Raw genomic sequence first — 144,179 nt, 5'->3', positions numbered from 1 at the left:
TTCATGGCCTTAGAACTGTAAATTTGTAACCAAATAAATCCCCTTTGTAAGAGCCAATCCATTTCTGGTATATTGCATTCCAGCAGCTTTAGCAAACTGAAATATGCGTTATCTAATTTAATCTGTCTGGTCAGCATATTTAAACAACCCAATTACAGGGAACATAGAATAGGGAATAGGATCTTGTTACTATGTACAATCAATGTAATGTTTTGCTGTACATCATATTGCTGCCTGAAGACTTTAACAGGTAAGGAACAAAATACTTTCTATGTAAATGAGTATTTTTCTATGGATTTTGTATCTTTGCATTTGGATTTGTAAAAATCAAAAAAGATTTAAACCATCACAGTCTTTATTCACCATCTTCTCTTCTGGTGTCATATATGCCCCCAGTCCTCCTCCTCCACCTATAGTCACATTCAACTTAATTCAGTATACTTACAATATTGTGCTACCATCAGATAGTATTGTTCTATTTCTTTCTGGATCTTTGCATATTACCTGGGCATTTACTGGAACTTAGAGTATTGTGTAACACCTAAGACTCAGAGCTAAAGTTCTGTAGCTATGAAAGTCAGCATTACCCTATACAGCAAATGTTAAAAACACAGAAAAAGTGATCATACTTTGATTATAGATATGAATGAAGCTGATCTTGGTTGGACTAAGGTAGATCAGACTAAAGAGTAAAGGATGATGTTGACTGTATTTTAAAACTTCAACATCTGTGGGAGACCAAGGGAAGAGATGCTTATTTGGTGCAAAATTTGTATTTTCAGTAGCACACTATCTAATTTAACTTGTATGGTCATCTTATTCAAACACCATAATTACATGAAACCTTGAAGAAGGAAGTGAGATCTCATTGGTTTATACAGGTTGGTGTTATGCCCAGATACATCCCAGAGCAATCTCAGGAGAAAATTTACAGTGTTGCAAAATCCCATTGAGGGTCTGGGAAATAGGTGGAAATATTAAACTTCCCCACCTAGAGAAGACATGATATTCTTGCAAGCCTTGGGGACTGCCAATTTGATGGGCCATGCCCTTGATCTTAGGGCTTGCCCTTATAAAACTTATTCCTGGAAAGAAGGTAAGCCCACTTATGATTATGCTTAAGAGTTACCCACAGAGAACCTCTTTTGTTGATCAAATGTGGCCTCTCTTTCTAAGCCAATTCTGCAGGTGAATCCACTGCCTTCCCCTCTACATGGGACATGACTCCCACAGGTGCAAATTTCCCTGGCAATGTGGGAGTGAGAAAGACTTCTTAACCAAAAGGGGGAAGAGAAAGGAAATAAAATGAAGTTTCAGTGTATGATAAATTTCAAATAGAATTGAGAGGTCATTAAGAAGGTTATTCTTATGCAATGTATAGATATCCCTTTTCTGTTTTGGGCATATTGGAGTAGCTAGAGGGAAATACTTGAAACTGTTAAACTGCAATCTGATATTCTTGATTCTTGAAGATGATTGAATAACTATAGTGCTTTTAAGGTGTGTCCATGTGATTGTGAAAACCTTGTAATGGAAACTCCCTTTATCCAGTGTATGGACAGATGAGTAAGAAAAAAAAAGAGAAAAAATAAATAAATATTAGGGGTGGATGGATATCCATAACATATAGGATGTTATAGGTGTTCTTTTTTACTTCCATTTTAAAAAATTTATTTTGAAGTAATGAAAATCTTCAAAAATATATTGTGATGATGAAAGCACAGCTATATGAGCTGTAACCATTGATTATACGCTTTGGATGATTTTATGTATGTGAATATATAACATGCCTCAATGAAAAGAAAAAAAGCTTTAAAAAACACACCTAGACATATATTTAAACTATAAAAAATTCAAAATGATGAGAAAATTTTGACGGTAACCTGAAGAAAAGATGACAATACATACAGAGGAACACCAATGAGAATTACAAGACACTCCTACTCACAAAGTATGCAAACCAGAATACAATAGAGCAGAAAGAAAAATGCTCGATGAGAATTCCATATCCCTCAAAAGTACCGTGGAAAATTGAAAGAGAATAGAGAGAAACAGGTGAGAAGGCCATGTAAAAACAGAGACAGAGATTGGAGTTATGCTGCCATAAGCCCTGGATCACCTGGAGCCATCAAAAGCTGGAAGAGGCAATAAGGATTATCCCCCAGAGCCTCTGGAGGGAGCATGGTCCAGATAAAATCAAACATTGTAGTCATTGAACTCCATATGGGCAACTCAACTAGGCAAATGTACCCACAAGAGTTCTTTACACATGTACTCAATTCTCTGGCTCTCATTACTCACCAATAGTTTTTATTCTTACACTTCCCTAAAACACTTGCAATCATCTACAGGTCAGGATGCTTTATATTCAATAAAAAAGAACTTTCTCTGATATGCATGAAAAGGACTATGCCAGATATGTTCAACTGCTCTGACATCCTTAAGATAGACCATTGTACAACATTATTGTACAACACACAATACTTTTCTATCACATTCAACCAACAGTTGAGGATTCCATGAGACTGAGCTCCACTACTGCTGATTCTTCAAACTTAGTAAGTATATTTTAGACTAATTGGATAGAGTTGCTTCATGCTTTTCCTTGCTTAAATACCTAACCCCATTCACATGCAGATGGAGAGTGATATTCCTATGACAGTGGATGTGAAAGCCTCAATATCCCTGAAAGAATCCTCTAAAAAGGAAGAATATGGATACTCAAAATATCCATGAAACTGAGTGTATCTGAAGACTGGCATGCCTGATGATCACACTCACTGGGAGAGAAAATGTTCACAAGAGTGGGAGCAAATAAGTTTTATCAAAAGCCTGTTAGCATTCCATCCATTCCATCATCTTGTAAGGTTTGATTTTCCCTTTTCTTTTTATCTTTCCTTAACTAACCAAATTTTTTCTTGTGTAACCTCATTCTGTTTATAAGTTGTCTCTTTCTCAGGAGAAAGAGAGAAATTTTTCTCAGCATTGAGTCCCCAATTTGCAAATTGTCTCCTTGTGATAAGTAAGTGGCCTCTCTTTTCTAATTTTTTTAAAAGAGGAATAAAAGTTCTTAATACTTTCCCCCCAAATCTGAGAGAATTCATTAACAGCAGACTTGCAGTACAAGAAATATTAAAGAAAGTTATTCAAGGAGAAGGAACATGATACTATGCTGAAATTTGGATCCACATGCTAAGAAATGAAGATTTTTGCAAGCAGGTACACATTTAGTATATATTTTCTTAATTTTTAATTGCTCTAAAAGCTAATTTCCTATTTAAGGTTAAAGATGACTATGTATTGAGGCTTTATAATGTGTAAAAGTAAAATATTTCATATTACAGGCATGCCTAATTTTATTACACTCCAACTTGTCAATCAAAGTTTGACCCTATCCCACCTTTAGAGTTTTATTAGGGTTATGTAGTTTGACAGATGGAGTATTATTTACATATTTGCTTTGCTTCTTGTTTAAAGTCCCTTTTTTGCTGAAGACAAAGCTCTGACATGTATATGATTTTAAGCACTTTCATGGAAACATAAAAGTGAAAAATATAACAAACAAGAAAACTTGGTTGTGTTGGTAGCATTTAACTTTTCTTAATGAGTAACCAAAAGTATAACTGATAATACAGTACCATTCTCTAATATCAGGTGGATAAGTGCTAGGAAATACCATGGACCATGAAGACATGGATAAATTTTTAAGAACTTTATATAATTTTTGAAATATTTATATTAATGGCATTTTACCCATGCAAATTTAACCAACAGAAGATTTGAAAATCTTTTAAAATTTGACATTTACCATGCAACCCTGACAGGTCAAGGGAATGGAGCTCTGGCCCCAACCTCCACTCCCCCTGCAGCAACAGCCAAAACTCATGGTCCACTGATTCATGACCCTTTCCCTTCCCCTTCCTTCTTGCCACAACAACTCGGGAAGGCTTTGCCAAATGCTGCTCAGGCAAGAAACTACATCAAAGAAATACTTATGGTATGGTTCCATCAGTAAGGAGCAAACAGGTCAGGACAGGCACAAAAAGAAGGAAGCAAAAGTACCAGCCAGTGGCAATTGGACGAATAGCCAAAGGCAGAATTGCGGACCAATCAAGAATGGCCAACTTCAAAGCATGAAAGTAGAAACACATCACAACGCAGGTGGAGATTTTCTTCTGGCTCTTCAAGAAAGTGTTTCTTTACCCTCTTTCACCCCCCCTTTTCTTCCCCTCCCCTTTCCTCTTCCCCCTCCTCCTTTATAATAAACCCCTTTCAACTTCAGCTTGCTGCGTGGTTATGAGTACTGGACCAAACCCCCCAATTTATTCTAACAAACTCATACTTAAATAAACCTAATTACCTTTAGCTTTTTTTTTTTTTTTTACAAAATGAAAGAACAAATCCTTCGTGATTTTCCAAAGACCCTCTGGAAATCCCCAAAAATAATTTGAAATCATGAATGCATGATTTAGGATTCTGTTTAGGAAGGTGAAATGTCAAAAGTTGACAAGAGGTTTGGTAACTAAGTAATTAAAAATTAACAAATGATTATGATTACTGAATCATTATATGGATGTTTTTTCTTTCTATATTGTAGAATAAGCAGAAGACAATACCTGAAATTACTGAAGCTCGATTAGTCTCAGCCTTGCATATACTTCATATTGTAATGGTTTTTCTACCCTAGTTTTGTCATTGTTTATATTTACTATTGTAATGGTTATTCTAGTTTAGTCTCAGCCCTCTGTATATTTACCATGTAATGGCTATTCTAGCCTGTTCTTACCACTGTTTCTACTTTCCATTGTAATGGTAACAACACAACCTCAACTTATTTGAATCCATAAAAACCCTGAACTCCTTAGACTCTGGGAGACAGACTTTGGTCCAATAGGCCTCTGATCTCCTGCTTTGCATGTAGCCACTTTCAAGGTTTGGCTGTTGTGCACATCAGGCAGAGAATCCCACATTTATTCAGTATCAGTTTGAAGACCCCAGATTTAGGGGAAAATTTCCTGAGAAGAAAGGAGCCCAACTGCCTGGAGTTCTAGAGCCCTGGCAGGACAGGTAAACATGGTAATTGAGCCTTTGGTGGCCAGTGGACTCTTTTAGTCAAGAAGCTTGGCAACCAGATTTTTCTCTGCTCTGCCATCACTCCAAACCCTCAGTGCTTTAAAAAGTTTCAAAGAGAAAAACAATTTCCAGCTTCAAGTCTGGACATCTGATCAGGCAAGTGGGTTATCAAGGTAAATGTAGATTGGGAAGTTAGTACAGCAATTCCAATTCCCTGGATCTGAGTTTGTAGTCTTGGGTCCTGGTTCCAGGATGAGCCCCTTTTGCTCTGACTTCTATCATGTTCCTGTTTTCTGGGTACTATTCTGTACTGGGTTCAAGGCTATGACCTGAGTTTGTCTGTTGAGTATGCTCCTGGAAAATAAATTATCCAATAATTAATTAGTATTTAATGAAATTAAGTAAACCTATAATGCCTGTTTAATGGTCAGTTGTGTCAATTCGGTATAGTAAGTGTTTAATGCCTGTTCAATTTTTAATTAGCATGTTCCATTTAGCTATTAATTGGCTTGTAACAAATTATAGGAAGTGTTAAGTGTTTAAATTTGTTAGTTTGTGTGCTACTGAATTTATATTGCTGAAGTGTTGGATACTTTTTATGGAAGTTCTTAAAAATGGAAAATTCTAATACTAATAGCACTCCTGAATATAGACCTTTGGGCTGTATTTTGAAAAAGTGGGAAGAATTTATATATGAGATTATAAAAAATTATTTCTGTAACAGTATCTGGTCTCAGTATGATTTAGATTCTGGGGGAAAATGGCCTAAGAATGGCTTTAGAGAAAGTATCACTGTATTACTGTTAGAGTTGTTCTGTGAAAGAGCAGAAATGGGATGAGATGATGCATGTTCAATCCTGCATTCATCCCTCACAGCTTACAACTTTGAGGAGAAAAAGTAAAATTTTACCTGTAAAGACTAGCAGAGAAAAGAAAAATGTCCTCCTTGATTCATTTCAGAGGATCCAATGTAATCACTAATAATCTGTTCACTACTTTACCTCCAACCTATAACCATGGGGCCAACAAATCAAGACATGAGGACACTCCTCTACCTCTCCTCTTCCTCTGCCCCTACCATATCCCCCTTTATTGATCCCACTCTTTTACTGATAGAAATGATCACCCCCTCCCATACCAGACATAGTACTTAGTTTGGCCAGGGCTGCACTCTAAAACCAGCAGTAGAGCAGTAGAGCCACTGGAAAAACTTCTACTCCTCTGAAAAGTGCCTATAAAAGTAGACAGACAGGGAGGTTCAAGAGGATTTATAATAATCAAGCATACAGAAAATATGAAAATCTAGGGTTCAATTTGCTCTTTATATATTTCTATGCTTCTGGCTTTTTGTGCATCTAACATTATATTTGTGCCTGTTTGTACAATGTATATTTTCCTGCCTCTGGATGGTAATACCAAATTGACAAACTAAAAATTCTTAAAAGAGCTCTGTTTGAATTGCTTAAAGATAAATAAGCCAATATCTATTATAAATATATATGCTATATATTATATATTACAATATAAATATATTAGTACTCCTGGAATCCCAAAAGGAAAAACTCCTGTACTCACCAAAGTTCAAAGGTTTAGTTTTTGTAATTACTGAAAACAAACCTGGACACTGGAAAAAAATAGCACTTTGAAATTCCCTGAAGGGAATAGAAGGCTACTTTGAGAAAGGGCAAAAGCACAGCTTTAGGAAAAACAGAGCTAATAATTAGAAACAATTGCAAGGAGGGTATAGGAACTCCCATCAACACTAAGGCCACTTTAGGCATCCCACCACCCTCATTTAAAAATTTTAAACTCATCCTCATTCTTTCCGCCTCACCTATCTCTGCCTTCAGGGCCACTTCACATTTGGCCAAATATGAATGAACCAGCCATGGCAGCTATGGGAGAAGGATTGGGTGAAGAATGATTGGAGAGGGTGGTCCTGGATTAGAATTCATTCTACTTGGCCTGGAGTTTAGAAACAGTAGGCACAGAAAAAAATGTGGAATGGGCCATGTTTGTTTTGAGAAGCATTTCCCCAACAAAAATATTTTTTTTCCAGTAATACCTATGCAATGGTAATCACTATAAACATGTCATTATTAAAATATGAATAGACGTGAATAGGGGTAATTGAATAAGATCTAACTGCCAAATCTCAGTAAGTAAATGTCCTTAGACCTATGGAAAAGTTTCTCTGGATTTACACTTGGGAAAATGAAACAATTGTGACATGTTTTACAGAGTTTGATGCTTTTGAGCTCATTCCTAACTTTGGGATATTCTGAAAACAAAGAGATTTTTGTAACCTTCAACAGAAAAAAAAAGGCAAACACAGCTACAAAAATGCAGTGACAAAGTCTAGCTCTATTCCTGTTTTAATGATGACTTTTGAACCAACCAAACAATTTTATTCTACTTGGATAAATTTGCTTCTCCCTAAATTTATATGTGTTTACTGATAAAATAAGCTGGCATTGTGTCTATTTGATCTTGAAGATGGTTAAAAATATAAACTTGCATTAAATGAAATTAAATTATTATTTTGAAAACTTAAAAATAATTTTTTGGAGGTTTAAAGATAATAATGAAGATCTGTTTGGTAACTTAAGGTATGCAGATATCAAATGTATCTAATGTGTTTTGTTAAAGAAAGGTGAATAGTTTTGTCCTCAAGAATGTGTAGGACAAAGCCTTGGGGAATATGGAAAGTAGTGGACAGTTGTCATGATGACTGTTGACTAAAATTTAATAAGCTTGTTTAAGGGAGTATAGTTTTGTCCTAAAGAAAATGCCTAGTTTTGCTGTGTAAAGACAAGATCTGAATTGATAAGAAAAATTGTAAAAGGGTTGTGAAAGTGAATTCTGTTTGTTGTAGTCAATGCTGACCAAAAACCTAACAGGCTTGTATATAACATTCTACATGAGCTTTTTGTGTCAAATTATGTATTCATATGGGAGGAAATATTCAATTTCCCCATTTGGGGAATTCCTAGTATTCTCACAAGCAGTTGGGACAACTAAATCAATAGGCTGAGCTGTCAGTCTTGGGGTTTGCCCCTATGAAACTTACTCCTGCAAAGGATAGGCTAAGCCTACTTATAATTATGCCTAGGAGTGAACCCTGTGAGAACCTCTTTTGATGCTCAGATATGGCCTCTCTTTCTCTAAGCCAACTCAGCTGGTGAACTCACTGTCCTCCCCCTTGTGCACAACATGACTCCAAGGTGTGCAAATCTCCCTGGCAACATGAGAAAGAACTCCTAGGAAGAGTCACGGTCTGGCATCATGGGATTGAGAAAGACTTCTTTACCAAAAGGGGGAAGAGATAAATGAGACAAAATAAAGTTTCAGTGGTGAGAGATTTTAAACAGATTTGAGAAGTTATCAGGGAGGTTATTCTTATGCATTATATAGATATCCCTTTTTAGTTCATGGTGTATTGGAGTGAAAGTACCTGAAAGTGTTGAGCTGTGTTCCCTGTAGCCTTAATTCTTGAAGACAATTGAATAACAATATAACTTTTACAGTGTGACTGTATGATTGTGAAAACCTCATGTTTGGTGCTCCTTTTATCAAGGTATTGATAGAAGAGTAAAAAGTAAGGATAAAAATAAATAAATAATAAGGGGATAAAGGGTAAAGACTTGGGTTGGTTGAAATACTGGCGGTTAATGAGAAGGATTGCTAAGGGGTATGGGATATATGAGTTTTTTTCTCTTTTCTTTTTATTTCTTTTTCTGGAGTGATACAAATGTTCTAGAAATGATCATGGTGATTGTTCTAGTTTGCTAACTGCTGGAATGCAATATACCAGGGATGGAATGGCTTTTACAAGGGAAATTTAATAAGTTGCTAGTTTATAGTTCTAAGGCCAAGAAAATGTCCCAATTAAAACAAGTCTGTAGAAATATCCAATCTAAGGCATCCAGGGAAAGATACCTTGGCTCAAGAAGGATGACAAAGTTCAGGATCTCTCTGTCAAGTGAGAAGGCACATGGTGAACAGGGTCAGAGTTTCTCTCTCATCTGGAAAGGCATGTGGCAAACACAGCGTCATCTGCTAGCTTTCTCTCCTGGCTTCCCTTCATGAAGCTCCCCAGGAGGCATTTTCCTTCTTCATTTCCAAAGGTTGTTGTCTGATGGACTCTCTGCTTCTTGTGGCTATGTCATTCTGCTCTCTCCAAATCTCTCTCATTCTCCAAAATGTTTCCTCTTTTATGAGACTTCAGAAACTAATCAAGACCTACCTGTGGTAGTTAGATTCAGTTGTCAATTTGGCCAGGTGAAAGCACCTAGTTCTGTTGCTGTGGACATGAGCCAGTGGTACGTGAACTTCATCTGTTGCTCATTACATCCACAGTCGGATAGGTGATGTGCCTGCTGCAATGAATGATGTTTGACTTAATTGGCTGATGCTTAAATGAGAGAGCTCAATGTAGCACAGCACAAGAAGCTCAGCATACCTCATTTCAGCACTTGCAGCTCAGCCCAGGCCTTTGGAGATGCAGAAAGGAACACCCCAGGGAAAGATGTTGGAACCCGGAGGCCTGGAGAGAAGGCCAGCAGAGATTGCTTTGTGCCTTCCCATGTAAGAAAGAACCTCAGTGGAAAGTTAGCTGCCTTTCCTCTGAAGAACTACATGTTAACTAAATAAATCCCCTTTTATTGAAAGCCAATCCATCTCTGGTGTGTTGCATTCCAGCAGTTAGTAAACTAGAACACCACCCAAATGGGTAGAGACATGCCTCCAGCTAATCCATTTTAACAACCACTCTTGATTAAATTACATCTCTGGGGGGATCTAATTACAGTTTCAAACGTACAATACTGAATAGGGATTAGAAGAAATGGCTACCTTTATGAAATGAGATTAGGATTAAAACATGCTTTTCTAGGGTACATACATCATTTCAAACCAGCACAGTGATGAAAACACAACTATGTGATGATATTGTGACTCAATGATTGTACACCATGTATGGACTCTATGTGTGTGAAGATTTCTCTATAAAAATTCTTTTTTAAAATGTATATTCATAGAAAACTGGAGTATAATTTTCTCCCAGTAAAATAATGCAAATTGTTGGTCTGATCTTAATGAAAGTTTATAAAAAATTTTCTTAACTATCTGAATATTCTGTCTATAAGAGAATGATTTTATGTCTTATTAGAATAAAATCTTTGTTTAGGTTTATGTGGACTTCATCATCCTTTATTTTAGAAGGCAAGTCTTCTTGCTTCTAAAGGAATTATGTCTTTTCTCACCACCATATTAACTCTTATCTTCAAACCTGACAAATTTTTTACATTTTCCCCACCCAAAATTTAACCTAAAGAATGTCTTCTATTTCAAATATTTGCAAAGGATTTGTTCTCACACCTTGTAAAAGTGAGGGTGCTAAAAATAGTTGAATTTATTACATTAGAAGTGTCTTGGAAATGTTGTCAAAATGAAAGGGTTGGTTAAATTTGTATGGGTGAATCATTTTTCATATATTTAAAGATTATATAAAATTCCTAAAGACTTGAAAGTTTTCTCACCATCCATGTTATATCCTGATGCTGTTCTGCATGTTGTTAGACAACAGAATGATGTTGTCATCATAGTTTTAACTATTCTTAGAACAATGTTATAGAGCATGGAAATGACCAAATGTCCTTGTCCAATACACGACTTTGCTCTAATGCTTCTCAAAAAGTCCATGTGCTCAGCTATAAATCAGAACATCATCCTCAATAAAGAGGACTTTAAAAGGGAAGCAATGGGGAGAACTCTGGGAAGGTGCCAGAGTAACAACAGACAGATCTCACTCCTCCACCAAAAACAACTAGAAACCAGGTAGATACTGTCCAAAGCAGGGCTTAGGAGACCATAAAAGGACTACTGCAACATATAAAGAAGAACTGGATGAAAAAGTGGAGATACCATGACTGAGAAATAAAGGCAGATGCACTCAAACGTGCCTAGCCCTGAGGCCAGTGGCTGTACATTGGCCTGTGACTTGCTAGTTGGCAAAGCAGAAGGCAATCTTAGTTCAGCTGCCAGCCAGTGAAGTTAACCCTCTCAGTCCCACAGCCTAAAGTCTGCAATGTGGGAATCCAAGAGTCAGCAGATTCATCATATTCACCTACAAGAGACACCACCATAGTTCCCAGTGCTAAACACCTACACCAGAGGCCAACCACTTCAGGAAACTGGATACAGGGTAGATGGGGAGGCCCTCCCCTTAGGAGGAGAAAGCAATTGAAAATATACTGATTTGATGGTCAGCCAGTGAGGGAGACCTTCTGTGTCCTGAAGGCTTGATGCTTTCTGCACAGGGGACAAGGGCACTCATGGCTCAGCTGCTCTAAGAAACAGGAAAGGTGAGATGAGTGAGGGATCTCCATTGCAATACCTCATGTCCTTCCCCAACTGCCCCCCACCCCATGTCTGATGGCTGTGCATTGGCCTGGATCTTGCCAGCCAGGAAAAGAGCATACTCTTACTTAGGCTGCTACCCAGTGAAGTTAAACTTCTCATTCCTATAACCTTGAGTCTTTCCGTGCAGGGGTCTGGGAACCATCAACTCCTTTGTACCCACAAGAAGAGACTTCAGTGTGGCACTCAGCAGCCATCTCCCACAACAAGGCCAGCAACTTCAGGTACCCCCAGACATGGAAAAGACAGAAAGACCCTCCCCTCATGAAAAGACATAGAAAAAAGTCCTGAGGTAACAGATGGCCAGAGAGGACCTCTGGGTCTCTCAGTCTTGAACTGCATGTTGACTGGTCAGCACATGACCCAGCAGGTTGCTGCAGTCAGGGAGAGGCAGGGTTTTGGGGAAGAGGTAGCCCAAGAGTGTCCTTTATTGGGAAGGCTAGGAAAGGACAATCTGGTGAGCTACTTTTATGCCCACCCTGTAAGGACCTTCTTAAAGTATTTTCAGCCCTTGTGTAAGATCCTGGCCCAAGTTTGGCTGGAAAATACTGACAAAAAGTGCATCAAAGTAAACCTTCAATGACAGCACAAGCAACAAGAAAATTTTAGAAAAGAGAGGCAAAGCAACTATCAAAATAATCTTATTAAGAGAATCAAATGCCCAGAAACCAGGAAAAAATCACAAGGCACATCAAGAAACAAGAAGATATGGCCAAGCTAAATGATCAATTTAAAAAGTCAGAGGAGACATAGAAGTTGGAACTAGTAATCAAAGATGTTCAAAAAAACATCCTAAATATCTTCAAAAAGATTATTAAAGAGATAAAGGATATCAAGAAGGAACCTGAAAGGCATAAAAGTATTTGAAAGACTAAATAGAAAAACAGCACATCTTATGGAAATGAAAGTTACTGTAGATGAATTAAAAATATACTGGAGACACACAACCACAGATGTGATGAGGCAGAAGAAATGTTCAATGTGCTAGAGGATAGAGCAATGAAATTTAAATGCACAAAAGAACAAAAAAGAGAATAAAATGGAAAATTTGAACTGGATCTCCTGGAAATAATTGAAAACAATATGGACAAATATAAGAATCATAGGTGTCTCAGAAGGAGAAAAGAAGAGGCCAGGAAGAATGATTAAGAAGATAATTGCAGACAATTTTGTAATCTTTATAAAAGACATAAATGTGCAATTTGAAGTAGCCCAGTGGAGGCACTGCTGAGAGGAATAATTATGCCTACATTAAAAAGTAAGAAATAGTTTAAAGACCTAACTGAACAGCTGTAGAGATTAGAGAAGAGCAACAAATGAATCCCCAAACAAGCAGAAGCAAAGAAATAACAAAGATTAAAGAGGAAATAAAGGAAATGGAGAACAAAAATAACAACAAAAACAATAGAATCAATATAATGAAAACTTGTTCTTTGAGAAGAACAATAGGATTTGCAAACCCTTAGAGTGACAAAATAAGAAAGATAGAAGATGTAAATAAATCAGATTAGAAATGAGAGAGTGGTAATTACCATGGACACTAAGAAATAAAAAAGATCATGAGAGGATCTCTGAGCAACTGTATGCCAAAAAACTAAGCCACTTAGAGTGGACAACTTCTACAAACATATGAGCAACATACACTGACTTCAGAAGAAACAGAAGAACTCAACAAGCCATTCACCAAAAAAAAGATTAAATCAATGATCAAAAACCTCCCTACAAAGAAAGGCCCAGTACCAGGTTTCACAGGGGAATTTCACCAAACATCCCAAATGGAATTAACACTGTTCCTGCTAAAAAAAAAAAAAAAACTAAAAAATATTGAAGAGGAGGGAACACTACATAACTCATTCTATGAAGCAAACGTCACCCTGATACAAAAGCCTGGTACAGATATGACAAAAAAAAAACAACCTAGAGATCAGCCCCAGAATGAATATAGATGCCAAAATTCTTGACAAAATCCTTGCAAATAAAATCCAGTGTCACATTAAAAGAATTATACACCATGGCCAAGTGGGTATTATTTCAGATATGCAAGGGTTGTTTACCACAAGAAAATCAATAAATGTAATATAATGTTTTCATGTAGAAAATGTTTTCATGTAGAAAACACACTTGATAAAATTCATCATCCTTTCTTGATAAAAAATACATCAATAGTTGGGATCAAAGAAAATTTTCAAAACACGATAAAGAATATATACGAAAACCCCACAGCTAACATTGTACTCTATGGCGAGAGACTGGAATTTTCCCTCTAAGATCAGGAATGAGACAGGGATACCCAGCACCACCAGTGTTATTCACTGAACTGGAAGGTCTAGCAAGAGCAATTAGGCAAGAAAAAGAAATAAAGACTTCCAAATTGGAGAGGAAGAAGTAGAACTCTTATTATTTGCAGATGACACGATCCTATATTTGGAATATCCTGAGTAAATGACACGAAGCTACTTCAGCTAACAAATGAGTTCAGCACATGTGGGAAGGATATGATTAAAACATTTGTAAACCTGCTCTTTGTTTGCACAAATTTAAGCAGTGGAAAACCACAGAACACATCTGTACAATAACTTCATGCTGAAAACAGCATGAGAGCTGAAAACAGCTTAAAATGTTTGTCTGCTTCACTTATCTGTGGCCTTTGCTGTTCTGGAATGTCTCCTCCTACACTTGAGAAGACTCCTGTTTTGTTCTTAAATTAATGATACTTTCTCAAGGTAATCTTTTACCTCCCCTCATAATCAAAGAGTAACCTTATTATGCTGCTTACCAGATGGCCTCTTTTTAACCTGATAAATAGCTAGCAGAAAAAAACTCAAAGGTCTGGCTCTTGCTTGAGACAGAGACTTCCTTGCTTTCTGACTTCTTGTCAAGGAGTTTTCTTCTTATGCTGATTCTTTGCAGGTCAAAGAATAACCACCATATTATTATTTATAATGACCACAAATGGTGCCTTATGTGAGGAAAACACAGGGTAAGGCTTCAGCTATGGATGTAGAATCAGGTGTGGCAGATCAGTAATGTAGAGGAGGAGAATCACAACTGCATCAGAGAAATTGAAGCCATTCATTCCAAGGTAAGGGACAGCAGTGCTCACTGGAGATGGCTGCCTATGTACTTAGTTCAAGCAAGGAATTTCTTTTTACATCCCCTTCTTAACAAAATTGGGATGAGGCTTTCCAAGGAACAAACTGTATATATTAAAACACTTCAACAGTTGTTAAAAACAGCAGAATGCTCAGTAAAGGAGAGACAGCCTCTATCATTGTACAAATAGTTCAGATTCACTGCCCCTGGTTGCCTAATAGGGGGAATCTTAGACTTGGAGCTCTAGTAACAAATAGGAAGAGTTTAAAAATATATATATGAACAGGGTGAAAAAATCACAGCATTGGTTCTTATGACATGGGGACTTATAAAAACTGCTTTATGTCCTCTACAAACTCTGTTCTGTCCCATGGCTCCCCCTGAGGAGCCAATGTCAAAGCCACCCCCTGCTCCACCTCCTATTGAGGAAAATTCAAACACCCCCACCTCTCCCAGATTTTCTAGAAAATATAGAAGAGCCACAACCAGCCATGGAAAAATGTCTAAAGGAAGTCATGGCTTCAGGGGATAATCATGCTTTCCCTATAATTATTCAACATGGGCAAACTTAAATAATATACTGATGCAAAACTAAAATTTAGTTTTCTCTTTATTTTAATAAAAACTTATCAAAGTATTTTTTAAATAATCAATATAAAAACAAAAAGTCTGTTTTATCAAAATAACTTCTTATACTTTAACTTTATTATAGCCTTGGCTATATAGGAAAAATGAATCATCTCACTGTTTAAAGAGGCTAAGTCATAAAAATCCCTCAACTTCCTATTTTATTATTTTTATTTTCCACTCTTTCAACCCCTGCAGGATTATTTGGCTAATTGATCCCTCATTTGGGTTATTTAAAATAAATCTTTTTACCACAAACTCCATGCAAAGCTTAAAAATATTACAGTGCCAAGGACCTAATAAGCAAATTGAACACATTCAACCATATATTTTGCCAGAACCCCTAAACCTATGAGAAAAAGATTTATTAACTCAATGGAATTTAATCATAAAGACAATACCCTTTGTCTATCAATCACTGCTTGTATTCCTCCTCTACTCTTACAGTGGCTAACTACCCACTGCTTGGGTACAGCAGTGGCCACTAAAAAGGGAAAAGGGGAGAAGTTCATTCAAGCTGAACTGCTTGTTAAGGAACAACTCAAAGTGGGGCATATAGAACCATCTACAAGCCCCTGGAATGCTCCTATTTTTGTAATTCCGAAGAAAATCTTAAAAAGGAAGATTATTACATAATTTATGGCAAATCAATGTTATTTTACAACCTATACATTCCCTTCAAGGGGGACTCCCTAATCCAACAATAATATCCAAAAAATGACCTACAATCAGTATAAATTTTAAAAATGGCTCTTTTACTATTGCCCTGTATCCCTCTAATAAGAAGCAGTTTACTTTTTTCTGTTCCAATACTAAATAACCATAAGCCTATTTTTAAAATATCAATAGAAGAAATGTGAAGGTGATTCAGTGGCAGAATGCTTGACTGCCATGCCACAGACCTGGGTTTGATTCTTGGTGCCTGCCCATGTTAAAAAAAAAAAGTATATATATATATATACAGCCACCACAATAAATGTTGAAAAATACTACAATGTGCCAATATTTTATATGTTGGACTTCACAGCCTAGTCAAGATAAATTTCCAAATTGTTATCTCAATCATTATATGAATAATATCTTGTTGGCATTACAAACTGAAGACAAATTATTTGTTTTTTATAATCATGTTAAAGCTTCTCTAGATACTGCAGGGCTACAAATAGCTCCAAACAAATTCAGTTATCTCAGCCTTGGAAATATTTAAGTCATTCCATGTCTAACCATACAGTAAAACCTCAATAACTATAACACCACCACTGAACTCAATTTTAAATAATATGCAAAAACTGTTAGAAGCTATTAATTACTTACAACCCAGTCTAAACATTCCCACCTACCAACTAATCAATTTATTCAATACCTTAAAAGGGAATGCTAATTCATTTAAATAACTATTTTTAAAAAACACAAAAAAGTAGAGTATGACATCCTCTCCTAAAGAAGCTGTTTCATGAACCTTATATACTCTAAATTTTTAAAGTTGTGACAAAGATGGCTTAACACCAACAGAAAAACCTTTTGCTTCTCAACATCAGAATCCCATCAAAGCTAAACTTTTACATGAAGATCCTCTAGATGATGGTTCATGGAAAGGACCTCAGAAATTACTAACTTGGGGATGAGAGTATGCTTGTGTGCTTACTCCCACGGGTCCCCAGTGACTGCCTGCAAAGAATGTGAAACCTATGATGGAAAAATCAACCTTCAACCTCATTCCTCAGATGGAGAAGCTATCACTGGAGGAGCTGAGAATCCATCAAATACACACTTGTCGTAATATATTCAGTGTACAGGAAGTAATTTGAGGAAGTTTAAAAACAATTAAATAAAAAAGCTAATGAAGTGCTTCTCAATACCAGAGCTCCCTCCGCACCAGAAAATAAATTTCTAGCCTACCTGGCAGTGGTTGCTTCTAATTCAGTACAGGTATTGTGTATTTTCTTCATTCTCATCTTAATTATAAATCTTCCATTTGGGCTAGCAGAGCAACATGTCTATTGGACTTCCTTATTGCTTTTATCATTTCTGCTATTGTGATAACTGCTACTGCAGCTACTGCCAAGGCAGCACTAGCTGAATCTGTTCAAACTGTTCATACATTCAATCATGTTATGACAAATGTCATTGATGAAATGATTATTCAAACCCAAATTGATAATAGGATATTAACCTATTGATGCTTTAGAAGCATCAATCTTATGGTTAGGGAAGGACAGCAAGCCCTTTTCACAAAATAGGAGCTGCAATGTGATTGGGAACATAATAAAATATGCATTACCCCACTGCCCTGGAATGAATCACTTCATTTTTGAGAATGAATAAAATCCCACCTTCAAGGAGCCTTCTCCTCTCATCTTCAAGAAGTGCAAACTTTACAATTTCATCTAGAGAAGCATTTAACCAAATTAAAACACTTACTCAGCAAAAGGCCTTTGACACCTTAAATAATAACCTTAATTAAGTAAATCCTTCTAATTGGTTTCATGGATTAAATATTTGAATTTGGATTCTGTCTACATATGGTATACTTATGGTTCATTTGTTTCTTTCAACTCTCAAAGTAATTTGTTCTACAATTTCTTCCTCTCACTAGACTGAACAACAACTAGTAGCCATAGCTGCAGCTTCACCTTTGCAGTCACTACCAGCTTTGATGCCAACAGCAATAATAAATAAAAAGGGAGGAGTTGTGGGAAGGATATGGTTAAAGCATTTGTAAGCTTGCTCTTTGTTTGCATGTCCTCAAGCAGTGGAAAACCACTGTGTATGTCTGCACAGTAACTTCATGCTGAAAACAGCGTGGGAGTTGAAAACAGCTCAAAATGTTTGTCTGCTTCATTTATTGTGGCCTTTGCTGTTTGGGAATTTCTCCTCCTGTTTTGTTTTTAAATTAATGATACTTTCCTAAGGTAATCTTTAACCTCCCCTCATAATCAAAGAATAACTTTACTGTGCTGCTTGCCAGATGGTCTCTTTTTTACCCAATAAATAACTAGCAGAAAAAAAGCTCAAGGCTCTGGCTCTCACTTGACACAGAGACTTCCTTGCTTTCTGACTTCTTGTCAAAGAGTTTTCTTCTCGCATCAATTCTTTCAGGACAAAGAATAACCACCATAGGTTGTGTCACCCACAAGTAAATTGTGGAATACAAGATCAACATGCAAAAATCAATAGTTTCTATACATTGTTTTCTTAATTGCCTTCTCTGATAACTCAAAAAATAATTCCCTAAAGGGTGTCCCTAAGAAAAGGGGTGATAGGGCCCAGCACAAGTGGCAGTTGTCATTCCAAGAATTAAGATTCCAGTGTTAGGAACACGGCAGCAGTTTCAACCTACCAAAAGCAGAGGACAGCCAGTCTCAAACACACAACTGTTTCAACCTACACATATTGAAATACAGCCTGTCTTAAAAACATGCCTGGCAGAGGGAAAAGGGAGCTGCTTAAGAGACCAGTAATTTTTCCAGCCTTCTGGGAACAGGGGACTGAAAATTGGCTCCCCTCAAAGAAACCAAGGGTAGAGGGGGAGGCACTGACAGTTCTTTGGAGAATTCAGACTCCAGGAACTGGAAAGCAGAAACAACTTAAGCCCACTTTCAGCCTCAGCCTCTCTCCCAACTACGTCCCTGAAAGGGACAAAGTCTGCTAAGAATTAAAGGCACTGTATCACTTCATGCCTCTGTGGAGCAGCAGGCTAACCATTGCCATCTGCTGGACAGGAGAGGAACAGCACAGAATTAAGAGATTTCACAGGAAAGACTGGCACAGTGCTGTGGATCATCCCCAAGGTACCTTGATATTGATTACACACTCTTCGTGAGTCCTGGGCCTGTTTTGTCTGGGATAATCTGATTGGGGTTGATCCTATCCGGAGAGACCCTCTTCCAACAACCAGATCTCCACGTAAAAGTTGCTATAGGTAAAGAAAGGAATATTAATAATATATAGAGGCAATAAACAAACCAAAACAAAACAAAACAAGCAGCAAATCAACATTTCCTGAGAAGGAAGATGGAAGAGAGAACCTTCTCCTGAGAGTGAAACAACTGCAAATGCAAAAACATGACAATCTCAAAAACTTCTATATAAGCAAGACAAGAAACAGAAAAACACAAGCCAAAAAAATCGTGGTCATTTAAGCAGAAGCTACGCTAGAGGTCTGGAATAATTTGAACCAAATATCAAACAACACATAAAGGACAAACCCAACCAACAAGAAAACCTAGATGAAAGTGAGAACACTACCTCCAGAATAAACTAATTAAAAAATCAGATGCCTAGACACCAGCAAAAAAATTACTTGTCATACTAGAAAATATATAACCCACTTGAAGGAACAAGCTAACACTTCAAATTAAATGCAGAAGTTGAAACAACTAAAGATGTTCAAACAAATCCTCTAAATCAATTCAAAATGTTGAAGAAAAACATTGCAGAAGAGATGAATATAAGTAAGACGCTGGGTGAACATAAAGAAGAGCCCCAAAGCATGTCAAAACAAAGGCAGAACTTATGGGAATAAAGGGCACAGTCGAAGAAAGACATGTACAACAGCAGATTTGAAGAGGTAGAAGAAAGGATTAGTGAACTAGAGGGCAGGACATCTGAAATCCTACACACAAAAGAGCAGAGAGGGAAAAGAATGGAAAAATTTCCTTCTCAAATTCATTGAATAACAACATGAAATGCATGAATATATGTGTTATGGGTGTCCAAGAAGGAGAAGAAAAGGGAAATGGGGCAGAAAGAGTACTGGAGAAAATAATTACTGAAAATTTCCCAACTCTTATAAAAGACATAAAATTAGTGGTCCAAGAAGCCTACCATACACAAATATAATGGTATGTAAGATGTGCTCCTATACAATTACTAATCAGATTGTCAAATCTCAAAGAAAAAAAAATCCTGAAAGCAGCAAGAGAAAAGTAATCTACTACATACAAGGGAAGCTTGATAAGACTAAGTGCAAATTTCTCACAGAAACCATGGAGGACAGAAGGTAGTGGAATGATATATTTAAGATAATGAAAGAAAAAATGCCAACCAAAAATTCTATTTCTTTCAAAACTGTCCTTCAAAATGAGGTAGCATTTAAAATATTTACAAATGCAAACAGACACTGAAAATGTTCATGAACAAGTAACTTGCTCTATAAGAAATAATAAAAGAAGTAACTACAGGTAGATAGGAGAAGACAGGAGAGAGACCTCTGGAGAAGAGTGTAGAAGTGAATATTTTCAGTAGTGGTAAATAAAAGGGTAAAAAGAGAAAAAAATAAGACATGACATATAAAATTCAAAAGACAAAATGATTGAAGAAAGTAATACCTTTACAGTAATAATATAAATATTAATGGATTAAACTCCCCAAGCATAAGACATAGACTGGAAGAATGGATAAAAAAAACTAGAATCCACATATATGCTATCTATAGGAAATTTGCTTTAGAACAAAGTACAAAAATAGGTTGAAAGTGAAAGACTGGAAAAAGATATTTCATACAAACAACAACCAGAAAAGAGTGGGAGTACCTATACTAATATTAGACAAATTAAACTACAAACACAAAAGGATACTATGTACTAATAAAAGGAACAATTTCTCAAGAAGCTATAACAATCACCAATATTTTTTGCACTGAGCCAGAGTGCCTCAAAATCCATGCAGTAAACACTGACAACACTGAAGAGAGAAGTAGGCACATCTACAATAATAGTTAAGAGATTTAAATACACCATTCCCATCAGTGGAAAGAACATCTAGATAGAGGTTCAATAAGGAAACCAGATATTGACTAATATGATAAATGAATTAGACTTAACATTTACAGAACATTGCATGCCTACAACAGCATGATATACATTTTTGTCAAATGCTCATGGATCATTCTCCAGGATAGACCACATCTTGGGTCACAAAGTAAGTTTCAATAAATTTATTTTTGTTTTTTAATATTTTAAATTGTGAAATATAACATATATACAAAAAAGCAATAAATTTTGATGTACATTGTGACAAGTAGTTGTAGAAAAGACTTCAAAGTTGGTATTGTTTACAGTTCCACAATTTCAGATTTTTCCTTCTACTTGCTCCATGGCACTGGAGACTAAAACAAATACCAACATAATAACTCAGCAGTCATATTCATTTGTTAAATCCTTTCTTCTCCATGATAACTCCTCCTCCACCTTTGATCCTTCTCCTAGTCTTTAGGGATATTTGGGCTATGCCTATTCTAACTTTTAATGCTGGATATGGACGTTGACACTTTGGGATGGGGGATGGAAATAGTTGATGATCTTTTTAGAGGCTGGCCTCTCTGGGTTTCAGGACTTATCTGGCTTGGGAATCATCTCGAGTTTGTAGGTCTCTGAAAAGTTACCTTGGTGTGTGAAACTTCTGTATAATCACAGATGGAGCTCTAGGTGTACTTTAGGGTTAACAGGAATGGTATTCATTGGGGTTTGGCAAACCATAGCAATTAGCTTTTTCAGGTTTTTTTAATGTCTCTTTTATTGTAAAATATATTTACAAAGAAAAGAGAGAAAAAAGTAATAATTTTCAAAGCACACTTCAACAAGTAGTTTCAGAACAGATTCCAGAATTTGTCATGCCATATCATATTTTTCCACCATATCAGATTTTTCCTTCTAGCTGTTCCAAAACACTGGAGGATAGAAAAATATTAATTTAGTGATTTAGTAGTCATAATCATTAAATCTTATTTTTTCTTCTATACCCCCTCCTTCTCCTTTAATCCTTTGCCCAATCTATAGAGATCTTTGAGCAATTCCTGTTCTGGCTTTTTCATGTTCAGAAGGGGTATCAACAGTAAAGAATAATGGGGATGTAATTAATTGATAATCTTGGAGAAGATGCTCCCTCTAGGTTTCAGGATTTATCTGATCTAGGAACCCTCTGAGAATTATAAGTTCCAGGAAGGCAAACTTAGTGCTTGAGACATTTATAGAGTCTCAGTTTGAGCCGTAGATGTTCTTAAGAGGCAACAGGAGTGATTTTCATTGGGGTTTAGCAAACCATAGCAATGAGCACTATCTAACTGAAGCTTGTATAAAAGTAGCCCTCCAAATAGTCTCTTGACTATGTTTGATCTTGGCTACTGATGCCTTACTTTATTACACTTCTTTTCCCCATTTTGGGTCTGTAAGATGTTGTCATTCCCATAATACCAAGGCTAGAATTATCCCTGAGAGTCATGCCCCATATTGTCAGGAAGATTTTCACCTCTGAATGTCATGTCCCATGTAGGGGAAATGGTTATGATTTTCCTTGCAGACTTGGGGCCAGAGAAAGCCCACATCTGAGCAACAAAGAGGCTTCCTAAAAACAACTGTTATGGAAAGTCTTAGCTTCTCCCCTACAGAAATTACTTTCATAGGGCAAGCCTGAAATCCAGGGACTGGCCTATTTTCTTGGGAGTCCTCAATGGTTGAGAGGGTACCCAGAGTTTCCCAAATGGGAAAGTTAAATAGTTATATATACCTTCCCTTCAGACCCTCAATAGACCCTACCAAAACTTTTTTTACATTTAAAATCTATTTTGTCTGATAGTAGAATACCTATTACTGGTTTCTTTTGGTTACAGCTTGTATGGAACATCTTTGTCTATACTTTCACTTTTAATCTATTAGTATCCTTGGGTCTAAGATGAGTCTCTTATGAACAGCATATAGCTGGATATTTCTTAATCCATTCTGCCAATCTCTATCTTTCAATTGGTGAGTTTTGTCTGTCAACATTCAAAGTCATTACTGTAAAGGCATTTCTTGAATCCTCCATCCTGTCCTTTGGATTTTTTTTTTTACATGGGCAGGCACCACGAACCAAACTCCAGGCCTCTTGCATGGCAGGTGAGAACTCTGCCACCGAGCCACCATTGCCCACCCCCTTCGGATTTTATTTGTCAGATCTATATATTCTTTTCCCTCTTTTTCTTTTTTTATCCTTTAAGTTACCCTTGCTGGTACTCTTCAATTCTGTACCCTCCTCCAGACCTCTCTCTCTGGTTCTTTTTTTTTTTGTTTTTCAGCTGACAGATTTCCCTTTAGTATTTCTTGTAGGGCCAGTCTCTTGTTGACAAATTCTCTCAGTATTTTTTTATCTATGAAAATGTTTCTCTCTCCCTAATTTTTGAAGGAAAATTTGGCTGGGTATAGAGTTCTTTGCAGGAAATCTTTGTTCCAGGATCTTAAAAGATATTATACCACTGCCTTTTCACCTCCATGGTGCCTGTTGAGTAGTATGAACTCAGTCTCATGTGATTTTCCTTGTATGTAGTAGTTTTTCTCTTGCTGCTTTCAGGATTTTCTGCTTCTCTTCAACATTTGGCAGACTGGTTAGTATGTGTGCAGAGCTAAGGGTGAGGTGAGGTGGGGTTGTGTGACTACATGGGCTGGGGACAGGCATGGTCCAGATGTGCAGGTGAGCACCTGTAGGGGGCAGGGTGGGAGAGGTTGGAGTGAGGGACTGGGTATGGGTACAGGTGTGCAGATTCCAGGAGGGGCCAGGGAAGAGTGTGTGCTTGTGCCGGAGAGGTGGAGCAGGCCAGGGTGGGTATGCATGTGTATGCAAATTGGGGGGTAGGGTGTGTGTGTGTGGGTGAACCAGGACGGAGTGCTTCGAGTGCCAGTGGGCAGGGCTGGGTGCATGGGGTGTAGGAAGGGCTACAGGTCACAGGGAAGGTGTGGCACACGTGTGTGTAGTGCATTCAAGGAACATGACTTAGCTTACTTTCTGGTCCGGGTCTCTCTGTCTGTGCTTCCTGAGGGCTCCAGGCCTCTGTTTGGAAAAGAACACATTAGGCTGTTTGCACTAGGTGAATGGTCTTCAGTTCTCTACATCTGAATCCTCAGCTTTTGCAACCAGGGCCTGCCTATGGGGTGTAGATGACCCTCTCAGCTCACTCGTACACTGGAATCTCTGTTCTGGTCACTGTTCTGTCACTTCTCTAACTGTTCCTTAGAGTAGGGATGAACTTGACCAATCCTATTCTGCCATCTTCCCAGAATTCCCCTTAATCAATGCTTTTTAATTATCAGCCCACCATAGTCTGAGACATATCCTGGTATTATATTAAGCTATACAGAATCACAAGGTCTTGTTCCCATTCTCAACTCCAGGAGTTTATGTTGTTTAAATGAGCTATACAGACATATTGATTCAGATTATGTGTTACAGAAAATTTAGGTGCTAGACATAGCAAACTTCTCTGCCTTTGGTCTTATACAGTAGGTGAATGTCTAGAGTACATACACTATCATCTTTTACCTGTATTCTGACTTATCTTAGACACAGTCAGATTGGCTTCATTTCACACTCTAATTGGAGCCTCATTTATTTTGGTTACTTTAACTGTTATTATATGTAGCTATGCTAACTTTCAGGGCTGCAGAACTCCATTCCAGATCTTGGGTGTTACAGAGTTATGCAAAGTTCTAGGGAAATATCAGCTGATAAACATATAGCTCAGTGTCTAAGAATCTAAAAATACATGCACAACTTCAGACTAAGTGTGGCTGCTATAGGGGCCCACAATCCAGAATCCCATTTTTATATAAGTATTTTCTGAGAGAACTTAGTATATTTTCTTCTTTTGTTTCTTACTTATTTTGCACAACATATTGTCTCCACAGTAATTTCAGTTCTGCTGTGTGCCTCTTTTTTTTCACTTTTTTTAATTGTATATGTTCTAGTTTGCTAGCTGTCAGAATGCAATATACCAGAAATGGAATGGCTTTTAAAGGGGGAACTTAATAAGTTGCTAGTTTACAGTTCTAAGACATCCAAGGAAAGATATCTTGGTTCAAGATAGCTGATGAAGTTCAGGGTTTCTCTCCCAAGTGGAAGGGCACATGGTGAACACAGTCAGAGTTTCTCTTTCATCTGAAAAGGCACATGGTAACACAGCATCATCTGCTAGCTCCTTCTCCTGGCTTCCTGTTTCATGAAGCTCCCTGGGAGGCATTTTCCTTCTTCATCTCCAAAGGTCGCTGGCTGGTGGACTCTGCTTCTTGTGGCTATGTCATTCTGTTCTGCTCTTTCTGAATCTCTTATTCTCCAAAATGTTTCTTCTTTTATAGGACTCCAGAAACTTGCCAAGACCCACCCAAATGGGTGGAGACATGTCATCACCTAACCCAGCTTAATAACCACTCTTGATCCAATCACATCTCCAGGGAGATGATCTAATTACAGTTTCAAACATATGATATTGAAAAGGGATTATTCTGCCTTTACAAAATGGGATTTAGATTAAAACATGGCTTTTTTAGGGGAGATACATCATTTCAAACCAGCACTGTATAGTATAACATATATACAAAGCAAAGAAATAAAAAAAGTAATAGTTTTCAAAGCACTCCTCAAAAAGTGGTTACAGGATAGATCCCAGAGTTTGTCAAGGGCTACTATATAACCCTCTTGCATTTTTTACTTCTAGCTGGTCCAGAATATAGGAGGCTAGAGGGCTTAAATACTTTTTTATCATCACAATCGAATTTTTTCCTTCTTTTTTTGTGAACAATAACATATTTTTTATAAAGCTATAAATTTCAAAGCACAGCACCACAATTAGTTGTAGAACAGATTTCAGACTTAGACATGGGTTACAATTTCACTATTTTAGGCTTTCACTTCTAGCTGCTCTAAAATAGTGGAGACTAAAAGAGATATCAACTTAATGATTCAGCATTCATATTCATTTTTTAAGTCCTATATTCTATGTATAATTGCACCATCACCTTTGATCTTTCCATCCCTCTTTTTGGGGTCGTTTTGGCTATGGCAATTCTAAATTTTTGACATTGGCAGGGTCTGTCACTAATATGGAGTAGGGAGATGAAACTATCTGATGTTCTGGAGAGGTTGGGCTAGGTTTCTGGACTTATCTGGACCAGGAACTTACTGGAGGTTGTTGGTTTCTGAAAAGTTACTCTAGTGCCTGGAACACTCGTGCAATCTTATATAGTGCCCTAGATGTTCTTTAGGATTGGCTGGAATGGTCCTGGTTGGGGGTTGGCAGGTTATGACCTATAGCAAGGTCTACCTGAAGCTTGCATAAGAGCAACCTCCAGAGTAGCCTCTCAACTCTATTTGAACTCTCTCTGTCACTGATACTTTATTAATTACACTTCTTTTCCTTCTGTTAATGATAGAATTGTTGGTCTCATGGTGCCAGGTCTGGGTTCATCTCTGGAAGTCCTCTCCCTTATTGCCAGGGAGACTTTCACCCCTGGATGTCACATCCCAGGTATGGGGAAGGGCAATGATTTCACTTGCAGGGTTGGGCTTAGAGAGACTGAGGCCACATCTGAGCAACAACAGAGGTCCTCCAGAAGTAACTCTTAGGCATGTCTATAGGTAGTGTAAGCTTCTCCATTACCTACATAAGCTTCACAAGAGTAAGCCTCCTGATCGAGGGTATGGCCTATTGATTTGGGTATCCCTAAGGTTTGACACCATATCAGGGGATTCCCTGATGGTAAGGTTTAATAGTTCCATATTCTTTCTCTCCTTCAGGGGACTTTTTTATTGTCTGCTTACTATACTCTAGGATATGTCCAGGCACTACAATAATCTATACAGGATTAAAGGACCTCTTTCTTATTCTGTGCTCTCTGTGTTACAGTTGTTCAAATGAACTATACAGATAGGTTGAATTAGATTATGCATTATAGAAGATTTCAGTTCCAGATCAAATAAACCTTTCTTCCATTGGTCTCAAAGAGAATGTGTAGTTCTAAAACATAGACACTGTCTTCCTTACCCCTATACTCTGAATTACTTAAACCCCAACCTGTTCAGCTTCATTCTTATCTCAAAATATCAGGTTATATATATAAAGCAGCTTCTCAAAATCCGGAAATAATAATCACCACTCCAGACTTAACGTGTCTGCTCTAAAAGCTTACAGTTTAGTCCCCTGTTTTCTTATAAGCATTTTCTAGAGGTGACCACACCATTGTTGTGGTTTTTGTTGCTGGCTTATTTTGTCTCACAAAATGTCCCACATGTTCATTCACATCATTGCATGCCTCAGGATATTGTTCCTTTTTGTAACAGCACAACCTTCACTCATAAGTATATACCATCATTCATCAATCTACTTCTCCATCAGTGCATCCTTCAGCCACCTACATTCATCAGGCATCATGTAAAGGGCCCCAAATCTACTTTCCATCAACATTCTCAATTTTAGATAATTTCATTATTCCCAAGAGTCAGAAAACCAATAAACATGCTCTGTGCCTCTTGATACACTTCCTTTTTTGTGGCCACACCATACGCCATCATATAAACATTTTACAGTTCACGATTCTTCTCAGTTATTGTACATTTCAGCTCCCTCCACCCATTGGGCATCATGGATAATGTCCAAAACAAACAATATCTTACAGTATCTTTGCTTGGTTGTATAATCAGCAGCACTCTCAATTTTAGACTATTTTCACTGGTCTTTAATGACAAATAACTGGCAAACATAGCATCACCAACTATCAAATCAAAACTACCACTTATCACTTGTCCATCTCACCCAATTAGCTACCCCTGTTAGTGCTGTGGTACTACTGATGACTTCTGGTTAACTATTTGACATAGCTTGCACTTTTAGTTTTTCCCTTGCAGCCCTCTACTATTGACTTTTTGTCCATGGTTGAATCTTTGAATAGTTCATGTGAGAACTTATTTATAATTGAAGATTTAACCAGTGGGGTCCACGGCCCTATACAATCCCCCCTTTCAATCATCTTCACCTTTAAAATGACAATGTTATTTATGAATTCACTGTTTAGTTACCATCACTTCTATCCATTCCCTTGCATTTAGATTCAACCTCTTTGGTAGATTTTTCTCCATCTTTAGATTTTGTTAAACTCTAGGTCTCCTATATTCTACAATGTGACTTCTGAGATTACCTTTACCAGTGTCATTATAGGGAAATCATACATTATTTGTTCTTTGGTGTCTGACTTATTTCACTCAGCATTATGTCCTCAAGTTTCATCCATGTTGTCATATGCTTTGGGACCTCATTTCATCTTACTGTTGCATAATATTCCATAATATGATTATACCACATTCTCTTACACTCATCAGTTGATAGGCATTGGATTGTTTCCATATTTTGGCAATTTTGAATAGTGCCACTATGACCATCAATGTGCAAATGTATGTTTGTGTCACTGCTTTCAGCTGTTCTCAGAATATACTGTGTACTGGTATTCTGGCTCATTGGGCAACTCAATATTTAGTTTTCTGAGGAATTGCCAAACTGCATTCCAAATGACTGCACAATTATACATTCTACCAATAGTGCCCAATTTCTCCACATCCTCTCCAACATTTGTAGTTTCCTGTTTGTTTAATAGCAGCCATTTTCATAGGTGTGAGATGATATCTCATCATCTTAATACGCATTTCCCATTTAGCTAATGAACATGAGCATGTCTTCATGTACTTTTTTAGCCATCTGTATTTGCTCCCCAGGAAAGTGTCTATTCATATCCTCTGCCCATTTTGTAATTGAGTTATTTGTTCTTTTGATGTTGAGCTGTATAATTTTTTTATGCACAAAGGATATCAAGCCTTTATCCAATATGTGATTCCAAATATTTTCTCCCATTGAGTTGGTTGCCTCTTCACCTTCTTACAAAATTCTTTGAGGTGCAGAAGCTCTTGATTTTAAGGATTTCCCATTTGTCTATTTTTTTCACTGCTTTTGCTATTTTAGGCATAAATTTTAAGAAGCTACCTTCTATTACTAGATCTTGAAGATGTTTCCCTGTATTTTCTTCAAGGGTTTTATGGTACTGGCTCTAACATTAAGTTCTTAAATCCATTTTGAATGAATTTTTGTATACAGCATAAGATAGGAGTCATCTTTCATTCTTTTGGCTATTAATATCCAATTCTCCCATGCCCAATTATTGAAAACACTATCCTGTCCCAGTTCATTAGTTTGGGGGCCTTATCAAAGATTAATTGCCACAGATTTGATGGCCTATCTCCATACTTTCTATTCAATTCTATTGGTCAATGCTTCTATCTTTTTGCCAGTACCAGGATGTTTTAACCACTGTGACTTTATTGTAAGCTTTAAAGTCAGGAAGTGATGGTCTTCCTACTTTGCTCTTCTTTTTAAAGATATCTTTAGCTAATTGGGATCACTTTCCCTTCAAAATAAATTTGATAATTAGCTTTTCCAAGGCTTCGAAGTAGGTTGCTGGGGTCTTGATTGGTAAGAATATGCAGATCATTTTTGGTAGAATTTAAATCTTAATGACATTCAACCTTCCTATCCTTGAGCATGTAATGTCTTTCCTTTTATTTAGGTCATCTTAAAATTACCCTTAGCAATGTTTTGTAATTTTCTGTGTACAAGTCCTTGACATCCTGGTTAAGGCTTATTCCTAAATACCTGATTTGTTTGGCCACTATATTGAATGGGAATTTTTTTCTTAATTTTCTCCCCAGGTAGATCATTGCTTTTGTACAGAAACATTATTTTTTACATTAATCTTGTATCCTGCCACTTTTCTGAATTTGCTCATGTAGCTTTGTCATAGATTTCTCAGAAGTATAGGATCATGTCATCTGTAAATTATGAAACTTTTACTTTTTCCTTTCCAATTTGGATGATTTCATTTCTTACTCCTATTTAATCACTCCAGCTACAACTTCTAGTACAATGTTGAATAATAGTAGTGACAGAGGGCATCCTTCTTGCATTCTCCATCTTAGGGGGAAGGCTTTCAGTCTCTCATCATTGCATACAATGCAGACTATGGGTTTTTCATATATGTCCTTTATGATAATGAAAAAAATTCCTTTGTTTCCTATCTTTTGAAGTGTTTTTATCAGAGAAGGAGGCATAATTTTGTTGAATGCTTTTTTAACATCAATCAATGTGATCGTTTGAATTTTCCTTTTCAAATTGTTAATGTGCTGTGTTACACTGATCTATTTTTCTGTGTGGAATCACCCTTGCATTCCTTGGTCATTATCTATAATTCTTTCAATGTGTGTTTGGATTTGATTTGCTAGTATTTTGCTCAGACTTTTTGCATCTCTATTCATTAGGAGATTGCCCTGTAGTTCTCCTTTCTTATAGCATCTTTTCCCAGTTTTCATATTACACTGATATTATCTTCATCAAATGAGTTATGTAGTGTTGCTTTTTCCTCATTTTTTTGGGGGGGGGGTAGTTTGAGCAAGATTGGTGTCAGCTCTTTTTGGAATATTTTATAAGATTCCCTTGTGAAACCATCTGGTCCGGGGTTTTTCTTTGTATTAAGATTTTGGTGACTGATTACATCTCTTTACTTGTAATTGATTTATTGAGAACTTCTCTATCTTCTAGAGTCAGTGTAGCTTGTTCATGTGTTCCTAGGAATTTGTCCATTCCACTCCATCTAAGTTGTCTAGTTTGTTGTCATATAGTTGTTCATAATATCCTCTTGAGGTTACTTTTATTTTTTTCAGGTCCGTGGTAATGCCCCCCATTATTTCTGATTTTGTTTATTCATATCCACTCTCTTTTCTTCATTGTCAGCCTAGCTTAGGGTCCATTCGTTTTTATTGATTTTATCAAAGAACAAACGTTTGGTTTTATTGATTACATTGCTGATTTGTTTGTTCTCCAATTCTTTTTATTCTGCTTTAATATTTGTTATTCCTCTGGTTCTATTTGATTGAGGGTTATTTTGCTGCTCTTTCTGTAGTTCCTATAGGTGAGCAGGTAAGTCCTCAATTTTTGCTCCTCTCTTTCAATAAAAGCATTTAGAACAATAAAATCTCCCTCTCAGCACTGCCTTTGACACATCTTGTAAGTTCTGATATGGTGAATTTTCATTTTCATTCATCCCTAGGTAATTATCAATTTCTCCAGCAATTTCTTCTTTGCCCTACTGATTATTTAAGAGTGTGTTATTTAATCTCCATATTTATATATATTTTAACTTTTTTATTGTGTAGTATAACATATATACAAACAGAAATAAAAAACAATAATTTTCAAAGCACACTTCAACAAGTGATTACAGGACAGATCCGAGTGTGTCATGGGCTACCATATGATCCTCTCATAGTTTTCATTCCAGCTGCTCTAGAATATAGGAGGCTAGAGGGCTTAAATACTTTTTTATCATCACAATCGACTTTTATTTTCTTCTTTTTTGTGAACAATAACATATTTTTTATAAAGCTGTAAATTTCAAAGCACAGCACCACAATTAGTTGTAGAACAGATTTCAGACTTTGACATGGGTTACAATTTCACTATTTTAGGTTTTCACTTATAGCTGCTCTAAAATACTGGAGACTAAAAGAGATACCAGTTTAATGATTCAGCATTCATATTCATTTGTTAAGTCCTATCTTCTATGTATAATTGTACCATCACCTTTTATCTTTCCATCCCTCTCTTTGGGGTTGTTTTGGCTATGGCAATTCTAAATTTTTGACACTGGCAGGGTCTGTCACTAATATGGGGTAGGGAAATGGAACTATCTGATGTTCTGGAGAGATTGGGCTAGGTTTCAGGACTTATCTGGACTAGGGACCCATCTGGAGGTTGTTGGTTTCTGGAAAGTTATTCTAGTGCCTGGAACACTCATGGAATCTTATATATTGCCCTAGATGTTCTTTAGGATTGGCTGGAATGGTCTTGGTTGGGGGTTGGAAGGTTATAAGCAGTAGCAGCATCTACCTGAAGCTTGCATAAGAGCAGCCTCCAGAGTAGTCTCTCAACTTTATTTGAACTCTCTCTGCCACTGATACCTTATTAATTATACTCCTTTTCCCCCTTTTGATCAGGATGGAATTGTTAATCCCACAGTGCCAGGTCTGGATTCATCCCTGGGATTCCTTTCCCACATCACCAGGGAGACTTTCTCCAGTGGATGTCCCATCCCACATAGCGGGGAGGGCAATGATTTCATTTGCAGGGTTGGGCTTAGAGAGACTGAGGCCACATTTGAGCAACAACAGAGGTTCTTCAGAAGTAAGGCATGTCTATAGGTAGTGTAAACTTCTCCACTACCTACATAAGCTTCATAAGAGTAAGCCTCCTGATTGAGTGCATGGCCTATTGATTTGGGTGTGCCTAAAGTTTGACACAATATCAGGGAGTTCCCTGATGTTAGGTTTAAGAGTTTCATATTTTCTCCCCTCCCTCAGTGACATTGCCAATACTTTTTGATTATCTGCTTAACATACTACAGGGTATACAAGCATTACAATAATTTCTACAGGATTAAAGGACCTCTTTCTTATTCTGTGTCCCTGTGTTTCAGTTGTTCAAATGAGCTATACAGATAAGTTGAATTAGAGTATGCACTACAGAAAATTTCAATTCCAGATCAAATAAGCCTTTCTTCTATTCATCTCAAAGAGTATATGTGATTCTAAAACATAGACACTGTCTTCCTTACCCCTATGCTCTGAATTACTTTAATTCCAACATATTCAGCTTCATTCTTCTCTTTCAATATCGGGTTATATATATATATAACTAAGCAACCTCTTTCCACTCTTTAGCCTCATTTTATCTCCTAGAAACCTATATTCTAGATTATATGTTGTCCTAGTTTGCTAGTTACCTGAATGCAACATACCAGAAATGAAATGGCTTTTAAAAATGGGAAATTTAGTAAGTTGCTAGTTTACAGTTCTAAGGCTGAGAAAATGTCTCAATTAAAACAAATCTATAGAAATGTCCAATTTAAGGTATCCAGGAAAAGATACCTTGGTTCAAGAAGGGCAATGAAGTTCAATGTTTCTCTCTCAGCTGGAAGGGCACATGGCAAACCTGGTGGTATCTGCTGGTTTTCTCGTGACTCTAAAGAAAGGGACTCTCTTCAAAATGTTTCCTCTTTTAAAGGATTCCAGTAAGCAACTCCACCTTCAGTGGTTGGAGACACACCCCCATGGAAATCATCTAACCAAAAGTTACCACTGACAATTGGGTACATCTCTATGGGAACAATCAAAATGCTCCCACCCAGCAATATTGAATGAGGATTAAAGGACATGGCTTTTATGGGGTCCACCATAGATTCAAACCAGCACATACGTCTATGAGTTTATGTATTATAATTAGTTCCCAACAGTGAGATCATGCAATATTTGTCCTTTTGTGTCTGACTTATTTCATTTAATATAATGCCTTTAAGGTTCATCCATGTAGTCATGTGCTTCAGGACTTCATTCTTTCTAACTGCTGAATCATATTCCATCATATATAAATACCACATTTCGCTTATCCATTCATCTGTTGATGGATAGTTGGGTTGTTTTCTTCTATGCCAGCTTGCAATTATTATGTATGCCAGAAAAGACATGTTTCAATCCTGACCCATCCTTGTGGGGTAATACCTATTGCTTAGGGTGGAAGCTTTAGTTGGATTATTTCCATGGAAATGTAGCACATCCAGTTGTGGGTGTGACTTTTTAATTAGATGGAAATGTGACAGCACCCTTTCAAGTTGGGTCTTACTGGAGTCCTTTAAGGGGGGAAACATTTTCAAGAATACTTGGAACCAACAGAGCTAACACAGACAAGAGACCTCTGGAGATGTTGAAGAAAAATGCTCCTAGGGAAACTTTTGAAATGAGAAGCCAGGAGAGAAAGCTAGCAGATTTTGCCATGTGCATTCCCAGCTGACAGAGAAACTGCAAATATCATCAGCCCTTTTTGGGTCAACCCCTGGATGCCTTAGTTTGGACATTTTAATGGCCTTGGAACTGGAAACTTGGAACTGGAAACTTGTAACATGATAAATTTCCTTTTTAAAAGCTATTCCATTTCTGGTAAATTGCATTCCAGCAGCTTTAGCAAAACAAAACACCATCTTTGGCTACTGTGAAAAATGCTGCTATGAACATTGCTGTGCAAATGTCTGTTCATGTCCCTGCTTTCAGATCTTTTGGGTATATCTCAAGTAGCAGGATTGCTGAGTCATAAAATAACTCTTTACTTAACTTCCTGGAGGAACTACCATCCTCTATGGTGGCTGTACCATTTTATATTCCCACAAATAGTGAAAAGGTTTCAATTTTTCCACATCTTTAATACTTGTAGTTTTCTGCTTGTTTGTTAGCAGCTGTTCTAGAAGGTGTGAGAGGATATCTCATTGTGATTTTGATTTGCATTTCCCTAATAGCTAGTGAAGCTGAGAATCTTATTTCCTATTTGGAAAAATGTCTATTCAACTCTTTTGCCCATTTTAGGATTTCTTTATATATACTATATATTAAACCCTTATCAGATATGCGGTTTCCAAATATTTTCTCCCATTGGGTCAGCTGTCTTTTCATCCTTTTGACAAAGCCTTAGAAGCACTGAAATATTAGATTTTGAGGACTTCCCATTTATTTATTTTTTCATTCTTTGCTTATGCTTTGGGTGTAAGGTCTAGGAAACTATTACCTGTCAATAGATCTTGGAAATGTTTCCCTGAATTTTCTTCTAAGAGTTTTACAATATTGATTCTTATATTTAGATCTTTGATCCATTTTAAGTTAATTTTTATATAGGATGTAGATAGGGATCATCTTTCATCCACTTGCTTATGAATATCCAGTTCTATGAAAACCATTTCATGAAGAGTCTATTCTGTCCCAGTTGAGTTAGCTTGGGAGCCTTGCAAAAAATCAACTGACCCTAGATCTGAGGGTCAAGTTCTGAGTTCTCAATTCAATTTTATTGAACAATACATCTATCTTTATGCCAATACCATCCTGTTTTGACCACTGTGGCTTTATAATATGCTTTAAAGTCAGGAAGCATGAGTGCTCCCACTTCATTCTTCTTTTTCAAGATGTTTTTTTTTAGCTATTCAAGGTCCCTTACCCTTCAAAATAAAAATTAATAATTGGCTTTTCCATTTCTGCAAAGTAGTCAGTTGGAATTTTGATTGGTATTGCATGCATCTGTAGGTCCATTTGGGTAGAATTGACATCTTAGTGACATTTAACCTTCCAGTCTGTGCTAGTTTGAAACTGCTATGTACCACCACTTTCATTCAATACTGATCTAATCTTTTGAGGCCAGGCCCATTGTTTAGGGTGGAATTTTTTATTATATTGTTTCCATGGAGATTGAACCACTCAATTATATGTGTGACTTTTTGATTAGATGGAGATGTGACTCTGCCCATTCAAGGTGGGTCTTGATTAGTTTATTAGAGTCCTTTAAAAGAGGAAACACTGGAGGAATCTCAGATGCAGACATGGACACAAATGTTTGGAAATTCAGAAGCCCCAGGAAATGACAGGAGAAAAGAACCAGACAGAACCAGACAGAACCAGAGCTGACACAGACTCAGACATTTGGAGATGCTTGGAGTGCCAACAGAGAGAGCAGATGCCAATCTATGGATGTCTGGAGATGCAGAGCCCAGCTGATATTTCCATATGCCTTCCCATGAGGTGCTAAGCAAGCCAGAACCCAGATTATTGCCACAGAGGAGCTAAGTGAAGGCCCACAGATGCTTAGAGAGGAAGCCACTGGAACCAGGAAGTGGAAACAATGGAAACAGAGACAAGAACCAGAAGAAACTAGCCACTTGCCTTCCCATGTGACAAACATCAGCCTTTCTTGAGTCAACATATCTTCCACTGGGTGCCTTAATTTGTACATTTTTAAGACCTTAGAACCGTAAGCTTATAACTTAATAAATCCCCTTTATAAAAGCAAACCCATTACTGGCAATTGCATTCCAATAGCATTAGCAAACTAAAACACAGTTCATGAATGAATATCTTTCCAATTTATTCAGTACTTCTTTGATTTCTTTTAGCAATGTTTTATAATTTTCTGTGTATAGGTCCCTCACATCCTTGGTTAAGTTTATTCCTAGGAATAAACTTGATTTTTTTGGTTGCTATTGTAAATGGAAATTTTCCCTTGATTACCTCCTCAGACAGCTCATTACTAGGGTATAGAAACACCATTCTTCTTTCAAAGAGATAAAGAGTTTATTACTAGGTGCATAGTAGGAAAGCATATGGCCCAGCGACCCAAAATCTGTTTCCCTGAGTTTAGGGGATTCAAGGTTCTTAAGGTTTTTAGCAAGGGGAGATTTGGTCATTTCAAATAGCAAGTTCAAAGCAGAAAAGCAGATAATATCATTATATTTCAATAGAACATAAGCTGAAATGAGGGGAGGCAGACCTATCACTTCAGAACTAAAAGTTTAAGACAAAATGAAGAAACACAAGTTATCTTTCAATAGCAGAATCTAGCTGATATGATTCACAAATGTCTGAGGCTGAGGCTAGTTAATGGCTAACTTTATTAGCATAGGGGCCTTTGCCCTACAAGAAAATGACCAGGTAAGTGGTATAACAGCTGTTACAGTCACAAAGGCACAAGATAAAGGTTTTTATACTCATTTAAGATATCAAGGCAGATGAATTGTAGTTTAGGGATTTCAATATTCCCCTCTGTCTACTCCAATATCCCAGAAAGCAAAAAGGAATATGATTCAGTAATCAAAATCATCCCTTAAATCCTAATTTCTTGTTATAACTCTTCCCTCCCATGTGGCAATTATCTCTCAATCTTGAGGGATATGGGCGATGACTCTGTGACTTCTTCAAAGCTGAAAAAGGGTGTTGTCATTAAGGGGCATAGGAATGAAAGGATGAAATCAGTTGTTCCTGGAGAGTCCAGTATTTCTGGGTTTCAGAGCTTCTCTGGCACTGGAACAATCTGGAGGTTTTAAGTTTCTGAAAAACAAACAAGTTAATTTTTATAGAGCACAGGATATCTTTCAGGATGTCTAGGAACACTGATGGTTGGGGTTTGGCATATTGTTGCAGTTTGCAATATCTGGCTGAAACTTGCATACGAGTAACCTCCAGAATAACCTCTTGACTTTATTTGAAATTCTTAGCTATTAAAACTCCATTTCTTTTCCCCTTTTTGGTCAACTAATCCTTGATGCAAGGGCCAGGCTTATCCTTGGGATTTATGACTCACAATGCCAGGGCCAGTTATGTCCTGTGATGCCAGGGCTGGTGTCCTACAATGCCAGGGCCAGCTATGTTTCACACTTCCAGTGTCAGGCTTACACACCTGGAAATTATGTCCCACATAGGGGGGAAACTCAGAGTTTGACTTAGAGAGAAGCCACATTTGAGCAATAGTAGGTATTTTCTGGCGATGGCTCTTAGGCACTTATCCTATGTAGGTTCAGTGTACTATTACTAAAATAAGTTCCATAAGGGCAAGCCTTAAAATTGAAGACTTGGCTTATAAATTTGGGAGCCCTCTTGCTTAAGAAAATGTCAGGAATTCCCCAGGTGGGGAAGCTTAATAGTTCTATTTTTCCCAGTCCTTCCAGGGACCTTGCAAACAGTTTTTCATTTTCTGCCAAAAATACTCTGAAATGTATCATTGTACAACATTAATTTATAAAGAACATTAAGATCTTGTTCCTTATTCCAGGTTCTATATCAAATAAAGCTGACTTAGGTTGTTTAACTGACTTGACAGATTAAATTAGATAGTGTAAATTTGGGACAAAAAAACATTTTTCTTTTATCTCATATAAAAGTTAAAATACAGACAATATTATTCTTTACCTTGTATATTGATTTACCTTAGTTTTAGCCAGATCAGTTTTGTCACATCTTTAATCAGAGTTTGACTATTTTCAGGGTTTTTTGTTAACAGTTGCTGTATAGACTTATGTTGACTTTCAGAGTTGGAGAACTAAATCTGAGTCTAAGGTGTCTCACAGACACTTAAAGTTTCAAGGAAGTACTAGGTTATAAAAAGAGCAAAACACTTCAGAATTTAAAGATAACAGTTAAAGCTTAAAATGTGTGCTTTAATTTTTATAAGCATTCTTAAAGTTACTTTCAGGAATAAAAACATTAGACAGCTATTTTGTATTAAGAAACCATAGTAGAGGTTTCATTCTGATTCACCTTTACACATTTACCAGAATTATGTTAATTAACAGATAAAATATAATATATGTATTTGTCCAGCCTTCCTTTTAAAAATTTTCCTTGTTACAAATGGAGCGCTGTCTATAGCTCACCATATATAGTTTTAGAGAAGTATTAGAGCAAAGCAGTGCTGTTTCTATGATCTGTATCCTTTTAAGAATAACCAAAAAATGACTAATACCACCATATCATTGCTTAACATCATACAGATTAGTATCAGCATATGACATGGACAGTGAAAACATTGTCAAATTTTTCAGAATTTATACAATCTCTAAATATATTAACAATATTTTACCTATTCAAATCTAACCAGCAACCAGATAGAAAATCCCTTTTAACCACTGTAATACTTCCAAAACACCTCCTGTGCAATAGCTAAACTATTTTAGCACCTTACTTGTACAAGGTGATAGAACAAATTATATGTAACAGTTTTTCCCTTAAAAATGATAAGACTTGTCTTCTGAAATAAAAAATGATAATGCCAAAATAAACATTAACAAGCATATTATTTTAACAAGGAGAAAACTAAACTTTACTTCGTTAGTTTTTTTGTTTTGTTTTCCGTTTTTTTTTTTGCACAGGCAGGCACTGGGAATCAAACCCGGGTCTCCAGCATGATGGGCAAGAATTTTGCCTGCTAAACTTTAGTTTTGTATGAATACCCAGCTTAACAGAAAAGCTTTCTCTTTTGAAATATATGATAAAGTTTTTGAACCTGCATGCTTCCTTTCAATAAGAGTATTGTTGAAGGCAGAAAGAGACTGAGATACTGCAAAATAATGGAAGAAGGAAGAAATTTATGCTTAGGTTCAGAACACAGCCAAACATCTATGTATTTTATGCTCAGAACACACAAAGGATTACTTTGTAATATGCCTAAAATCTCAGTCCAATTCAGCGCTACCTTCAAAGGTCAGAAAAGCCCCAAGTTTGAAATATAATCAGCTTTTGGATATTTAAAGGATTTATATCCAGAAAAAAACTTAAATTTTCTATAACATTATTTCCAACTGCTAAACAACACCAGGAGTATGTCAGTTTACAAAGTTAAGTTATGGCTTCTAATATAACTAGATCAGAGTTCTATTTATTGAAATGCTGCTTTTTAATTTAAAGATCTTAGACAAGTATCATCTCTTCTATGATGTCTTCTTAGATCATTCTTTACTTATCTGCTTTTTAAAATTTTCCAGCATTTTTATTCCTTCATTATCACTGTCTTATACTATATCCTGGTACAAGTATATTCTAACTAGAATATAAACTCTTTGAAGCTAAGACTTAAGTCTTTTCTATTCATGACAGCATTTACTAACAACAAAATACTGATTGACATTAACAAATCCATTACAAATTCAAATTCTTCCACATACTGTGATAACAAATGGCCAAGTAACAAAAACCAGGTTTTTTGAAACCCAGGTAATCAAGATTATTTAAAAATATATTTATATTTCTTACTAAATTTAACTGATTTCTTAAATAGAATATGTTTGAAGCATTTGCATATTCTTATTTTATTGTACCAGGTGCATTGAACTTAACCTTCTAGTTAGACTATTTTAAGAAGAATATTGAGAATGTATTTATAATACTAGCTCATTTTATTAGTAAGCATAAATAGATTTAGGGAGAAGACACCCAAGCAGAATAAAATCACATTTGTTCAACTTAAAATTTATAATAAAATTCCTTTTATCAGAGGTTGAAAAAAATCTCTTTGTTTTCATAATATCTTAAAATACAAACAATTTTAAAAGTACATTAACTATCAAATTCTGGAAAATACACTGCAATTTGTATTTATTAAACAATTAAAATATTGTTTAATTTTCCCCAAGCCTAAATCCAAGAAAAACTTTTCCATATCTCTCAAAGATCTTTCATTTTACTTTCTGAAATTTGATAATTAGATTTTATTCAGTTAGTCCTATCCCAAGGCTATTTACATTTTAATAATAATCTGATTACTAATTACCACTGCAAAAATATTAAAACAGCCTATTCTGTAGCTACTCTATTGCAGGGGCAGGGGAATCAAACTCAGGTCTCTGGCATGGCAGGCAAGAACTCTGCCACTGAGCCACCATTTCACTGCACTCTATAGCATTTTTATTTATACTTACCATTTACAATCTCTAGGCCTAGTAAAAATATTTCTAAACCACATCTCTTTAAAATTTTCTGTGCCTAGCCTTCCCCCATAACTGCTTTAGGTGGTTTGACCTTAGGGCAGGGATAGGTTGGACAGACAGAAAGATATCATTCTTGTTGACTTTGATTTGAAAGTTTTAGGTGAGGAACATGGAATTTTGAGAGTTCCTATACTCTTCTTTGAACTATTTCCAATTACTAGATTTATTTTACTAAAAGCTGTGGCTAGACCATTGGAAAATGTCTTTGCTTTTTCCAGAGGTAGCCCTTTGGCTGTTTTCTGCTGCCTTAAGGAAATTCCAGGGGCAGTTTCTTTCTAATGTCCAGGTTTGTTTATAGTTATTACAAAACTAAGGTTTTTTAATTTTGTGTTCAGAGAATTTTTCTCTTTTTACTCTTTTACATCAGAAGTACCAATTTATATATTTATATCAGGAACCTAACTATTTTTAAGCAGTTCAAATAGAGCTCTTTAAGAATTTTCTTATTAATTTGCTATTACCATCTGGAGCTATGAGAATATACATTAAAAATGCAGACAGACACAAATAGAAAATTAGTTACATAAGAGACGGAAACAGGCATACTTTTGAGAGGGACAAATAAAAGATTGAATATATCTTATACCATTTCTACCTTTTTGCAGAATAATTCTAACTGCAATATCTTTAACTATAATGGTAATATTTTCATTTTAAATCACATTGATGTCAGATTATGTTACAGAAATGAAACTTTTTAAATATAGACTCATAACTAAAATCTTTTAAATTTTCAATTCAGTCCAAAGGCTGAATTTCCATAATCAGTAGCCAATTAGGAATACTTGATTGATACAGATGCAGGAACATACCAATTAATAACTAGACTGAACACACCAGCTAACAAACAGGCATTAAATTCTTAACACACTGATTAGCAATTAAACAAACATCAACTCTTTACTTTACCCAAGTAGCACATGAGCTAGCATTAATTTAACTTCATTAAACACCAGTTAATTGTTGGCTTACTTATTTTTCATATAGTCAATGGACAAATTTAGGCCAGGGCCTCAAACCCTGTACAGAACACAAACTAAACCCATCAATTAACAATAAAAATACATAAAACACTTAGCACCTCAACTTAACAATAAATTACCTAGGTAACATGTTGGCTAACACTTAAACAAACCTACTTAATTTCATTAAACACCAGTTTATTGTTGGATTAGTTCAGGGCTTCAGACCCTGTACATTATAGTAACCCAAACAGAAGGTGCAGGGATTAGAGCAAAGGGGATCATTCTGGAAGCATGACCTTGGCCTAGGTCAGGGGGACTCATACCTCCTATTTACTCCCTGATCCATTTTTACCGTGTGATCCACTCACCCAGTCAGATGTTTGGACAGGGAATTGGAAACTGTTTCTCTCTTTGAAGCTTTTAAAGGTGCCAAAAGTCTCTGGAGTGCTGGCAGAACAGAGAAAGTCTGGTTGATGAGCTTCTAGACTAAATTCAGTCCAGCAACCACAAGAGACTCAGCTACCTGGTGTACCTGCTCTGCTGGGGCTCCAGAGATTTGGGCATTCATCCTGGAGTATTGCCAAATTGTTACCAGACAAGGCTGTGGATTCTTTTGCCCAATGATTTAATAACCAATTTCTGAGACACCAGGGTTCAAAGAGAGAGTTTATTACCAGGCACATAATAGGAGAGCAGATGGCCTAGTGCACCAAAATCTGTCTCAACATCATGGATTTTTGTGTTTTGATCTTATACCCTGCCCCTTCATTGTCATTTTTTCAAGGTAGCTTCGTTGTTATTTTTTCAAAATTTTTTAAATATAGGTTCATGTCATCTGCAAATAGTGACATTTTTACTTCTCCTTTTCCATTCTGGATAACTTTTATTTCTTTTTATTGCTTAATTACTCTAGCTAGAACTTCTAGCACAATGTTGAATAGCAGTGGTTACAATGAGCTCCCTTGCCTTGCTGCCGATTTTAGAGGGAAAGCTTTCAGTTTTTCCCCATTTGAGTATGATGTTAGCTATGGGTTCCTCATATATGTCCTTTATCATATTGAGGAAGTTTCCTTTGATTCCTGCTTTGGAATTGTTTTTATCATGAAAGGATGCAGCATTTTGTCAAATGCCTTTTCTGTATCAACTGAGATGATAATTTGTTTTTTCCCTTTGTGTTTTTTTAATGTGTGCATCACATTAATTGATTTTCTTGTATTGAACCACACTTACATAACTGGGATAAGATCCACTTAGTCATAATGTATAATTATTTTAATACGCTGTTGGATTCTATTTCTAAGTATTTTGTTGAGGTTTTTTGGCCTCTATATTCTCCTTTTTATGATCATTCTGTTCTACCTTTATAATCAGTAATTCACAATATCATCACATAGTTGCATATTCATCCTCATGATCATTTCTTAGAACATATGCATCAATTCAGAAAAAGGAATAAAAAGACAAAAGAAAAAAATTCATACATACCATACCCCTTATCCCTCCCTTTCATTGATCACTAGCATTTCAATCTACTAAATTTATTTTAATATTTGTTACCCCTGTTATTTATTTTTATGCCATACGTTTTACTCATCTGTTGATAAGGTAGATAAAAGGAGCATCAGACACAGGTTTTCACAATCACACAGTCACAAGAAACATGGCTACTGGAACACAGCTCTACATTTTCAGGCGGTTCCCTCCAGCCTCTCCATTACATCTTGACTAACAAGGTGATATCTATTTAATGTGTAAGAATAACCTCCAGGATAACCTCTCAACTCTGTTTGGAATCTCTCAACCATTGACACTATCTTGTCTCATTTCACACTCTTCCTTCTTTTGGTTGGTTATCTCAATTGAGAAGGTTATCTCAATCCTTTGATGCTGAGTCCCAGCTCATTCTAGGATTTCTGTCCCATGTTGCCAGGAAGGTCCACACCTCTGGGAGTCATGTCCCACATAGACAGGGGGAGAGCAGTGAGTTTGCTTGTTGTGTTGGCTGGAGAAAGAGGCCACATCTGAGCAACAAAAGAGGTTCTCTTGGGGGTGACTCTTAGGCCTAATTTTAAGTACGGCCTCTATATTCTTTAGAGTGGTTAATCTGAAGTTTTCTTTTCTTGTAATATCTTTATCTGGCTTTTGGTATTAGGGGAATGTTGGCTTCATAGAATGTTAGGTAGTGGTCCCGCATTTAATTTTTTGGAAGAGTTTGAACAGGCATGGTATTAATTCTTCTTGGAATACTTGGTAAAATTCGCCTGTGAAGCCATCTAATCCTAGGCTTTTCTCTCTCTCTCTCTCTCTCTCTCCTCTCTCTCTCTCTCTCTCTCTCTCTCTCTCTCTCTCTCTCTCTCTCTCTCTCTCTCTCTCTCTCTCTCTCTCTCTCTCTCTCTCTCTCTCCCTCCCTCTCTCTCTCCCTCTCTCTCTCCCTCTCTCCCTCTCTCTCTCTCTCTCTCTCTCTCTCTCTCTCTCTCTCTCTCTCTCTCTCTCTCCCTCTCCCTCTCTCTCTCCCTCCCTCCCTCCCTCCCTCCCTCCCTCTCTCTCTCTCCCTCTTTGGTAAATTTTTGATGACTGATTCTATCTCTGTACTTGTGATTGGTTTGTGGAGGTTTTCTATTTCTCCTCAAATCTGTGTAGGTTGTCCCCATGTTTCTAGTAAGTTGTCCATTTCACCTATGTTGTCTAGTTTGTTGGCATACAGTTGTTCATAGTAACCTCATGATCTTTTTTATTTCTTCATGGTTTGTGGTAATGCTCCATTCTTTTCTGATTTTATTTATTTGCATCTTCTCTCTTTTTGTCTTTCAGTCATGCTAAGGGTTTGTCAATTTTATTGATCTCAAAGAGCCAACTTCTGCTTTTATTTATTTTATTGTTTCTTATTCTCCATTTCATCAATTTCTGATCTAATTTTTGTTATTTCTTTCCTCGGGCTTGCTTTGGGAGTAGTTTGCTGTTGTTTCTACAGTTGTTTTTTTTTTTTTTTTTTCAGTTTTCAAGTTAGGTTTCCTTCTTCTTTTTTAATGTAGGTGTTTATGGTTATAAACTTCCCTCTAAGCATTGCCTTCATTGCATCCGAAAAGTTTTGATAAATTCTGTTGTCATTAAGATATTTACTAATTTCTCTTGCAATTTCTTCTTTGACCCACTGTTTGTTTTACAGCCTGCTGTTTAACCTCCATATATTTGTGTATTTTCCAATTCTCTGTTTGTTATTGGCTTCTGGCTTCATTCCATTTTGTTCATAGAAAGTGCCTTGTATCATTTCAATCTATTCAAATTTTTTATTACCTGTTTTGTTCCCCAGCATGTGGTCTATCCTGGGGAATGTTCCATAAGTACTCAAGAAGAATGTATAACCTGCTGTGGTGGGGTGCAATGTTCTGTGTATGTCTGTTAGGTCTAGTTCATTTATCATATTACTTAGGTTCTCTGTTGGCTTTTATTGATCCTCTGTTTAGATTTTCTACCTATTGGAGACAGTGGTGTGTTGAAGTTTCCCATGATTAAAGTAGAGCCATTTATTACTCCCTTCAGTTTTGCTGGTCTTTTCCTCATGTTTGGGGTGCCTTAATTAGCAGATATTTATGATTATTTTTTCTTGGTGAATTACCACTTTATTAATATATAGTGTCCTTTTATCTCCTATAACATTTTTGCATTTAAAGTTTGTCTGATATTACTATAGCTACAGCTTTTTTGTTGTTGTTAATGCTTGCATGGAATGTCACTTTCCATCCTTTCACTGCATGGAATATCATTTTCCATCCTTTCACTTTCAATCTATTTGTATTTTGGGGTCTAAAATGAGTCACTTGTAAACAGCATATGGACAAATCATATATATATATATATCCATCCTGCCAATCTGTGACTTTTGATTGGGTAGTTTAATCCATTAAGATTCAAAGTTATTACTGTAAAGGCAATTCTTAATTGAACCATCTTATTAATTGTTTTTCATTTGTTGGATGTATTTTTTCTCCTCTAAGTTACCCTTACTAATGCTCTTCAATTCTGTACTCTCCTCCAGACCTCTCTCTCCCATCTTTTCTTTTCAGCTTGCAACACTTCATTTAGGGGTGCCCACAGGGCTGGTCTCTTAGTAATGAATTCTCTTAGCTTCTGTTTATCTGTGACTATTTAAAAATCTCCCTCATTTCAGAAGTACAGCTTTGCTGGATAGAGAAGTCTTGGTTGGCAGTTTTTCTGTCAGTATCTTAAATATATCATACTACTGCCTGCTTACCTCCAAGATGTCTGAAGAGAAATCAGCACACAATGCTTTATGGCTTCCCTTGTATGTGATGAATCACTTTTCTCTCGCTGCTTCAAAATTTCTTCCTTCTCTTCAGCATTTGACAGTCTGATTACTACATATCTTAGAGTGGGTCTAATCAGATCTATTCTTTTTGGAGTACACTGGGCTTCTTGGTTTGTATATTTATGCCCTTTTTAAGGGTTTGGAAATTTTTAGACATCATTTCTTCAAATATTCTCTCTGACCCTTTTTCTGTCTCTTCTCCTTCTAGGACACCCATGATGTGTATGTTTGTGCTCTTTGTGTCGTCAATTAATTCCCTAAGACCCTGATCAAATTTTTCCATTGTTTTTTCCATTTATTCTTTTGTTTGTTCAAATTTGATCTTTCTTGTAGCTTACTAATTCTTTCTTCTGCCTCAAATCTGCTGTTGTGTGTCTCCAGCATATTTTTAATTTCATCTATAATGTCTTTACACCTTCATTTCTTTTAATTGATTCAGGAGAATTGTTTCCACATCTTTGATTATTGTTTTAGATTCTGTGTCTCCTCTGACCTTTTGATCTGTTCCTTTGTGCCATTTCTTCTTGAGTTTTAGTATGCCTTGTGACATTTTGCTGATATCTGGTCATCTGATTATCTTGATGGTTCTATTCTGAAGGTCAGTTTCTCACCTTTGTCTAGGATTTAGTTGTTGCATGGGTTTGTATCAGGGCACTACTTTGACTGTTAGTTCTTCAGTATGTTTTAGTTAAAACAGGGCCACATACTTACGCAGGAGGTTTAGACCAGCTCTGATGGGCTAAGGATAGGATCTGAAGACTCTTTGAAAAGGCCCTGTAATTTTCTCTTACATTTTCCAGACTTCCCAGCAGATGGTGTTCTATGGTGACTTAATTGCCCTCAGAAGCTGGAGCCCAACAGTGTCTGACCCGATGGAGCTGAAACTGTGAGGTGAGGTTTCAATGCTGTCTTTGACAGCCAAAATCAGGCTTAGTGTTGTACTCTGTACCCCTCTGTACATGTGTTGAAAGACTCCCCAACTGCCACATTCTGCAGTCATTCCTCGGGCAAGGATTGGGCCACCCACTGTTCTTTCCCTTATGGGTGGTGATGGGCCCCAGACATTAGTCTCTGTCCATATTTTCTCAGACTCCTCATCCTTCACTGACCACCTGGGCCATGAAATGTCCTCTGCAAAAACAGTCTCCACCCACGATTTCTCAAACCATTTATCCCTCACTGACCGGGGCCTTAAAATGTCCTTCCCTGTCCTCCATGCCTCCAGTTGGTTTGGGCAGCTTCTGCCTGGCTACTTGCTGTTTTCAGGAAAGATTCTACTAGTCACTCCCTATTCCTCCATTTTGGGCATTCCTCATTGTTGTCCTTTTATATTCTACCCTTCCCAGCAGCTTAAATCCTGCCTGTGAACTTGGGTCTCTGTGTCTGAACATAGGTGAGGATCTGCCTCACTGGTGTGAGATATCTTATAGTCTACGTTCCCAGTAGGAGGTGGGAGGTGAGAGGGATCCCAGTTCTGCTTCAGGCACTTTCTGAGCTGCATGGGAACAAGTGAGGGAGAGAGGAGGAGGCTGGCCAGTCTAGGATGGAAGTTTCCTGATATTTTTCTCTTTCTTCAATTCAGCGTTTGTGGAATCCTTCTCTATCCTTTATCTTCCTCCAGAGTTCTGAACAAGTGACAATTGTCCCTTTTATTATTGAATCTCTGAGGAGAGGTTTTCAGTTAGTTGCTTATGTCACCATGTTGATGATGTCACACCCTTCTATGTTTTTAACACATTCATTATCTCTAGCTACTTTTACCTGGAGGGCTGAATCTGGGAGGGTTGGCCCCAAAGAGGACCTACCCAAGTCAGTTTTTCCCAAAACATGCCTAGTGCCAGGAAGGGGATGTAGATCATTTCCAAAGTGTCATGGAGAGGAAACCCAGAAAGTCGCCAATCTCCTCTATGATCTCTCGTGACTCTGTTTTCCTTCCCTTCCTAGTTAATGGCACTCTTCAGCCAACTGTCCCCCACTCCTAAGGTGGTGCCTTTAATTCTCAGCTGACTCTACCCCCACTGGGTGTGTGGTTGAGACAAAGGCTACCAGTTGCTTTTTGCCATTGCAGGTTGAAACTGTTACTCAGACCCCAGACCTCGAGATTGCCTTGAGCCACCCCCTTTTCATGGGGAAGAGCTGTCCTTCAATAACTTGTTCCTGCCATCCTGAGAGGTTGCTGTGTCTCTTAGCCCCACATCCATTCCTTGCTAGGAACAGAGTCAAAACAGACTGCCATCTACTTTCTACTGTAGGCTGGTACAATCTGTAGCTGTACTCTTGGAGCTGGAATCCACCACTCCAAATTTGTTTATTAAAAGCCATAATCAGTGCCTTGCCTTGCATCCCACCTCTCTCACCAGGGAAGAGCTACCCCTCAGCAAACCTCTCCCCACCATTCTGAGAAGTCACTGCATCTCTCAGCCCTGTTTTCTCACCCACCAGAAGAAGGCTTCAGAGGCCACTAGCTGCTTTCTTTAAAGGACTGTTTTAAGACAGAGCCGTTCTTGGTACTGGAGTTGGTGCCCAGCTCTGTCTTCCTCTTGGGGAAGAGCTGTCTAGCAACCTGAGCTCTGCCACACCAAGATGCCACTGTTTCTCTATCCGCCCTGCTTCTAAAGTCATAATTGGTGTCTGGTTAAGTCTCCCTACCTGTTCCTAGGAGAAAGGGCTTCTATTTCTATTTCCAGCCAAGGAGTGGCTCCCAAGCAGCCTGTTTTGAGAAATCTGACAGCTCTTCCTGCAATTTATCAGTCTCTTTCTTCTGCTCATCCCTGGCTGGCATATGGTGTGCTTCTGGTCTCTGGAAACACCCTGACAGGTCGTGGCTAGTCACTAGCTGCCGTGCTTGAAGGACTGAATCCTATAACTCCTCACTCCACCATCTTGTGGGGAAAGACTTTGGAATTTCTTGTATGGCTATTCTTAGTGGTGACAAATTCCTTCCACTTTTATCTAGAAATGTCTTGATCTCTTCCTTATTTTTGGAAGACATTTTTTTTCCAGATATAGATTCCTGGTTGACACTTTTCCTTTCAGCACATTAAATATGTCATCCTACTGCCTTCTTGCCTCCAGAGACTCTGAGGAGAAACAGGAACTTAATCTTGAGGCTCCTTTGTACATATAAACATTCCTTCTCTTGCTGCTTTCAGAAGTTTTTATCTTTGATACTTGGCACAGCATTGATTTATTTGGGTTTATCCTGTGTGGATGAGTTTCTTGGCTGTGCATACACCCTTCATTAATTTGGGAAGTTTTCAGCCATTATTCCCTTGAATATTCTTTCTGTCCTTTACTACTTTTTCCTTCTGGGACTTCATCTATGTATGCTTGATGACATCCTGCAGGATTCTCTGGCTCGGTTCACTTTCCTTTCTGCTTCTCAAATGGAATAATTTCAAACATCTCATCTTCTGGTTCTCTGCTCCTTCCTCCCATCATCTACAATCTGTTGACTCCCTTCAGGGTGTTTTTGCTACTGTTGGATTCACTTCTGTTTGGTTCTTTCCCATGATTTTTTCAGTGTTCTGTGTTCATCTAGTGTTTTCCTGGTATCCTTTAGTTTTGTTGGTTCATCTTTTCCTTTAGCTCTTTGAGCATATTTAGTACCAAATTCTTAGAAGTTTTTGGTATGCTCAAGGTCTGATCTTCCTCATTGGTGGTTTCTAAGGCTTTATCCTGCTCCTTTGCATGAGTCATTACTTCTTATTTGTATCCTTGGTAACCTCATTATAGCTGGTATATATTCCTATTTTCATGTATTACCTTTACAATTTAGACCTAAGGCATCCTTTCCTTAAGCTTGTATCCAATTAGTACTATGATACTTCTTTGAATGCTAGGAGCAACTAAAAAATTAAAAACCTTTCCCAGTCTGTGAAGACTGACCTATGCAAGTGCTCTCCTTTAAAGTTTAGCCATCCCGAGTTTAGAAAATAGTCCAAGGTGAATGCATATGGTCCTCCCTGGCATTTCCTGGACTGTGTCTTTTCCTGGGCATGCATGCACAGCCCTAAGAATTTCCATTTGCATCGATCCAAATATACCCTTTTCCCTAGTGAACTGTTTCTTCATGACCTTGGCCGTATATTGTATGCCCAACAGATAGCAATCCTTCGCCCCAGGCAGCAATTATTTGTTCTCTTACAACATTTTATAGAAGAGCTCTCTGAGCCACCTCTATGTGTGAGGCAAGTTCTGGGACAGCAAGCCTACCATAGGTGTTCTGGTTCAGTCCTTCATTGTGCCACCACACTGGCACAGACTGACATATACACCAGTATGTGCACAAGGATTACTCTGCTCCCACCAGAACTTTAGCCTTAAATTTTCAGTGGAAACATGTGCCAAGTCATTACGACAATGGGATGGGAGGTGGGGCTGCAGTAAATACACCATGAGATTTTCTTTGCGGGTTTAAGCTGCCTTTCCTTGATTCAGTACTCACCCTGTTACTTAACTTTCGTTTTCTGGAGCTCTGAAAAAGATGGTTCTAACAGTTCTTGTTTCTTGCTTAAAGCTTCTGTGGCCACCCCTGGAGAAGCTCACTATGCCATCTTCGTGACACCACTCTCAAAACTTTCTATACTTTTTTTTAAAAAACATTTACATAAAACTTACTGTTTTAAAGGTAACGAAATTTTTTTTTGCTCAGAAATACATAGTACATTGTGTACTAAATAGGCTCATACAAAAGCCTAAGTTTCTCCCTGTTTTTCTAAATATATAAACCGGGTACCTACCAATGTTAAGAATTGTAAACACCTTCTCTCATTTAATTCTGCATGGTACTTCACTTAGTGGGTAGGCCATGTTGTCAATCTAAGTGATGAATGCATTTTGCTATTACAAATAATGCAAACAAAAACCAAAAACAAACCCAAATCCTTTTTTTTTGTATACAACCATTAAACAGATTTATATGCCATATGAAGCTAAGATTTAACTATAAAGGGTTTACATTTATTGAGTCATTTTTTTATTTCATGATTTTACTACTCAAGTAAAAATGATAATGGTCACTGTAAATAATTCAAGAAATTAAAGAAAAATTCAGCCAAAACCTTCCCTGCCAGAAAGTCTCAGTTTATAATGACTATCCTTTCACACATTACCTGTATGAATACCATCACATCTTTAAGTTCATACCAGGAAGTTTTCTCAGGAATATGAGAGTTCTTTTCCTCTCCTTCTAGGTCTATATTTTCATTTTAAAGACTGTACATAATTGGAACATATTGGAAAATTTATTCAACCTTTACTGGTGGATATTTCCCTCTTTTTCAAATTCAGGATAAATATCCTCGTGTACGCTTTCTCACTTTTGCTATACTCTCCTAAGCAAAACTTACCATGCTAGGGTTACAAGGTCAAACATGACCAACTCATCTCCCAAAGCTTGTGATCACACCTATCGACAAAAGTGTCAACCATACAATATTGTGTAAATGGTACTGTAACTTAAATCATTACAGAGAATGACATTTTAGTCAAATGGCAATGGGTTGAGGAACGTGACAAAAACAATGTCCTTAAAATCTGCCAAAGCCTCTGCCTTAGGAGGTTGGTGGAAGAACTACAGCACGGAAAAGGCAATTTGACCTAAGTCTGAATGAAAATAATGAAAAGAAACCAATTATCAACTCAAGTTTACTAATAAACTTTTGTCATTACTTTTAATACTTTCAAAGAGTTATAGTAAAACTCTACCTTAACCAATTAGTCAAAAAAATCAGTTATGTAAATTGCAGTGTCACATTTTTATAAGATTACTAAAAAAGGTTTTTTGTCTACAAAGTATAAACTAATGAACTAAAAATTACACTGTACATAATTGATGACACACTGTACAAAGAATTGAGGCTGGATAGAAGGGGAGCCATTCAAGTCTTTTGCCCAAATGCGTGCTATTATGGATGGCAGTAATAATGATTTTCTGTATTTTAATTAATGTTTATTTCCTGGAATTAATGTGAGTATATTTGCAGGATTCCTTTTGCATCTAATTTAATATGAATTTAGAGCAGGGAACTGACTTACATTTAAAAATATTTGTCTTAAGTGTAGGGCACTTCTTAGAAGTCAGATATTATTCTACATAGGGGAGAGTAAATGGTAAAAACAAAACAAAAAAACCTCTTTCCTACATAAGGGTTATATCCTTGAGGGCATCAACTGTGTCTGTCATTACATTTTTGTTAGTCTTTCCATACTCCTCATTTTTTAAAGCCTCTCTTTAGTGGAAGTAGTAGAAGCCTCTCATTCAGTGTGATGAATGTTAAGGTTTGTCTGCCGTGTTGTAATCGAGGATTGGGACCCACTTTGAACTCTGGTATAAACACCAACCTTATTTATAAAACAAACAGATTTTTTGTGGAATCTAATGTTAGTAAAAAAAAAAAAAATTGCTACCAAGTCCTTAAAACACCACATTTTATAGAGCTTCCCTCCTGTGAAGATTCTTTGATGATGCTTCTGAGTTCTAAAGGAATCATTTTCCAGTGACCAACAAGGACTCTTCAAGATGAAGATGTGAACTCTAAAGAATATACCACACCTCACATTTTTAAATTCCCTCCAGTGTGGACTCTCTGATGGTATACAAGATGTGATCTCTGACTGAAGCCCTTACAACAGATATCACATATATATGGCTTCTCTCCAGTGTGGACCCTCTGATGTGTGTGAAAATGTGAGGCCTGACTAAAGCCTTTACCACACTGCTGACATGTATAGGGTTTCTCTCCTGTGTGGATCCTCTGATGAGCGCTGAGACCAGCACTCCAACTGAATTCCTTCCCACATTCCTCACATTTAAATGGTTTCTCTCCAGTGTGAATTATCTGATGAACTTGAAGATTTGATCTCTGGCTGAAGGCCTTACCACATGTATCACATTTATATGGTTTCTCTCCTGTGTGAACTCTCTGATGGGCTTGAAGATGTGAGGCTTGACTGAACCGCTTCTGACAGGCATTACATTTGAATGGTTTTTCCCCAGTATGGACACTCTGATGGGCTTGAAGATTTGAGGCTTGACTGAAACCTTTACCACATGACTCACATTTATAGGGTTTCTCTCCTGTGTGGACTCTTTGATGATTGTGAAGATTCAAGCTCCAGTTAAAGCGCTTCCCACACACTTCACACTTGTATGGTTTTTCTCCAGTATGGACTCTCTGATGGGCTTGAAAATATGAACTCTGACTGAAGCCCTTACCACATACATTGCAGCGAAATGGTTTCTCTCCTGTGTGGACCCTTTGATGACTCTGAAAACTGGAGGCCGAACTAAAACCCTTACCACATTCTTCACATTTATAGGGTTTCTCTCCTGTATGGACCCTTTGATGACTATGAAGATTAAAACTCAAACTAAAGCACTTACCACAGTCATCACATTTGTATGGTTTTTCTTCAGTGTGGACTCTTTGATGGGTATGAAGATTTGAACTACAACTAAAACGTTTACCACAATCCCCACATTTATATGGTTTTTCTCCAGTGTGGATTCTTTGATGGGCCTGAAGGTGTGATCTTTGAGTGAAGCCCTTCCCACACACCTCACATTTATAAGGTTTCTCTCCAGTGTGGACTCTGCAATGAATGTTGAGATCTGTGCTACGACTGAAGCCCTTCCCACAACTTTCACATCTATAGGGCTTCTCTCCTGTGTGAATAGGCAGATGAGCATAAAGATGTGAGCTCTGATTAAAGCTCTTACCACATTCATGGCATGTATAGGGTTTCTCCCCTGTGTGGACTCTCTGATGAGTTTGCAGATTTGAGCTCTGACTAAAACCCTTACCACACTCATGACACCAATACCGTTTTTTCCCTGTGTGAACACTGTGTTGACTGGTGATAACTGAACTACAATTGATGTTTCTCCCATGTACACCATATGTAGGGGACTTCTTTCCCAAGTGTACCTGCTGATGAAGTTGCAGACTAGATCTATCATTGAAGGTTTTTTCGCATTCACTACACTGGTAGGGTTTTTGTCCTGTGTGAATTATACTATGATGGCTAAAAGGTGGTATCTTTAAGATGTCTTTACCACAATCACTGATGCTGTAAGTTCCATCTCTCCCATGCACTATGTTATCATGGTGATGTGAAATACAACTGAAAATACCAATACATGGAGCAAATATAAATAACTTGTTTTTCATCAGCTTACAGTTTCTTTGATGATTCTGTTTTTCATTCAGATAAATTTTACTCCAAGAATTCTGAGCTCTCCCAGTTGGATATCCTTGATTTTCAATAATATTGGAGCTGGGCCTTATAAGATTCATCATATATTCAGAAGCCTGAATAGATACTCCTTCCCCCACTTGGCAGGAAGAATCACATTGTCTGGAGAACTGAGAACTCTTTTCTGGAATATTTATCATGTTGTTTTGACTTCGGGCTAGGTTGTTCACATGTCCCCTGATTTGCCAGCATGATAGTTCTCCCAGTGAAAGGCACTTTAGTCCTGCTTCCTTCAGAGTTTCCATTTCATTTAGATTCCAGCCTCCTGAAAGGATAAAGAGAATGAAAAATGAAAAATATGTAAATTCTTTATTCAGATATTACAAAACCTGTACATAGGCCTAGTGGTATGCTTTATTTCATGAATGGAATCTCCAGTTTATCTTTACCAGGATGTTGGATGTTTTCAGTTTTAAATGCCTGAAGAAATAAATAATTGGTTGCTGGGCCCCTAGCCATTAAGCTTGAATGAGATCTATTTAGAAGTACAGGTCTAAGATTGGGCTAGGAATTAGAAAATAGAAAGCTGCAGAACAAATATAAAGACACCCCAAAAAGTGCTTAGAAAGGAAAAATTAACCTTCTTGTCTGTAAGAATAATAAAATTGAAAGTCTCTTTTTCTTTGTCCTTGGTTGATCCTAAGTAGCAGCAACATACATCAGGGTAAATATGTTTTAATTACACAGCCTCATTATACTACCTGCACATCTGGGATTAGTACTCAAAATGACTGATAGAACTGTAAGGAGAAATAGTCAAATCTACATTTATAGTTGGAGATTTCACTACCTTCTCAATGGTACAGCAAGTAGAAAATAAGATACAGGAGGCTTTGAACAACACTATCAATCAAATCGACAATTTGGCCTTTGTAGAACACTATTCGACAACAACAGAAAACATTCTTTTCAAGTACATATGGAACATTCACCAAGACAGACCACACTCTGGGCCATAAGACAAGTCTCAATAAATGTAAAAGATTCAGCTCATGCAAAGTATGCTCTCTGAACTGAATGAAATCAGTTATCAACCACACAAAGATCTCTGGAAAATCTCCATATATTCAGAAAATAAATATGTAGTTCTAAATAAACCATGGATCAAAGAACAAGTCAAAAGAATTATTAGGAAGCATTTTTGAAGTGAATGAAAATGAAAATATAACTCATCAAAGGCAGTATTTACAAGGAAATTTAGAGGTAAATACAGAAGGAAGGTCTCAAAGTAACTAAAAAACAAGAATCAAAGAAATGAAACAAATACCAGAGCAGAAATCAATGAATTGTAAAAGCTAGTTCTTTGAAAATAACAACAAAATTAATAAACCTCTAGGAAGTATAAGAAAAAGAAGACATATTACCAATATTGGAAATCAGAGGTGACAGCACTAGATTCTGCATATATTAAAAAGGTAAGTGAATATTACAAACTTTATGCTAATAAATTCAACTCAGATGAAATGAACAGATTCCTTCAAAAACACAAACTATCAAAGTTTAGAAAAGATACAGATGATGTGAGTAGCCCTTTATTAAAGAAATAAAATTTATAGTTAAGAATTTTCCACAAAGAAAAGATAACTTCACCCATGAATTTCATCAAACATTGAAGGAAGAAATAATACTAATGGCAGACAAACACTTCCAGAAAAGTGGTGAGTGACTACTTCCCAACCTGTTTTATAAGGCCAGCCACTACAAGAAAAGGCAACTACAGAACAATATCCTGCATTAACACATACAAAAATTTCAGCATATAAAATCCCATAATGTACATAAAAACTAATAAATCATAACCATGAGGTGTTTACTTCAGGAATGCAAGGTTGATTTAACATTCTAAAATCAGATTAAATGCTTTCCTCAAAAAGATTAGGAACAAGGTAAGGATGCTCACTCTCTTTAATTTTGTATTGAAAGTTCTAGCCCATGCAATAATGCAAGAAAAAACTGGAAAGGAAGAAATAAAAATCTTTATTCACAGATGACATGATCCTCTATGTGGAAAATTCTAAGAAATGTACAAAAAAGTTATTAGAACCAATCAGTGAGTATAGGAAGGCTGCTGGATACCAGGTCAATACAGAAAAGTTAATTTTATTTTTATATACTAGTAGAAATAATCAGATGAATTCAAGAAACAATACCATTTATAATAGCACCAAGAAACTTTGAGGCCATAAAACCAGAGAAACCATAAATTCCTTGATAAGGCAAAAACCTCCTCCCTGTAGGTCCATCTCAAAGTGCATGTGTACATTCCTAAGTACAATAACTATCTGCATTATGCTACTCCTGGTACACATCAATAACTTCAAAAAGACATGCTTATGATCTTGCAAATCCTGACTTGGCTCTATGCCTTCCTTTGTTCTTACCCCATATAACCTTTGGTAATCCACTGGGCAGCAAGGAACACTACTCTGAATGCCCTGTGGTTGCTCAGAACCAGCTCTGGGTTTCTATGTTTGATAATAAACTGTTACTAGTTTACTATATGCAGTGGTCTACTCTGTTTTTCTGTTGTAAATGCCCACGGAACTTTGGTGGAACCTGTTCTATAGGTTCATGGCCAGAAGATGAGTGAAAATGAAACAAGCAGAGGAAACAGGAATCTGTGGGGGAAACCCCAGTGTGGCCAACTTTCAGTACATGGGGTGGGGGGCCCATTTTTAGAACATTTTAGCCCAGTATGTGAGCACAGGGATGTCCTGAAAATGCTTGCTAGGTGGTATTTGTCCTAAAGGGGAACTGGGGCAAGGAAGGGGAATGGAAATTGCAAGGAAAAAAACTACTGCAGCCACTACATGGTTGTTATGGACAGTTAGATATGCTACTAAAGTCCAATCAAAAGCAGAAGCTTAAGTGAAGAGATTAGAAGAGGTTTTAGCTCTGGAACATGATAACCTAATATCCTTTTCTAACAACGCTCACGTATTAGCAAAAAAGGCACAAACCCAAGAGGGACAATTAGAAGTAATGACAGGTAAATTTGCGAAAACGTAGGGAAGAAGGTTGCTGGGTGGCAGGTGCAAGGGGTTATCCAGAGGGAAGGCTGGGATCCAAAGGTATGGGATCCCTGGGAGAGTGAATAGGAAATTGAAATTGAAGAAGAGCCTAAACAAGCAAGACAATTAATAACTAAAAAAATGAAAGCAACCAGTGATTCCAATAACCCTCAGGAGGTGATTCCTGCTCAGAATTAAACAGTAATGAGGAAGCCTACCCCCACAAAAGTATAAACAAAAGGGCCAAAAGCTTACCTGCTTGGTTACTAAGATTATGGGATGAAGGAGGACATGGTATTAGGCTTCCAGGAGTGGAAATGGCAAAAATGACTAGCATAACCGCACACTCCTCTCTTTGTTAACATTTTTACCGGCGATGACAAAGACCAGACAGCATTCAAAATTTATTAGTGTGGTACCTTCTCACTGCAAAATTGGCCTGGTCTAATGAGGAGGATATACCATCCACAAAGGTAGATGGCCATGTATGTAAGAATTACAAAATATGGTCAGAGAATTGCAAATGAAGCATGCAGCTTATGCTGAACACTTTCATGGACCTGACGATGAACTGTTCACAGCTGGTATAAAGAATAAAAACCGTGCCTCCAGTCTGATATGGGACATTAATAGCTATTCTAAGCCCCCTAGTTGTTCAGGCCATTCACTGGGTTTACTCAGGTAACAGCACATTTGGGTAAGACTTCAAAAAGATTAAGGCCGAAGGTAACCAGAGACTTTGCAAAGGAAGGGGCAGAGGGGGCCTGCACATGTGATCCATAAGCAATTATGGGCTTACTTAATTGCCACAGACACCCCAATAGGAAAAATAAACAACTTACTGCATATTAGTAGGACTCTGGCAAAAACAGCCTAAGTAAAAAAAGTATCAGCCTCTGATACTTCTAAATCCTTGCCATGGTTGTCATTCCCACAGATTTCTCTGAGGAAAGTAAGTCGGGGACAAGGGGGTGGATGGATACTCCCTACCCCTGAAAACTAGGGATGGGCCCACAGTTACCTGCAAATACAGGTAACAGCAGGTGATTGGAGACCTCTAGCTCTAGAGCTAGATTATCCACTGCAGTTGCAGCCCTTAATGAAACTGGAGCAGAGTGCACACTCATCTGCGGGAATCTTTGGAAATTTAATGGGCCCATAAAGATTTCCCTACACCAACCATGCCAGCAATAGAGAAAGTAGCATCGATAACAGAGGGTGTAGGAGCTACAGTAGAGGATGCCTGATATACAGACCATTCCTACAGAAGATAGCCTCTTTGTTGGTGAGTGATAGCAATTCAAACAACTATGGACACCATATGGATGGATGAAGGAAAACACCAGAGCAGTCAACGGGCTGAGCTACAAGCTATCTGGATGGTTATAGTCCATCTCCATATGCTGACAGCTGACCTATGTCTAACTCTCTGGATGGGACTGTGGAAAAAGGAGAAACAGACGGAGCTGGTAAGGACATATGGAGTAAAGTCCTGTGATTAAGTTATCTGGGTTCAAGCATAAAATCCCAATGCCAAAGTAACAATCTGGCATGTTCCAGCCCAGACTTCACACATGCCTCCAGGAAATTTGGAAGCCTACACCTTAGCTAAAATTATATGAATTGATGAAAACCATGACCAAGCAGATTGGCTTATCTGCCAATAAGCCAAAGGAGGGTCCTAAGACTATATGGGAATTTTGTAAAATCTCCCTCTGAAATATGGTGATGTGCTTAAGCCTGTGAGTCCTGCCCAAACATGCATGAGATGGAGGCACCCCCTACCCCATAATATTGATATTGTGGTGAACAGGCAATGCTGGCAAATTGACTACATAGGACTCTTTCCTCTGTCAGATGGACAGAAGTACGCACTAACCTGTCAGGAGATGGGCCTGTAACTTCCATCTTATCGAATAGTCATGACCTTCCCATGTTAGTTTTTACTAAACATCCTGTATTTTGTCCTTAAGATAATGTTTCTCATTTTTGCAGCAGAATGAAATGAATTCTTGAAATGGGTAACTAAAATAGCTATAACTCCAAACCAGACTGACTATTGGGTGTGTGGGCAGTTGCCAACTTCTACTGAAGATGGAATGCCCTGGTGAGCACTGCCTTTCAACCTAACAGAGTGGGGCTTGGGGATCTACTTTACTAACTTTCCTCTTGACATTAGCTGACCATTATTAGTATATGTATTTTATTCGGGGAAGGGGAGTATGTAGAACGTGAGTGGGTTCTTTAAGGTAGAATGTGAGCCCACAAACCAAAGAAGCCATAAATTCCTAGATAAAGCAAAAACCTACTCCCTCTAGGTGCAACTTAAAGGTCATGTGCACATTCCTAAGCTTGTATAGCTACCTGCACTAAACTACTCCTGCTACACATCAGTAACCCCAGAGAGGCATGTTTATGATCTTGCAAATTCTAACTGGCTCTGCCTTGTCTTTGCGCCATATAATGCCAAGTAATTCCCTGTAGCCACCCAGCACCAGCTCCCAGTTTTTAAGTTCCCTAATAAATGGTTACTATTTTGCCATATGGAGTGGTCTTCTTTGTTTTGCAGTCTTCAATATCCATCGAAATTTGGCGGCTCCTATTCTGTAGGTTCACAGCCAAACAGACAAATTTGACAAAAGATGAACAAGACCTGTACCCTGAAAACTAGAAGATAGAATTGAGAGAGAAATTAGAAGTCTTGCCACCGAGACCCTAACAAACTGCTGTAAAAAAACCCTAAAAAAAAAAAAAGACCCTTAAATACTGGCCCTGTTCAGTTGACATTTAATTAAGGAAAGACTCTAAAGAAGGCCTCTGGGAGGACCCAGCTACACTCATACATCAGTCACAGAAACAGGCTGGGTAATAACACCCCATAATATTCAAGGGCCATCAAATTCTGTCAATTTCCTGGGCATCATCTAAAGTATACAGGTACCTTTTCTGAAACTCCTGTACTTCCCCTACCAGGTCAGAAATGAGATGGAAGGAAAAACCTTTAAGATGTAGCATGGGGGAGAGTGAAGGATCATTTTGTGTAGACTTAGGCCTCTGTAAAAGTTTACTAGTAAGTATAAGTTAGAGTTAGAGCATTTTATTCCACAATTTGTTAATCTTTAAAAAATACAATTACTGCTAAAAATAGTGTTGTTACACTTAAAAAGCTGGTACCACATTATGAAGATGAGCTCTTGTGCCATAAATGCAGCTGAACTAGATATAAATTTTAGTTCACAAATTAATGCTGTCAAAGGAATGAGTAAAGTAGAAAATAAACCTATAATGACATAATTTCATTCTAAATTATATAGTGTGATCAAATATGATCATTCAGAACTTTACATTTTTCTTTGCACCAAGACTATGTACTCTGGGTGCTCTTTTAAAATTCCACAGCTGACACTTTCCATCAGCCTCCAATGGGCTATGATTTCTTTTCAGTAATCTCTTAAATTTTTTTAAAATTATGTACTTACAGCAGAGAAACTAGATGGCTTCTGTACATAAGACTTTTCACTTGAAATGCTGTGTCACAAGTATTTGCGGGGATTTCTCTTCTAAGAATTTATTCTAAGAATAAATGATATTCTTAGATGTAATAATGCATGATCTTATTTTATAAATTCTTGAACTATATATTTGACATGTAAACTATATACAGTATTGATGTCAATCATCTCTTAAAAAGTTAGGGCTATAACTATCGTTGTATAATTTTCTTTGGTCAGAAAAATTTTGACTAAGTAGTGCCACTTGGGGTCAGAATTTTCTTCAGCGCAATGTAGCAAACAGCCATCTTTAGTTTATGCAACTAGCAACATTCTGAGGTCTTCTATTTGAATAAACAAACAGAAAACTTTACAGTTGTTACACCTTAAAAAATTCATTGGGGAGTCTTCTGGAACCCAGTCAAGCAAAATTAGAGAAAAGGCCCTAAGGAAATTTATTTCTCTTAAGAGAAAATGCCAACATTTTCAAGCTAAATAGTTCATCTACTACATACAATAATGTTTATTATCTCAGCCCTCCAAAATTAGAAGTGTTGGGGCTGTCATTTCTGCTTTCAGTGTGATCGCTGGATAAAACTGGGAAGCTAAATTTTTCAGTCCCATGTGCCTCCCAAATAAAAAACACAAAGAAACTATTTATTGGAAATTAAAGCTTGCAAACATGAGGTAGAAACTGATCTGCATGTTTTGTAAACAGCTGACATTTTCCAACTAAGCACATGCCATTCAGTTTTCTGTTGATCACACCATTGTATAAAACAGCAACACCAAAGCAGGGCAAATTATTGTCGTGCACACTCTGAATTACTTTGCATGGTCATATTTCAGATAATCGGTGTAAGAATCTTGTCTCTATTTTTACATTTGGAAATATCAAAAAAGAATGAAAATTAAAAAAAAAAATTCCTGGGCATCATCTGGCCCTCTAAGGGTAGATATAGCCCAGCATCAAACATCAACTCTTAGAACTAAGCCCACTCCAGACACAAAAAAGATACACACACACCAATGATTAGGATTATCCATGTTTTCTGGAGACAATACATCTGTATCTCTCAGCAATGTGCCTTAAAATTGGCACGACAGGCATTCCCCATTTGTCCTGCTAGGGAAAAGATTTTATATTAAAGGTCTTGACCACCTCCGAATATGCTTCTTGGAATCTCTGGAAAACAAAGGCTCCCTATGAGTTTTTAGACTAAGAAAATCCCTCTGTCACCCAATATACCCCATTGGATAGGTTGCTCCTGCTGCTTATTGTTTTTATCTCGAAAAAGAGGCATTTTCAGGGCTATAACCAGTCAGCCTGTGTACACAGATTTGTCTAATGCCAAGAGTGAGAGAGAATTTCTAGCAGAAACTCTGAACAACCACTGGTAAAATGAAAATGGTACCTATAGGAGAGTGCTAAACCTGGCAAACAGGGCCTTTCCAAATCACAGGAGTATATGGGTTCCCCAGATTCAGCCCCTTACCCATGAATCCTGAGACACTGGCAATGGTGCCCCAATTCATTCTCCTCTAGCCAAGTGGGCATTCCCTTGTGACCAACTGTCTGACATGGTAAAGGACTTGGTTGGTATATCTCTGATGGCAGCACTATCAATGTACACAACACAGCTCACCAAAAGACTATGGGACACCATACAGTCTTAAAAACCTCCCTTACCATAGTCGGGGTCTGTATAGCTTACAGAGTGGGAAATGTTCCAGTTAGCTCTCCAGGATATTCTGAAGTGCCAACTGCCCAATCTATGAATCATCACTGATTTTTGGGCAATGGCCAACAGGCTGGCCAACTGGTCACATCAATAGAAATGGAAAATTTTTCTCATAGAAGAAAAGCCTTTATGGGACCCCCATATTTAAAAATAGTTCGCAGCTTCACCCATCCCTATTATGTCACATGTTTCCAAACACTCAACTTACCACACCAGAATCACACTTCAGTGACACTGCCAACAAACTGTCTAAAGTGTGTTTCTACACACCATATCCAGCAGGTCCCTTGGGGACTACCTATTCAGGCCCTACAAGCTCCTTACCAAATGGTGGTCTGGGCCCATAATAACTCAGGGCTTAGAGGTTCCTCTGCCCTGGTGGAGTGGACACAAAGAAAGGGATTGTCTCTAAGCCTATCACTGGCTAGTTAGTTACTGAAGGCTGTGACTTGTGCATCAAAACCAAATATCAGCATTACATGGATAGGATCACAGTCCACAGGGGCAGAGGCAGGAATAAATTCTTCCCCCACTGCCATGTTAATTATACAGGACCACTGAGCATCACTGTGAGAGCTACCAGGTGTGCTTTGACTATAACTGATTCGTACAGGCCTCATGCTGCCCTTTCCCATATAACACACAATTCACAGCCTCACCAATTCTATTCTTGTTCCTTTTGGGCCCACCTCACACATAACTGATTCAGATCAAGGAATCCTACTTCATTTCCCATCTGATGCAACAAAGGGATCACTTGAAATTTTCACTTGCCTTACCACCCCCAGGTGGCAGAGGCACAATGGCCTCCTCATAGAGCTATCACTCAAATTAATTAATGGCAAATGGATGCCAAAGTAGGTTAAACTTTTACCTTTGGCTTTAATATATTCCAGGCCAATGGGGTCCCCTAAATGTCCCCGCCAAAAAAAAAAAGCTTCCCAAATACATCTAAGAGTTCTCAAGGGACTATTTCCCCTTCCAACAAGTTACCTTTCAATTAAAATACAAAGAGTGTCAACCCAGTAAGGAAGAAAACAATGAAATGGGATCCCTTGGTAATTAATAGTCCAACAGGGCCATCGGAGAAGCTCACATTTAGACATATCCACCCCAAGAGAAAATCCCCAGTTCTGGAACCTTACCTGAATATACAGGATACAGAGGACAGATATTAAACCCTAATTACCCTGATTCTTCACAGGAAGGAGAAATTAAAGCCATAGGTCTAAGCAGTGGAACTGCGTGAGTCAGAGTATGAGGTAAGGGGAAACTGAGTTTGCCATACATGCCACAGGAAACTAGAGGTATTCAAAACCCAACATTTCTCCCTGGAAGATGACTGCCAGAAGCATTTTACCAAAGCAGATCAAATACAAATGCTCAACCTGGCTAGGCCTGTCATGGGTTAAGGGGATGCTGGCAGAACCAGGGGGCTTAACCATAACAGAGGAAGCCTGCAGCAGCTAAAAACACGGAGCAGCCCAACATTACTGGGCTAACCAGGCATACTGATAAGCTATAATTATCTCAGGCCAGCATGCCACTAGGTGTGGATAAATCATCACCCTTAAAGAGCTTCACTAAAATAAATTTTTTTTTCTTTTTTTGTATGGGCAGGTACCAGGGATTGAACCCGGTTCTCAGACATAGTAGGTGAGAATTCTGCCATTGAGCCACTGTCGCAGTGCCCTAAAATAAATTTTTAATAAAGGGATAAAATAGTGGGCCACGGGGGCTCAGCAGAGTTCTCGCCTGCCATACCAGAGACCCGGGGTTGATTCCCCGTGCCTGCCCATGCAAAAAAAAAAGGGGGGGGGATACAATAGATTAACATGGCAACATACAACATCCCCTGTGTATTAGTTAGGGTTCTCTAGAGAAACAGAACCAACAGGGAACACTTGCAAATATAAAATTTATGAAAGTGTCTCACATGACCGTAGAAACGCAGAGTCCAAAATCCACAGGGCAGGCTCCGAAGCCGATGACTCCAATGGATGGCCTGGACGAATTCCACAGGAGAGGCTCACCAGCCAAAGCAGGAATGCAACCTGTCTCCTCTGAGTCCTCCTTAAAAGGCTTCCCATGATTGGATTTAGCATCACTAATTGCAGAAGACACTCCCCTTTGGCTGATTACAAATGGAATCAGCTGTGGATGTAGCTGACGTGATCATGACCTAATCCTATGAAATGTCCTCATTGCAACAGACAGGCCAGCGCTTGCCCAATCAGATGAACAGGTACCATAACTTGGCCAAGTTGACACCTGTCCCTAACCATGACAGTCCACCCCTTGTCAACTTGGCGCATATATATATATATATCACCTTAGACCATACTTAATTTCCAAATGAAAACAAATAACCACACATTTTTTCTTTTACCTGACAATACTCAACTGTCCTGCATATAACTGGAAACACATTAAATCTCTCCAGAATAGTGTGCAAATCCTTGGGCAACATTCATTCTTAAACTTGATATCTTACAACTTAAATAGTATAACACAAACAAAACAGCATTACAGTCCTCGTTTCTGTAACTGATCACGTGGTCGAAGTTCATATTTATCACTACCTTCTTCCACTACCCATTCCATGTTCCCTTTCCCCTCAGCAAGCACTTCAGCTGGCCGTGGTTCTTTGCCTGGTGGGGTGACCCAAACCTTCATTCCTGAAGTCTCAGAGCCATTAGTGGTCCTGCCTGGATTGTGTTGTTGCAGTTTTCCATTGATTTTAATCACAGGGCATGGCAGTACTAATAGACGCCCCAGGGGATCTCCTATATTCCAAGAAAACTCTTCTTTACGTCCATTATGTAGTTGCAGTCCTACTTCCTTCTGATAGTCAGGGTCAATTACCCCAGACAATAATGTAATCCCCTTCTTGGTGTGTTGATCCAGAGGCATAAGTAGCCCAAAGTGGCCAGGTGGCAATCTTAACTTCCAGTTCAGTGGTATCACTGTTGTTTCTCCTGGAGAAAGCACACCCCGTTTTGGAACTAAAACCTGTAGACCAGCAGAACTCAGGGTAGCAGGGACAGGAAGCAAAAATTTTCCTAGTGGATCACTAGGAGTAATAGTGAGTGGCACCACACCCATTTCCACCCCTTGGTTCCTGGACCCATGGATCCTGGCTATGGGAGAAACAGCACCATACAGCGGACGCTGATTCAGAGCATACACAGCTTCCTGGAGAACATTACCCCAGCCTTTCAAGTTTTTGCCACCTAGTTGGCACCGTAATTGAGTTTTCAAAAGGCCATTCCACCGTTCTATCGATCCAGCTGCTTCTGGATGATGGGGAACATGGTAAGACCAGAGAATTCCATGAGCATGTGCCCATTCTCGCACTTCATTTGCTGTGAAGTGTGTTCCTTGATCCGAAGCAATGCTATGTGGAATACCATGACGATGGATAAGGCATTCTGTAAGCCCACGGATAGTAGTTTTGGCAGAAGCATTGCGTGCAGGCAAAGCAAACCCATATCCAGAGTATGTGTCTATTCCAGTTAGAACAAATCGCTGCCCCTTCCATGAAGGGAGTGGTCCAATGTAATCAACCTGCCACCATGTAGCTGGCTGGTCACCTCAGGGAATGGTGCCATATCGGGGGCTGAGTGTGGGTCTCTGCTGCTGGCAGATTGGGCACTCAGCAGTGGCTGTAGCCAGGTCAGCCTTGGTGAGTGGAAGTCCATGTTGCTGAGCCCATGCATAACCTCCATCCCTACCACCATGACCACTTTGTTCATGAGCCCATTGGGCAATAACAGGAGTTGCTGGGGAAACAGGCTGACTGGTATCCATAGAACGGGTCATCTTATCCACTTGATTATTAAAATCTTCCTCTGCTGAAGTCACCCTCTGGTGTGCATTCACATGGGACACAAATATCTTCATGTTTTTAGCCCACTCAGAAAGGTCTATCCACATACTTCTTCCCCAGACCTCTTTGTCACCAATTTTCCAATTATGGTCTTTCCAAGTCCCTGACCATCCAGCCAAACCATTAGCAACAGCCCATGAGTCAGTATACAAACGCACCTCTGGCCAGTTTTCCTTCCAAGCAAAATGAACAACCAGGTGCACTGCTCAAAGTTCTGCCCACTGGGAGGATTTCCCCTCATCACTGTCCTTCAAGGACACCCCAGAAAGGGGTTGTAATGCTGCAGCTGTCCACTTTCGGGTGGTACCTGCATATCGTGCTGAACCATCTGTAAACCAGGCCCGAGTTTTCTCTTCCTCAGTCAATTCACTGTAAGGAACTCCCCAAGAGGCCATAGCTCTGGTCTGGGAAAGAGAAGGTAATGTGGCAGCAGGAGTGGAAACCATGGGCATTTGTGCCACTTCTTCATGTAACTTACTTGTGCCTTCAGGACCTGCTCTGGCTCTATCTCGTATATACCATTTCCACTTTACAATAGAGTGCTGCTGTGCATGCCCAACTTTATGGCTTGGTGGGTCAGACAACACCCAACTCATGATAGGCAACTCAGGTCTCATGGTAACTTGGTGGCCCATGGTTAAGCGTTCAGTCTCTACTAAGGTCCAGTAGCAGGCCAAAAGCTGTTTCTCAAAAGGAGAGTAGTTATCTGCAGCAGGTGGTAAGGCTTTGCTCCAAAATCCTAAGGATCTGCGTTGTGATTCTCCTATAGGGGCCTGCCAAAGGCTCCAGACAGCATCTCTATTTGCCACTGACACTTCCAGCACCATTGGATCTGCTGGATCATATGGCCCAAGTGGCAGAGCAGCTTGCACAGCTGCCTGGACCTGTCGCAGAGCCTCCTCTTGTTTAGGTCCCCACTCAAAATTAGCAGCTTTTCTGGTCACTCGATAAATGGGCCGGAGTAGCACACCCAAATGAGGAATATGTTGTTGCCAAAATCCAAAAAGACCAACTAGGCGTTGTGCCTCTTTTTTGGTTGTGGGAGGGGCCAGATGCAGCAATTTATCCTTCACCTTAGAAGGGATATCTCGACATGCCCCACACCACTGGACACCTAGAAATTTTACTGAGGTGGAAGGCCCCTGTATTTTTGTTGGATTTATCTCCCATCCTCTGGCACGCAAATGCCTTACCAGTAAATCTAGAGTAGTTGCTACTTCTTGCTCACTAGGTCCAATCAACATGATATCATCAATATAATGGACCAGTGTGATGTCTTGTGGGAGGGAGAAACGATCAAGGTCTCTGCGAACAAGATTATGACATAGGGCTGGAGAGTTGATATACCCCTGAGGTAGGACAGTGAAAGTATATTGCTGACCTTGCCAGCTGAAAGCAAACTGTTTCTGGTGGTCCTTACTAATAGCTATTGAGAAAAAAGCATTTGCCAGATCAATAGCTGCATACCAGGTACCAGGGGATGTATTGATTTGCTCAAGCAATGATACTACATCTGGAACAGCAGCTGCAATTGGAGTTACCACCTGGTTGAGTTCACGATAATTCACTGTCATTCTCCAAGACCCATCTGTTTTCTGCACAGGCCAAATAGGAGAGTTGAATGGGGATGTGGTGGGAATCACCACCCCTGCATCTTTCAAGTCCTTAAGAGTGGCAGTAATCTCTGCAATCCCTCCAGGAATACGGTATTGCTTTTGATTTACTATTTTGCTTGGTAGGGGCAGTTCTAGTGGCTTCCACTTGGCCTTTCCCACCATAATAGCCCTCACTGCACGAGTTAGAGAGCCAACGCAGGGATTCTGCCAGTTGCTCAGTATGTCTATGCCAATTATACATTCCGGAACTGGGGAAATAACTACAGGATGGGTCCGGGGGCCCACCGGACCCACTGTGAGACGGACCTGAGCTAAAACTCCATTGATCACCTGGCCTCCATAAGCCCCCACTCTGACTGGTGGTCCAGAGTGACGTTTTGGGTCCCCTGGAATTAATGTCACTTCTGAACCAGTGTCTAATAATCCCCAAAATATCTGATCATTTCCTTTTCCCCAATGCACAGTTACCCTGGTAAAAGGCCGTCGGTCTCCTTGGGGAAGACTTAGAGGAAGGTTAACAGTATAAATTTGTGGCAGTGTAACAGGTTTCTTCCCCATAGGGACCTGGCCTCCCCTTCATTCAAGGGGCTCAGGGTCTGTAAACTGTTTCAAGTCTGGAAATTGGTTAAGGGGCTGTGACTCTGTGTTTTTTTAATTCAGGTTAGACTTCTGTTCCCTTGACCTAGAACTCTTTTGTTTATACAGCTCCAACAAGAATTTAGTAGACTGCCCTTCTATTGTATTTCTAGGCACCCCATGATTTACTAGCCAATGCCACAAATCTCTGCGTGTCATATAATTTTGATGCCTCCTTTGAGTTTGTTGTCTATTATAATACCCACGTCTACCCCGTCTTTGGTGATTAAGTGCTGCCACCTGGCCTCTGCCAACTCGGGATCCTGTCATCCCCATTGTGTTTAAGGATTCCAGCTCAGTGACAGCAGTTCCTACAGTAATATCTGACCTACAGAGAAGTGCAACCACAGAGCTCTTGAGGGATGATGGTGCTAGTCTCACAAATTTATTTCTCACTGTTCTGGTAAAAGGTGCATACTCTGGACATTCCTGGGGTGTAAGAGCAGGCTTTGCATGATAAATCCACTCTAACATCCCAATCTCTCTAAGCCTCTGGATCCCCTCATCTACATTATACCAGGGCAGTTCTGGCATTTCAACCTCAGGTAATGTTGGCCACCTTTTGATCCATGTTTCAACCAACCACCCAAACAAGCTGTTAACACCTTTTCTAACTGCTCTAGCTATAACATTGAATGCAGAATCTCTGCTTAGTGGGCCCATATCAATAAATTCAGCCTGATCCAGCCTTATATTCCTCCCACCATTATCCCACACTCTTAAGATCCATTGCCACACATATTCCCCTGATTTCTGTCTATATAAATTGGAAAACTCACACAGTTCTTTTGGAGTATAACGTACCTCCTCATGTGTGATACTTTGTACCTCACCTTTAGGGGCCAGTTGGGACTTTAGTCTAGTTATAGGTCTAGAAGAAATGAGGGGTGGTGGGGGTGGGTCATGAAAAGAATTAGAAATATCTTCCAAGCCATTTGCTTCAGGGCTTTCATTTGCAGTTTCATCTGGTGAAATAGGATTAATAACTCTAGGGCTAATCCCTTCAGGAGGAGGCTGGGTGGCCAATTCCTCAAGGCAGGCTGGAGGTGGGGCAGCTATGTCCTCAAGGCAGACTATTACAGGGTTATCTAAAGAAGGCTCAGCATGGTCTAGGGTTTCAACCTCACCCCCAACATCATTATCAATCCATATGTCACCATCCCATTTTTCAGGGTCCCACTCCTTTCCAATCAATGCCCTCACTTTAACGGCAGACACCATGCAAGACTGAGATTTCAGTTTACGTTGTAAAGTTGCTACTCTAACAATAAGATTCTGAGTCTGATTTTCAGAGATCTCAAGTCTACGGCTACAGGAAATAAAATTTTCCTTCAGGATACTCATAGAAACCTCTACATCTTTCAGACGGCACTTAAGCTTCTTGTTTGAAGCCTTAAGCCCATCCCTTTCATCCTTTAATGTAGACAGTGTATCTAACAACAACCAACCAACATCTCTATAACTCTTATTCCTACAAAACTCTGTAAAGGTGTCAAAAACATTATCCCCCAGAGTCTGGCTTCGTACAAGCGAAGCATTAGGAGAATCGAATGATGATATTTTGACTATCTCCTTTGCCAACTCAGTCCATGGATTGGGAGTGTCATTCTGATTACGGGAATCAGAGTCCTTAGTGTCTCTGAGCCCAGTCAGAGTAGAAAACCATTCATAAAAACCCATTTTTAAGATTCTGTTCCTTAAGAACCACTCCCGGTACCAAGATGTATTAGTTAGGGTTCTCTAGAGAAACAGAACCAACAGGGAACACTTGCAAATATAAAATTTATGAAAGTGTCTCATGTGACCGTAGGAACGCAGAGTCCAAAATCCACAGGGCAGGCTGCGAAGCCGATGACTCCAATGGATGGCCTGGACGAACTCCACAGGAGAGGCTCACCAGCCAAAGCAGGAATGCAACCTGTCTCCTCTGAGTCCTCCTTAAAAGGCTTCCCATGATTGGATTTAGCATCACTAATTGCAGAAGACACTCCCCTTTGGTTGATTACAAATGGAATCAGCTGTGGATGTAGCTGACGTGATCGTGACCTAATCCTATGAAATGTCCTCATTGCAACAGACAGGCCAGCGCTTGCCCAATCAGATGAACAGGTACCACAACTTGGCCAAGTTGACACCTGTCCCTAACCATGACACCCTGGAAAACCTTCCCCTAAGATTCAGCAAAAAAAAAAGGACAACTCTCTGTCACTTAAAACTCTGGAGGAAGGTAGAGACAGGAAAGGACTCCACAAACACAGAATTAAAGAAAAAGAGAAAAACATGAGGTAGGAAACTTTCATTCTGGACCAGCTGTTCCTCTTTCCTCCCCTTTGTTTGGTCCCAATCAGTTTGGAAAGCACCCAGAGGCAGCAGCCAGGTTCCCTCCCACCTCCCAGAGTGGACACAGACTAATTAAACACCAACTACAGTGAGTGAACACCCATGCATATCAAGACTCAGGGACTCAAGTCATAGGGGCCCAGGACAGAAGACAGGCTGCTGAAGAGTGCTAAAAAAAAGTACTGAATAGAAATATTGAGTTGCCCTATGACCCAGCAATGCCAGTACTTGGTATATGCCCAGAAGCGCAGAAAGAAATAAGAACAGACATTTGCACACCAATGTTCACAGTGGCACTATTCACAATTGCCAAAAGACGGAAACAATCCAAGTGCCCCAAAACACAACTGGCTAAACAAAATATGGTATATACACACAATGGAATATTATGCAGCAGTAAGATGAAATGAGATCCCGAAGCATATGACAATGTGGATGAAACTTGAGGACATAATGCTGAGTGAAATAAGCCAGACCCAAAAGGACAGATACTGTATGATTTTGCTATTGTGACTCTGGTAAAGGTAATCTCAGATGTTACATTATACAATGTAGTAGTAGACCTGGAGGTACACAAAAGCTAGAGATGGGGGAAAGGCTACCTAATGAGGCTGAACCGAAATGCAAGGGAACAGATAGAAGTGATGGTAACTAATTAGTGGGCTTATAAGTAACACTGCCATATTGAAGGTGAAAATGATTGAAAGGGGATGTAGCATGCCATGTATCCCACTGATTAGATATACAATTACAAATAAGTTCTCGCATGAACTATTTCAAAGGTTCAATATTGGACAAAGAGTCAATTGTAGGGAGGAATAGGGAGAAAACAAAAAATGTATGCTATGGCCAATAGTTAACAGGAAGACATCAACAAATCACAGCACTATCAGAGGCAACGAATTGGAGAGGGGGTAAGTGTTAAGGGGTGGTTTTGATTCAATAGTTGGTAGCACTGTGTTTATCTGTTCTTTGACGTTATGGACAAATGAAAGTTGTCTAAAATTGAGAGTGCTGCTGATTGTACAATCAAGCAAGGATACTGTAAGACTTGGTTTGTTTATCTTGGACATTATCCATGGCGCCCAATAGATGGAGGGGCCGAAGGGTACACTGAGAAGCTGAATGGTGAACTGTGATACATTTATATGATAAAATATGGTGCAGCTATAAAAAGGAAGGACATCAAGAGGCAAGCAACAAACTGAATAAACATTAGGGACAGTATGTTATACAAAATAAGTCAGAAACAAAAGAACAGATATGCTAAAAAAAAAAAAAGGTCTTTTTCAGAAAATACTTATAAGAAGATGGGAACCTAGATTGTAAGCCCTTATAGCAGCTACATTCAGTCTGAAGCTGTAAATATATTTCTAGATTCTGAGACATTGAGCTATATATGTGTATCAGTTGGTATTTCCCTGGAACTTTAAGTAATTCTGTGACACCTAAGACCCAGAAATGGAGTGCTGCAGCCCTGAAAGTTAGCATAGCTATATATAATATAACAGTCAAAGTAACTGAAAAAGACATCAGGTCTCAATTAGAGTTAAAAACAAAGCAAATCCGGCTGGGTCTAAGGTAAATCAGGATACAGGGTAAAAGATAACAATGTATGCACTCTAGACCTTCACCTATTATATGAAACCAAAGGCAAAGAGGTTTATTATGTCAAGAGTCTAAATTTTCTGTAACCCATAATCTAAATTATGTCTGGATAGCTCATTTAAACAACCCAAACTCCTGGAGTCCAGAATGGGAATGAGGCCTTATAATTCTGTATAGCTTAATGTAGTACCAGAATATATCTCAGACTATGGTAGGTTGATAATTTTAAAGTATTGGTAGACATCCCTGATGGTCTGAAGGGGGGTGGAAATAAATAAATAAATAAATAAATAAAAATGGAACTATTAAATTCTCTCATATGGGAAACCCCAGATACCTTCTCAACCACTGGGGACTTCCAAAAAAATAGGCTAAGCCCTTGATTTTAAGGCTTGCCCTTATGAAACTTACTTCTCTAGAGGAGAAGCTAAGACTACCTATAATAAGGCCTAAGAGTTGCTTCCAGGAAACCTCTTTTGTTAACTCAGATGTGGCCTCTCTCTTTCTAAGCTCAACTCTGCAAGGAAAATCATTACCCTCTCCACTACCCTCCCCTCCTGTCATGTGGGAAATGATGTTCAGGGGTGAAAATCTCCCTGACAATGTGGGGTGTGACTCTCAGGGATGAGTCTGGCCTTGACACCATAGGATCAACAATGCCTTCTAAACCAAAAGGGGGAAAAGAAATGTACTAAAATAAGGCATCAGTGGCCAAGAGAGATCAAATAGAATCAAGAGACTATTCTGGAGGCTGATCTTATGCCAGCTTTAGTTACATAATTCTAATGGCCATGGTTTGCTAAACCCCAACCAATATCACTCCTGTTGACTGTTAACAACATGCAGGGCTCAAACTGAGACTCTATAAAGACTCACTAAGTTTGCTTTCCTGGAAACTACAAATCCTGGAGGGTCCCTCAGTCAGATAAATTCTAAAACCCAGACAGGTCAGCCTCTCCAAGATTATCAATTAATGACACCCCCCATCCTTTAGTGTGGATACCCTTTCTCAACATGAAAAAGTCAGAATGGGCATTGCTGAAAGATCCCTAAAGATTGGGAGAAGGATCGAAGGAGAAAGAGGAGGAATAACAGAGAAAACAGGACTTGACAAACAAGTATGGCTGCTTAATTACTATATTAATATTCCTTCTAGCCTCCAGTGTTTTGGAGCAGGTAGAAGAAAAAATCTGAGATGGTGAAATGGTAGCCCATGACAAACTCTGGGACCTGTTCTGTAACTACTTGTTGAAGTGTGCTTTGAAAGTTATTCCTTTTTACTTTCTTTGCTTTGTATGTATGTTATGTTTTAATGTTAAAATATAATAAAATAACATTAATGTAAAATAATAGAATAGGGCTTCAAAGAGGAGCTTCCAAAATGGGGGATTAGGTAGGGAATGGCAGAACCTACCTCTTTCCCCAAAGTAGTGAGGAGCCAGGCAGACACTGTCTGAATCAACTGTGTGGGGATTCAACAAACAGGAGAGGACAGTATAATACCCAAGGAAGTGGGGGACTAAAAGACTAAGAAACCATGGTCAGAGACTGTGAGCAATTCCCTCCGTGGCTCCTGACATCCATTACCCATCCTTGAGGGAAGAAGCAGCCGGCAGCCTGATCCTTGCCTGGTGGCAGACTGTAGACTGGGACAACCATGGAGTCATCCACCCCAAGTACGGGGGTACACAGTCCCATAGAGCCAGAAAGTCCCATAGAGCTAGCAAAATGAGAACATGAGGTCCCGACATACCCACAGATTTAGCCCCTCCCATGATGGATGCCACTGTTCCCAGGGCTCCAGAGGTGAAAGAAGTAGCCAAAGAACACCACTAGTTGGGCAGGCCAGAAAGTGCAAGGAAAAAAATAAGGCTTTTTTTTAGTCTTTCCAGACCCTATCCAGTGTCCACTGGAGCTGGTCTATGCCCCCTGCACAGGTAGCAACCCTGTTCTGGTTAGGAAATACTGATGATCCAACTGTGAAAAAAGTACCTAAATACAAAACCAAGCAATAGCAAAATCCTAGACAAGAGAGGGAAATCAACTTTCAGAATAAACCCATCAAGATAATCAGATGACCAGTAATCAGCAATAACTCAGAAAGCATACTAAAACTCAGGAAGATATGGCCAAATCAAAGGAACAAATTAAAATGAAAAGGAATTTGGAACAACTATTCAAAAATGTTCAAACAGAGGGGGCAGGTGTTCTGTGGAATGGCAGTGCAGAAACTTACTGCCTTAGGCCAGCCAGATCCTAAGACAGGAAAGATCTCTGAAGAAGTGACATTTGAGCAGCGATCTGAATGAGAAGCCAGACATGCCAAAATCTGGGGGAAGAATTTTCCAGGCATAGCGAATCTAGAATAAGTTTTGCTTTTAACAGGAACTGTAACGATGGAGGCCAATGTGGCTAAAGCAGAGACTCCTGAAACTTATTAAGACCCACCCAGGGGCCAGCTGAGAGTCTCGGAGAGGCAAGTTTCCCAAGCCAAGGCAGCCGGCGCCCCTCTTTTGCGGGCGGCTTCGAGTCTCGGCTTCGAGTCCGCAGCTACGAGTCTCGGATCAGAGGGCTATCCAAAGTCTGGACTGGCTAGTCTGACTGCGAGACTCGGCTGCGGTGAGACCCCCGAGCGGCGCGCGATTTCCCGAGCAGCGACGGCTGCGGCGGTCGGAGCTACTCCCTCCCTCCTTCCCGGGCCGGCTGGGAGTCTCGGAGAGGTAAGTTTCCCAGGCTGAGGCAGCCGGCGCCCCTCTTTTGCGGGCGGCTTCGAGTCTCGGCTTCGAGTCCGCGGCTACGAGTCTCAGATCAGAGGGCTATCCAAGCCGTGGTGCCCCCCCCGTGGGAGGCTTCCTGGTCCGGTGGGGAATTTCCCAGGCCCGCTGCGGCCGGCGACCAGCCACAGGGTCCCCTCAAGCCGCGGCCCCTGAACCAACGGAGAGAATTGGATCGGAAATCCCCAGGCCGCGTAGATCGGTGACCCGGGGGGACCCATTCCAAACACTTGAGACAAACGTGTGCCACGTGCGCCACCTACTGGGCAAGATAAGAAAAACAGATCCCAGAGATTTCACAGAAAAATCTTACAACCTTGCTGGGTCCGACACCCAGAGAAATCTGAATAAATGCCCAGATGCCAGCAGCAGAAGATAACTGTCCACGCTCAAAAGATTGAGAATATGGCCCAGTCAAAGGAACAAACCAATAGCTCAAAGGAGATACAAGAGCTGTGACAACTAATGCTGAATATACGAACAGAAATGCAAAACCTCTTCAAAAATGAAATCGATAAATTGAGGGAGGACATGAAGAGGACATGGGCTGAACATAAAGAAGAAATAGAAAAACTGAAAAAACAAATCACAGAACTTATGGAAGTGAAGGATAAAGTAGCAAAGATGGAAAAAAAAAATGGATACCTACAATGATAGATTTAAAGAGACAGAAGATAGAATTAGTGATTTGGAGGATGGAACATCTGAATTCCAAAAAGAAACAGAAACTATCGGGAAAAGAATGGAAAAATTTGAACAGGGTATCAGGGAACTCAAGGACAGTATGAACCGCACAAATATACGTGTTGTGGGTGTCCCAGAAGGAGAAGAGAAGGGAAAAGGAGGAGAAAAACTAATGGAAGAAATTATCACTGAAAATTTCCCAACTCTTATGAAAGACCTAAAATTACAGATCCAAGAAGTGCAGCGCACCCCAAAGAGATTAGACGCAAATAGGCGTTCTCCAAGACACTTACTAGTTAGAATGTCAGAGGTCAAAGAGAAAGAGAGGATCTTGAAAGCAGCAAGAGAAAAACAATCCATCACATACAAGGGAAACCCAATAAGACTATGTGTAAATTTCTCAGCAGAAACCATGGAAGCTAGAAGACAGTGGGATGATATATTTAAATTACTAAAAGAGAAAAACTGCCAACCAAGACTCCTATATCCAGCAAAATTATCCTTCAAAAATGAGGGAGAAATTAAAACATTCTCAGACAAAAAGTCACTGAGAGAATTTGTGACCAAGAGACCAGCTCTGCAAGAAATACTAAAGGGAGCACTAGAGTCAGAACCGAAAAGACAGAAGAGAGAGGTATGGAGAAGAGTGTAGAAAGAAGGAAAGTCAGATATGATATATATAATACAAAAGGCAAAATGGTAGAGGAAAATATTATCCAAACAGTAATAACAATAAATGTCAATGGACTGAATTCCCCAATCAAAAGACATAGAATGGCAGAATGGATTAAAAAACAGGATCCTTCTATATGCTGTCTACAGGAAACACATCTTAGATCCAAAGATAAACATAGATTGAAAGTGAAAGGCTGGGAAAAGATATTTCATGCAAATAACAACCAGAAAAGAGCAGGAGTGGCTATACTAATATCCAACAAATTAGACTTCAAATGTAAAACAGTTAAAAGAGACAAAGAAGGACACTATATACTAATAAAAGGAACAATTAAACAAGAAGACATAACAATCATAAATATTTACGCACCGAACCAGAATGCCCCAAAATACGTGAGGAATACACTGCAAACACTGAAAAGGGAAATAGACACAAATACCATAATAGTTGGAGACTTCAATTCCCCACTCTCATCAATGGACAGAACATCTAGACAGAGGATCAATAAAGAAATAGAGAATCTGAATATTACTATAAAGGAGCTAGACTTAACAGACATTTATAGGACATTACATCCCACAACAGCAGCATACACCTTTTTCTCAAGTGCTCATGGATCATTCTCAAAGATAGACCATATGCTGGGTCACAAAGCAAGTCTTAACAAATTTAAAAAGATTGAAATCATACACAACACTTTCTCGGATCATAAAGGAATGAAGCTGGAAATCAATAATAGGTGGAGTGCCAGAAAATTCACAAATACGTGGAGGCTCAACAACACACTCTTAAACAACGAGTGGGTCAAAGAAGAAATTGCTAGAGAAATTAGCAAATACCTCGAGGCGAATGAAAATGAAAACACAACATATCAAAACTTATGGGATGCAGCAAAGGCAGTGCTAAGAGGGAAATTTATTGCCCTAAATGCCTATATCAGAAAAGAAGAAAAGGCAAAAATTCAGGAATTAACTATCCATTTGGAAGAACTGGAGAAAGAACAGCAAGCTAATCCCAAAGCAAGCAAAAGGAAAGAAATAACAAAGATTAGAGCACAAATAAATGAAATTGAAAACATGAAAACAATAGAGAAAATCAATAAGGCCAGAAGTTGGTTCTATGAGAAAATCAATAAGATTGATGGGCCCTTATCAAGATTGACAAAAAGAAGAAGAGAGAGGATGCAAATAAATAAGATCAGAAATGGAAGAGGAGACATAACTACTGACCTCACAGAAATAAAGGAGGTAATAACAGGATACTATGAACAACTTTACGCTAATAAATACAACACTTTAGATGAAATGGACGGGTTCCTGGAAAGACATGAACAACCAACTTTGACTCAAGAAGACATAGATGACCTCAACAAACCAATCACAGGTAAAGAAATTGAATCAGTCATTCAAAAGCTTCCTAAAAAGAAAAATCCAGGACCAGAAGGCTTCACATCTGAATTCTATCAAACATTCCAGAAAGAATTAGTACCAACTCTCCTCACACTCTTCAAAAAAATCGAAGCGGAGGGAAAACTACCTAATTCATTCTATGAAGCCAACATTACCCTCATACCAAAACCAGGCAATGATATTACAAGAAAAGAAAACTACAGGCCGATCTCTCTAATGAATATAAATGCAAAAATCCTCAATAAAATTCTAGCAACTCGTATCCAACAACACATTAAAAGAATTATTCATCATGACCAAGTAGGATTCATCCCAGGTATGCAAGGATGGTTCAACATAAGAAAATCAATTAATGTAATACACCATATCAACAAATCAAAGCAGAAAAATCACATGATCATCTCAATTGATGCAGAGAAGGCATTTGACAAGATTCAACATCCTTTCCTGTTGAAAACACTTCAAAGGATAGGAATACAAGGGAACTTCCTTAAAATGATAGAGGGAATATATGAAAAACCCACAGCTAATATCATCCTTAATGGGGAAAAACTGAAAACTTTCCCCCTAAGATCAGGAACAAGACAAGGATGTCCACTATCACCACTATTATTCAACATTGTGTTGGAGGTACTAGACAGAGCAATTAGACAAGAAAAAGAAATACAAGGCATCAAAATTGGAAAGGAAGAAGTAAAACTATCACTGTTTGCAGACGATATGATACTATACGTCGAAAACCCGGAAAAATCCACAACAAAACTACTAGAGCTAATAAATGAGTACAGAAAAGTAGCAGGTTACAAGATCAACATTCAAAAATCTGTAGCATTTCTATACACTAGCAATGAACAAGCGGAGGGGAAAATCAAGAAACAAATCCCATTTACAATTGCAACTAAAAGAATAAAATACCTAGGAATAAATTTAACTAAAGAGACAAAAAACCTATATAAAGAAAACTACAAAAAACTGCTAAAAGAAATCACAGAAGACCTAAATAGATGGAAGGGCATACCGTGTTCATGGATTGGAAGACTAAATATAGTTAAGATGTCAATCCTACCTAAATTGATTTACAGATTCAATGCAATACCAATCAAAATCCCAACAACTTATTTTTCAGAAATAGAAAAACCAATAAGCAAATTTATCTGGAAGGGCAGGGTGCCCCGAATTGCTAAAAACATCTTGAGGAAAAAAAACGAAGCTGGAGGTCTTGCACTGCCTGACTTTAAGGCATATTATGAAGCCACAGTGGTCAAAACAGCATGGTATTGGCATAAAGATAGATATATCGACCAATGGAATCGAATAGAGTGCTCAGATATAGACCCTCTCATCTATGGACATTTGATCTTTGATAAGGCAGTCAAGCCAACTCACCTGGGACAGAACAGTCTCTTCAATAAATGGTGCCTAGAGAACTGGATATCCATATGCAAAAGAATGAAAGAAGACCCATATCTCACACCCTACACAAAAGTTAACTCAAAATGGATCAAAGATCTAAACATTAGGTCTAAGACCATAAAACAGAGGAAAATGTAGGGAGATATCTTATGAATCTTACAATTGGAGGCGGTTTTATGGACCTTACACCTAAAGCAAGAACACTGAAGAAGGAAATAAATAAATGGGAACTCCTCAAAATTAAACACTTTTGTGCATCAAAGAACTTCATCAAGAAAGTAGAAAGACAGCCTACACAATGGGAATCAATATTTGGAAACGACATATCAGATAAAGGTCTAGTATCCAGAATTTATAATGAGATTGTTCAACTCAACAACAAAAAGATAGCCAACCCAATTACAAAATGGGAAAAAGACTTGAATAGACACCTCTCAGAAGAGGAAATACAAATGGCCAAAAGGCACATGAAGAGATGCTCAACGTCCCTGGCCATTAGAGAAATGCAAATCAAAACCACAATGAGATATCATCTCACACCCACCAGAATGGCCATTATCAACAAAACAGAAAATGACAAGTGCTGGAGAGGATGCGGTGAAAGAGGCACACTTATCCACTGTTGGTGGGAATGTCAAATGGTGCAACCACTGTGGAAGGCAGTTTGGCGGTTCCTCAAAAAGCTGAATATAGAATTGCCATACGACCCAGCAATACCATTGCTGGGAATATACTCAAAGGAATTAAGGGCAAAAACTCAAACGGACATTTGCACACCAATGTTTATAGCAGCGTTATTTACAATTGCAAAGAGATGGAAACAGCCAAAATGTCCATCAACAGACGAGTGGCTAAACAAACTGTGGTATATACACACGATGGAATATTATGCAGCTTTAAGGCAGGATAAACTTATGAAGCATGTAATAACATGGATGGACCTAGAGAACATTATGCTGAGTGAGTCTAGCCAAAAACTAAAAGACAAATACTGTATGGTCCCAATGATGTGAATCGACACTCGAGAATAAACTTGGAATATGTCATTGGTAACAGAGTCCAGCAGGAGTTAGAAACAGGGTAAGATAATGGGTAATTGGAGCTGATGGGATACAGATTGTGCAATAGGACTAGATACAAAAACTCAAAAATGGACAGCACAATAATACCTAATTGTAAAGTAATCATGTTAAAACACTGAATGAAGCTGCATCCGAGCTATAGGTTTTTGTTTTGTTTTGTTTTGTTTTGTTCTTACTATTATTACTTGTATTTTTTTTTCTATATTAACATTCTATATCTTTTTCGGTTATATTGCTAGTTCTTCTAAACCGATGCAAATGTACTAAGAAACGAGGATCATGCATCTATGTGATGATGTTAAGAATTTCTGATTGCATATGTAGAATGGTATGATTTCTAAAAAAAAAAAATGGTCAGCACAATACTACCTAATTGTAATGTAATTATGTTAAAACACTGAATGAAGCTGCATCTGAGCTATAGTTTTTTTTTTCTTATATATTTTTGTACTTTTTATTTTTATTTTTATTTTCTCTCTATATTATCATTTTATTTCTTTTTCTGTTGTCTTGCTACTTCTTTCTCTAAATCGATGCATATGTACTAAGAAATGATGACCATACACCTATGTGATGATATTAAGAATTACTGATTGCATATGTAGAATGGAATGATTTCTAAATGTTGTGTTAGTTAATTTTTTTTAATTAATAAAAAAAAAAATGTTCAAACAACTCTCCTAAACAAATTCAATGAGATGGCTAACAAGATAAAGGATTTTAAGAAGATACTAGGTAAGTATAAGAAAAATTTGAAAATTTACATGGAAAAATAACAGAAAAAATACAGATCTTACAGAAATGAAGGATCCTGTACATGAAATTTTAAATATACTAGAAATACAACAGCACATTCAAAGAGGAAGAAAGGATCAGTAAGCTAGAATACAGAGCAACCAAATTCAAACAGACAAAAGAGCAAATGGAGGGAAAAAAAACAGAAAAATTTGAGCAAAGCCTCAAAAATGATTAACAACTTGAAGTATACAAACATACACAACATAGGTGCCAGAGAAGGAAAAGAGAAAAGGGCCAGGAAGAATAGTTGAGGAAATAATGGCTGAAAATTTCCCAACACTTAGAAAAGGCATAATTATGAAAATCCAAGAAGTTCAATGTACTGCAAACAGAATAAAGCTGAATAGACCCACTCCAAGACACTAATCAGACTGTCATATGCTAAAAGGAAAGAAGTCTGAAAGTAGCAAGAGAAAAGCATCTCGCTATTTACAAGGGATGCCAAATAAACTAACTGCTGATTTCTTATCAGATATCGTGGAGGTGAGAAGGCAGCGGTAAATATATTTAAGATACTATAAGAGAAAAACTACCAGCAAAGAATTCTTTGTCCAGTAAAGTTGTCCTTCAAAAATGAAAGGGAGTTTAAAATATTCACAGATAAAAAGAAGCTGGGAGAGTTCATAACAAGAGACCTGCTCTACAAGAAATACTAAAGGGAGTTCTGCCAGCTCAAAACAAAAGACGGGAGAAAGAGACTTGGAGGAGAGCATAGAAATGAAGAACATCAGTAAGGGTAACTAAAAGTATAAAAAGAGAAGAAAATCATTCCGGCAAAAAAAACAAAATAGTTGAAGGAGTGCTTTCATAATTTAACACTGAATGTTAATGGATTAAACTCCTCAATCAAAAGTTACAGATTGGGAGAATAGATTTAAAATTTTATTTATTTATTTATTTTTAAAATACAAATGGGCTAAAGTGAAAGGATGGAAAAACATATTTCGTGCAAGCAGTAGTCACGAAAAAGGCTGGGGTAGATATATGTGCTGGTTTGAAATGATGTACGTACCCTAGAAAAGCCATGTTCTAATCCTAATCACATTTTGTAAAGGCAGCCGTTTCTTCTAATCACTATTCAATGCTGTATGTTTGAGACTGTAATTAGATCATCTCCCTGGAGATGTGATTGAATCAAGAGTGGTTGTTAAACTGGATTAGGTGACGACAGGTCTTTACCCATCTGGGTGGGTCTTGATTAGTTTCTGAAGTTCTATAAGAGAGGAAACATTTTGGAGACTGAAGGAGATTGAGAGAGAGCAAAGCAGAAACATAGCCACGAGAAGCAGAGTCCACCAGTCCATGACCCTTGGAGATGAAGAAGGAAAATGCTTCCTGGGGAGCTTCATGAAACAGGAAGCCAGGAGAAGAAGCTAGCAGATGACACCATGTTCACCGTGTACCCTTCCAGATGAGAGAGGAACCCTGACCATGTTCACCATGTGCCTTTCCAATGACAGAGAAGCATAGACTGCATTCACAATGTGCCCTTCTATTTGAGAGAGAAACCCTGAACTTTGTCAGCCTTCTTGAATCAAGATATCTTTCCCTGGATGCCTTAGATTGGACATTTCTATAGACCTGCTTTAACTGGGACATTTTCTCAGCCTTAGAACTGTAAACTAGCAACCTATCAAATTCCATTCTGTTTCTGGTATATTGCATTCTGGCAGCTAGCAAACTAGAACAATATACTAATATTAGACAAAATAGACTTTAAATGCAAAAATGTTAAAAGAGATAAAGAAGGATACCATATACTAATAAAAAGGGCAACGCACAAGAAGAAATAACAATCATAAATATTTAGCACCTAAGCAAGGTGCCCCAAAGTACACAAGACTAACACTGGCAAAACTGATGAGAGTAATGGATGTCTCTACAATAATAGTGGGAGACTTCAACACACCACTTTCTTCAATAGATAGAACACCTAAACAAAAGATAAATAAGAAAACAGAGAATCTAAATAATATAATAAATGAACTAGACCTAAGAGACATACACAGAACATTGTACCCCAAAAGCAGCAGAATATACACTCTTCTCAAGTACTCATAGAACATTCTCCAGGATAGAGTACATGCTGGGAAACAAAACAGGTATTCATAAATTTAAATTAATAAATTTAAAACTGAAATTATAGAAAGCACTTTATCTGACCATAATACTATGAAGGTAGAAATCAGTAACAGCCAGAGAACTGCAAAATTAAAAAATAAACGCAAGTTAAACTACATGATCTTAAACAAGCAAGTGGGTCAAAGGAGAAATCATTAAAAATCTTGAAATGAATAAAAATGAGAACACAACATATCAAAACTTACGGGATGCAATGACAGGAGTGCTGAGAGGGAAATTTATAGACCTAAATACCTACATTAAAAAGGCAGAAAGAGTTAATCAAAGACCTCACTGAGCACCTGGAAAAACAAGAGAAAGAACAGCAAACTAAATCCAAAGCAAGCAGAAGGAAAGAAATAACAAAGATTAGAGCAGATATAAATGAGACTGAAAAAATAAGCAATAGAAACAATCAAAATTAAAAGTGGATTCTTTGAAGAGATCAATAAAATTGACAAACCCTTAGCTACGCTTACAAAGATAAAAACAGAGAAGATGTAAATAAAACCAGAAACAAGACAGGGGTCATTACCATGAACTCAGGAGTAATAAAAAGGATCATAAGAGGATATTATGAACAATGGTATGCCAACAAACTAGACAACTTAGGTGAAATGGATAATGTCCTAGAAACACATGAGCAACTTACACTTTGATTTGATAAGAAATAGAAGATTTCAACAAACCAAATTATAATTACAGAGATTAAATCAGTCATCAAAAATCTCCCAAGAAAGAAAGGCCCAGGACCAGATGGCTTCACAGGTCAATTGTACCAAGTATTCTGGGGAAAATTAATACCATTCCTGCTCAACTTCTACCAAAAAATTGAAGAACTCCCTAACTCAGTCTATGAAACCAATATCACCCTAATACCAAAGCCTGATAAACATAACATTAAAAAAAGAAAACTACAGCCCAATCTCTCAAATGAATATAGATACAAAAATCCTCAGTAAAACACTTGCATATCAAATCCAACAGCACAGTAACAGAATTATACACCATGACCAAGTGGGTTTTATTTCAGGTATGCCACAGTGGTTCAATACAAGAAAATCAATTAATGTAACACACAACATTAACGGAGTAAAATGGAAAAACCACGTGATGGTATCAACTGACATGGAAAAGGCATTTGACAAAATCCAGCATCCTTTATTGATAAAAACACTTTGAAAAACAGAAATAGAAGGAAACTGCCTCAACATGATAAAGGAAATATATGAAAAAAGCAAGGCTAACATCATACTCAATGGTGAGAGATGAAATCTTTCCCTCCAGATCAGGAATAGGACAAGGATGCCCAGTATCACCACTATTATTCAACATTGTCCTAGAAGGTACAGCTAGAGCCATTAGGCAAGAAAAAGAAATAAAAGGCATCCAAATAAGAAATGAGGAAGTAAAACCTTTACTATTTGCAGACAATAAGATTCTATATTTAGAAAGCCCTGGAAAAACTGTAACAAAGCTACCAGAGCTAATAAATGAGTTCAGCAAAGTAGTGGGAAACAATATCAAGACAGAAAAATAGTGGTGTTCTTGTACCCTAGTAAAGAGCTACCTAAGGAGGTAATCAAGAAAAAAAAATTACATTTACAATAGCAACTAAAAGATTCAAATATCTAGGAATAAATTTAATCAAGCATGTAAAGGACCTATACACAGAAAATCACAAAGCATTGCTAAAAGAAATTTTAAAAGCATAAATATATGGAAAGATATTCCATGTTAATGGATTGAAAAGATAAATATCATGAAGATCTCAATTCTACCCACACCAATCTGCAGATTCAATACAGTACCAATCAAAATTCTAACAGCCTACTTTTGCAGAAATGGAAAAGCTAATTATCTAATTTATTTGGAAGGGTAAGGGGCCTCAAATACCCAAAAACATCTTCAAATAGAACAATGAAGTGGAAGGACTCACACTTTCTGACTTTCAAGCATATTATAAAGCTACAGTAGTCAAAACAGCATGGTACTGGCAAAAAGATAGACATATTGCTCAAGGGACTGAATTGAGAGTTCAGAAATAGACCCTTAGATCTACAGTCAATCAATTTTGACAAGGCTCCCAAGCCCACTCAACTGAGACAGAACAGTCTCTTTAATAAATGGTGCTGGGAAAACTGGATATCCTTATCCAAAAGAATGAAAGAGGACCATTATCTCACTCTTTACAAAAATTAACTCAAAATGGGTCAAAGATCTAAATACAAGAGGCAGTAACATAAAACTCCTAGAAGAAAATGTAGGGAAACATCTTGAAGATTTTTTGATGGGCAGTCGTTTCCTAGACCTTACACCCAAAGCATAAACAACAAAAGAAAAAATAAATAGGACTTCCTCAAAGTTCAATACTTCTGGCTTCAAAGCACTTTGTCAAAAGCATGAAAAAGGAGCTGACTCAGTGAGAAAATATTTGGAAACCACATACTTGACAAGAGTTTTATATCCAGAATATACAAAGAAATCCTACAAATCAAACAATAAAAAGAAAATAACCCAATCATAAAATGAGCAACAGACATGCATAGACATTTTTCCAAAGAAGAAATACAAATGCCTAAGAAGCACATGAAAAGATGCTCATCTTCACTGGCTATAAGGGAAAGGCAAATCAAAACCACAATGAGATATCATTTCGCACCTACTAGAATGGCCACTACTAACAAACAGGAAACTACAAGTATTGCAGAGGATGTGGAAAAAATAGGAACACTTTTTCACTGCTGGTGGGAATGTAAAATGGTTCAGCCACTGTGGAAGACAGTTTGGTGGTTTCTCAGAAAAATAAGTATGGAGTTGCTTCACGATCCAGCAATCTTACTACTTGGTATATACCTAGTATTGAAGGCAGGTATGTGAACAGACATTTGCACAATGATGCTCACAGCAGCATTATTCACAATTGCCAAAAGATGGAAACAACCCAAGTGTTCATCAACAGATAAGTAGATAAAGTTTGGTACATTCATATGATTAAATATTAGCAGTGAGAAAGAATGACGTCCTGAAGCATGCAACAACATGGATAAACCTTGACTACATTGAGTGAAGTAAGTCAGACCCAAAAGGACAAATACTGTATGATATCACTGATATAAACTAAACTCAAGACATAAAATCTAGAATATAGGTTACCAAGAATGAGGCTAGAGAATGGGGAGCAGTTTCTTAAAATGTGCAAAATTTTTAAACTAAGTTGAATTTAAATGTTTAGATATGGACAGAGGTGATGGTAATACATTATTGTGAGTATAATTAATCATACTGAATTGTGTGTACATTTGTTTTTTAGGGGAAGTTTAGAGCCATGTTCACCAGAAGGAAAGCTAGAGGTTAAAACATGGGACTGTTTAACACAGTAAATCTTGGTGAACAGTGACTGGGATTAAAAGTACAATATAAAAAATTTATTCCACAAGCTAGAACAAATATATAATACTACAACAAGAGTTAATAATAAGAGTGTATATGGAAAAAATTGCAACAATTGTAAATTATGGACTACAGTTAACAGAATTATCTTAATATTTTTTCATCAAAAGTAACAAATGTACCATAGCAATGCCAGGGATCAATGATAGCAGGGGATAAATGGTATGGGATGTTTTGGGGTTTGTTTTCTGAGTAATGAAAATGCTTGCTTTGTTTTCTGAGTAATGAAAATGCTCTAAAATTGTAGTGATGAATACACAACTGTATGATGCTACTGTGAGCCACTGGTTGTAAACTTTGGATGAACTATATGATATGTGAATATATCTCTTTAAAATTACAATAAAAAAATGGCTACCATAGCATCAATGCCTGAATAACACAGCCCACCAACCCACAACTATCTAAATACCATCTGGTGAAGTGGCCATAGACTAGCTACATGCCTACCCCACAAACCCAACTCAAGCCTCCACTGTTACTAATCCTATGCTTCAGTGTGCTACCCCTGCAGCTGGAAGGAGCAGCCCTGGACTGTCCTTACTTAATTCATCAGGCAACCATCAATGTGGCTTACAACGTGCTGAAAAGATATACCCTTTATAGATAAATTATCTATTGATCATCTCAATACCGCACCCAAGAATGAATTCAGCAGCTGCAGGGTTGAATGCAGATAAATCCTGGCCCTCACTCAATTGTATGTAACTAGCCAGGACCCCTCTAGTCCTCACTTTTCCTGTTGGATAGCCCCCTGGGAAGGTGCTGCCCCCTCAGTGAGCTGGCCACCAAAGATGACTTGTCTGGGCCCTGTTGATGATACAGATCCTCACAACAGAGCCACCAACAGTGGAGACTAAATTCCCCCAGGACATGCTTTTAATAGGTTTTCCTTGCTTAAGTGGCACAACCCCAGTTACTACCTCTAATCTAGTTATCCAACAACAGCTTCAGAAATGTCTTCTCCAATATACCCCACCCACCCCCTTTCACCCTTCACCCCCCAAGTTGCATTTCCCCGAGACTGCCATGTGCTTTCCTAGAAATACCAGCAACTAAGACCATATTACTAAACTGTGAATGATAAACCCCATGACTGCAACATCACCATACAATGTACACAAACAGTATGGGAGGCCAAATGTGCTCACAAAACTATACCATGCAGAGAATTAACATCACACAATGCCTCCCCCACCCTTTGCTGGAGGATCTGCCAACCTATATATTCTTATATCTCCACAGTGTCTCCTATTGGCCATCAGGCTAGCAAACACTCTTCTCCTTTAAGATCTCCACAACACAAACAGCCAACATAATCCATTCCTAACATCCCTGATGCTAAGACATCACAGGATCAACTAACTGTAGTGATGAAAATTAGATAGGGGCTTTTCACATGATCATAATTTCTTAGCATCTTGGACCCTGTCATTAATTTCACAGTGACTATCCCTGACACCTGCTTATACAAAATAAACAGCTTCTACCTCTCTTTCCTACTTCCTACCTGGTTCATGTCCCCACAAAAGTCAAATACAAACTCCCCAGGTCCACTGTAACCCCTTGCTGTTTGCCTGGTTGGTTTAGCCAACCCTCCTGATGAGTTACCCCAAGGGACCTGTGAGGCATGCTGCTCTTCTCTGTTCCAGGACCTGTGAGTGCTCATAAACCCTTTTTTCATACCTCTCAGGCATTGCTCATCCTCACTGCCCCTAACTATATAAAGTTCCTCACTCCTTACCATATATTTCAACAAAGTATAAAGGAACAATTGAAAAACTATATGCAAAACATGAAGCAGGACTTCCGGAGAAGATGGCGGCTTAGTAAGACGCGCGGATCTTAGTTTCTTCTCCAGGACAGCTACTAGGGGAGTAGAAACGATACAGAACAGCGCCCAAAGCCACAACAGAGATAAAAAAGACAGCGTACCCCATCCTGGAACGGCTGGCTGGCTGAGAGAAGCCGCTCAGGTGAGATCGCCGAGGCGCGCGGGCTTCACCGGGCGGGGCGGCAAGCGGCCAGAGTCACTCCCTTCCCCCTTCCCGGGCCGCTTGGGAGAATTGGAGAGGCGGTCCCCTGAAACCGCGGCGGCTGGTGCCCACACCACGCGCAGCCCCCTGGACCAACTGAGAGAATTGGATCGGAAATCCCCAGGCCGCGGAGAATGGTGACGGGTGGGGGAGGCCCCTTCCAAACCCGTGACTCCCCGGGAACGTGCACCCTCCCGGGCGGGCCGCTGCCGCTGGCGCCCTCCCGCCACGCTTGTCGCCCAGGCGACTAGGAAATTCAGAGGGGCACTTTCCCAGGCTGCGGCGGCCAGCAACCCTCCCCGCATTCGGACCCCGGGCCGGCTCGAACCCTTCCAAGCCGCTTCGGCTAGCGAACCTCCCGGACGGCGAGAGTTTTCCAAAGTTAAAGGTCCCACAGCACCTTTTACTGGTGGGACCCGCAGACAAACGAGTGCCACGAGCGCCACCTACTGGGCAGGATAAGAAAAACAGAACCCAGAGATTTCACAGAAAAATCTTCCAAACTTTTGGATCCAATACCTAGGGAAATCTGTCTAAATGCGCAGACGCCAACAGAAGATAACGGATCATGCTCAAATAATTGAAAATATGGCCCAGTCAAAGGAACAAACCAATAGTTCAAATGAGATACAGGAGCTGAGACAACTAATGCTGAATATACGAACAGAAATGGAAAACCTGTTCAAAAACGAAATCGATAAATTGAGGGAGGACATGAAGAAGACATGGGCTGAACATAAAGAAGAAATAGAAAAACTGAAAAAACAAATCACAGAACTTATGGAAGTGAAGGACCAAGTAGAAAAGATAGAAAAAACAATGGATACCTACAATGATAGATTCAAAGAGACAGAAGATAGAATTAGTGATTTGGAAGATGGAACATCTGAATTCCAAAAACAAACAGAAACTATCGGGAAGAGAATGGAAAAATTTGAACAGGGTATCAGGGAACTCAAGGACAATATGAACCGCACAAATATACGTGTTGTGGGTGTCCCAGAAGGAGAAGAGAAGGGAAAAGGAGGAGAAAAACAAATGGAAGAAATTTTCACTGAAAATTTCCCAACTCTTATGAAAGACCTAAAATTACAGATCCAAGACGTGCAGCGCACCCCAAAGAGATTAGACCCAAATAGGCGTTCTCCAAGACACTTACTAGTTAGAATGTCAGAGGTCAAAGAGAAAGAGAGGATCTTGAAAGCAGCAAGAGAAAAACAATCCGTCACATACAAGGGAAACCCAATAAGACTATGTGTAGATTTCTCAGCAGAAACCATGGAGGCTAGAAGACAGTGGGATGATATATTTAAATTACTAAAAGAGAAAAACTGCCAACCAAGACTCCTATATCCAGCAAAACTGTTCTTCAAAAACGAGGGAAAAATTAAAACATTCTCAGACAAAAAGTCACTGAGAGAATTTGTGACCAAGAGACCAGCTCTGCAAGAAATACTAAAGGGAGCACTAGAGTCAGAACCAAAAAGACAGAAGAGAGAGGTATGGAGAAGAGTGTAGAAAGAAGGAAAGTCAGATATGATATATATAATACAAAAGGCAAAATGGTAGAGGAAAATATTATCCAAACAATAATAACACTAAATGTTAATGGACTGAATTCCCCAATCAAAAGACACAGAATGGCAGAATGGATTAAAAAACAGGATCCTTCTATATGCTGTCTACAGGAAACACATCTTAGACCCAAAGATAAACATAGGTTGAAAGTGAAAGGTTGGGAAAAGATATTTCATGCAAATAACAACCAGAAAAGAGCAGGAGTGGCTATACTAATATCCAACAAGTTAGACTTCAAATGTAAAACAGTTAAAAGAGACAAAGAAGGACACTATATACTAATAAAAGGAACAATTAAACAAGAAGACATAACAATCATAAATATTTACGCACCGAACCAGAATGCCCCAAAATACGTGAGGAATACACTGCAAACACTGAAAAAGGAAATAGACACAAATACCATAATAGTTGGAGACTTCAATTCCCCACTCTCATCAATGGACAGAACATCTAGACAGAGGATCAATAAAGAAATAGAGAATCTGAATATTACTATAAAGGAGCTAGACTTAACAGACATTTATAGGACATTACATCCCACAACAGCAGCATACACCTTTTTCTCAAGTGCTCATGGATCATTCTCAAAGATAGACCATATGCTGGGTCACAAAGCAAGTCTTAACAAATTTAAAAAGACTGAAATCATACACAACACTTTCTCGGATCATAAAGGAATGAAGTTGGAAATCAATAATAGGCGGAATGCCAGAAAATTCACAAATACGTGGAGGCTCAACAACACACTCTTAAACAACGAGTGGGTCAAAGAAGAAATTGCAAGAGAAATTAGTAAATACCTCGAGGCAAATGAAAATGAAAACACAACATATCAAAACTTATGGGATGCAGCAAAGGCAGTGCTAAGAGGGAAATTTATTGCCCTAAATGCCTATATCAGAAAAGAAGAAAAGGCAAAAAATGCAGGAATTAACTGTTCACTTGGAAGAACTGGAGAAAGAACAGCAAACTAATCCCAAAGCAAGCAAAAGGAAAGAAATAACAAAGATCAGAGCAGAAATAAATGAAATTGAAAACATGAAAACAATAGAGAAAATCAATAAGACCAGAAGTTGGTTCTATGAGAAAATCAGTAAGATTGATGGGCCCTTATCAAGATTGACAAAAAGAAGAGAGAGGATGCAAATAAATAAGATCAGAAATGGAAGAGGAGACATAACTACTAACCTCACAGAAATAAAGGAGGTAATAACAGGATACTATGAACAACTTTACGCTAATAAATACAACAATTTAGATGAAATGGACGGGTTCCTGGAAAGACATGAACAACCAACTTTGACTCAAGAAGACATAGATGACCTCAACAAACCAATCACAAGTAAAGAAATTGAATTAGTCATTCAAAAGCTTCCTAAAAATAAAAGTCCAGGACCAGATGGCTTCACATGTGAATTCTACCAAACGTTCCAGAAAGAATTAGTACCAATTCTCTTCAAACTCTTCAAAAAAATCGAAGTGGAGGGAAAACTACCTAATTCATTCTATGAAGCCAACATCACCCTCATACCAAAACCAGGCAAAGATATCGCAAAAAAAGAAAACTACAGGCCAATCTCTCTAATGAATATAGATGCAAAAATCCTCAATAAAATTCTAGCAAATTGTATCCAACAACACATTAAAAGAATTATACATCATGACCAAGTAGGATTCATCCCAGGTATGCAAGGATGGTTCAACATAAGAAAATCAATTAATGTAATACACCATATCAACAAATCAAAGCAGAAAAATCACATGATCATCTCAATTGATGCAGAGAAGGCATTTGACAAGATTCAACATCCTTTCCTGTTGAAAACACTTCAAAAGATAGGAATACAAGCGAACTTCCTTAAAACGATAGAGGGAATATATGAAAAACCCACAGCTAATATCATCCTCAATGGGGAAAAATTGAAAACTTTCCCCCTAAGATCAGGAACAAGACAAGGATGTCCACTATCACCACTATTATTCAACATTGTGTTGGAAGTTCTAACCAGAGCAATTAGACAAGAAAAAGAAATACAAGGCATCAAAATTGGAAAGGAAGAAGGAAAACTATCACTGTTTGCAGACGATATGATACTATACGTCGAAAACCCGGAAAAATCCACAACAAAACTACTAGAGCTAATAAATGAGTACAGCAAAGTAGCAGGTTACAAGATCAACATTCAAAAATCTGTAGCATTTCTATACACTAGTAATGAACAAGCTGAGGGGGAAATCAAGAAACGAATCCCATTTACAATTGCTACTTAAAGAATAAAATACCTAGGAATAAATTTAACTAAAGAGACAAAAAACCTATATAAAGAAAACTACAAAAAACTGCTAAAAGAAATCACAGAAGACCTAAATAGATGGAAGGGCATACCGTGTTCATGGATTGGAAGACTAAATATAGTTAAGATGTCAATCCTATCTAAATTGATTTACAGATTCAATGCAATACCAATCAAAATCCCTACAACTTATTTTTCAGAAATAGAAAAACCAATAAGCAAATTTATCTGGAAGGGCAGGGTGCCCCAAATTGCTAAAAACATCTTGAGGCAAAAAAACGAAGCTGGAGGTCTAGCGATGCCGGACTTTAAGGCATATTATGAAGCCACAGTGGTCAAAACAGCATGGTATTGGCATAAAGATAGATATATCGACCAATGGAATCGAATAGAGTGCTCAGATATAGACCCTCTCATCTATGGACATTTGATCTTTGATAAGGCAGTCAAGCCAACTCACCTGGGACAGAACAGTCTCTTCAATAAATGGTGCCTAGAGAACTGGATATCCATATGCAAAAGAATGAAAGAAGACCCATCTCTCATACCCTATACAAAAGTTAACTCAAAATGGATCAAAGATCTAAACATTAGGTCTAAGACCATAAAACAGTTAGAGGAAAATGTTGGGAGATATCTTATGAATCTTACAACTGGAGGCGGTTTTATGGACCTTAAACCTAAAGCAAGAACACTGAAGAAGGAAATAAATAAATGGGAACTCCTCAAAATTAAACACTTTTGTGTATCAAAGAACTTCATCAAGAAAGTAGAAAGACAGCCTACACAATGGGAGACAATATTTGGAAATGATATATCAGATAAAGGTCTAGTATCCAGAATTTATAAAGAGATTGTTCATCTCAACAACAAAAAGACAGCCAACCCAATTACAAAATGGGAAAAAGACTTGAACAGACACCTATCAGAAGAGGAAATACAAATGGCCAAAAGGCACATGAAGAGATGCTCAATGTCCCTGGCCATTAGAGAAATGCAAATCAAAACCACAATGAGATATCATCTCACACCCACCAGAATGGCCATTATCAACAAAACAGAAAATGACAAGTGCTGGAGAGGATGCGGAGAAAGAGGCACACTTATCCACTGTTCGTGGGAATGTCAAATGGTGCAACCACTGTGGAAGGCAGTTTGGCGGTTCCTCAAAAAGCTGAATATAGAATTGCCATACGACCCAGCAATACCATTGCTGGGAATATACTCAAAGGACTTAAGGGCAAAGACACAAACGGACATTTGCACACCAATGTTTATAGCAGCGTTATTTACAATTGCAAAGAGATGGAAACAGCCGAAATCTCCATCAACAGAAGAGTGGCTAAACAAACTGTGGTATATACATACGATGGAATACTATGCAGCTTTAAGACAGGATAAACTTATGAAGCATGTAATAACATGGATGGACCTAGAGAACATTATGCTGAGTGAGTCTAGCCAAAAACTAAAGGACAAATACTGTATGGTCCCACTGATGTGAACAGACATTCGAGAATAAATTTGGAATATGTCATTGGTAACAGAGTCCAGCAGGAGGTAGAAACAGGGTAAGATAATGGGCAATTGGAGTTGAAGGGATACAGACTGTGCAACAGGACTAGATACAAAAACTCAAAAATGGACAACACAATAATACCTAATTGTAAAGTAATCTTATTAAAATACTGAATGAAGCTGCATCTGAGCTATAGGTTTTTGTTTTGTTTTGTTTTGTTTTGTTTTGACTTTACTATTATTACTTTTATTTTTGTCTCTATATTAACATTCTATATCTTTTTCGGTTATGTTGCTAGTTTTTCTAAACCGATGCAAATGTACTAAGAAATGATGATCATGCATCTATGTGATGATGTTAAGAATTACTGATTGCATATGTAGAATGGTATGATTTCTAAATGTTGGGTTAATTTCTTTTTTTCCGTTAATTAAAAAAAAAAAAGAGAAGGGGTAATTGGAGCTGAAGGGATACAGACTGTACAACGGGACTGGATATAAAAACTCAGAAATGGACAGCACAATACTACCCAATTGTAATGCAATTATATTAAAACACTGAATGAAGCTGCATGTGAGGTATAGATTTTTTGTTTTTTTTTTCTTTCTATTAATGTTTTAATTCTTATTCTGTTGTCTTTTTATTTCTTTTTCTAAATCGATGCAAATGTACTAAGAAATGATGAATATGCAACTATGTGATGTTATTAAGAATTACTGATTGTACATGTAGAATGGAATGATTTCTAATTGTTTTGTTAATTCTTTTTTTAATTAATAAAAAAAACATGAAGCATACTTTGAAACATGTATAAAAACTGAAAGTGGATCACAGATCTAAATGTAAAACCTAAAACCATAAAATCTCTAAAAGAAAATCACTGGGACAAAAAGTTGGACTTCATCAAAACGTAAAACCTCTGCTCTTCCAAAGACAATGTTAGAGTAAAGAGAGGCCACAGATGGGGAGAAAATATTTGCAAATCATACATCTGATAGAGGACTTGTATCCAAAATATATAAATACTATCAAGGCTCATTAGGAAAACAACTCAAAACTAATGGAAAATATTTGAGCGGGTACCTCACCAAGGAAGAAATATGGATGTTAAGTAAGCACATGAAAAGATGCTCAATATTATTAGCCATTAAGGAAATGCACACTAAAACGACTATAAGATACCACTATACACCCACTAGAATATCTAAATCTCCGAAAGCCTGACCACAGAAAGGGTTGAAGACACAGAGTCAAAATGCAGATAAACTGCTAATGGAAATGTAAACTGAAACAACCACTTAGGAAAACTGTTTTCTTCAAAGTTAAGTATACACCAACCATGTGATCCAACTATTCCATTCCTGTAATTACCCAAGAGAAATGAAAGCCTATAGCCAAAAGAATACTTGTATATGACTATTCATAGTAGCTTAATTTACAATAGCCAAAAACTGAAAATAAATGTCCATCAACAGATGAACAAATAAATTGTGGCATATCAACACAATGCAAGACTACATAGCAATAAAAAATGAAGTACTGAGAGATGCAACACCATGGATGAAGCTCAAACTATGTTGAATGAAATAAAATAGACACAAAAGAATATAAACTGTATGATTTTGTGAATATAAACTGCATGATTTCATTTATATAAAACTCTAAAAATTGCAAACTAATCTACAGTGATAGGAAGTGATCAGTGGTTATCTGGGATGGGGCTAAGAACAAGGGAGAGTGGAACTAAAAGGTGGTTAGAGAATTTTGTAGGGATTTAGGATTTTTTTTTTTTTTTTTTTGCTTAGGAATATAACCCAAATCCCACTCCTTATTCCTCCCTGCTCCCACAAGATCTGGCAGCAAAAACATACACAGCCTTATAAGCTCTAGGTGGCAAAAGGTAGAATTCAGGGATATAGAGCAGTTAGAAATTTAGGAGAGGAAATCCAGAAGCAGGAGAACTGCAGAAGGAGTGAGGTCAATCTGAGTACAAATTCTGTCCAAATTTCTGACTGACAACTAATTGCATAGGGTGAGATTTGTGTGTTTGATCCTCTTTTGATCAAGTGTATTACTTAACCCATACACAGTCTGAGGTGTCAAAGGTCAGAACTTACGGATGAAAGAATCATTGGATATTTAGGAAAGATATCTCGAGGCAAGGGAACCAGAGAAGGTCAATTCCTAACTCTGAGTAGAAGGTCAGACCAAATATCCTTTCCAGATCTCTCAACTACGCAGATTCAAGGGAGACCCCTAAGGCCTCTTAGTCTTCAAAAAAACAGCTGCTAGAAGCCGAGAGAGAAATAAAAATGAAATACTAAGAAGTTTACCCAAAAGAATGCAAAAAAGAAGAAAGAATGAACAAAAAAAAGAGATACAGAGAGAAAGATACATCATGCAAACATATACAAAGGCTAAGAAAGATTGAGTGGCTAAAAAAAAGAGTATTTTTACTAGAGACAAAGAGGGCTGTTTTCAAAAGAGTCTACACAGCAAGAAGATACAACAAATACCAATGTATATGTGCCGAATAAAGGCTCTGAAATATGTGAAGCTAAAATGGAGAGAACTAAGGGGAGAAAGAGACAAATCTACAGTGATTTGGAGATTTTAACACACTTCTCTCAGTTGTTGATAGAACAATTAGACCATTAAAAAACAGTAAAGCCATACAAAATCTGAACCACAATATCAACTACTTTAAAGAAAATTAAATGTATACAACACTGCACCCAACAGCAAAACACATTCTTCCCAAATGTACATGCAACGTCCATCAAGATAAAACATATTCTGGGCTATAAAACACATCTCAAAAGCTTTCAAAAAACTAACAAAGAATATATTCTCTGTCCACAGTGGAATTAAATTCAAAAATAGCAACAATAAAATTGTTGTTTTATTTTTTAATAAATATCTCAAAAAGCCTTAACTATTTGAAAATTAAACACACTCTACTTTGAATTAAATAGTAGCAAAGGTACATCATATAAAAATTCTGGGCATGCAGATAAACAGTACTCTGAGGAATTTATACCTTTAGATGTTAATATTACAAAAGCAGAAAGATCTAAAACTGATTAACCAAAAGTTCCATCTCAAGAAGCTATAAAAAGAAGTAATGAATGAAGAAAGAGGAAAGAAATAAAGAGTGGAAATCAATTAAACAGAAACAGACCAACAATAGATAAAGATTAAAGAAACCAAAAGGTAAGTCTTTGAAAAAATAAATCAGAGAATGTCAATGAGATGTTGGAGTGAGATTCTTCAGGTTTTCTTTCCTTGCACAAAAAGCTTTGAACAAGCAAAACCATCTTTCTTAGAGGAGGAATGGGGAATTAATGCATAATGGGTACAGAATTTCTGTTGGGAGTGATGGAAAAATTTTGATGATGGAAGGGGGTAAAAGTAGCACAAAATTGTGAATGTGATTTATTCCACTAAGTTGATAAGATGGAAAAGTTTATGTTGTTAAATTAAACAAACAAACAAAAAACTCAGGGACAAAAGAGACAATGGCAATTAAATGCAATAAATGATCCTGGACTTGATCTAATAATGGAGAAAATGTCCAAAAGGACATTATTGAGACAACTGAGAAAATTGGAATATTGACTGTATGCTCTATGATCAAAGTTAAAATCTCTTGAGCTTGACAGTGTACTTAATGTGGTTACATAAGTGAGTAGCCTTGTTCTTAGGAAATACATAGAAGCAGAGTAAGGTTTAAGGAGCATGATGTATTCAATCTACTCAAATGTTTACAAAATAGACAGACAGATAAATAATATACCAAATGTGGTAAAATGTTAAAAGTTGGGACGCATGCTAGGTAGGGGATATAGTGGAGTTCTCTGTATTAGTGTATTATTTTTGTAACTTTCCTGTATATATTTTTTTAAGTTATAAAAAATCAGTAAAAGTAATAAATTTCCAGACTAATCCAGAAAAAAAAAGAAGACAAATATTACCCACATCAGTCATGAAAGACATCAGCACAGATGCCAAAGGCATTAACATAATAAGGAAATAATATAAACTTTGTGTTAATAAATTTGACTTAAGAAGAAATGGACTAACTCCCTGAAAGATACAACTTAACATATCTGTCACAAGAATAATAAGAAATCTAAATAGTTCATAAATTCCATTCACAAATAAAAACATTCTCACAAAGGACATTCTGAGATTACCTGACTTCACTGTTTAATTCCATGAAACACTTAGGGTTTAGGGAAAGAAAACATCAGTCCTACACAAACTCTCAGAAAACAGATGGGGAATATTTTCCAAGGTATTGTATGAGGCTGGTATCACTCTGACATCAAAACTCAACAGAGCTACTAAGTGCACAGAAAGTTGCGTATCCAGATCCTGCTTTAACATAGGTACAAAATCTTATTTCTTTCTAGAAACATAATTAAAGAGAATAATATATCATGAATAAGTATGGTTAATCCCAGGAATGAAAGGTTATTTAACAGGTGAAAATTCTGCACTTCATCATATTACCAGCATAAAGGAATCACGTGATCAGGTCCATAAATGAAGAATAAGCATTTGACAAAATACCACAACTTTTTGTGTTAAAAACTCACACTAGGAATAGAAGGAACTGAATCGCTACCTGATAAAAGAGTCCTATGAAAAACGTACATCATACTCAATGGTGAAAGACAGAAAGCTTTCTACCTAGATCAGGAAAGGCAAGACTGTCTACTCTCACTATTTCTATTAGCTATTACACCAGAGGTCCTAGCCAGTCTATCCAGGCAAAAGGAAACAGAAGTGAATCTGTATTTGCAGAAGTCATGGTTCCATATTATGATATGCAAAAATCAATTGTATTCCTATATGATGGAAACAAAATAATTGAAAAATGAAATTATAAAACAATTCCTTTTACAGAGCATCAAAAAACAGATGTGTAATACTACATACTGAACACTATAAAACAATGCTGCAAAAACTTTACAAGACCTAAATAAATGAAGAAATATAAAACATTGATGGGTTGGAAGACTCAATCTTGTTAAGATGCCAATTCTTCACAAATTGGTCTCTAGATTCAATGTATTTCCAATAAAGACCCTAGCAGGCTTTTTGGTAGAAAGCTGATTCTTAAATTTATATAGAAATGTGAAGGACCTAGAATAGCTAAAACAATTTTTTTTTAAAAGTTGGAAAATGTACACCAGATGATTCAACTGACCTTAAGAATTATTATAAAGCAAGAAAACTCAGAAAAGTTTAAGGCAAGAGCATAAAGATTAATACAAAAGAATGCACATTCCAGAAATAGACCCACATGTATACATTCAAAGAATTTTCAACAGAGGTGCCAAGGTAATTCAATGGGGAAAAAGTAGTCTTTTCAAAAATGGTACTGGAAAATAATATCTCTATGGAAAAAAAGTTAACCTTAACCTTACCTCATACTGTACATAATAATAAACTCAAAATAGATCACAATTTAAACTCTTAATCAACTTTCAGGAAAAAAATAGGATAAATTCTCTGCACCCTCTGGGTAAGCAAAGATCTTTTAGGAAAAAGCATATGCCATATGAGAAAGTGAGTAAACTGAACTTCATTAAATTAAAAATATTTACTTAGGAAAAAACCCTTAAGGAACTACCTCAAACTGTTGAGCTGTGTTCCAGTAGCCTTGATTCTTGAAGATGATTCTATAAGATATAGCTTTTACATTGTGACTGTGTAATTGTGAAAGCCTTGCATCTGATGCTCCTTTTATCAAGGGTATGGACAGATGAGTAAAAAAAAAATGGATGAAAAATAAATAAATATGGGGGAATAAGGGGTAAAATAAATTAGGTAGATTGAAATACTAGTGATCAGTGAGAGGGAGGGGTAAGGGATAGGGGAGGTATGAGTTTTTTCTTTTTATTTCTTTTTTTCAAGCAATGCAAATGTTATAAAAATGATCATGGTGATGAATATATATTCTAAGCCGCTGATTGTCCACCATGTATGGACTGTATGTATGTGTGTGAAGATTTTTCAATAAAAGTAAAATTCTATTAAAAAAGAAAGAAACCCTTGAGAAAGTAAAAAAGCAAAGCAAAGACTGGGAGAAAATACCTGCAAATAGATACCTATGTAAAGCCAGAATATATAAAGAACTCTTACAACTCAAGACTAACAAAGCAATTTTTTCAAATACGGCAAAGATGTGGACAGATAATTCACAAAAGAAGATAAAATAATGGGCAAGACACACCTGAAACAATGTTTAAAATCACTAATAATCAGGGAAATGCTAATTAAAACTACAATGAGATAATGGTAACATTACACATCCACTAGAAAGGCTAAAATTAAAGACTGATGATAACACTGGAACCCTCATATACTGGTGGGAACGTAAAATAGTACAACCACTTTGAAAAATAGTTATCCAGTTTCTTATGAAGTTAAACATAAACCTACCCCAGTCAATTCCATTCCTATTTATTTCCCCAAAGAAATGAAAACATGTCCACACAAAATCTTGGACACAAATTTTTGTAACAGATCATTCACAGTAGCTAAAAGCAAACAACAACCCAAACATCCTTCAACTGGTGAATGAACAAAGAAATGGTATATTCATACAAAGAAATACTACTCCGAAAGAAAATGGAACAAATTACTGACATATACATCATCATCTCAAAAACAATGCTAACATATCAACATGGCAAAATAAACAGCTACTGAAAAATCTCTCCTGGAAGAGTCAGTGAAAACGGGAAACAATTCTTAATTGTTCAGAAATATGGAGGAGGATATGGACTGGAGAGGGAGCCTACAAATGCCAAATTGAAGAAATAGAAGAACATGAGGTAGGAAGTTTCTGCTCTTCTCCCCCTCACCTGGTCTCATACACAGCACAGAATGGACAGAGAAACAGCACAGGAGGGACCCGCCCCAACAGGGACACAGAACACAATTTCTCTCACAGCAGTGCGGCAGACCTTTCAGAGACCCAGGGACCAGGAGAAAACATTTCAAAGCCCAGATCACTGAGAAACAGAGTCTGATAAAATGTGGACAGCAGCTGTGTTTCCAGCCCTGGGTCTTCAAGTTCTTCCCCCACCCGAGAGAAAGGGCAGTGGGAGGCCTGATCTCTGCCTGCAAGGTTACAGAATGGGACAGCCGGGGGTGTACTTCGCCACAAAAGGGAGGACATAGATCCATAATGAGCCAGATTTTGACCAGATAAGAGAGGGAACAGGAAACCTGCAGGTTCAGCCCAGTATGGTGATAAAAACAACTCTGAGGACAATCAAGTCATCAAACAGAGCCATTTGCTCCACAGACCAGAAATGCAAGGAAATTGAAGGCCTTTTTCAGTGACTATCCAGAAAATTATTTCAGTCCGACTGGAGCAGGTCTAGACCCCCAGCACAAGAACCTGCCCCCATTTTGGCTGAGAAACACAGACAACCCAAATATTAAAGCAGTGCCCTAAAGCAAACCTAGGTCTTACAGGGTGGTAAAAAACAGCACCACTGGGAAAGAGTAGACTTGTTGCACCCACAAACAGAAACATTGTTGTGGTAACCAATGCCTACTACCCCCACCCTTGAGGCAGAGGTAGGCCACAGTAGGTGCCCGGTTTTGTGGGGAAATTGGGGACAGCTAATCTGACAACCGGCCAGTGAGAGAGATGAGCAGATAGAGAACAAATTCAACCAACAGGAAAACCCTGGGCAAAAGTGAGAAAATGACCTTAGAATAAACTAAGCAAGAAATTGAGATGTCCCAACACTGCAAAAAAATCACAACTCATACCAGGAAGAGCAAAGATATGGCCCAGCCAAAGAAACAAACTAATGCCTCAATTGAGATACAGGAATTGAAACATCTAATTAACAATGTTCAAACAAATCTTTTAAATAAATTCACTTAAATGGAGGAAAATGTGGAAAAAGAGATGAAGGATATAAAGAAGACTTCAGATTCCCAGTCCATGCACTTCCCCCAAAAAAACAAACAAAAAAGCAAAACAAACAAGAAAACCAAACAAACAAACAAAAAATTCAACAAATGGTACTGCAATAACTGGATACTCACATGGAAAAATAATGAAATGTGATGCTGTCATACAGCACACACACACACAAAAAGAAGACATTAGGTGTCCATACAGAAGAACTTGAAAGCTTGAAAAGACAAATGGCAGAACTTATGGAAATGAAAGGGACAGTAGAAGAAATGAAAAACAGTAGAGACATACAACAGCAGATGTGAAGAGGCAGAAGAAAGGATTAGTGAACTAGAGAACAGCACATCTGAAATCCTACATAAAAAAAACAGATGGGGGGTGTGAGGGTAGTTCAGTGGTAAAATTCTTGCCTGCCACTCCACGTAGGAGACCAGGGTTCGATTCCCAGCCCTTGCACTTTCCCCTAAAATAAACAAACAAACAAAAAACAAATGGTGCTGCAATAACAGGATACTCACATGGAAAAAGAATGAAATGTGACCCCGTCATATAGCATACCAAAAAACAGATAAGGAAAATAGAAAAATATGACCTGGGTCTCAGAACTGAATGACATATGAAGTGCATATATATACATGTTATGGGTGTCCCAAAAGGAGAAGAGATGGGGAAAGGAACAGAGAGAACATTGGAGGATATAATCACTGAAAATTTCCTATCTCTTAAGAAAGACATAAAACTACAGATCCAAGAAGCATAGCATAACACAAATAGAACAGCTCCAAATAGACCTACCTCAAGACACTTACTAATCAGACTGTCAAATGTCAAAGACAAAGAAAAAATTCTGAAAGCAGCAAGAGAAAAGCAATCCATCACATATAAGGGACGCTCAGTAAGACTAAATTCAGATCTCTCTGCAGAAACATGGAGGTGAGAAGACAGTAGGTCTTAAGATACTGAAATAGAAGAACTGCCAGCAAAGAATTCTACATCTGGCAAAACCGTCCTTCAACAATGAGGGAGAGTTTAAAATATTTGCAGATAAATAGACACTGAGAGCATTCATGAACGAGAAACCTGCTCTACAAGAAATACTAAAGGGAGCACTACAGGCAGACAGGAAAAGACAGGATACAGAGGTTTGGAGAAGGGTGTAGAAATGAAGATTAGCAGGAATGGTAACCAATAGGGTTAAAGGAGAGAAAAAAATAAGATATGACAGATAAAATCCAAAAGAACAAAAGGGTTGAATAAAGTACAGCCTTTACAGTAATAACATTAAATTCTAATGGATTAAATTCCCAATCAAAAGACATAGATTGGCAGACTTAATAAAAATAAAATAAAAAACAAAAATCAGGATCCATCTATATGCTGTCTATAAGAGACTCACTTAAGACCCCAGGACAAACAATGGTTGAAAATCAAAGGTTGGAAAAGATATTCCATGCAAACCACAATCAGGCAAATTAGACTTCAAATATAAAACAATTAAGGAGACAAAGAAGGACACTATGTATTAATAAAAGGGACAATTCATTAGGAAGACATAACAAAAAGAAAGAAGACAGGCACAAAATTGACTGACTCATTGGTGTAAATATCTGAAACCAAAACAGTGACAGAAAGCATATTAGTAGTGCCTGAGTCAGGGGAGAGGGAAAAAGACTGAATGTAAATGGGCCTGAATGAATCTTTTGAGAAAATGGAATGGTCTTTATTGTTTGTGGTATTGATTACATATCTGAATATATCTGTCAACTCATCAAACTGTACACTTAAAAATGGGTCAACTTCCTCAAGACTATCAAGGTCATAAAAATCAGAAAGGGTTGGGCCATCGTGGCTCAGCAGGCAGAGTCCTCACCTGCCATGCAGGGAACCCGTTCAATTCCAGGTGCCTGCCCACAGGAAAAAAAAAAATCAAAAAGAATGAGAAACTGTTACAATCCATAGGAGACTGAGGAGACATGAAAACAAAGTGCAATGTGGTTTCCTGGATTGGACATTCAGAGAAAAACTGATGAAATCCAAATAAGACCTGGAGTTTACTTAACAGTTCTGTACCAATGCCAATTTCTTAGTTTTGACAGATATTCCAAGGTAAAAGAACCTGGGAGAGGGGATTTGTGGGAACTCTCCACATGCTCTATCCAACTTTATTGTACACCTAAAGTTATTTCAAAATTATAATTTTATTTTTTAAAAAGGGTGAATTTTAATATATATGTAAACTGTATCTTCATAAAGTTGTTTAAAAGTGTATTTGACTAGCGCCAAGGTTTCTAAAATCTATCTCCAAATAAAAGGAGCCGAGGGTCCTTGGACAAATGGCTCATTTGAGGACTATGACCAGAAAAACACAAATGAGGGTGAAGCATCTTGTAGTGCCAGAAAGCAAGGAAGTGCTCAAAAAAACATAAGGATGGGGGCATGTTAAAGGGATACTGGGACCAACCTGAACAAGCTCCCAATAGTCCAAGTAGGAACAATGTGAATAACAAAATAAATAATGTGATCTTGGATTATAATCTAAAGTATAAAATAGACATAAAGGAGCCCGAAACAACCACAGGACAGAAAGAGTTACTGCTGTAGACAGATAATGATATGCTTGTGGGTAATAAGACATAACCCAGTAAAAGCAAAAGTTGGGGGATGAAAAAAAAAAAGTTGGGGGAGAGACAAAACAGGAAATACAGAAAGGTGATGATTGTTGAAGTAGTAATATGTGTGCGGGTGTGAGTGTGGATGTGGGTGTATCATCTATACTGTTTTCTCTACTTGATTTGTATTTTAGTTTTTCCACAATAAAAAGTTTAAAGTCATGGAAAGGAATAAAAACAGATCATCAACGTGGGGAGGGGAGGGAAAGAGAAAGCAGCGAGTTAACTGTTTTACTTGGCTAATTCGATATTCAATAACAGAAAAACGATTTGGGAATGAGTGTTAAAATGGAACTGAACTGTGGGATTACAAATGGTATTCCATTAAATCATTTTTTTAATCACATGTGTCCTTTAGTTTAGTGGTAGATTATATGATTAATTAATATAATTGATCATATCATCTAAAATGTATATGCATTCCAGAATTAATTTTTTGCTTTATAAGTTTTAAACTCTTTCACTTTTGTAGTAGATGTTACAACCTTCCAGAGCACACCAAACTGGCGGTCCAGGTGCTTATAAAAATGTTAACAAGCATTAAAACAAGGGCTCTATAAGAGCAAATGGACTTCAAATCCTGACTGTCTCACTTACAAGCTATATGACTTTTCTTCTAAAGCACACATTTCATCTCATCAAAAAAATAAATAAATAAAACATAATTATGACACCCAGCGGCCAGGACTATTGTGATTTTAAATGCACATAAAGTACTCCTCATTTCGCCGATAATAAATGTTAAGTTTATTGCCTTTAGTATGCAAATTACACTGGAATATACTCAGATTTCAACACTCTCTAATTTTCTTCTCTTATCCTGGCTAGGACTTGACTTACCTACACAACTCTCAGTGATTTTTGAAATCAGATTCTTGCGGCTTCAATAATACTACAAAATGTCAAGACTTAATAAATATTTTATGTTAAACTGCTACAAGAGAACTTTACTTAGATCATGTGATTGTTTAAGTATTAGGAGAGAGGGCTAGAGAGGAGTGCACGGGTGGATACATGAGATGACTGGCCAGCTGGGAAGGCAGATAAGGCAGCCCTCACCAAATGGGCTACAGTCTAACTTGAAACTGCCAGCATGAAAAACAATCAGTATTTCAAAATATGGTGATAGTGAACTTTTGTTTTGGTGTTTAATTAGGCTGTATTCTCTCATGACCTTGATTGGCTGGTTATTTTATCTTTTGAGATTATTAAATATGCATATTCAAATGTCTCTAAAATTGGAATTAAGCTAGGCATTGATCAGAAGACAAAAAAAAAAAACGTGCTGGAATAACCCTCAATCATACACCAGGAATAATGGAGACTGTGAAGTCCACACAGGCATTACTTCATTCATTCACTCACTTGATGTATTAAATATTTCCTGAATACTATTATATACCTGAGCTTTTCTAGTAACCAAGGATTAGCAGTGAACAAAACAGATAAAAACCCTGCTTTCATGGAGATTATATTCCAGTCAGGAGAGGTAATAAACAAGCAAGCAAGAATATATGCTAATATGCCTGCTGGTGGCAGTGCTTAGATACAAAAGAAGGTGAGTTAAGGGCACAAAGAGTGAAGGGAAAATGGAATAGAGTGGTCAGAGAGGGCCTCTGATAAAATGACATCTGATTAGTAATGTGAATGAAATAAGAAAGGGATTAAGACATTTACGGACAATAGCATTCTTTTTTTTTTTGTATGCTGTTTGGCAGGGTCACATTTCATTATTTTTCCATGTAAAGTATCCTGTTATTTCAGCACCATTTGTTGAATTTTTGTTTGCTTGTTATATTTTGTTTGTTTGTTTTTTGGGGGAAAGTGCATGGATCAGGAATCGAATTTGGGTCTCCCGCATGGCAGGTGAGAATTCTACCACTGAACTATCCTTGCACTTCCTGGACAATAGCATAGCATTCTAGCCAAAAATAAAAAGGAGGTAAAAAGCCCTGACACAGAAGCATAATTAGAAGATTTCAGAAAGAAGTGAGGCTGGACAGACAAAGGGAGGAGAAAATGATGAGAAAAATGTAGAATGAGAAAGCAGAATGAGTGAATAAATACTACAGTATCTTTCAAGCCCTTTAAATACTTTAGATTTTACTTTGATTGAAATGAGAAGTCATTGGAAGGTTTGAAGCGGAGGAGTGATATGGCAACTACCAAGGGTCTCTCTGGTAACTGTGGGAAGAGTCTCTCCAAAATAGAGGCAGAGTAACCAAGCTGTTACCCATGAGGACTCCCAGCTACACGTTCTCACCTAAATGCCTACCCCTTTGGGTTTGAATCTCCTTCATCCACAGTTTTTCCTCTTGCTCCAACTGGAATATTATATCTGGTTTGAAGGACTGAAACCCTGTGAAAACACAAGGAGATCTGTTTAAGTGGAAACATTAAAGACAAAGATTATGGAAATATTTTGGTTCTAATTCCATAATCTAAGCCCCACCACCTTTGCTTTAAGCAGTGTTTCTCAAACATCTTTCATTGTGACCCACTGTAAGAAATATATTTAATATCATAAGTGCACTGGCTTGAAATGTGCCCCAGGAAAACCACGTTCTTTAATCCTCATTCAATATTGCTGGGTGGGATCTTTTTGATTGTTTCCATGGAGATGTGACCCACCCAGTTGTGGGTAGTACCTTTTGATTAGGTGGTTTCCATTGAGCTGTCTCTCTACCCATTCCAGGACAGGTGGCTTACTAGAGTCCTTTAAGAGGGAACCATTTTGGAAAAAGCTTGGGAGCCCACACAGCCAGAGATCTTTGGAGATGAAGAAAGAAAGCGCCCCAGAGGAAGCCGCTCCAGAAGCAGGTAGAGAAAGCCAGCTGACATCATCATTGTGCCTTCCCAGCTGAGAGAGAACCCCAAACATCATCAGCCCTTTTTTTGGAGTTAAGGTATCTTTCTTTGGATGCCTTAGTTTGGACACTTCTCTGGCCTTAGAATTGTAAATTAGCAACTTAAATTTCCTTTTTAAAAGCCATCCCAGGTGGCCACATGGCTCAGCAGGCAGAGTTCTTGCCTGCCATACCAGAGACCCAGGTTCAACTCCTGGTACCTGCTCAACCAAAAAAAAAAGAGCCATTCCATTTCTGGTATATTGCATTCCAGCAGCTTGACAAACTAAAACAATAAGCCAGCATACATCTATATTATATGTATACTGTTTCTAAATAAACAAATAACAAATAAAATATTAATGGCCTGTTTCTAAACAATGTTTGTTTTTACCACATCCTTACCAGAGTCTCACATCCTTATTGCAAGCAGCTACAGTTATTGTTGAAGTGCACTATATAATATTGCCTACTATAGTCTACTTTATTACAAAAATGCTGATGCACTTTCACTAAATTAATTTCACACCTATCAATGGATCATGACTTATAATTGTAAAAAGGATATATGAACTATTGAGACAGGAGCAGCCAAGCAAAACTGCACATTTTCAGGTCATTTAACAAAAGACAACTTTTGCCTTGGGACAAAGACCGGAAATGTCTTTTTTCTAGACTACAAAGGGATCAGAAAACACAGGGTCCTAAGTACTCCAGATCTTTGAACTAGTGGGTAGAGGCCAAGGATCTGCTAAATATGCTGCAATATCCAGGACAGCTCCCCCCCCCCCACAAAGAATTATCTGGCCCCAAATATTAATAGTACCAAGTCTAAGAAATTCTGCACCAGGGGATGATGCTCAATTATAGAGGGTGCCTGTCCTCACCCACTGAAACCAGATTCCTGAAGTTCTCCAGCATCACATCTCGGTATAGCTTCCTCTGGGCAGAGTCCAGCAGCCCCAGCTCCTCTTCAGTGAAGGCCACAGCCACATCCTTGAATGTCACCGCCTGCTACAACACCAAACACACGTAACCTTAACCTTATAGACAACGTCCACTGGAAGAAGGGCAGCACCGAGAAGGCGGATAGGATGTGTAGGAACCTAAGCTAACTTTTTGTAGAGTTCCTCCTCTTCTCTATCCACAATCACACCAAAAATCCTGAAAATAAAAAAATGAAAAAGAAAATACCTTCTACATTTAACATGGCACCCTTTGTATAACTAAATTCCTAGAACTGTAATTGTTAAATCATGGCGTACACATTTTAAAACTTGATAATGCCAAACTTCACAAGAAATTTTATGCTAATTTAGTCCCAACAGGGTTTGGTAGTGCCTTTCTTCTCTCATGGGGAAGTGCCACTATTTTGTTAACACCTGTCAATCTCACAGGCCTCCAGGAACCTTCTGGGGTGGGTATGCCATTCTTTCTGTGTACTCAAGGAAGACACCATGTCTGTGAACTGGAGCAGCATTCCCAGTGTCAGGGCTCTGCAGACTGCTTCAGTTCACATCCCACAGGGATCTGTCCATTACTAACAAGCTCTGAGACACTGGACAATTACTTCAGTTCCCAATATCTCAATTTCTTCATGTATATGATAGTGCCAATATCAGATGGCCCTTGTAGGGATTAAATTAGTAAATATATGTTAAGGACTTAGAACAGTGCTTGGTATACAGTAAGTGCTCAATAAATATTAGCCATCACTATTGCCAACGTTGTCATCGTTTCATGCCACTCATGGCTGCATGGCAGTCCATTATACTGAAGAGCTACAATCTCTTTAACCATTGCAAATAATGCACAATTTCATTAACTGTACAATTTTTAATTTATAAACAATGCTGCAAAAAGCAAATTTTTACACAGGTCTCAGCCAGCTTGTCTGGTTATTTCCTATACCAAGAAGGGGTAATTGCACTTTAAAAAAATATGGACTTAAAACAAAATGGACCTTTACAATTTGGCTAGGATAATGGCAATTTCTCCAATTAACTCTTCTTGCAAGAAATTACTAGTGTCCCTGATTTTCCTATATTCTGGCCCAAACTAGATATTATCTGATTTTTTTAAATCTTGGATAATTTGATAAGGGATAAAAACAGCTCTTGTTTAAAATTTCCACTCATTAAATTTTTAAGGAAGACCATCCTTTGATACACACACACAAATGCACACTTCCATATACTGTTTTTTCCCTTTGCCCATAATCCTGGTGGGGAATCTTATACACCAGGAAGATTCTTATTGGGATTATCAGGCTGTTTTCTAGCATATACACATTCCCACTTCCACTCTTATTTCTTATTTGTCTTATATCTTTGCGTATGGTGTTTTAATTTCAGTTTTTGATCTAAAGACTCTACTCATCTACGCATCTGGTTTGGTTGGAGCCCTGAGCATCTATGTACCAAAAAACTAGCTGACACACCTGGCAAAGAAAACTCAGGCTTTAAGAAAGGGAACCAGGGGCAGGGCAATGTTATTTTCAGAATACCTTGTATTCAGGATATACAAGGTACTTATACAGTGAAAAACTCTTTTTTACTCTGGGTCTCTTTTCATGTGTTCCATTTTTAAATGGAACACATGAAACCCCTGGCTTAAGCAATGAAAAATTAGTGTCAGCTGGGACTGAGTGGCTTTGAATAAGTATCTGAAGGTTTACAAATATACTTATGTTTAAAATACAGATAAGAGCAGCTATGTGCTCATTCAGGTACTACCGGGAGACAATGCCTGCAAGTAGCATAGTGCTATTAGACTTTTAAAATTAAGTACATACCTCATTAAAATATACTAACATGCTAATGAATAAAATAGTTAGCTTAATATATATCCAATTTAACTTAAAATTAAATAATCTAGCTATTCTTGTTTGAAAACAATTAAAAATTATTTTAAGCTCAGCATCAGTTGGACCCTTCTGTTCCAAGGCAAACTTTGGACATTTTTTCCAGAAAATGTGACACATTACATATGAGAAAATAATTGAGTCCCTAGAATTTTAAGGACAAAAAATGCTAGAATTCTCAGAATTCCTCTTTGGGAAGAAAGGTTGAATGTAGGGAAACTGCCATCCCAAAGTTCTTTATAACAGCAAAATTCATAAACCACTGACACATCTACAAAATGGGAAAAATAAAATTAGGTAAACTGTTAAATACAAGTGAAACAGAAAATAAAAACAGCTGACTGGTAAACACAATTTTAATCTGGGAGATGGTTTTAATTTTTTTTTTAGTTTTCTTTCGCTTTTTACACTACTATTTGGAAATAAACAAAAGCAAGAGCCTGGCATAAAACAAATCCTCATTCCTTTTGTTCCCTTTTATCTTTCCCAAGCAGGAGAAAAACGTGCCCAATCTTTGTGAAATAAGGAACAGAAAAGCAAACCCAACTTACCTGGTACTTGGACATTTTTCTCCTTCTCATTCTGGGGAAAGGCAAAGTTCTGAGAAGGCAGAACTGGGGAAGGGAAAAACATTATGAGAGAAACCCTAGGGATGCTGCTAGACAAAATGGCACTTTTGTGCCTAGAAAGAGGTGCTCCTTTCTTTAGGCAGACGCATTTGTGCACAGCTTAGTGAGAAGAGGAGCTGGATTCCAGCTACGACTGGGCCCCCTCAGCCAGATGCCTTTGGTCACTAACAATCTGCATAACTGCCCCAACCCAACTGCTGCTTGTAGGTCCTACAGTAATCCCTCTGAACTCTGGTACCAGAGAAAACGAGAGGCAGAAGGACAGTATAATGTACTGAGACCAAAATGCCCAGGCTCAAATTATTGCATTTTTAATTATTTTCTATTTACTAGAAGTGCCAGACTTGCACAAGTTATAATCATCTTGTGCTCCAATTCATTCCCCTGTAAATACTGATAATAATAGTGCTCATATTCCTTAATTACTTACAGCTTCAGACAATTCAGTATTTTCAGGCCTCACAGAAATGACCTTACAAATGCGCCTTTCAGAAAATGAATCTTTTAAGAAACCAAGAATTCATAAATGACTGCTCTACTCTGAGCCAGAATTTACCTCAGAAAAATCTGTAATTCGGACATACAGATTTCTCACATATAGTTTGTTCCTTTGATAATGATCATCAAATAGCCGTGGACATTCTTCCCCTGAATATATGTGATTACTTCTAAATTTTATCAAGTGGCAAGAGCCTCAACTTTCAAACCCTCTTTTCCAATACACATGAAGATGACTAATAAAACCCTAAGTCACTCTAAAAAATCATGTCACATCTAAATTAACAACACAGGGTTAAAAACGACACAACTGTAGTGGATACTTAAGGCTTTGCTATATGTCCGGCACTCTGCAAAGGCGTGATCGTGATTGTGTCTCTGACCAAGATAAATCTGACGGCATTCCCCAGGATCCAGGTGGAGATAGAAGCCCAGGAAACCTGAAACAACCCTGCTCCGGGCAAGGACCAAGGGCAGTGGCGCAGCAGGTGAACTTCCGACCCCACCCTGGGCTTTACAGGAGCTTCCAAACAGAACGCCCGTCTGCGTATTATAATTAATAGTAATATCCAACATTCTGCTATATATTAGGCGCGATTTTAAGCTCTTTACATATCTCACTTAACTCTCATGAGAACGTGCACTATTAGGAAGACTAGCTCTTTTTAGTCATATGGAAGCTGAGACAAGGAGAGATTAAACAACTCGCCCAATATTTTACCACTAATTAAAAGCAGGGCTGGTTGGTAGGTCGGGAAGGAAGGTTGTGGCGGCGAAGAGCGCGGGAGACCCTTAAACGCGATGCAAGACGCGAGCCCGCCCACAACACGGGAGGCAACACCGAGGGGACGCAACCCGCCGCCGCTGACTCTCAGCCCGGGTTTCCTGCCGCTGGCTACGGTTTTTGTTGCCTGAGGCCAAGGACTGGGTCACCGCTGGCCTCACGCCCAGGCCGGGAAGGTGTGTCGGGTCGCCTCACCTCCCTGGGAGCAATCACAGTCCGGACCTCGCCTTCCTGGAGCGGAAGTGCCTCCGACTACAAACAGCTCCAGGACTACACTTCCCAGAATGCCTAGGCGGAAACGCCTCAGATTTCGTGGGCCTCCTGGACTACACTTCCCAGAATGCCTGCTGGCCTGTGCTTCCCGCCAAGCTGGCCTCTCTGCTTGGCCAAAGAGGGTTGGGTTTGAGTGGCTTCCCTGGTCCTATTATTGTAAGATTCCGTTTTGTTTTATTCATTTCTTAAAGCTTATGAGAAAATAATTGGAATTTTTTTAATCCATATATTTTACACATCTGTCCATACCGTGTATAAAAGGAGCATCAGACACAAAGTTTTCATAATCACACAATCACATGGCGAAAACTGTATCACCGTACAATCATCTTCAAGAAACCTGGCTACTAGAACACAGCTCTACATTTTCAGGCATTTCCTTCCAGCCTCTCCATAATACCTTAACTAAAAAGGGGATACCTATATAATGCGTAAGAATAGTCTCCAGGATAACCTCTTGACTCCATTTGAAATCTCTCAGTCATTGACACTTTATTTTGTCTCATTTCTCTTTTCCCCTTTTTTGGTGGAGAAGATTTTCTCAATCCCTTGATGCTGAGTCCCAGTTCATCCTAGGATTTCTGCCCTGCGTTGCCAGGAAGGTTTATACCTCTGGGAGTCATGCCCCATGTAGAGAGGGGGAGGGCAGTGAGTTTGCTTGTCATGTTGGCTGAAAGAGGTCACATCTGAGCAACAAAAGAGGTTCTCTGGAGGTGACTCTTAGGCCTGATTTCAAGTAGGCTTAGCCTATCCTTTGTGGGGATATGAACAAACCCCAAGATTGAGGGCTCAGTCTATTGCTTTGGTTGTCCCCACTGCTTATGAGAATATCAGGAATTCTCCACATGGGTAAGTTGAATTTTCCCCTTTTCTTGACATTCCCACAAGGGGACTTTGCAAATACTTTTTTATTCACTGTTCAAATCACCCCGGGATTTATTGGGGCATCATTCTGGACAAACCTACAAAATCTCATACCCTACTCAAGGTTCCATGAACTTATGGTGTTCAATTAAACTGTCCACATAACGTATATTAGGAAATGCACTATTCAAAATATTAATTTTGTATCAAATAAACATTTTTGCTTTAGTCTTACATATAAATTAAAGTTTTAAAATATGAATTACCATCTATTTTCAACACCCTGCTATACTGATGTTCCTTTGTTCTTCCTTATGCAAAAACAATTTTTAATTTGTGCATTTAGTCACTATCACTGTACACTTTAGGCATTCCTCGATTATACCATCTCAGTGTTTATCATCTATATTTGCTTCTGATTTAATTTGTGCCCCCAGCACTCCTCCCTCTATCATTCTCACATTCAGCTTCATTAGGTATACTAACATTAAAAAGAAAGTGACCCTATAGGACAGAAAAGCAAAGCTTGCACTATGGAAATAGTCTTTAAAAAAAACAAAACAAAACTTTTTTTCTTTGAGGAAGCAAAGTGTAAAAAATAGAGAATCTACAAGTGAAAGACACTAAACCTGAGGGTGGTCTTGGGAACCTCCTGAACTGCAGGAGAGATGTAGGGAAACCTGAAGGACTAGTGGTGTCACTCCAAGGGCCATTACCACCCTGTGTAACTGGACAAAGGTGGTGGATTCTTTTGCTGGATGCACTGAAATGAACAATTCCTGAATCTAAAACAAATTTATTTGAGCTAATAAACAAATTCAGCAAGGTGGCAGGATATAAAATTAACATGCAAAAATCAGTAGTTTCTATACACAAGCAATGAACTGAGGAGTAAGTTAAGGAAAAAATTCTATTTAAATTAACAGCCAAAAGAATCAAGTATTTAAGAATGAACTTAACTAGAGATGTAAAGGACTTGTACAAAGAAAACTACATAACTAAAAGAAATCAGACAAGATCTAAATATGTGGAAAGACATTCCCTGCTCATGAACAGGAAGGTTAAATAGAGCTGGGGCAGTTTGAAAGAGTTTATATGCCCTGGAAAAGCCAAGTTTTATCCTAATCAATCTTGTAAGAGCAACGGTTTCTTCTAATCCCTATTCAATAAGGTAGGTTGGAAACTTGATTAGGCTATCTCCATGGAGATGTGACTCACCCAATTGTGAGTATGAACTTTTGAAGAGAGAAATGTGACTTCACCCATTCCAGGTGAGTCTTGATTACTCTACTGAAATCCTGAAAAAGAGGAAGCATTTTGGAAAAATTTGAGATTCTGAGAGAGCAGAGAATGATGACAGAATGATGAAAGCCATGAAGTAGAGAGCCATGTACCAGAGACCTTTGGAGATGAAGAAGGAATATGTCCCCAGGGGAGTGAAGCCTGGAGAGATAGCTAGAAGACTTCACCATGTTCACCTCGTGCCTTTCCAGTTGAGAAAGAAACCCTGAACTTCATTGGCTTTTCTTGAGTGAACGTAAACCCTTGTTGGAGTCTTAATTAGGACATTTTTTTAGACATGCCTTAATTGGGACATTTTCACAGCCTTAGAACTGTAAACTTGCAACTTATTAAATTCCCCCCTTTTAAAAGCTATTCTGTTTCTGCTATATTACATTCCAGCAGCTAGAAAACTAGAACAATAGTTAAGATGTTAAGCCTACCCAAATTGATCTACAGATTCAGCGCAATACCAATCAAAATTCCAACAACCTACTTTGAAGATGTGGAAACGCTGGTTGCCAAATTCATCTGGAAGGGAAAGAAACCCCAAATAGCTAAAAGCATCTGAAAAAACAAGAATGGAGTGGCTAAAAGCATCTGAAAAAACAAGATTTAAGTGGGAGGGTTAACACTTCCTGACTTTATTATAAAGTCACAGTGGTCAAAACAGCCTGATACTGACACAAAGATAGAGGTATTGACCAATGAAATCCAATTGAGAGTGCAGAAAAAGACCACCAAAGTTATGGTCAACTGATTTTTTATAAGGCCCCCAAACCAACCAAACTGGGACAAAATAGTCCTTTCAATAAATGGGCATGGATAAACTGAATATCAATAGCCAAAAGAATGAAAGAGGACCCCTATCTTACATCCAATACAAAAATTAACTTAAAGTGGGTCAAACACCTAAATAAAACGAACTAGCACCATAAAGCTTCTAGAAGAAAATGTAGGGAAACATCTTCAAGACCTAATAATAGTAAGTAGCTTTCTAAACTTTACACCCAAAGCACAAACAACAAAAGAAAAATAGATAAATGGGAACTCCTCAAAATCAAATGATTCTGCATCTCAAAAGACTTTGTCAAAAAGGTGAAGAGGCAGCCAATTCAGTGGGAGAAAATATTTGGAAATCACATATCGGACAAGGATTTGCTTTCCTGTATATACAAAGAAATCATACAACTCAACAACAAAAGAACAAACAACCCAATTATAAAATTTTTCTAAAGAACAAATACAGATGACTCAAAAGCACATGAAAAGACACTCATTCCCATTAGTTATAAGGGAAATACAGCTCAAGACAACAATGAGATACCACCTTACACCTATAAGAAAGACTGCTAATAAAAAAACAGGAAACAATAAATGTTGGAGAAGATGTGGAGAAATTGGGACACTTATGCACTGCTGGTGGCAATGTGATATGGTACAGCCATTATGGAAGACAGTTTGATGGTTCCTTAGGAAACTAAATATAGAATTGCCCTATGACCCAGGAATAGAACTACTTGGTATATATTTAGAAGAGCTGAAAAGCTGTGACACAAACAGACATTTGCACACCGATATTCATAGCAACATTTTCATAGTTGCCAAAAGATGGAAACAATCCAAATGCCCATCAACAGATGAGTAGATTAATAAAATGTGGTATAAACACACAATGAAATATTATGCAGCATTAAGATGAAATGACATCCTAAAGCATGTGACAAGATGCATGAGCCTTGAGGACATAATGCTGAGTGAAATTAGCCAGACACAAAAGGATAGATACTGTATGATTCCACTTTTATGACCATGGTAAAGGTAAAATCAGAGGCTCATAATACAGAAGATAGGGGACTTAGAGATTCATAGAAGCTAGAGATGGGTGAACTGTTAACTAATGAGGTTGAACTAAAATATAATGGAATAGATAGAAATGAAGGTGGTTCTCTAGTGGGTCTATAAATAATATTAACATATTGAAGGTGAACAAGATTGAAAGCAGTTGTATAGACCTATGGGTCCCACTGATTAACACTAAAAATATGAATTAGTTCTCACAAGAACTACTTCCAAGATATGATTCTTGTACAAAGAGTGTTTAAGTCCAGACCACAGGGGGAAAACTGCCATTGCATGCTATAAGCTATGTTCAAAAGGAAACCATCAGCGCTACCACAGCAACAGCAGAGGTAAATAATGGCTGGAGGGACAAGAGTTAAGAGGAAGCTTAGATTTCCTATTTGGCAAGGGTATGTTTATTGGTTTTCTTTCTCTTGGGAACAATGAAACTATCTAAAATTGAGAATGTTGATGGACCATGGACTTTGGGCCCTATACATGATGCCCAATGAATGGAGGTGGCTGAAGGATGTATTGACAGAGAAGTAGATTGGTGAACAATGTTGTATACTTATGAATGAAGGTTGTGGTGCTGCAAAAGGAACAAAGTCGAGAGGCAGGTAACGATGTGAATGAACATGGGGACATTTGGTGAGACAAAATAAGGCAGAAACAAAAGAACGAGAATGGTATGGTCACCTTTAGAAAATACTTATAAGAAAACAGGGGCCTAGATTATAAACTTTTAGAGCAGACACATTAAGTCTGGAGTGGTGATTATTATTTCTGGATTTTGAGAGGCTGTTTTATATATATAACCTGATATTTAGAAATAAGAATGAAGCTGAATAGGTTGGAGTTAAAGTAATTCAGAACATAGGGGTGAGGAAGACAGTGTCTATATTTTAGAACCACACGTACTCTTTGAGACTAATGAAATGTTTATTTGATCTGGAACTAAAATTTTCTGTAGTTCATAATCTTATTCAAACTGTCTGCATTGCTCATTTGAACAAGTGAAACACAGGGAGCACAGAGTAAGAAATAGGTCCTTTAATTCTGTATAGATTACTTATGTCTGGAAACCCCCTAGAGTATATTAAGCTGATAATCAAAAAGTATTGGCAATGTCCCATGAGGGATTGGAGAAAGAACATGAAACTATTAAATCTTACCATCAGGGAGTCTCCTGATACTGTGTCAAACTTTAGGGACATCCAAATCAATAGGCCATGCCATCAATCATGAGACTTACTCTTGTGAAGCTTATATAGGTAATGGAGAAGTTTAGGCTACCTATAGGCATGCCTAAGAGTTACTTCTGGAAGACCTCTTTTGTTGTTCAGATATGGCCTCAGTCTCTCTAAGCCCAACTCTGCAAGTGAAAGCATCGCCCTCCCCCCTATGTTTGACATGACATCCAGGGGTGAAAGTCTCCCTGGCAACATGGGAGATGACTCCCAGGGATGAATCCAGACTTGGCACCATGGGATCAACTATTCCACCTTGACCAAAGGAGGGGAAAGAAGTGTAATTAATAAAGTATCAGTGGCAGAGAGAGTTCAAATAGAGTAAAGAGGCTACCCTGGAGGTTGCTCTTATGCAAGCTTCAGTTAGACCTTGTTACCTATCATAACCTACCAACCCCCAACCAGGACCATTCCAGCCAATCCTAAAGAACATCTAGGGCAATATATAGGATTCCACAACGGTTCCATACACTAGAGTAACTTTCCAGAAACCTACAACCTCCAGATGGATCCCTGGTCCAGATAAGTCCTGAACCTAGCCCAGCATCTCCAGAACATCAGATAGTTCCATCTCCCTATCCCATATTAGTGAAAGACCCTTCCAGCATGAAAAAATTAGAATGGCCATAGCCTAAACACTCCCAAAGAGAGGGATGGAAAGATCAAAGGTGATGGTGGAGTCATACAGAGAAGATAGGATTTAGCAAATGAATGTGAATGCTGAATCATTAAATTGATATCTCTTTTAGTCTGCAATATTTTAGAGCAGCTAGAAGTAAAAACCTAAAATTGTGAAATTATAACCCATGTCAAACTCTGAAATATGTTCTACAATTAACTGTGCTGCTGTGCTTTGAAATTTATAGCTTTTTTGTATACATGTTATTTTTCACAAAAAAAAGAAGAGAAAAACTTTATTGTGATTGTAAAAAATATTTAAGCCCTCCAGCCTCCTATATTCTGGAGGAGCTAGAAGGAAAAAACTGAGAGGATCATATGGTAACCCATGATAACTCTGGGATCTGTCCTGTAAGTGCTTGTTGAAGAGTGCTTTGGAAACAATTGCTTTTTCATTTCTTTGCTTTGTATGTATGTTATACTATACAATAAAAAAGTTAAAAATTTAAAAAAAGCTGTTCCATTTCTGATATGCTGTATTCTGGCTACTAGCAAACTAGAACAGCAAATTACTCAGATGATTAAGGAAAAAAACCTTTTACAACCTCTTACTAAAAGCAGACCAGTAATCCAAGAAAAGTTTCTCATTTTAACAGAGAAAAAAACAAAATCTAGTTTTGCATGAAGATGCTGTCTGATAAGAAAGAACTTAAAAATCTTATAAATCTATCAAATACTAGCCTTTTTCCCCTCAGGGAAGCTTATTATTTAATTAAGAAAACTCCAACTTATTCCAACCTTGTTTCTGTTTGAAGAATTTACTTTCTTCCTATTACCTTGTAAACATAATTTTTTTCCAGCATTCAATTCTTTCAGAACCAAGACTTTCCCATGCCATCGAGTCTCAGGAAACACTCAAGATTCTTTAAATCTTGAATAGATAATCTGTTAACCGAGTGGAGTCAGTTTAAGAAAACAATGACAGCATTAATTTCTATTGATGGAATTACACTAAGGCATCATAGGCTGCATGAGTTTATATACAAACAAGTTTCACACTTATTAACTCTAAAAATAAAGTTGCTCACAATCAATGATTTATCTGTATTTAAAAAAATAGATCTTATCCTTCCCTTTCTCCTCCTACTCCAGTGGCTCTCCAACCACCACAGTGCTCTCTTCCGCCTTCACCAGCTCCTCCGCCACCATCCTCGACAGCCGTGCCATCCTCACCTTTCCTCCTCCAGAACAGCTACTAGGGGAGTCGAAACAATACAGAACAGCTCCCAGAGCCACGAGAGAGATAAAAAAGACAGCGTACCCAATCCTAGAATGGCTGACTGGCTGGGAGAACCCGCTCTGGTGAGATCGCCGAAGGGCGCGGGCTTCCCTGGGCGGGGCGGCAAGCGGCCAGAGTCCCTCCCCTCCTCCCTCCCGGGCCAGCTGGCAGAATTGGGCAGGCGGTCCCCTCAAGCCACGGCGGCTGGCACCCCCACCACGCATGGCACCCCGAACCAGCTGAGGGAATTGAATCGGAAATCCCCAGGCCACGGAGAACGGTGACCAGGGGGGTCCCTTGCAAACACGTGACTCCCCGGTCCGGCTGGGAATGGTGCACTCCCACGGGCCGTGGTGGCTGGTGCCCTCCCGCCACGCTTGGTGCCCCAGGCCGACTAGGAAATTCGGACGGGCGCTCTCCCGGGCTGCAGCGGCCAGTTACCCTCCCCGCATTCGGACCCCCGGGCCGGCTGGCACTCTTCCAAGCCACTTTGGCTGGCGAACCTCCCCCACAGCGAGAGTTTTCCAAAGTTAAAGGACCCACAGCACCTTTTACTGGTGGAACCTGCAGACAAACGTGTGCCACGAGTGCCACCTACTGGGCAGGATAAGAAAAACAGAACCCAGAGATTTCACAGAAAAATCTTTCAACCTGTTGGGTGCAACACCCAGGGAAATCTGACAAAATGCCCAGACGCCCGCAGAAGATAACGGATCATGCTCAGAAAATTGAAAATGTGGCCCAGTCAAAGGAACAAACCAATAGATCAAATGAGATACAGGAGCTGAGACAACTAATGCTGAATATACGAACAGAAATGGAAAACCTCTTCAAAAACGAAATCGATAAATTGAGGGAGGACATGAAGAAGACATGGGCTGAACAAAAAGAAGAAATAGAAAAACTGAAAAAACAAATCACAGAACTTACGGAACTGAAGGATAAAGTAGAAAAGATGGAAAAAACAATGGATACTACAATGATAGATTTAAAGAGACAGAAGATAGAAATAGTGATTTGGAGGATGGAACATCTGAATTCCAAAAAGAAACAGAAACTATCGGGAAAAGAATGGAAAAATTTGAACAGGGTATCAGGGAACTCAAGGACAATATGAACCGCACAAATATATGTGTTGTGGGTGTCCCAGAAGGAGAAGAGAAGGGAAAAGGAGGAGAAAAACTAATGGAAGAAATTATCACTGAAAATTTCCCAACTCTTATGAAAGACCTAAAATTACAGATCCAAGAAGTGCAGCGCACCCCAAAGAGATTAGACACAAATAGGCGTTCTCCAAGACACTTACTAGTTAGAATGTCAGAGGTCAAAGAGAAAGAGAGGATCTTGAAAGCAGCAAGAGAAAAACAATCCATCACATACAAGGGAAACCCAATAAGACTATGTGTAGATTTCTCAGCAGAAACCATGGAGGCTACAAGACAGTGGGATGATATATTTAAATTACTAAAAGAGAAAAACTGCCAACCAAGACTCCTATATCCAGCAAAATTGTCCTTCAAAAATGAGGGAGAAATTAAAAGATTCTCGGACAAAAGTCACTGAGAGAATTTGTGACCAAGAGACCAGCTCTGCAAGAAATACTAAAGGGAGCACTAGAGTCAGATACAAAAAGACAGAAGAGAGAGGTATGGAGAAGAGTGTAGAAAGAAGGAAAATCAGATATGATATATATAATACAAAAGGCAAAATGTTAGAGGAAAATATTATCCAAACAGTAATAATACTAAATGTTAATGGACTGAATTCCGCAATCAAAAGACATAGATTGGCAGAATGGATTAAAAAGCAGGATCCTTCGATATGCTGTCTACAGGAAACACATCTTAGACCCAAAGATAAACATAGGTTGAAAGTGAAAGGCTGGGAAAAGATATTTCATGCAAATAACAACCAGAAAACAGCAGGAGTGGCTATACTAATATCCAACAAATTAGACTTCAAATGTAAAACAGTTAAAAGAGACAAAGAAGGACACTGTATACTAATAAAAGGAACAATTAAACAAGAAGACATAACAATCATAAATATTTACGCACCGAACCAGAATGCCCCAAAATACGTGAGGAATACACTACAAACACTGAAAAGGGAAATAGACTCATACACCATAATAGTTAGAAACTTCAATTCACCACTCTCAAAATGGACAGAACATCTAGACAGAGGATCAATAAAGAAATAGAGAATCTGAATATTACTATAAATGAGCTAGACTTAACAGACATTTATAGGATATTACATCCCACATCACCAGGATACACCTTTTTCTCAAGTGCTCATGGATCATTCTCAAAGATAGACCATATGCTGGGTCACAAAGCAAGTCTTAACAAATTTAAAAAGATTGAAATCATACACAACACTTTCTCGGATCATAAAGGAATGGAGTTGGAAATCAATAATAGGTGGAGTGCCAGAAAATTCACAAATACGTGGAGGCTCAACAACACACTCTTAAACAACGACTGGGTCAAAGAAGAAATTGCTAGAGAAATTAGCAAATACCTCGAGGCGAATGAAAATGAAAACACAACATTTCAAAACTTATGGGATGCAGCAAAGGCAGTGCTAAGAGGGAAATTTATTGCCCTAAATGCCTATATCAGAAAAGAAGAAAAGGCAAAAATGCAGGAATTAACTGTCCACTTGGGAGAACTGGAGAAAGAACAGCAAACTAATCCCAAAGCAAGCAAAAGGAAAGAAATAACAAAGATTAGAGCACAAATAAATGAAATTGAAAACATGAAAACAATAGAGAAAATCAATAAGACCAGAAGTTGGTTCTATGAGAAAATCAGTAAGATTGATGGGCCCTTATCAAGATTGACAAAAAGAAGAGAGAGGATGCAAATAAATAAGATCAGAAATGGAAGAGGAGACATAACTACTGACCTCACAGAAATAAAGGAGGTAATAACAGGATACTATGAACAACTTTACGCTAATAAATACAACAATTTAGATGAAATGGACGGGTTCCTGGAAAGACATGAACAACCAACTTTGACTCAAGAAGACATAGATGACCTCAACAAACCAATCACAAGTAAAGAAATTGAATTAGTCATTCAAAAGCTTCCTAAAGAGAAAGGTCCAGGACCAGACGGCTTCACATGTGAATTCTATCAAACATTCCAGAAAGAATTAGTACCAACTCTCCTCAAACTCTTCAAAAAAATCGAAGTGGAGGGAAAACTACCTAATTCATTCTATGAAGCCAACATTACCCTCATACCAAAACCAGGCAAAGATATTACAAAAAAAGAAAACTACAGGCCAATCTCTCTAATGAATATAGATGCAAAAATCCTCAATAAAATTCTAGCAAATCGTATCCAACAACACATTAAAAGAATTATACATCATGACCAAGTAGGATTCATCCCAGATATGCAAGGATGGTTCAACATAAGAAAATCAATTAATGTAATACACCATATCAACAAATCAAAGCAGAAAAATCACATGATAATCTCAATGGATGCAGAGAAGGCATTTGACAAGATTCAACATCCTTTCCTGTTGAAAACACTTCAAAAGATAGGAATACAAGGGAACTTCCTTAAAATGATAGAGGGAATATATGAAAAACCCACAGCTAATATCATCCTCAATGGGGAAAAATTGAAAACTTTCCCCCTAAGATCAGGAACAAGACAAGGATGTCCACTATCACCACTATTATTCAACATTGTGTTGGAGGTTCTAGCCAGAGCAATTAGACAAGAAAAAGAAATACAAGGCATCAAAATTGGAAAGGAAGAAGTAAAACTATCACTGTTTGCAGACGATATGATACTATACGTCAAAAACCAGGAAAAATCCACAACAAAACTGCTAGAGATAATAAATGAGTACAGCAAAGTAGCAGGTTACAAGATCAACATTCAAAAATCTGTAGCATTTCTATACACTAGCAATGAACAAGCTGAGGGGGAAATCAAGAAACGAATCCCATTTACAATTGCAACTAAAAGAATAAAATACCTAGGAATAAATTTAACTAAAGAGACAAAAAACCTATATAAAGAAAACTACAAAAAACTGCTAAAAGAAATCACAGAAGACCCAAATAGATGGAAGGGCATACCGTGTTCATGGATTGGAAGACTAAATATAGTTAAGATGTCAATCCTACCTAAATTGATTTACAGATTCAATGCAATACCAATCAAAATCCCAACAACTTATTTTTCAGAAATAGAAAAACCAATAAGCAAATTTATCTGGAAGGGCAGGGTGCCCCGAATTGCTAAAAACATCTTGAAGAAAAAAAATGAAGCTGGAGGCCTTGCACTGCCTGACTTTAAGGCATATTATGAAGCCACAGTGGTCAAAACAGCATGGTATTGGCATAAAGATAGATATATCGACCAATGGAATCGAATAGAGTGCTCATATATAGACCCTCTCATCTATGGACATTTGATCTTTGATAAGGCAGTCAAGCCAACTCCCCTGGGACAGAACAGTCTCTTTAATAAATGGTGCCTAGAGAACTGGATATCCATATGCAAAAGAATGAAAGAGGACCTGTATCTCACACCCTATACAAAAGTTAACTCAAAATGGATCAAAGATCTAAACATTAGGTCTAAGACCATAAAACAGTTAGAGGAAAATGTAGGGAGATATCTTATGAATCTTACAATTGGAGGTGGTTTTATGGACCTTAAACCTAAAGCAAGAGCACTGAAGAAGGAAATAAATAAATGGGAACTCCTCAAAATTAAACACTTTTGAGCATCAAAGAACTTCATCAAGAAAGTAGAAAGACAGCCTACACAAAGGGAGACAATATTTGGAAATGACATATCAGATAAAGGTCTAGTATCCAGAATTTATAATGAGATTGTTCAACTCAACAACAAAAAGACAGCCAACCCAATTACAAAATGGGAAAAAGACTTGAATAGACACCTCTCAGAAGAGGAAATACAAATGGCCAAAAGGCACATGAAGAGATGCTCAATGTCCCTGGCCATTAGAGAAATGCAAATCAAAACCACAATGAGATATCATCTCACACCCACCAGAATGGCCATTATCAACAAAACAGAAAATGACAAGTGCTGGAGAGGATGCGGTGAAAGAGTCACACTTATCCACTGTTGGTGGGAATGTCAAATGGTGCAACCACTGTGGAAGGCAGTTTGGCGGTTCCTCAAAAAGCTGAATATAGAATTGCCATACGACCCAGCAATACCATTGCTGGGAATCTACTCAAAGGAATTAAGGGCAAAAACTCAAACGGACATTTGCACACCAATGTTTATAGCAGCGTTATTTACAATTGTCAAGAGATGGAAACAGCCAAAATGTCCATCAACAGATGAGTGACTAAACAAACTGTGGTATATACATACGATGGAATATTATGCAGCTTTAAGACAGGATAAACTTATGAAGCATGTAATAACATGGATGGACCTAGAGAACATTATGCTGAGTGAGTCTAGCCAAAAACTAAAAGACAAATACTGTATGGTCCCAATGATGTGAATCGACATTCGAGAATAAACTTGGAATATGTCATTGGTAACAGAGTCCAGCAGGAGTTAGAAACAGGGTAAGATAATGGGTAATTGGAGCTGATGGGATACAGACTGTGCAATAGGACTAGATACAAAAACTCAAAAATGGACAGCACAATAATACCTAATTGTAAAGTAATCATGTTAAAACACTGAATAAAGCTGCATCCGAACTATAGGTTTTTGTTTTGTTCTGTTTTGTTTTGTTTTTACTATTATTTCTTTTATTTTTTTCTCTATATTAACATTCTATATCTTTTTCGGTTGTGTTGCTAGTTCTTCTAAACCGATGCAAATGTACTAAGAAACGATGATCATGCATCTATGTGATGATGTTAAGAATTACTGATTGCATATGTAGAATGGTATGATTTCTAAATGTTGGGTTAATTTCTTTTTTTCCGTTAATTAATTTAAAAAAATAGATAATTTTTTCTCTCTGAATTGACTCTTGGAATTCTTTTAGTTAATTTTGACCTTATATGTCTTGTGATGGTATAGATTATATCTTAACTTTAAGATATTAACATTTACTTAGTACTTTTTAAAATCCCATTTTACATAAATTTACTGCTTTGGTAAAATTGTTGTTCAGTGCAAAATTTAAAAATATAAATTAAAAGGAAATATCCCACCAAATCCTCCTTGCCACAAACCATTTTTATAAGTGTCTCCTTCACACATTATCTTATGCATGTATTCATTTACACAGAAACACACACACACGTTCATGTATAGATTTAAGGGATGGATTATTCTATGAAGGCTACACCTCGTGTTTTCCCAAAATCATTTTATGGTCTTCTCCTATTATTATGATTATGCCATAATTTTAATAGCTCCATGTTATTATAGGAATGTATCAAAATGTATTCAAATTCCTATTGATGAATATTTGTTTTATACATTTTTTAGAAATTCAGTGGCATTACTGATGTGATATATGTTTCCTGCATTTTAATCTCCTAATCACAAATTCCTATTCTGTGATTTGCAACTCAAAGAGATATGTATTAAGGATTCTGACATATACTGACCAACTCCTTTCTAAAACCTGTATTTTTATACCACCAATAGAGAAAAGGTATATAACTGTCAACCTATCCCAATAATAAATGCATTTCATGGAACTATCAAATATCAACACATTTTTCTGTTATTTTTTTCTTGGAGATTGAGAAGGAGAATACAGGGTTGAGAACATGATAAAATTAATGCCTTTCAAATTTTTCATAGCCCAAGGAAGCTTTGAAGCAAGAAAAGCTGTAACACTCAGATGTCTTATCACACTTAAGCCTGGATAAGACCAATGATTAATCCAAGGTTTACAAAAGCAATTTTTGTCATTATTAACTACTTTTGACACTTTCAAAACATTATAGCAAAACCCTTCCTTAACACTGTAACAGAATCAAAAATTCAATTGCATTATATGGATGAATTATCTAGTTATTGCAAGATATTACTGCCAGTTTGTAACTTATGTATCCCAGGAATGCCATGTTCTCTTAATCCCGATTCAATACTGTAGGGTGGAACTCTTGATTAGATTGCATCCTTGGGGATCTGACACACCCAATTGTGGGTGTGGTCTTTTGATTAGATTATTCCCATGAAAGTGTGATTCACCCAATTGTACCTATGGCCTTTTCATTAGATGGAGATGTGACTCCATTCGTTCAAAGTGGGTCTTAATTAGTTTACCAGAGTCCTTTAAAAGGGGAAACATTTTGGAGAAACCTCAAATGCAGACACATGGGGAACATTTGCTTCAGAACCAATAGAAATGGAGGTGTTTGGAGATGCTTGGCATGCCAACAGAGAAAGCAGGTGCCTAAACTAGCAAATGTCACCATGTGCCTTCCCTTGAGATTCAAGGCAAGTCAAAACCCAGAGTTGTGTCTCAGAAGAGCTAAGTGAAGGTCCACACACATGCTTAGAGAGCAAACTCCTGGCATCAGAAGCTGGAAGCAATGGAACTGGGAGTAAGGACCAACAGATGCCAGTCACATTCTTCCCATGTGACAGCCTTTCTTAAGTCAAAATATCTTTCTCTAAATGCCTTTGTTTGGACATTTTTCTGGCCTTTGAACTGTAAACTTGTAACTTAATAATTTCTGTTTGTAAAAGCCATCCCATTTCTGCTATATTATATTCCAGCAGTATTTAGCAAACCAAAACACAAGGTTAACAAAAATATTTTTTTAGTCAAGATGTACTGTCACAAAAATCACAAAGGATAGCTGAATTCATATTGTATACAACCAGTGGAAGACTGGACAGTGTCCCAAACGATAAGAACCCAACTGGAGAACAGAGGATGAGAATAGGACAGGAGTCAACTGCAGTTGGGTATTACCAAATTAATATCATGGATTGTAGCCTGAAGTGCTTTTCTGAATTTTGACTAATGTTTGCTTACCTGAATTAATTTAAGGCCACTTACAGAATTATTCTTCTGAAAAAATTTTTGCATAAAATTTTTTAAATGAACTTAATGCTATTTTCAAATGTTGCACACTTATTCCATTTTATTCATTTAACAAATAAATTACTGAACGCAACATGCTAGGCAATAGTAAGACTGTAGATAAAGCAGCAAACAAAGTCTCTGCCCTCATAAAGGTTATATCTTGGTGGATACTAATTTTGGCATGTCAATCATTATACTCTACATTAATACTTAATCATATTCTCAGGCCTATCTCCTGAGTTGTATCTGATCATTCTGACTGAAGCCCTTACGAGGTGTCTCTGCTGTGTGATCTCTTGACACAGGGATTTTGCTGAAACACTGACTTTAAAGAAACAAAGATTTTTGTCTACTTGATCAGGTGACTGAAAGAATTCAAACTGCACCTGAGTCTTTTAAAAATACCACTCTATAGAATTGTTTCCCTGAGGAAGTTCCTACCTCTTTCATCCCTTCTTCAAGAATTATCTTGGATAAAGTGAAGATTTACAAAATTTTATATCCATATAATTGAATATTGTGCTGCTACAAAAAGGAAAGAAGTTATGAGGGATGAACCTGTGGGACATTGGGTGAGGCAAAATAAACTGGAAACAAAAGAGTAAATATTGTATGGTTTAATTTAGAAAGTACTTTATAAGCAAACAGGGGCCTGGGTTGTAAGCTCTTATAGTAATCACATTTAGCCTGGAGCAGGAATGGTTATTTCTGGATTTTGACAGGCTGTTTTAAATATGTATAATCTGACATTTAGAGATAAGAACAAAGTCAATCAGAATGGGATTAAGGTAATTCAGAATACAGGGGTAAAGAAGACATTGTATACAATGTCTACTCTTTGAGACTAAAGGAAGAAAGGTTTATTTTGTCCAGAACCTAAATTTCCTGTAGCACATAATCTAATTTAACCTGTCTGAATAGATAATTTAAACAACCAAACACAGGGAGCCCAGAATAAGAATGATGGCCTTCAATCCTGTATAGCTTAATGTAATACCTGGATACATTCCAGAGTATGTTAAACAGATAATCAAAAGTATGGGCAAAGTCCCTTGAGGAATAAGAGAAAAATTATGAAACTATTAAACTTTAGTATCTGGAAACCCCAGATACTGTGTCAAACATTAGAGATACCCAAATCAACAGGCCAAGCCCTTGATCTTAAGGCTTGCCATTGTGAAGCTTATGTATGTAATGGAGAAGCTTAGCCTATTCATAGGTATGCCTAAAAGTTACTCCAGAGGACCTCTTTTGTTGTTCAGATGTGGCCTCTCTCTCTCTAAGCCCAACTCTACAAGTGAAATCATTGCCCTCTCCCCTACATGGGATATGACATCCAGGGATGAAAGTCTCCCTGGCAGCATGGGAATGACTCCTAGGGAAGAGTCTGGCCCTGGCACCATGGGATCAGCAATTTCATCCTGACCAAAAGGGAAAAAGAAGTGTAACAAATAAGGTATCAGTGGCTGAGAGAGTTCAAATAGAGTTGAGAGGCTACTCTGGAGGTTACTCTTATACAAGTTTCAACTAAACATTGCTACCTACTGTAACTTGGCAACCCCCAACCAAAATCATTCCTGCCAATCTTAAAGAACATCTAAGGCATTATATAAGATTCTACAAAGGTTCCATGAACTAAGGTAACTTCTAGAAATCTACAACCTCCAGATGGACCCTGGACCAGATAAGTCCTGAAATACAGAGGAGCCAGCCTCTTCAGAACATCAACTAGTTCTACCCCCCAATCCCATATTATCAACAGCCCCTTTCAACATGAAAAGTTCAAATGGGCATAGCCCAAATACCTCTAAAGAGTGTGTTTTAGTTTGCTACCTTCTGGAATGCAATATACCAGAAACAGAATGGCTTGTAAAAAGGAGAATTTAATAAGTTGCAAGTTTACAGTTCTAAGGCCGAGATAATGTCCCAATTACAACAAGTCTATAGAAATAGCCAATCAAAGGTATCCAGGGAAAGATACCTTGCTTCAAGAAGGCCGATGAAGTTCAGGGTCTCTCTCTAATCTGAAAAGGCACATGGTGAACACAGTCATGGTTTCTCGCTCAACTGGAAGGGCACATGGTGAGCAAGGTATCATCTGCTAGCTTCCTCTCCTGGCTTCCTGTTTCATGAAGCTCCCCGGGAGGCATTTTCCTTCTTAATCTCCAAATGTTGGTGGCTCATGGACTCTCTGCTTCGTGGTGTTGCAGCATTCCCTGCTCTCTCCTAATCTCTTTAATTCTCCAAAATGTTTCCTCTTTTATAGGACTTCAGAAACTTCTCAAGACCCACCCAAATGGGTGGAGACATGTCATCATCTAATCCAGTTTAACAGCCACTCTTGATTAAATCACATCTCCAAGGAGATGATCTGACTACAGTTTCAAACATACAGTACTGAATAGGGATTATTCTGCATTTACAAAATGGGATTTTAATGAAAACATTGTTTTTCTAGGGTCCATACACCCTTTCAAACTATCACAGAGTGGGAGAAAGCTCAAAGGTGATGGTGGAGTTATACAAGAAGGTAGGGTTTAACAAATGAGCATGATTGCTGAATTATTTTACTGATATTTATTTTAATCTCTAGTATTTTAGGGCAGCTAGAAATAAAAACCTAAAATTGTGGAACTGCAACCAATAACATACTCTGAAATGTGTTCTGCAACTATTTGTTGCAATGTACTTTGAAATTTTTTGCTTTTTTGCATATTTGTTATTTTTCACTAAAAAAGAAAAAACAAAAAATATATATATAACTTGTTTTGTTTCACAAATAGAGAAACTTCACTTCAGAGGTTTTATTGCTTCCTCACAACTAGAAGAAATAGGTCTGGCATAGCCCACTTACATTTGTTTATTTTAGAATTGCAGGGGTTAAAATAATCCATTTGGTCATGGAACCCATTTGCCAGAAGCTTCAGGGGTCACATTATCATTTATTGCTAGCAACAATTAATTTAAAAACACATCTGGAAAAACACCCTAAATAAAATGAAAGCTAGTTTTGGGGAAAAAATTGATGCCCAATTAAGTTCATTACCACCAATCTCAAAATTGTTAAGGTTTCTCTCCTGTGTGAACCCTCTGAAGATAGTGCAGTTGTGAAGACTGTCTGAAAGATCTTACTAAACATATCACATTTCTGAAGTTTCTCTCCAGTGTGGATGCTATAATGGAGTTGAAGACTTATATGGTTTCTCTTCCATGTGAACTTTACAATGAATCATTTCAACAACTGAAGCACATCCCACGCTCCTCATATTTACATTTTTTCACCAGTGAGGATTCTCTTATGGGATTGAAGTTATGAATTCTGACCAAAATTCTTCCCATACTCCTCATGTTTGCATGGTTTCCAGTATGGAGCTTCAGCTGGGGTAGGAGGTGAGACCTGACTGAAGCCTTTCCCACTTCCTTTGCAATTACAGTATTTCTCTCCTCTATGAACTCTATAATGAGTCCACTTATTGATGAGACCTATTTAGAACTGCAACAAGTCTCATATGTATGCTAGCTGTTACAAACCCTTTCTAAACTCCTCGCATTTCTATGGTGTCCTACCAGTGTATATCAGTTGATGAACTTGCCCACGATCTTTTTTACAGAGGCAATTTTAATGATATATCCACATACCATATAATTATCCAGGGTGTACAGTGGTTCACAGTATCATCACACTGCTGTACATTCATCACCAAATCAATTTTCAACACATACATTACTCAAAAAAATACATATAAAAAAATGAAAAAGAACACCCAAAACATCCTCTACTCCTTATACCCCCTATTATTTATTTATTTACTATCTTTATTTTTTTCTCATCTGTCCATATATTTGATAAAGGGAATGTCATTCACAAGGTTTTCACAATCACATGTTCATACTGTAAAAGCTATACAGTTATACAATTGTCTTCAAGAATCAAGACTACAGGAGAGGCAGGGCAATATGGCAGCATAGTCGGTTGTGAAATTTAGTTCAGCCTCCACAGCACTAGCAAATAGCCAGAAACAGTACAGAACAATTGCTGGGGAAACATCAGTGACTGAACACAGAGCATATACCAGTCTGGACCGGGTGGAATGACTGAGATCCCACACACAACTGTAAGTCCCCAAAGCCACGGAGGTCAGCACTCTTGGCCCATGGGTGCAGTAGTCTGGTTCCCTGGAGGGAGGGGAAATAGACTTTACTAGCAGCAAGGACTTAGCTCAACCAAACTCCAATTGTAGAATGAATTAACAAACTCAGACTACTGAAAACAAGCACAGATGAACCTTGAATAACCACTAAAGGAACTAGGAGTTTTGCCTTAGCAGAGAGGGGGTGGGGATGATGGGGGGAAAAGAGGCTTCTTAAGTTGAACAGCTCAAAATACTGGAAAAGTGCTGTACCCCAAGAAAGAGGGGTCATAGAGTCTGGAGACACATAGAGCCATGTACCAACACAAGCTCTTGATTGACAAACACAAGGGGCTCTGAAAAGGCTTTTTGTTTGTTTGTTCGGTTGTTTGTTTGTTTGGTTGGTTGATTTTTTCACTTTTTAAACAGCTTATTAGATAGAACTGGAAACAATTTCAGGCTCCAGAACTGCTCCAGGCAAGGGCAGGATTAAGCTTGTCTGATACACAAAGTATTTACTCGGGTTTAAGGGATTAATTTCCTAAAGGAAGCTATCTTTCAGAAGAAAAGGGGGGGCAGGGTCCAGCTCAAGTGGAATCCCTCCTTCAAGAAATTCAGGCATCAGGTTCTGGAAAACTAAAGCAATCAAAGGCATGATACTACTTCATCTCTCTCCCAACCCGCACGTGGCAAGAGGAGTCTGCTGAAATTAAAGACCCTGCATCACTTTAAGCAAGTGAGAAGCTGCAGGCAGATAAGAACCATGTGATGGGTAGGATACAAAAAGCACAGAGTCTAGAGGCTTCTAGGAAAGCCTGACAAACTGATGGGTCTCACCCTCAGGGAAAACTGATGCTGGCTACTCTTTCCTCGTGAGATGTCTGGTCTGGGAAAATCTGACTAGGGTCTATAATACCTGAGGAGACAGTCCTCAAAAACAAAAGAGGCTCCAAATATGCAGGGTAGGAAACAGAAAAACAAGAACTGAAAAATTCTGATCACTTAAACAGATCTGATGCTAGAGGCCTAAAATAACTTGAATTGGATGTCAAAGAACAAATAGAAAACAAAACCACCCAGTAAGAAACCTTATGTAAAAGAGTGAAAAAAAAAAACCCTCCAGAATAAATTACCCTAAGGTAATCAAATGTCCAGATGCCAGCAAATAATAAGATAAGATAAGAACCAATAATACTAATATTATTAGTATTATTATACTAATAATAACAATAATAAACAAGTCATACTAGAAAAATGAAAGTTATGGCCCAGTTGAAGGAACAAACCAACGCTTCAAGTGAAAAACAGGAAAATTAAAGATATGGCCCAGTCAAAGGAACAAATCAACAATTCAAATGAGATACAGGGTTGAAACAATTAATTCAGAATATAAGAACAGACATGGAAAACCTCATGAAAAATCAAATCAATGGACTGAGGGAGGATATAAAGAAGGCAAGAATGAACAAAAAGAAGAAATTGAAAGTCTGAAAAAACAAATCACAGAACTTATGGGAATGAAAGGCACACTAAAAGAGATGAAAAAAAAAACAATGGAAACCTACAATGTCAGATTTCATGAGACAGAAGATAGGATTAGTGAACTGGAGGATGGGACATTTGAAATCCAACAAGCAAAAGAAAATATAGGGAAAAGAATGGAAAAATATGAGCAGGGACTCAGGGAATTGAATGACAACATGAAGTGCATGAATATACATGTTGTGGGTGTCCCAGAAGGAGAAGAGAAGGGAAAAAGTGGAGAAAAACCAAAGGAGGAAAATATCACTGAAAATTTCCCAACTCTTATGAGAGACTTAAAATTACAGATCCAAGAAGTGCAGAGTACCCCAAAGAGAATAGACCCAAATAGACATACTCCAAGACACTTACTCATCAGAATGTCAGATGTCAAAGAGAAAAAGATCATCTTGAAAGCAACAAGAGAAAAGCAATTCATCACATACAAGGGAAGCCCAATAAGACTATGCATAGATTTTGCAGCAGAACCATGGAGGTGAGAATAGAGTGGGATGATATATTTAAATTATTAAAAGAGAAAAACTGCCAACCAAGAATTCTGTATCCAGCAAAACTTTCCTTCAAAAATGAGGGGGAAATTAAAACATTTTCAGACAAAAATTCACTGAGAGAATTTGTGACCAAGAGACCAGCTCTGCAAGAAATTCTAAAGGGAGCACTAGAGACAGATAAGAAAAGACAGGAGAGAGAGGTGTGGAGAAGAGTGTAGAAATGAAGACTATGAGTAAAGGTAAAAAGAAGAAAAATTACATATGACATATAAAATCCAAAAGGCAAAATGGTAAAAGAAAGTACTGCCCATACAGTAATAAAACTAAATGTTAATGGATTAAACTCCTCAATCAAAAGATATAGACTGGCAGAATGGATTAAAAAACAGGACCCATCTATATGCTGTCTACAGGAAATGTGTCCTAGACCCAAGGATAAACATAGGTTGAAAGTGAAAAGTTGGGAAAAGATATTCCATGCAAATAACAATCAGAAAAGAGCAAGAGTAGTGTGCTGGTTTGAAAAGATGTATGTCCCCTAGAAAAGCCATGTTTTCATCAAAATCTCACTTTGTAAAGGCAGAATAATCTCTATTCAATACCGTATGTTTGAATCTGTAATTAGATCATATCCCTGGAAATGTGATTTGACCAAGAGTGCTTGTTAAGCTGGATTAGGTGATGACATGGCTGCACCCATTTGGGTGGGTCTTGATAAGTTTCTGGAGTCCTATAAAAGAAGAAACATTTTGCAGAATGAAAGAGATTCAGAGAGAGCAGAGAATGCTGTGGCACCATGGAGCAAAGAGTCCATGAGCCAGCGACCTTTGGAGATGAAGGAGGAAAATGCCTCCCAGGGAGCTTCATGAAACTGGAAACCAAGAGAGAAAGCTAGCAGATGATGCTGTGTTTGCCATGTGAACTTTCAGCTGAGAGAGAAGCCCTGACTGTGTTCATCATGTGCCTTCTCACTTAAGAAAGAAAACTTGAACTTCATCAGCCTTCTTGAACCAAAGTAATTTTCTCTGGATGCCTTTGATTGGACATTTCTATAGACTTGTTTTAATTGGGAAAATTTCTTGGCCTTAAAACTGTAAAATAGCAACTTATTAAAATCTTCTTTTTAAAAGCCATTCCATTTCTGGTATATTGCATTCAGGCAGCTAACAAACTAGAACAAGTAGCTATACTAATATCCAACAAATTAGACTGCAAATGTAAAATAATTAAAAGAGACAAAGAAGGACATGATGTATTAATAAAAGGAACAATTCAACAAAAAGATGTAACAATCATAAATATTTATGCGCGCAAAATACATGTGGCAAACACTGAAAACACTGAAAAGAGAAATAGACACATCTACCATAATAGTTGGAGACTTAAATTCACCACTCTCATCAATGGACAGAACATCTAGACAGAAGATCAGTAAAGAAACACGAATTTGAATATTACAATAAATGAGTTGGACTTAACAGACATTTATAAGACATTACACCCCACAGCAGCAGGATGCACCTTTTCTCAAATGCTCATGGATCATTCTCAAAGATAAACCATATGCTGGGTCACAAGGCAAGTCTCAATAAATTTAAAAAGACTGAAATCATGCAAAACACTTTCTCAGATCATAAAGGAATGAAGTTGGAAATCAATAATAGGCAAAGTGCCAGAAAATTCACACATATGTGGAAGCACAACAACACACTCTTAAACAACCAGTGGGTCAAGGAAGAAATTACAAGAGAAATCAATAAATATCTTGAGGCAAATGAAAGTAAAAACACAGCATATCAAAACTTATGGGATGCAGGGTGGGCCGCGGTGGCTCAGCGGGCAAAGTGCTTGCCTGCTATGCCGGAGGACCTCGGTTCGATTCCCGGCCCCAGCCCATGTAACAAAAACGGAGAAACAGAATACAATAAAACAAGAAAATGTTTAAAAATGTTTCCCTTTCTTCCTTCCTTCCTTCCTTCTATCCTTCCTTCTTTAAAAAAAAAAAAAAAAAACTTATGGGATGCAGCAAAGGCAGTGCTAAGAGGGAAATTTATTGCCCTAAATGCCTATATCAAAAAAGATGAAAGAGCAAAAATTGGGGAATTAACTGTCCGCTTGAAAGAATTAGAGAAAGAACAGCAAATTAACCCCAAAGCAAGAAAAAGGAAAGAAATAATAAAGATTAGAACAGAAATAAATGAAATTGAGAACATGAAAATAATTGAGAAAATCAACAAATCCAGAAATTGGTTCTATGAGAAAATCAATAAGACTGATGGACCCTTAGTGAGGTTGACAAAAAGAAGAGAGAGGATGCAAATAAATAAAATCAGAAGTGGAAGAGGAGACATAACCACTGACCCCACAGAAATAAAGGAAGTAATGACAAGATACTATGAACAAATTTTTGATAATAAACTAGACAATGTTGATGAAATGGATAACTTCCTAGAAAGGCATGAACCACCAACATTGACTCGAGAAGAAATAGATGACTTCAACAAACCAACCACAGGTAAAGAAATTGAAACAGTCATTAAGAAGCTCCCAAAAAAGAAAAGTCCAGGACCAGATGGCTTCACATGTGAATTCTACCAAACATTCCAGAAAGAATTAGTACCAATCCTGCTCAAACACTTCAAAAAAATTGAAGAGGAGGGAAAGCTACCTAACTCATTCTATGAAGCCAACATCACCCTCATACCAAAGCCAGACAAAGATATTACAAGAAAAGAAAACTGAAGACAAGTCTTTCTAATGAATATAGATGCAAAAATCCTCAACAAAATTCTAACAAATTGAATCCAGCAGCACATTAAAAAATATATACACCATGACCAAGTAGGATTCATCCCAGCTATGCAAGGATGGTTCAACATAAGAAAATCAATTAATGTAATGCACCATATCAACAAATCAAAGCAGAAAAACCTCATGATCATCTCAATTGATGCAGAAAAGGCATTTGACAAAATTCAGTATCCTTTCCTGTTAAAAACACTTCAAAGGATAGGAATAGAAGGGAACTTCCTTAACATAATAACGGGAATATATGAAAAACCCACAGCTAACATCATCCTCAATGGGGAAAAACTGAAAACTTTCCCCCTAAGATCAGGAACAAGACAAGGATGTCCACTATCACTACTGTTATTCAACATTGTGTTGGAAGTTCTGGCCAGAGCAATTAGACAAGAAAAAGAAATGCAAGGCATCAAAATTGGAAAGGAAGAAGTAAAACTCTGTTTGCAGATTATATGACACTATATGTTGAAAACCCTGAAAAATCCACAGCAAAGCTATTACAGGTAATAAATGGGCACAGCAAAGTGGCAGGTTACAAGAACAACACTCAAAAATCTGTAGTGTTTCTATACAGTTGTAATGAACAACCTGAGGGGGAAATCAAGGAAAATAATTGCATTTACTATTGCAACCAAAAGAATAAAATATTTAGGAATAAATTTAACTAAAGATACAAAACACCTATACAAAGAAAACTACAAGAAATTGTCAAAAGAAATCACAGAAGATCTAAATAAATGGAAGGGCAAATTGTGTACATGGATTAGAAGACTAAATATAGTTAAGATGTCAATTCTACTTAAATTGATTTATGGATTCAATGCAATACCAATTAAAATCCCAAAAACTCTCTTCTCAGAAATAGAAAAACCAATAACCAAATTCATCTGGAGGGGCAAAGTGCCCTGAATAGCTAAAAATATTCTGAGGAAGAAAAATGAAGTTGGAGGCCTCAAACTACCTGACTTTAAGGCATATTATGAAGTTACAGTGGTCAAAACAGCATGGTACTGGCATAAAGATAGACATACTGACCAATGGAATTGAATAGAGAATAGAATTCAGATGTAGACCCTCTCATAGATGACCCTCTCATCTATGGACAATTGATCTTTGATAAGGCAGTTGAGCCAAATCACTTGGGACAAAACAGCCTCTTCAATAAATGGTGCTTAGAGAACTGGATATCCACATGCAAAATAATGAGAGAGGATCCATATCTCACACCCTATATAAAAATGAACTCAAAATGGATCAAAGACCTAAACATTAGATCTAAAACCATAAAACCTTTAGAAGAAAATGTAAGGAAATATCTTATCAACCTTATAATAGGAGGAGGTTTCCTAGACCTTATACCCAAAGCAAGAGCATTGAAGAAATAAATAAATAAATGGAAACGCTCAAAAGTAAACACTTTTGTACATTAAAGATCTTTGTCAAGAAAGTAAAATGACAGCCTACAAAATGGAAAACAATATTTAGAAATGATATATCAGATAAAGGTCTAGTATCCAGAATACATAAAGAGATTATTCAACTCAACAATAAAAAGACAGACAACTCATTTACAAAATGGGCAAAAGATATAAACAGACAATTCTCAGAAGAGGAAATACAAATGGCCAAAAGGCACTTGAAGAAATGCTCAACTTCCCTGGCTATTAGGGAAATGCAAATCAAAACCACAATGAGATATCATCTCATACCCATCAGAATGGCCATTATCAATAAAACAGAAAATGACAAGTGCTGGAGAGGATGTGGAGAAAGAGGCATACTTATCCACTCGTGGTGGGAATGTCAAATGGTACAACTGCTGTGGAAGGCAGTGTGACAGTTCCTCAGGAAGCTAAGTATAGAATTGCCATATGATCTGGCAATACCGGATCATATGGCAATTATACATATGATAGGGATCTACTCAGAGGACATGAGGGAAAGGACATAAATGGACATTTTCCCACCAATGTTTATAGCAGCATTATTTACAATTGCGAAGAGAGGCAGCCAAAATGTCTATCAACAGATGAGTGGCTAAACAAGCTGTTATATATACATATGATGGAATATTATGCAGCTGTAAGACAGAATAAAGTCATGAAGCATGTAACAACATGGATGGACCTTAAGGACATTATGCTGAGTGAGATTAGCCAGAAACAAAAGGACATATACTGTATGTTCTCACTGATATGAACTGACATTAGTGAATGAACTTGGAGAATTTCAGTTGGTAACAGAGACAATTAGGAGATAGAAATAGGGTAGATATTGGGTAATTGGAGCTTAAGGAATACAGATTGTGCAACAGGACTGATTGCAAAAATTCAGAAATGGATAGCACAATAATACCTAACTGTAATACAATAATATTAGAACACTGAATGAAGATGAATGTGACAATGATAGAGGGAGGAGGCCTGGGGGCGCAAATGAAATCAGAAGGAAAGATAGACAATAAAGACTGAGATGGTATAATCTAGAAATGCCTAAAGTGCATAATGATAGTGACTAAATGTGCAAATTTAAAAATGTTTCTGCATGAAGAAGAGCAAAGGAATGTCAATAATGCAGGGTGTTGAAAATAGATGGTAATTAATATTTTAAAACTTTAACGTATGTGTGAGACAAGCAAAAATGCTTATTTGGCACAAAATTTATATTTTGACTAGTGCATTTTCTAATATAACTTATGTGGACAGCTTAGTCAAATACCATGGCACTTGGAACCTTGCATAGGGCATGAGATTTTGTAGGTTTGTCGAGGGTGATGCCCAGATAAATCCCAGAGCAATTTGAACAGTGAATAGGGAAGTATTTGCAGAGTCCCCTAGGGGGAATGGTGAGAAAGGGGGAAAATTCAACTTCCCCAACTGGAGAATTCTTGATATTCTCACAGGCAGTGGAGACAGCCAAAGCAATAGGCTGAGCCTCCAATCTTGGAGTTTGTTCATATGAAACTTAATTCCACATAGGATAGGCTAAGCTTACTTAAAATTATGCCTAAGAGCCACTCTCAAGAGAACTTATTTTGTTGCTCAGATGTGGCCTCTCTCTCCCGGCTGACACAGGAAGTAAACTCACTGCCCTCCCCCTCTCTATGTGGGACGCGACTCCCAGGGGTGTGGACCTTCCTGGCAATGTGGGACAGAAATCCTAGAATGAGCTGGAACTCAGCATTAAGGGATTGAGAAAATCTTCTCTACCAAAACTCAGAAGAGTGAAATGAGACAAAATAATGTGTCCATGGCTAAGAGGTTCCAAACAGAGTTGAGAGGTTATCCTGGAGGTTATCCTTACGCAGCAAACAGATATCACCTGTTTAGTTAAGGTATAATGGAGAGGCTGGAGGGAACTGCCTGAAAATGTGGAGCTATGCTCTGGTGCCATGTTTCTGTAAGATAATTGTATGATGAGATGGCTGTCACAGTGTGACTGTGAGGTTGTGAGAGCCTTGTGTCTGATGCTCCTTTTGTCTACCTTATTGATGGACAAGTAAAATATATGGAACTTCCAACACAATGGTGAATAACAGGTGGTAGTGGACATCCTTGTTTTGTTCCTGATCTTAGGGGGAAAGTTTTCAGTTTTTCCCCATGGAGGATGATGTTAGCTGTGGGTTTTTCATATATTCCCTTTATCGTTTTGAGGAAGTTCCCTTCTATTCCTATACTTTGAAGTGTTTTCAACAGAAAAGGATGTTGAATTTTGTCAAGTGCCTTTTCTGCATCAATCAAGATGATTATGTGATTTTTCTGCTTTGATTTGTTGATATGGTGTATTACATTAATTGATTTTCTTATGTTGAACCATCCTTGCATAGCTGGGATGAATCCTACTTTCATGATGTATAATTGTTTTACATGTGTTGCTGGGTTCTATTTGTTAGAATTTTGTTGAGAATTTTCCATCTATATTCATTAGAGAGATTGGCCTGTAGTTTTCTTTTTTTTGTAATATCTTTGTCTGGCTTTGGTATGAGGGTGATGTTGGCTTCATAGAATGAGTTAGGTAGCTTTCCCTCCTCTTCAATTTTTTTGAAGTGTTTGAACAGGATTGGTACTAATTCTTTCTGGAATGTTTGGTAGAATTCACATGTGAAGCCATCTGGTCCTGGACTTTTCCTTTTGGGGAGCTTCTTGATGACTGATTAAATCTCTTTAGTTGTGATTGGTTTGTTGAGGTTGTCTATTTCTTTTCAAGTCAGTTGCTGTTCATGGCTTTCTAGGAATTTGTCCATTTTATCTACGTTTTCTAGGTTATTGGCATATAGTTGCTTATAACATCCTGGCATTGCTTCCTTTATTGCTGCAGTGTCAGTGGTAATGTCTTCTCTTCATTTCTGATTTTTAAATTTGCATCCTCTCTCTAATTTTTTTGGTGAACTTAGCTAAGTGTCCATTGATTTTATTGATTTTTCTCAAGGAACCATCTGGTTTCACTGATTTTCTGGATGGTTTTCATGTTCTCAATTTCATTTATTTATGCTCTACTCTATTTCTTTCCTTTTGTTTGCTTTATGGTTAGTTTGTTGTTCTTTCTCTAGTTCTTCCATATGAACCATTACTTCCTTGATCTTTGCTCTTTCTTCTTTTTTAATATAGGTATTTAAGGCATTAGGCTTCATTTAGTGTACTAACATTATTGTATTACAGTTAGGTAGTATTGTGTTATCCATTTCTGAATTTTTACAATCAGTACTGTTGCACAATCTGTATCCTTTCAGCTCCAATTACAGAATATCTATCCTATTTCTATTTCCTGATTGTCTCTGTTCTTAACTGAAATTCTCCAAGTTCATTCACTAATGTTAGTTCATATCAGTGAGACCATGCAGTATTTGTCCTTTTGTTTCTGGCTAATCACACTCAGCATAATAACCTCAAGATCCATTCATGTGGTACCTACTTCATAACTTTATTCTGTCTTACAGCTGCATAAAATTCCATCTTATGTATAAACCACAGCTTGCTTAGCCACTCATCTGTTGATGGACATTTTGGCTATTTGCAAAGTCCCCATAGGGCAATGGCAAGAAAGGGGGAAAATTCAACTTCCCCATGTGGAGAATTCCTGATATTCTCACAAGTAGTGGGGACAACCAAAGCAATAGGTCATGCCATCAATCTTGGTGTTTGTTCACATGAAAGTTATCCCCCAAAAAAATAGGCTAAGCCTACTTAAAATTAGGCCTAAGACCCATCCCCAGAGAACCTCTTTTGTTGCTCAGATGTGGCCTCTCTCTCTCAGCAACACAGCAAGCAAACTCACTTTCCACCCACTCTCTACATGTGACATGACTCCCAGGGGTGTAAACCTTCCTGGCAATGTGGGACAGAAATCCTAGAGTGAGCTGGAACTCAGAATCAAGGGATTGAGAAAAGCTTCTTGATCAAAAGTGGGAAGAGAGAAATGAGACAAAATAAAGTTTCAATGGCTGAGAGATTCCAAACAGATTTGAGAGTTTATCCTTGAGATTATTCTTATACATTATACAGATATCCCCCTTTTTAGTATATTGGAGAGGCTGAAGAAAAGTGCCTGAAAATGTAGAGCTGTGTCCCAGTGTCCATGTTTCTTGAAGATGATTGTATAATGATATGGCTTTTGCAATGTGACTGTGTGATTGTGAAAATCTTGTGTCTCATGCGCCTTTTATCTATGATATGGATAGATGAGTAAAACATATGTATTAAAAAGAAATAAATAATAGGGGGAACAAATGTTAAAATAAATTTAGTAAATTGAAATGCTAGTGATCAGTGAAAGGGAGTGGTAAGGGGTGTATAAAAATAGGGTAAACAAAGGCTAAAATATATTGGGTAGATGGAAATACTAGCAGTCAATGAGAGGGAGGGGTAAGGGGTATGATATGTATGAGGTTTTTTCTTTTTTCTTTTATTTCTTTTTCTGAATTGATGCATGTATTAGTTAGGGTTCTCTAGAGAAACAGAACCAACAGGGAACACTTGCAAATATAAAATTTATGAAAGTGTCTCACGTGACCGTAGGAATGCAGAGTCCAAAATCCACAGGGCAGGCTGCGAAGCCGATGACTCCAATGGATGGCCTGGACGAACTCCACAGGAGAGGCTCACCAGCCAAAGCAGGAATGCAACCTGTCTCCTCTGAGTCCTCCTTAAAAGGCTTCCCATGATTGGATTTAGCATCACTAATTGCAGAAGACACTCCCCTTTGGCTGATTACAAATGGAATCAGCTGTGGATGTAGCTGACGTGATCATGACCTAATCCTATGAAATGTCCTCATTGCAACAGACAGGCCAGCGCTTGCCCAATCAGATGAACAGGTACCACAACTTGGCCAAGTTGACACCTGTCCCTAAACATGACAGTCCACCCCTTGTCAACTTGGCACATATATATATATACATCACCTTAGACCATACTTAATTTCCAAATGAAAACAAATAAGCACACATTTTTTCTTTTACCTGACAATACTCAACTGTCCTGCATATAACTGGAAACACATTAAATCTCTCCAGAATAGCGTGCAAATCCTTGGGCAACATTCATTCTTAAACTTGATATCTTCAACTTAAATAGTATAACACAAACAAAACAGCATTACAGTCCTCGTTTCTGTAACTGATCACGTGGTCGAAGTTCATATTTATCACTACCTTCTTCCACTACCCATTCCATGTTCCCTTTCCCCTCAGCAAGCACTTCAGCTGGCCGTGGTTCTTTGCCTGGTGGGGTGACCCAAACCTTCATTCCTGAAGTCTCAGAGCCATTAGTGGTCCTGCCTGAATTGTGTTGTTGCAGTTTTCCATTGATTTTGATCACAGGGCATGGTAGTACTAATAGACGCCCCAGGGGATCTCCTATATTCCAAGAAAACTCTTCTTTACCTCCATTATGTAGTTGCAGTCCTACTTCCTTCTGATAGTCAGGGTCAATTACCCCAGACAGTAATGTAATCCCCTTCTTGGTGTGTTGATCCAGAGGCATAAGTAGCCCAAAGTGGCCAGGTGGCAATCTTAACTTCCAGTTCAGTGGTATCACTGTTGTTTCTCCTGGAGAAAGCACACCCCGTTTTGGAACTAAAACCTGTAGACCAGCAGAACTCAGGGTAGCAGGGACAGGAAGCAAAAATTTTCCTAGTGGATCACTAGGAGTAATAGTGAGTGGCACCACACCCATTTCCACCCCTTGGTTCCTGGACCCATGGATCCTGGCTATGGGAGAAACAGCACCATACAGTGGACGCTGATTCAGAGCATACACAGCTTCCTGGAGAACATTACCCCAGCCTTTCAAGTTTTTGCCACCTAGTTGGCACTGTAATTGAGTTTTCAAAAGGCCATTCCACCGTTCTATCAATCCAGCAGCTTCTGGATGATGGGGAACATGGTAAGACCAGAGAATTCCATGAGCATGTGC

General features: G+C 38.0%; 1 protein-coding gene across 5 annotated transcripts; it reads right to left on the bottom strand.

Annotated features, from left to right (window-relative positions):
* Positions 1 to 50,038: 50,038 nt before the first annotated feature.
* Positions 50,039 to 112,635, bottom strand: ZNF235 (zinc finger protein 235). 5 transcript variants are annotated; one of them, XM_077131519.1, is made up of 5 exons: positions 112,560 to 112,635; positions 111,005 to 111,067; positions 108,478 to 108,604; positions 107,008 to 107,103; positions 50,039 to 54,213 (listed from the first exon to the last, which is right to left on the bottom strand). In XM_077131519.1, the coding sequence occupies exons 2-5, from the start codon at positions 111,032 to 111,034 to the stop codon at positions 52,247 to 52,249; spliced, it is 2,220 nt and encodes a 739-aa protein (XP_076987634.1). In that variant the 5' UTR covers positions 111,035 to 111,067; positions 112,560 to 112,635; the 3' UTR covers positions 50,039 to 52,246. The 5 variants fall into 5 exon arrangements, with proteins under 5 accessions (XP_076987634.1, XP_076987635.1, XP_076987636.1 ...); XM_077131520.1 differs by having other exon boundaries at positions 107,020 to 107,103; XM_077131521.1 differs by lacking the exon at positions 107,008 to 107,103.
* Positions 112,636 to 144,179: the final 31,544 nt, after the last annotated feature.

This window comes from Tamandua tetradactyla, chromosome 16 (genome assembly GCF_023851605.1).
Source record: "Tamandua tetradactyla isolate mTamTet1 chromosome 16, mTamTet1.pri, whole genome shotgun sequence".
In the NCBI taxonomy this organism is placed as follows: Eukaryota; Metazoa; Chordata; class Mammalia; order Pilosa; family Myrmecophagidae; genus Tamandua; species Tamandua tetradactyla.
This window is presented reverse-complemented; position numbering and strand designations above follow the sequence as displayed.

Bases quoted from the DNA above. Each gene is read 5' to 3' on its own strand.
- ZNF235 (XM_077131519.1), bottom strand. From the start codon at position 111,034: ATGAGAAGGAGAAAAATGTCCAAGTACCAG. The intron at 108,605-111,004 runs GTAAGTTGGGTT...TTGGTGTTGTAG, and splicing joins GAAAAATGTCCAAGTACCAG to CAGGCGGTGACATTCAAGGA. The intron at 107,104-108,477 runs GTGAGGACAGGC...GTGTTTTCACAG, and splicing joins CAGGAATCTGGTTTCAGTGG to GGTTTCAGTCCTTCAAACCA.